Source organism: Jaculus jaculus, chromosome 7 (assembly GCF_020740685.1).
Source record: "Jaculus jaculus isolate mJacJac1 chromosome 7, mJacJac1.mat.Y.cur, whole genome shotgun sequence".
Taxonomy (NCBI): Eukaryota; Metazoa; Chordata; class Mammalia; order Rodentia; family Dipodidae; genus Jaculus; species Jaculus jaculus.
The window spans coordinates 107,562,789-107,706,967 of NC_059108.1; the positions used below are offsets into that span (position 1 = coordinate 107,562,789).

The following is a 144,179-nucleotide window of genomic DNA, read 5'->3' on the forward strand; positions in this document are numbered from 1 at the left end:
CGTATATTCTTGGTGGTTTAACATGCTGGGTGGGGGCTGAGGAGATGGCTCAGCCGGTAAGAGCACTTGCTGTGCAAGCCCATGAGGGCCTGAGTTCTATCCCCAGCACCCATGTAAAAAGCCGGCTGTCAGGGGATGAGTCTGGAGGATTGCTAGGGCTCTCTGGTCAGTCAGTCCGATAAACAGGAAGCTCCTGGCTCAGTGACGCAGGAGAACAAGGATGAAGAGTGCCAGAGGAGGACAATGTCCTTTTCTGGCCTCTACATACATGTGCATAGGGCTTGCACATCTGCACACACTCGTACATTCACCATATGTATACACACACAGTTCACAACATCCTGTCAGCCCCCCAGCCCCCCCCCCAAATCTTGGCAAACTAATGGAGTTCTTAAAAGTAACTGGACTTACTAGTTGTTCTGAATGGCCCCCCAAATAAACAACTGTCACTCACCTGATGTGGAAGTTACAAAGAAGCTGAAATAAAAACACAAGCTAGAGAGATGGCTTAGTTGTTAAGGCACTTGCCAAAGGACCCAGGTTCGATTTCCTAGGACCCATATAAGCCAGATGCACAAGGTGGCACATGCATTTGCAGTGGCTGGAGGCCCTGGTGCACCCATCCTCTCCCTTTCTCTCCCCCCTTTCTTTCTCTCAAATAAATAAACAAAGATACAATATTTTAAAAATACATTGTATATACCTTATACAAAAGTAAGCAGCCCCTTTCTTGTTGTACCAAGTAAGAAATTTCAGTTGCAAATAATAGTGACTCTGAATAGCTTTAAAAATGAGGAATTACTTTAGCTCATATAACACAAAGTCAAAAGATATGGTAGGTTGGGGGTTGGAGAGATGGCTTAGTGGTTAAGACGTCTACCTGGAAAGCCAAAAGGACCCAGGTTCAATTCCCAAGGTGGCGCATGCATCTGGAGTTTGTTTGCAGTTGCTGGAGCACCCATTCTCTATCTCTTTCTATCACTCTCTCTTCCTCTGCCTCATTCTCTCTCTCAAATAAATAAATAAAAATAAAACATTTAAAAAAATATAGCAGGTTGGACAATTAGATGAGTCACGCATATTTTTCCGCGCCTATCTTTGTTGTTGACTGCACTGTGCAAGATTGGCTTTGTTTGATACCATAGCAGTTTTGGTGACCCAGTCCTTGTTTATATCCACTAGGGAAGGCAGCAGGTGAAAGTGCTGATGGATCAACTTGGCTCACTTGCTACCTCTGCTCAAGGACTCTCACCAGAGGGAATGTAGCCTTTGGCATGAATCTGGGTTCCTGAACCAAACACTGGCCCCGGGGGAGAAGGCATGCGGACACTCCTTCTTCTGAACTCCTTCTTCTTTACATCTCCCTGGATGTAGGAGGGAGTAGATGGGTAATGCCTCAACAGACCTGAGGGGCTGGTAGGAAGGAGGGAAAGGAGAAAAGGTACAGAGTGGACAGCCACAGTGACAAATGCCAGCCCTGGCCTATAAGCCATGAAGAGAGGGCTGCCACGTCCAGCGAGGATCCTGAGGGTGGTAGGGACGGCAGTTGGGACACCGCACTGCAGGTTTCAGATCTGTTCTCCTGTGTGGTATGCCGCGGAGGACACTCAACACGCCCTGGTTAGAAACGGCGGAAGCAGGATGCTCAGGGTAGCTGCAGGGCTTCTGTGTGGCACCGAGGTGTGGTGTGGTGAGGGATGGAGAAGCATAGGAGAGAGCACAGGTACCCTTGCTGTATTTGTAGAAAGCAATCTGTCAGTGATGCAAGGAACACCTATCTCTGAATTGTGAACCATCTCTTTGTTATTGCATGTAATTGATTAGGCTAAAGCACCCCCTCAATCCCCCACACCCATACAACACTCATGTTACAAGGTGTTGCAGTCAGGTTCACATTGCTGGCAGAAAACACCCGACCAAGGGCAGCTTGTGGGAATAAGGGCTTATTTTGGCTTACAGACTCAAGGGGAAGCTCCATGATGACAGGGGGGAATGATGGCACAAGCAGAGGGTGGACATCACCTTCTGCCCAACATCAGGTGCTCATAACAACAGGAGAGTATGCCAAACACAGGCAAGAGGAAGCTGCTATAATACCTGTAAGCCCACCCCCAACAATACACTGCCTCTAGAAGGCTTCAATTTCCAAATTGTCATCAGCTGGAGACCTAGAATTCAGAACACCTGAGTTTATGGGGGCCATCTGAATGAAACCATCACATTCTGCCTCTGGCCCCCCTAAACTGAAAACCATACATGATGTAAAATGCAATGCATTAATGCAACTTTAAAACTACCCATAATTTTTATTAATCCTAGTGATAGTCAAACATACTCATAGTCCAAGATCTTTTAACTGAGCTGTAATTCTCCAAAACCCTCAAAAAACCCATAATGGCACAGAATAAACACACTGCAAAAGATGGCATTGGGAATAACAAAGAAATATTCAACCAATACAAGATTTAAAACAAACAGGGAAAGCATCAAACTCTGTAGCTCTAAGTCCAACAACTCTAACTAGTGATGAGTCTCCAAGTTCAATAATTTTAACCAGTGACAAGACTCTAGAGGTCCACTTCTGCCCTTCCATCTAGGCTACTCACAGTCTCGGAAAACTTCATCTGGTGCTGGCAGCTCTCCTTGGCAGACGTTCCATAGTCTTGGTTTCTCCATTGGGTCTATACTACAACCCACAGTTCATCCTCATGGCTCCATCGGGTCTCCACAAAGGTAATTCAACAAGCCTGCTTCACAATGACCATGGTCAGTTCCAAAATATAAAAGTATGTCACAAATTCAATGATCCTCTCTTTGCTGCATTTGTTATACTCCATAATACCAGGTGGGTTTCCAATTTGTTAATCCAGGGGGGAATAAAGCAGACTTTGAAGAACAGGACACTTCTTCAGCATTTAGTCCCCTTCTAAAGAGTCTGCATTCTTTCTTTTGTCCCAATGCATGTCAGATGGCCCAATCTCAATGGTTGTAATCTCTCAAACAATTGCAGCTGAATGGGCATCAGTTTTGGCCCAAAGATTACATTTTTTCTGTGCCATATCCCTCTGCTCACACCAGTCTATTTCTATGTGATGCAACCATGCACAACTCCTCAGGACATGGACATAACAGCAAGCCTCTCACACAACCTGCTTCTAGTCCAGTCCAGGCAAAGCTCTTTCTCACTGTCATAAGCCAAGCCTCACAGTCCATAGTTCTTATCACATTCAGGTCTTTCAACTCCAATCGGAATGGTTCATCAAGTTGTACTTACAGCACTCCAAGGTGTCTCTCAGGCCAAATATTCAAATCTTTCCACATTAATCTTGAAAATCAGGTCCAAAAGGCCCAAAGCCACACTTTCAGGTGTCTAGCAGTAATGACCCCACTCCCAGTACCAACTTTACTGTTGCAGTCAGGTTCATATTACTGGCAGAAAACACCTGACCAAGATCAGCTTATAGAAAAAAAGGGTTTATTTTGGCTTACAAACTCAAAGAGAAGTTCCACGATGGCAGGGGAAATGATGGCATGAGCAGAGGGTGGACATCACTTTCTGGCAAATATCAGGTGAACAACAGCAACAGGACAGTGTGCCAAACACTGGCAAGAGGAAGCTGTCAGTAACACCTATAAGCCCCCCCCCCCCCAACAATACACTGCCTCCAGGAGGCATTAACTCCCAAATTGCCAACATCTGGGGACCTAGCATTCAGTACACCTAAGTTTATGGGGGGACACTTGAATGAAACCACCACATAAGGAGTCAGGAAGAGTTGTTGCAGCCAAGGACACTCATTCAGTTCCTCCTATACTCAGGTTCCTATCAACTGGTTTTTTCAGGAACACTCATCTGATGTCTGTGTGCTCTTGGGATATTATTTAAATGAACCCTTGGGGCTTCATTTTGTTCTTGTGTAAACTTTGGATAATAATAACATCTATGTTCATGGGATTGTTGTGAGGGTTAAAACATTTAGAGCACCTAGAGAGGTACCTGGAGTAAAAGTGATTAAAAGAGGAGGAAGAAACAAAGGATCTCTGTCATCTATCTATCTATCTATCTATCTATCTATCTATCTATCTATCTATCTACCTACCTACCTACCTACCTATTTATATGTCTACAAAAAAAGGAACAAGGAAAAAAAAAACAAGTGAGCAAAACAGAATAATGTTGCGTTCAAGTGATGGAAATTGTGAACAGAATGAAACCTTCAACTTACTGTGAACTGACCCCTGTGCCTCCCATTTTCTTCCTTATGACATGTGATTCTCTCTAGCAGGTAGCCATTTCCTGTCCTACTCTTGAATATTGGGTGTGTAGGGAAGGTGACTAGTCCCTTAGTCTCACAGCTCCCAGGATGAGGAGGAACTGTGCTCCCAGGGTTAGACTTAACAAGTTATATCCAAGAGAGCCTCATCTATACCTGGCTTGACTTGGGGAGTTTCTAAGCTTCAGAGTGACATAGTTGGATGAGACTTTTGGGGAAACTTGAGGGTGGATAGACGTATTTTGCTTGTGGGAGGATATGAATCACTGGAAATCAGAGGGTAGACTTGAGAAATCCCATCTCTGAGTATGCACATCCTTGTGTAATTCCCTCTCTGGACATGACTTGTTTCTGTTCAACAGAGAATGGTGCACGTGATGGAATGCTGCTGCTCTGTGATTACACTGGGTAGGACTTTGATTTCTGTTTTGCCAGCAGACAACTGATTCAGTCCCTTAATAACTTCAAAGAAGTAAGCTCATGGGGCAAGGAACTTATGGTGACCCCTGGGAGACAGCCAGCTGAGCTGAGGCTCTCAGTCTGACAGCTACAAGGAATGGATACGGCCAGGAGCCACGTTAGTTGGAAAGTGAATCCTTCTCCAATGGAGCCTCTAATGAAATGTCAGCTCTGGCCGGCATGTGACTGTAGCTTTGTGAAAAACCCCTAGACAGAAGGTGCAGGATTCTTGGATTCCTAATCTAGTCATTGCGGTTGGAACTACTGACTGCCAGCTAGGGAAAGATATACATGGAACCCTTTTCATTCCATGTCTGCAATCAATTCTGGCAGGACCTCAGATTTACATGCTGAGCACAAAAGGATCTTCAAGTGAAAAATATTGAAAGATATTATCATAGTTTCAAGGGAAATAGTCTTTACATGCCAAACTTGCTGGAGGTTCATTCTAGGGCTCAGAGAAGACCACCCCAAAGCATGCTGAGTGCTTGATTTCCTTTATCTGCCTTTATATTGAATCTTCCAAAAGAATTCAATTGTCTTGGATCCCCTCTCCAGGACTCTCCTCATAGAGACATTGCCTCATTTCACAGGAGAGAAGACCAAAGGTTAGAGCATAATCACACTCTGTCATCTCCAAAATCATCCCCTCTCCCCAGAGTTGCTGACATAGTCCCCGCACCCCCCTCTATACCTACAGGAGAGAATACAAGTTGTAAACTGCATTAGATTGTTCAGAACTCTCTTTTTCTTTCTTTCTTTTATTTTTTTTAAGAGGCAGAGAGAGAGAGGGAGGGAAAGAATGGACACACCAGGGCTTCTAGCCACTGCAAATGAACTCCAGACACATGCATCACTTTGAGCATCTGGCTTATGTGTGTCCTGAAGAATCAAACCTGGCTCCTTTGGCTTCGCAGGCAAACACCTTGGGTGATTTGATTCAGATGTCCCCCACAAACTTCAGTATTCTGGATGCTAGGGTCCCAGCTGATGGAGATTTGGGAATTAATGCTTCCTAGAGGCAGTGTATTGTTGGGGGTATTGTAGCCAATGTCCCCTTTGCCAGTGTTTGGCACATTCTCCTGTTCTTGTTGTCTACTTGATGCTAGCCAATAAATGATGTCCACCCTCTGCTCATGCCACCACTTCCCCTGCCATCCTGGAGTGTCCCCTCTAGTGTGTAAGCCAAAATAAACCCTCCTTTCCCCCAAAGCTGTTCTTGTTCAGGTGATTTCTGCCAGCAATACAAACCTGACTGCAACAGACCTTAACTGCTAAGCCATCTTTCCAGCCCCTCTTTTTCTTTCCTGTAATTCTATGTGCACAGGAATCATGTAAAAGAACATTTCTTCTGTTAACCTGTCCAGTGTCAATTTATTTCATAGACTCTATTTAGCCAACCTTCAGAGCGTGAAGAGGAAATTCCTTTTGCCCCTACACTAGGACTGAAGAGACAAACGACATAAAACTAAAAAGACTTTCTTACAAAATTAACACAGAGTATAATGGAAAGAAAAAAAAAAACAAATTGGACAAAAAGTAGTACATACACATTGACAAAGATCCATTTTCTTGATATATAGCATGAACAGATCAAAACAATAATGCCCTGTAAGATTACCACACAGAGCAGAAAAGGCTCTCAGGCATGTGTAAAGATGTTCAGTCTTCTCATAAACCAAGTTAAAATCATAAGGAAATATCATTTCTAATCTATCAATTGGCAAAGAGCAAAATATTGGTCTACTCTGTGCTAAGAATGGGGGAACAATACTTTCATGCTTGCAAATATAAAGTGGCAAAATCGAATGAGGAACAACTTAACAAAAGATCTGTCAAAACATCAACATTTGAAGCTTGGTGTGGTGCTATATGCCTGTAATCTCAGCACTCAGGATGCTGAGGCCAGAGGACTATTATGTTTGAGGCTAGCCTCAGATAAATGACAGTAGGAATGTGGTGGTTTGATTCAGGTGTCCCCTATAAACTTTAAGTGTTCTGAATGCCATGTCCCCAGCTAATGGTAATTTGGGAATTAAACCCTCCAGGAGGTGGTGTATTGTTGGGGCAGGATTATGGGTGTTATAACCAGCTTCTTCTTGCCAGTCTTTGTCACACTCACCTGCTGATATTGTTGGCCAGGAGGTGATGTCCACTCTCTCCTCATGCCATTATTTTCCCCTGCCATCATGGAGCTTCCCCTTGTGTCTGTAAGCCAAAATAAACCCTTTTATTTTCCCACAAGCTGCTCTTGGTCGAGTATTTTATGCCAGCAATGAAAACTTGACTGCAACAATAAGGCTAATCTGGGGTATATAGCAAGATCTTATCTCAAACAAAACAAAACAAAACAAAACAAAACAAAAAACCCAAAAACCAAACTAACAACGAAAATCAGAGTTTGTGGGGCTGAGCTGAAAAGCTTCTTTCTGTAGACCAGCTGGCAGAAAATCTGGAACAAGCAACACTGCATGCAGCCCTATGGGAAGTCATCAGTGGTGAAAACAGTAGATACTGTAAGCCTCAAATTTGGCCAGCCAGGCCAAATGACCAAACCAGTGCAATAGTGGCATGTCTGTTAAGGGAGAAACCAACTGCTCTCTAATTGGCCTGGAGAGGGAATACATGCCTGATACTGAAAACCTAATCAAAAGCCTATGGTGGAGAAGGTCATGAGCCTTAGGAGTGTAATGCCTGCTCTTGTCTGGCTAAATGAATATACATATATTATGCCCACCAAACTGCCCTGTAAGCACTTTACTTAATGTTCATACCCATATATTAATGCTACTGTCACTTTTGGTTAGAGAAGCTTCTCTTTTCAGATGGCAGTGACCACTGGGATGACCCAAAAGCCACCATAGTGCTGAGAAGATGTGATAGAGGAGAGCTCAGCACTGAAACATCTCTATTACACCTTTCAAGGTTTAGGATCCATTGTAGAAGAGGTGGCAGAAAGAATGTAAGAGCCGAAGGAAGGGTAGGACTCCTTACAATGCAACTGTCCAGACAGAAATTGGCCTCAATATCCATGACATCACAGTGCTTAGCAATACCTTCACAAGACCCTCATAATAGGAGGAAAAGATGATGACATCAAAATAAAAGAGAGTAATGGAGAGAGGGAGGGGATATGATGGAGTGTGGAGTTGTGAAGGGGAAAGTGGGAAGGGGAGGAATTATCATGGTTTATTGTCTTTAAGTATGGACGGTATCAATAAAATAAGTTTAAAACATCATAGTTTGTCCTTCAATCCCATCCCTAGAGACTTTACCTGTACATGATACATGTCCAAAGATATTTATCAAAGCACAGTTTACAATAGAGAGAGATTTAAAAATAACCAACTTTTATATAAGTAGGGTGCCTTTTAACTATCTAGCTGATATCAACAGATTAATGGAGCAGTTCTATTCATACTGACACATGTTTTCAATGTTGTTTTGATATAAAAGCAGAAGGCAGCATGCTTTTTTGCTTTTTATTTTTTTGTTTGTTTTGTTTTTCGAGGTAGGATCTCACTGTAGCTCAGGCTGACCTGGAACTCATTATGTAGTCTCAGGGTGGCCTCAAACTCATGGCGATCCTCTTCCTACCTCTGCCTCCCGAGTGCTGGGATTAAAGACGTGTGCCACCATGCCCAGCTTGTTTTTGCTATTTGTATTTGCTATGTGCATCAAAATGTTACCCACAACAGACATGCTTGATCATGTAAAGAATATTTCTGGGGCTGGAGAGATGGCTTAGTGGTCAAGTGCTTGCCTGTGAAGCCTAAGGACCCAGGTTCAAGGCTTGATTCTCCAGGACCCACATTAGCCAGATGCACAAGGGGGCGCATGTATCTGGAGTTCGTTTGCAGTAGCTGGAAGCCCTGGCGTGCCCATTCTCTCTCTCCCTTTCTCTCTGTGTCTGTTGCTCTCAAATAAATAAACAAAAAAATTTTAAAAAACTTTAAAAAAAAGAATATTTCTACAAAAATACACAAAGGATAAGCAACTGTGCTTTCTTCCAGAATGATGAAATGATATGGCCAGAGTGGTTAGCAATGAGAGAGAGAGTTGATTATTTCTCATTTTACAGTTTTTTAAAAAATATTTTGAGCGGATGTTCTGAATGCATCCTTTGTTTCTAATTGTTCATTTTAAAAAGTTTTTTTTTTTTTTTTAAGCAGTGTTTTGACTTCCAAGAGCTCTCTCCAAGGGTGTGTATTTTCAGGCCGAGAGAGCCAGTGAATGTCCCTCTGTTGGCATAAATGCAGAGAACGCCCGCTGCATTTTTAAAGTGCAGCTTAAAATAGTGTGCTGTGAAGCTCTCTGGGCTCAACCCTAATGGTTGTTGGTCAGAAGTCAGTTAGGGATCATTTCCCAAAAGCCAGTTTGCATCTTCTCTGATGCAGAAGGTGGCATTTCCCCCCGCAAACATTTTAAGATTTAAAGAATGTCTCCCACCCCCACCCCACAGAGCAGGTGGGGGAGCTCAGAGCCATGACCCCCCAGACAGCTGTTTCCCCTTGGTCCTCTTTCCTCCTTCGTGCCAGTGCTACCCTCCTCAGTCCATCCTGTGACAGAAGTGCAGCAATGCCCACTCGCCCCTCTCCTCTAGACCTGGCCCAGCCCTGGCTGGCACCTCTGCGGCTGTGACTCACTGCTAATGTCCCTCAGGCTTTTGGGTCTCCCCTGTGGCTCACAGCACTAGGCAAGCTGAAAGGGAGGAGAAAGAGTCCCAAAGCCGCCAGAACATGACAGGGCTGCGGGGGAAATTATTAAGAAAGCTGAAGGCTGTGGGCGGGAAGAACCCCAGACAGACCCTCCCGCAGCCTTCCTGGGTCCGCTGGTATTGCCCAGCTAGGGCCGCACAGACCCGAGCCTGACCGGGCACCAGCCCAGCGAGGCTCATTCACAGACGCCGAAGCCACACACCCATCCACACGCCCATTCTCTCTCTCCCTCTGTCTTTCTGTGTCTGTCACTCTTAAATAAATAAATAATTTTAAATTTCCTCCTCCTCCTATTATTATTATTATTATTATTGCCTTTCAAGGTCAGGTCTCACTCTAGCCCAGGCTGACCTGGAATTTACTATGGAGTCTCAGGGTGGACTCAAACTCACAGTGATCCTCCTACCCCTGCTTCCCAAGTGCTGGGATTAAAGGCGTGTGCCACCATGGCCTGGCTGTAATTTTATTAATTTTTTTTATTTGAGAGTGACAGAGAGAGACAGAGAGAGAGAGAGAGAGACCATCTCCCTCTGTCACTCCAGGAAACAAGAGACGTGTGTCTCATCCATATTTAAATGGATTTTGTGCTGTCAACCCCTCCCCCCCCCCCGTACCCCCACCTCTTTTATCTGATCTGGGAATGAACCCCAGGCCCCAGGCTGCACAGACCTGCACAACCCAGTTTCCCCTCCAGGCCGCTGCAAAAGCCTTTCATGTGCCGCCCTCCCCTTTATGTCTTGCTTTACTTCTCTTACTTGCCAAATGTTATCATTAAGTCGCTTCTTGAGAGAGGTCATGAGTGTCGCGTTTCCTGATTCCTTTCATGTTTGGGAACATCTGTTTGGTCTGTAGACAGGAACTTACATGAACATGCCATCCTCGGGGTACACTCCAGTACCATTGCCCCACTGCTCTCTCGCTCTCTCTCTCTCTCTCTCTCTCTCTCTCTCTCTCTCTCTCTCTCTCTCTCTCTCACTCTCATGAGCTCTGAGGTCGGTCTGTCCCTTGCAGACAATTTGATTTGTCTGAAGAACTTGGAAAATTCTTTCCTTACATTTGAATTTCAATAGGTGTATCTAGCCATGTGTCAACAATGAATGTTCCATGGTGAAGTTTCTAGCTTACTTTAATTTTTCTGAGATTTTATTATTTTATCTTAATTTCATTATCCTCCTGCCTCCACACAGTAAACATGTTACTTTTAACTTCTGGAGACATGGTCTTGCCATGTAGCACAGAGTTGCTAGCTTGGTCTTTGAGATCTCATCCTCCTGAGTGGAGGTGTGACAAGTGTGTGTCACCACTCCTGGATGACAATTTTTTTTTTTTCAGGACACACAGCCCCCACACTCCCATGGCTGTCATGAGCACAGGGATGGGGCTTTCTGTTTGCTTGTTTTTTGAGGTAGGGTCTTACTCTAGCTCAGGCTGACCTGGAATTCACTATGTAGTCTCAGGGTGGCCTTGAACTCACAGATCCTCCTATCTCTGCCTCCAGAGTGCTGGAATAAAAGGCAGGCACCACCACGCCCGGTTCAACAATGTATTCTTTCCACACATTCACTTGCCTTTGTCTTAGGCATTAATCTACTACTGTTGTTATAATTAAAACCAACTACGACAACAAGGATGAGTAGTTTTGTAAAGAAAACAAAAGGTTTATTTAGGTCACAGTTGAGGAAGTTTAAGGGTGTGACACCGGTGTTGGGTCACTGCTGGCAAAGACGTCCTGGCAGATGGCATCACAATGGTGGTATGGGATCCCATGGAGAGCAAGAGAACATGTGGCAGGACAGGACCAGAGCGATGGCAGGGACCAGCTTTTCTCTTGTCTTTTTTTTCCGAGGTCGGGTCTCGCTGTAGCCCAGGCCGACCTGGAATTCACTCTGTAGTCTCAGGGTAGCCTCAAACTCACAGCCATCCTACCCCTGCCTCCCGAGTGCTAGGGTGCTAGAATTAAAGGCATGCGCCACCACGCCCTTGCTCTTTTTATAATTACTCTTTTCTTAGAACAAAGTCAGTGATCCCACAATAAATGCCTAATCCCTTCTGAGGACAGGACCCCAAATGATCTCTCACTGGACACATAGCTACAGTACAAACCAGACTCCTAAAACATAACATATCCCATCCATAGCAGAGATATAGCCTTCTGAATATTTGATTTTCTTCGTCTCTTTGTAGTTCTTTTTTAAATTTCCGGGCTGGAGAGATGGCTTAGCGGTTAAGCACTTGCCTGTGAAGCCTAAGGACCCCGGTTCGAGGCTCGGTTCCCCAGGTCCCACGTTAGCCAGATGCACAAGGGGGCACACGCGTCTGGAGTTCGTTTGCAGAGGCTGGAAGCCCTGGCGCGCCCATTCTCTCTCTCCCTCTGTCTTTCTGTGTCTGTCACTCTTAAATAAATAAATAATTTTAAATTTCCTCCTCCTCCTATTATTATTATTATTATTATTGCCTTTCAAGGTCAGGTCTCACTCTAGCCCAGGCTGACCTGGAATTTACTATGGAGTCTCAGGGTGGACTCAAACTCACAGTGATCCTCCTACCCCTGCTTCCCAAGTGCTGGGATTAAAGGCGTGTGCCACCATGGCCTGGCTGTAATTTTATTAATTTTTTTTATTTGAGAGTGACAGAGAGAGACAGAGAGAGAGAGAGAGAGAATGGGTGCATCAGGGCCTCCAGCCACTGCAAACAAACTCCAGATGCATGCGCCACCTTATGTACCTGGCTGATGTGGGGCCTGGGGAATCGAGCCTTGAACTGGGGTCCTTAGGCTTCACAGGCAAGTGCTTAACTGATAAGCCATCTCTCCAGCCCACTTTGTAGTTATTAAGGCAAACATTTGAGCAGAAAATAGATTAACAAGAGAAAAATAACCAAGTTTTAAAACATGACTCTCTATCTCTCTACCTACCTATTCCCAGAGAAATGAGTAGTTCTGAAAAGGAAGCTTTGATTTCAGGCCTACATGAAATCACCTGCTGTAGCAAAGAGGGATGTGGAGAAGCCTAGCGATGGCGAAGTGGGCCAGACAAGCACAACAAATGAAGAGACTGTTGTATAGACTTCATCAGTTGGGGCCTTTTCTATTCACATTTCCAGAGATTTAGTCATCCTTATTTTCCTGCCAGAGAGGAGACACCCTGACAAATAGAGATTTTCTCTGCAGATATAAACTCTCTACAAATGAGTAAAGTCCTGCTGGTGTTAGACCTACTACTGTGTTTGTTATTACTTAAAATAACCAGCTCAAAATATCCTGACACCAAAAAAGTGTATTTTAAGGTAGTCTATTATGGTCTTCTACAGTCATATTTTGGGGTGGCATATTCTGGTCTCCTATACTACTTCCTTTAATCTCTCAGCTTTTTACATCTACTTTGGGCTGGAGAGATGGCTTAGTGGTTAAGTGCTTGCCTGTGAAGTCTATGGTTGCTGGTTCAAGGCTCAATTCCCCAGGACCCATGTAAGCCAGATGCACAAGGTGGCACATGCAACTGGAGTTAGTTTTCAGTGGCTGGAGGCCTTAGCACGCCCATTCTCTCTCTCTCTGCCTCTTTTTCTCCCTGTCTGTCTGTTACTCTCGAATAAATAAATAAAAATAAACAAAAAATTAAAAGCCGGGCATGGTGGCACACACCTTTAATCCCTGCACTCAGGAGGCAAAGGTAGGAGGATCACTGTGAGTTTGAGGCCAGCCTGAGACTACATAGCAAATTCCAGGTCAGCCTGAGCTAGAGTGAGACCCTGCCCTGAAAAACCAAAAAACAAACAAACAAACAGCCCCCCAAAACAAATAACAACAAAAGAAACATCTATTTTTACTGAGATCACTTCTCTAGTCACAATTCAACCTTTAGCCATATCTATTCTGATCTTCCAGCTTTTAAGTTATTTATTAGTTTTGTAATAATGCTGTATTGTCTTCATTTTCTTTCAGCTGATTATACCTTTGAATTTTTTATAGAGTACTTGAACTCTTGTTTGATTTGATTCCTGGTTTTAAAAGATAATTTTGGAGCTGGACGTGGTGGCATATGCCTTTAATCCCAGTGCTCAGGAGGCAGAGGTAGGAGGATCGCCATGACTTTGAAGCCACCCTGAGACTACATACTGAATCCCAGGTCAGCTAGGCCAGAGTGAGACCTTACCTCAAAGAATAAAAACAAAAACAAAAACAAAACCCTCAAAAAACACAAAACAAAACAAAAATCCCAGTTATTCTGTGGTTAGTACACTTGTAAGAAATTTTCTCATTTCTAGGGTTATTCTAAATTGAACCTGTTATCTGTGAAGTCTGTGCCCTCTTCCCTTCTTTGAGCCTCTAAAAGAGCAAGGGTATTTGTAAAATTGCTTTGGAGTTTGTTTTGTAATTGGTCAAAATTTTGCTGTGTTTTCTACTTTCTAACCATTTTGATTTAGGATTCTTGCTCCTCTAGAGGAATGTCTGGGATGTGTTTGTTCCAGTTTGTCTTTCTCTCCCTATGCAAACATGTGAGGATGAGACATTTTGTGTCCTCACATTTCTACCACCGGAGGTGGAGATAACAGATAAGGAGGTGATCTTCCATCCAGATTAGATGACAGGCCTTTGGTTTCCTGAGGTTTTATCCACCATCCTGCACTGGTTTTATTCCCCACAGACTGGATACTAAGATGTGCTCTTCCCACCTGTGATTGTGCTTTGCTGTTTAGATATCCCAAGTGGTCTTTAGGGGATGTTAGGGCTCAGAAAAATAATGCTCCAAACTATGAGTCTTGGGCATGCTTGCTATTTCAAATTGAAATAGAAAGCAGTAAGTGTCTGCAGGATCCTTTTTTTGAAGTACCACTATGGAAAGGAAGTTTATCCAAAATAAATGCAATTGTCTGCACCTCCTCCCTATAATCTGATCAATCTTGACAGGACTTGACCTTATCTCAGTAAATACACCACTACTACCTGAGACTGTATTTGAATAGCAAGACAGCCTTTGTTCATGATGCATTTTCTCCTCACACCTTCCTATGGCTGATGGCTACTTATGGAGATCCCAGACTTCTATTCTTTTCTGGTTCCACCTGCCTCCAGAGCCTCCAAGTCCTTACTTTTTCTATAGATCAGAAAGCTTCAATCATCTGCTCTTATTATCTATTACTTGCTTGTGTGTGTGTGTGTGTGTGTGTGTGTGTGTGTGTGTGTGTGTGTGTGGTATATGCATGGGTATGTGTCCATGTAGCACCCTATACACTCACCTGTGGCAGGGTGTTTGCCTGCGGAATACAAGGTGTCCTTCTCCATCACTCTTCCACCCATAATTATTTGACCCAGAGTCTCGCTTACTGATCCTGGAGCTTGCCTTTTTTTTTTTTTTTTTTTTTTTTACGAGCTCCTGGGACTCTTGGGTCTTTGCTCTCCTATCAGTGAACTGGGGTAACAGACACATGTGGCAATGCCCAGCTGTTTATGTGGATCCTGAGGATCAAACTTGAGCAGTCTCTCAGGCCTCCTCAAGTCCTTATACAGGAAGTGCTCTTAACCACTGAGCCGTCTGCCAAGCCTCATCTCATATTTTGTGTGGCTCCCGTGCACGTGCACATAATACATGTGTGGGCCTTCTACTAATCTAGCTCTTACCAGCTTATTTCAATAAACTCAATCCTTGAATTTTCATAGAGTGGAGTTCCCTTTGACCCTACAAGGGATCCCCTCAACAGAGGGAACAGGTAGCCAGGACATCTCCCAGACCCTCCTTTCCTACCAATGACCAGCTAGAGAGGTACATTCATCATCTAAAGGAGTGATTGCAGAGGTCTTGCTCTCAAGGTGAGTGGGTTAATGTTGAGACCTGCTCTCTGGGGGAGGAAGATACACACCTTTTCAAAGGTACACTGCATTAATCTATTTGACCCTAGAACATAGAAATCTTTTCATTTCTATCTTGGTTGGAAATGGCCTGATACAAAGAGGCAAATCCAAATTGTGTGGTTGGCTTGGGGCGAGTCAGGCTCTGAGCATTATTATAGGATCAGCTATGTAATTCTTTGAAAATAGCTCGTAGAAAACAAGAGAAAAAAAAAGGAAGAAAAATCAATAGCTCTTGCCCATCAAGTTGAGTCTTTGCAGAAACAAAGCACAACACTACAAAGTCCTGTAATCTTACTTGCCATTTGCAGAGCCTTCCCTATTTGCTTCTGTATATTAACAGATATTATAAAACTCCATGGCTGAAGAGATGGCTCAGGACTTTGTTTGCAGCAGCTAGAGGACCTGGAATGCTCATTCTCTCTCTCTCTCTCATTGCAAAAAGAGAAAAAAGAAAAAGAAAAAACAAACAAACAAACAAACAAAAAACCTCCAGGTCAAACAATTGCCTTGTATTTAAAAGAAAGAAAAGCTTAAAAAAAACATCTCTCTGTGGGGCTGGGGGTAAGGCTCAGAAGTTAAAGGCTTACATTACCCATATAAACACCCATATACAGCCAGACACAAAACAATGGCACAAGCATGTGGTGTTTGCTTGCAGTGAGCTGTAAGAGATCCTGGCATGTGCACATGCACACACCCACCACCCACACACTCATTCCCAGAGACTCCAGAAGCCTTCTCAAAAGATTCACTCTTCCACCTCTGTGTAATGGAAGGGATCAACTAATCTCAGTGGCACCTCAGAATTGACCTTGAAATGTAAAGCAGAGGACTGGGAACAAGGTTTCTTAATTGATACTGGTGTGACTTTCTCTGCCATTCACACAGAGGATCTGTCTCTGGTTCTGCTCATGATGTCTGGCCACCTCAATACCCTTAGCCCTCTTAACATCTATCCTGCTTTGTAGTCTCTGAATCCAGTGAATCTTTTCAGTAGAAAAATTTTTTAATGTGTTTCATGTCAGCATACTATGTAATGGGAAAAGTATTTTTATTTCTCTGCCCTGCAAACTTGTCACTTTCCCAGATGGAAACTCATCTCAGTTTAAAACTTGTTGAAGATGATGCGACCTTAAAAGATGTTTCACTTAGGCTCTGGGTCTCATGCACCTGAACTTGGGTTGCTACTAAGTGCAGAGCCATGTGCATCATTTGGAGAAGTAACAACTGTATTTCTTCAGTAGCCCAGCACCTTTGTTCATGAGATGGAATGACAATAAAGGACTTTGTACAGGCAGGGCACTCTGTTATGTTGAGACAAGGTTGCATGTAGGCAGTGCTGGTGTACCAGTCAGCCTCAGGTAGCAGGGATGAACTTCCACACCAGGCACAGTTTATGGGAGGAAGAAGGAATTTATTTAAAGCTTACCGATCCAGGGGAAGTTCCATAGTGACAGAAGGAGCTGAGCTCCCTTTCACACATACTTTCAGAGAGAGAAGAACCACTACCACAAAGCAAGCTTTAGGAACTCCAGACCTGGCTCAAGCACTTTGCATATCTTAGGTTGGAATTGTGGGTCCACACCCACACCTCACGGCTGAACCCTAGGACCTGCCCACAGTGACACCAAGTTACAAGCTTTAATAAACTTCTGAATATATTGGGGGACATCCATTCAAACTACCCTAGCTGGGATTACAAGTATGTGTCATCATGCCAGGTTTATATGGTATTGGGAGTTGAACCCAAGACTTCATTCATGCCAGGCAGGTGTTTTACCAATTTAGCTACAATCTCAGCTCTGGATGTTCTTATATTTATTTCTTTACCCTATAATATCCCAATAGTGCCATTAAAGAAAGATTAACTGTAGTTGTTGGTTTCTGTTATTTATAGTGAAGAACACTGATGGGGACAAGTGCATTTCTGGGTTCAGGATCCAAGTTGAACTGAGGAGATGTGAACACTTGGTAATTCATCTGAAAAAGACCTTGAAGTTTTACTGCATGGTGATTAAGTGGGTGTCCATAAAGTGTCATGGCTGCCAGAGGGCTACAGTAGGCAGACAAAGGGAGGGTCAGATTCTTGCTTTCTCACACTGCTCTTGTCTAACTGGAGTGGGATGATAACTTCCTGTCCCAATGCTTTATTTTAAGTAAGACAGGGACACATTGAAGAGTGTCCCATGGGAGAATGACCAGAAAGGTAGGCTTTCATATAGAAGGCTGGAGACATTTAGAAAAGCCACAGGGAAGTACCTCCTGTGAGTCTATTAACTTGTACCCCCACTGAGATAACTTTATAAATCTATTATGATATGAGGACAGAAGCAAGGGACTGAGGAGCTGTCCCATGAGTTAAGAAAGCACTTGCTGTGCAAAAATGAAGATTGGAGCTCAGACTCCTGTAACTCATATAAATGCTGGGTGGGGATGGTGATGTCTTCCTGTAATCCTGTATGGGAGGCAGAGACAAAGAGATCAATGGGGCAGGCTGGCTATGTAGACTAGCCAAATCAGCAAGCTCTGAGTTCAGGTGAGAGATCCTGTCTCAGTAAATGAAGTGGAGAGCATTCAAAGCAGATAACTGACCTCAACCTTGGCCCCCACACACATGCACATGTATCTGCCCAATATATCTACACACATATGAACATGTATACACATATGCACACACACCACATATGCATGCATAGACAGAAAAGAGGCAGGAGCAAAATGGCCTTAAAGTAACATCTAACATATGTGTATTTAGACCCAGTGTACACAACACAAAAAGTAAGAGAAAATGAAAGAGGAGGTTTTCCAGATGGGATTAGACAAAGGACAGGGTGTTGGTTGGCTAGCCAATCTTAGCAGTCACAATGAGGAGCTTTAATGGACCATTTCCTGGGCTCTGACCACATAGGAAACACTTTCTCTCTGCTGTTCTCTTCCTGGGGCACAGATCTCTTCCTCCACATGTCTTCATTAAATAGATAGTTGTTCCAATAACTACATAGCTCCATCAGAGGAGAGCTACAAGATCTAAATTTATTGAAAAAGCATGTGAATGAGTACTATACTATTATCTATACTGACATTGCAGTTTGAGCTGAGACTCGTTTAAAGAGAACTGTTTTGCTTTCTTACTTCTAACATGTTCAGTGAATAATAAGACCAAACTTTATCCTTGCAATTGCATGGGAAATATGAGGCACTTCTGTTACAGAGTCTCTGAGGATCTTGACTATTATTATTATTATATGTATATTTTAAACAACTTGAAAGTCACTTTTTTACTTATGATTTTTTGAGGTAGGGTCTCATTCTAGCCCAAGCTGACCTGGAATTCACTATGTAGTCTCAGGGTGGCCTCAAAGTCAAAGCGATCCTCCTACCTCTGCCTCCCAAGTGCTGGGATTAAAGGCGTGCGCCACCACTCCTGGCTTATTATTATTATTTTGAGGTAGGGTCTTACTCTAGCCCAAGTTGACCTGGAACTCACTCTGTAGCCTTAATCTGTCCTTGAACTCATAGATGTCCTCCTACCTCAGTCTTGAAAATGCTGGGATTAAAGGCATGTGCTACCATGCCTGGTCATTTTTCTTTTCTTTTTTTTTTAAATGACACTTTACTATTTGTTTAGGAGAGAGAGAGAGAGAGAGAGAGAGAGAGAGAGAGAGAGAGAGAGAGAGAGAGAAAGAGAGGGGGGCAGGGAGAAAGAGGCAGACAGAGAGAAAGATAGAGAGAATGGGTGTGTCGGGGCCTCCAGCCACTGCAAATGAACTCCAGATGCATGCATCACCTTGTGCGTCTGGCTTACATGGGTACTGGGGAATTGAACCTTAGGCTTTGCAGGCAAGTCCCTTAACCACTAAGCCATCTCTCCAGCTCCCTTTTTAAAAATTAACTGTTTCCAAGATGGGTGTGGTGGCTCATGCCTTTAATTCCAGCACTTAGGAGGCAGAGGTCGGAGGATTGCTGTGAGTTCAAAGCCACCCTGAAACTACATAGTGAATTCTAGGTCAGTCTGGGCTAGAGTGAAACTACCTCAAAAATTTTAACTGTTTCCAGTAAGAAACAATAAACATATATGCACATATAATTTTCCCATTCCTTCTGTCTTCTATATGAAATGTCATAATTGAAATGATAAAGGATATGTTGCATGCATAAGAAATCAAAATCTCTGAATGTAATTAAAGTCTTTGGTTACAACTTCCGGGGCCCATTGGCATTACAAATCGTGAGAGGTGATGGGGAAAGACAAGCCTCCCACCTTTCATGCTCCTTGGCAGTGTACACAGGACCAAGGCTTCTCTCTGGGAAATGCAATCTGGGAATTGAGTCCCGGCAGGGTTGAGAGTCTAACAAGAGCCTCCTTCAGGCTAATGAGTGCTGCTGGGGCAAGCACCACTGCGGTGAGGATCCTGTGACTGCGGGCTTGCATACTAACCAGCCCAACTTTTGTTTCGTGACTTTGCAGTTGTGGCAAGTGATCTGGGTTAAGCCACCCGCTATTCTCCTCGTGACACACATTTTGTCAGTCGGATTGAGTCTAGAAGAGCAATCTGTGCCAACAGAAGGGGCTGAGCGCTCCTAGGCGGGGGTGGGGAGCTGATGGAGGGATACTTTCGAGTCTAGGACTGTTGCAATGAAACGGAAATGGAGCTGTAACACCGTGACATTCTACAAAACACACTGTTATCTATCTAAATAATTAATAGATTCAGAACTTTTTTGGTAGAAAAAGAGTCCGTGCGTGTATTTTTAAAAATAAAAGAAACACTTACTTGGGTATAAGGACTGTTTAGTGGGAGGGAATTCATGTCTGATGCTGGGAACTGAGTCAAAAGCCTATGGTTTGGAAGGTCATAGACCCTTGAGGGTAGCTTCCACTATTTTTTTTTGGGCTAAATGGAGATGTTATGCCCATCAAAAAGCTTCTCAGTGTGTATGCTTAAGCCCTTTGATTAATGCTGTTCTCATTTTTTTTAGGCATGCGCCACCATGTCTGGCTTTGTATTTTGTTTTTATTTTTTAAAATTTTTTTTTAAAAATTATTTATTTGAGAGAGAAAAAGAGAGAGAATGGGTGCCCCAGGCTGCTGCAAACAAACTCCAGATGCATGTGCCATCTTGTGCATCTGGCTTACATGGGTCCTTAGGAGTCGAATCTGGGTCCTTTGGCTTTGTAGGCAAGCGCCTTAACCACTAAGCAATTTCTTCAGCCTTTTAAAAAGCTTTTATTCACGTATTTATTTGAGAGTAAGAGCTAAAGAGGCAAAGAAAGAGAGAGGAAGCGAATGGGCACCAGTCTGGCCTTTTCAACAGCTAAACAAGACAGGTCCTGTCTCAAAGAAGAAAAAGGTAGAAGGAGAGGACCAGCATGCTGAAATTGTCCTCTGACCCCCCACATGCTGTTGCGTTTGTTGGTTTCCCCTTTTATTACTGACATCATCAAAAACTTATCTATAAATGTAATCTAGTTACAGTGACAGTCAGAATTTTTCTATGCCAGCATACACCTACAGATTTTTTAAAAATCACTCATTAATATAAGCAAGAACAAGAGGAAATGACAGAGTAGAGAGCCAGCATCTGGGCATTCCTTGTCCTATTTTGATATTGCCTATTTTTTTTTTTATCCTAGAAAATTTAAAATAAACGAGAATTTTATCCATTTGTGATAAGGTGTCACCTGTGTCCTGGTTAGACTCCCCCCCGCCCCGAGAATGTGAATTACAACTATGCTTATGAACATATAGCACATGGGACAGGATTTTATTTTGTTAATTTAAATTGAATTTAGACTAAGTCTATGTCCCTATATGAAAAGTTCAGTGCATCTTTTAAGAGAATGTAAACAGATGAGAACTCTTAAATTTAGGCATGGTGTTAACCATCTTTCTTACAGGGCTATTAAGAGAAACCACACCTAACTGATTCATCCCATTACACATTGACAGAGAGGCAAGCTCATTGGTATAGTATAGTATCAAAGACTTAAGTAAGCCGGGCGTGGTGGCGCACGCCTTTAATCCCAGCACTCGGGGGGCAGAGGTAGGAGGATCGCCAAGAGTTCGAGGCCACCCTGAGACTACATAGTGAATTCCAGGTCAGCCTGAGCCAGAGTGAGACCCTACCTCGAAAAACAAAAACAAAAACAAAAACAAAAACAAAAACAAACAAACAAAAAAAAGACTTAAGTATCTTATCACTGGAAATCTACAGAGAAACATTCTTAGCAGAAATACTTGCAATTAAACATTTTCAACATGAATACCTAAGGTTTTTGAAGTTTTCCCTTTTGGAAAGCTCTTTCTCTGTGCCTGTTCATTTCTGGTAGACTTAACAGGCCATCTATATAACATTCGAGGCATCCCTTTATTTTCTGGTGATATGTTTCCCTCTGAGTGTTTCAGACCAAGCTGGTAGCCAAAATTTAATCAAAGATGTAACTTTGGAGGTCTCTTCAATGGAGACTGTAGGGTCTTGGGAGGAGCACTGACTTCTCCAGTGTGGGTGTTATCTGTTAGGATGAGTCAGGGCTGTGCTGACCAAGTGGCCTTCCCTCTTTTGGGAAGCCTGGAGGAACCCATACACACATGCACACACACACACATGCATACATACATACATACATGCATACATACATACATACATATGTATATCCTATTCAGATCCCCAGCAGTCATGTAAATGCTAGATGGGCATGGCTGCTTGTTGTCTTAGTACTCAGGAGGCAGAGATAGGAGATTCCTGAGTAAGCTGGGTAGCCAGACTAGTCAAGTAGTGATGTTTGGGTTCAGACGAGAGATTCTGTCTCAGTAAATAAGATGGAGAATAATATAGGAAAGTACTTGACATCAGTCTATGACCTCCACACACTGACATAACATGTACACACATACCTGCACACATGCACCCACATGCATGTACACACCACAGTACACACACACACACACACACACACACACACACACACACACACCAAGTCAAATGATTGGGGATATAGCTCAGAAATAGAGTAGTGATGACTAGAGATAGAATAGTGTATGACTAGCTGCTTCGTGTTTCTGTAGTCATTCCCCTTTTGCCATGATGGACTGTAATCTTAAACTGTATGTGGAACTAAATCCTTCCTTCCTCAAGTTGCTTTTGTTAGGTTATAGTGTCCCAGCAACAAGAAATGTCCCTAATATAGGCAGGAAACAGATTGATCATTAAAACACAAAGGTTGGGGGTAATGATGGTACCAACATGTGCTGTTTACACACTGTGTATGCACAAAACTAATAAAGAAAAAAATTGGTATTAAAAAAACACAGAGGTTGTGTCCCCTTACTTCATTATATCCTAAAACAAAATTGATATAGATTAATAGATGTGCAAAAGTAAACAAATAAATTCATAAAACACTATATAAGGGAATTCCTACATGGTACTGAAAACCTAATCAAAAGCCTATGGCTTGGGAAGGGGGTGTTCATAAGCCCTAGGAGAGAATTACTGTTGTCTGGCTAAATGGATATATTCTGCTCACCCAAGCTGTCTCTAAATACTTATGTTGATGCCTATACATTAATAATATTCTCACTTTTGGTTATAGAAGCTCCTTCTTTTTCAGATGACAATGACCAGTTGAGTGACTTAAAATTCACCGCAGTGCTGAGAATTGACAGGTCAGCAATAAATGGGACAGCTCTATCATACCCTCCAAGGCTCAGGGAGCCTTGTGGAAAAGGTGGCAGAAAGAATGGAAGAGCCAAAGGAAGGAGAGGAGTGCTCTGAAATACTGTTTTCTAGACATTAAGTGGCCATAGTATTAATGACCTCACAGTGGATGATGCTATACACAAGACCTACATAATAAGAGCAAAATAAAAGGATGGCATTAAAATAAAAGAGAGCTGGGTGTGGTGGCGCACACCTCTGATCTCAGCCCTCAGGATTGCTGTGAGCTCAAGGCCAGCCTGCATTTACAGAGCAAGTTCAAGGTCAGCCTGGGCTAGAGTGAGATTCTACCTTGAAAAAAGCAAACAACAAAAAACAAAAAGAAAAAGAAAAGAGAGACTAGTTGGGTGGAAGAAGGAGTTCAGTGGAAGGGGGATTTGGGAAGGGATAAGGGAGGGGATTATGATCATGGTGTATTGTTTATATTTATGGAAGTTGTCAATAAAATAGTTTTTAAAAATTTTATTTATTTATTATAGAGGGAGAGGTAGATAGAGAGAATGGGCACTCCAGGGCCTTCAGTGGCTGCAAACAAACTCCAGACGCATGCGCCACCTTGTACATCTGGCTTACATGGGTCCTGCTAAGCCATCCCTCCAGCCCAATAAAATGTTTTTGAAAGACAAATATTGGGTTATTTTATTTTATTTTGTTTTTGGAAACATGGTCTCCTACATCCCAAGCTGGCCTTGAACTTGGTATATAGCCATGACTAATTTGAACTTCTGATCCTCTTACCTCCACTTCGTGAGTGTTGGGATTATAGGTGTCTACCACCAGGCAACTAAGCTACATTTCCAGGCCCATTAGAAGATTTTATGAGCATATACTTAGGAAGTTCTTTGGAAGAAGCAAGTATAAAAAATTATCTTCAGAGAAATTAGCAGAACTGAGCTGGGTGTAGTAACATATCTGGAGTCCCAGCTACTTGAGAGGCAAGAAAATGGCTTGAGCTCAGGAACTGTAGACCAGCCTGGTCAACACAGGCATATCCCCATACAATAAAAAACAAGCAAACAAACATCTGATTTACTGATGGGGAGTTGGAGATTGGATGAGTTTAAGCCCCTGGAAGTTTCCTCTTAGAGGAAAGGGGGTAATTTCAAACTCTCACTAGATGATGTCCAGCAGTGTGCCTGCTTAATGCTGCTGATAGATGTGTTGTCTCTTTCATCATCTTATGGTGCTGGTCTTAGTGCAGGGAGATGTAACCCAGATGTCAGCTGAGTTACCTTCTCCTTTGAAATTCATAGGAAATTAACTTGAGCTCTTACAATTGCTCCTTAGAGAAATCTGAGTTGATCTGTGCATTTTCCAGTGACCCCCTCAGCCTTTGAAGACTTAAAAATTTTTTTTTCTGAGCTATTTTTACTATTCCCTTCCACTCAAAGTATACTCCAAAAGCTCTGCATTTGAGTTTTCATATAACCATGCAACTTAATGATTATTTTTGTAATTGTAGGCATAGGATTGTGTTATCCTTATCGTTAGTTTGGATTTCCTTTAAGCTGCATATTATCCTACTTAGTGTAATACACTGATTTATTTAATGAATCCCAATCAACAGTCATTTACATTGGTTTAAATCTTTTTCTGTCACCAACAATTCTGCAAAACTTTACATACAGGAGAATTGCTAAATTAGAAGGTATAAACATTTTCAGGTATCTTTTTTGTTTGTTTGTTTTGTTTTTTCAAGGTAGGTTCTCGCTCTAGCCCAGGGTGACCTGGAATTTACTATGTAGACTTAGGGTGGCCTTGAACTCATGGCGATCCGCCTACATCTGCCTCCCACATGCTGAGATTATAGGTATGTGCCACTATGCCCAACTCACATTTTCAGGTTTCTTTTTTTTAGTAGTATGTTACTCTAGCTAAGGCTGACCTGGAATTCACTCTGCAGTCCCAGGCTGGCTCCAATTCACATCTATCCTCCTACCTCTGCCTCTCGATTACAGGCGTGAGCCACCATGCTCGGCCCCCCCAAAAGAGCCTTTGTGCATGTGCACTTATGTGTGAAAGTGAGCATGCATGTGACCTTCCTTCTTGACACAGAATCTTTTGTTTGCTAGGTCTGCCAGGCTAGCTTGCTTTCTAGCTTCTAGAGCTTCTCCTGCCATGTTCCTGCAGGGGCACTGGGATTACAGATGGCACTGTGTGTGGGTTACCAAGATCTGAACGTAATTTCTCACACTTGCATGACAAGCATTTTACTCACTGAACCATCTCCTCAGCTTCCTATATTCAGTTTTAAAAAATATTTTACTTATTTTAGAAAGAGAGAAATAATAAGAGAGAGAGAGAGAGAGAGAGAGAGAGAAAGAAAGGGCGGGGGGGGGGGAAGGGAGAAAGAGAGAATGGGCACATCAGGTTTTCTAACCACTGCAAACGAACTCCAGACATATACCACCTTGTGAATCTGGCTTACATGGGTTCTGGAGAATTGAACCTGGATCCTTAGGCATCGCAGGCAAGCACATTAGCCACTAAGGCTTCTCTCCAGCACCCTATATTCAGTAAAAAAAAAAAAAAAAAAAAATTAGACAGAGAGAATTGGTGTGCCAGGGCCTCATCTACTGAAATTGAACTCCAGATGCCTGTGCCATTTAGTGGGCATGTGCAACCTTGTGTTTCCCTCACCTTTGCGTGCCTGACTTAGTGGAATCTGAGAGTCGAACATGGGTCCTTAGGTTTTGCAGGTACATGCCTTAACTGTATATTCAGTTTTGATAAACACTGCCACATCTCTTCCAAAGGAGTGGCATGTACTCATGTTTCTATTTGTGAATTTTTTTGAGGAGCTCTTTATTACTTCAACTAGAAAAGCTTCAAGATAAAAAGTGAGTCTCACTTTAATTTTTACTTCCTTCTTACTGACATGTCACATCATGTCCTATAATTGGTTTTATCCTAAATTTCACCTGTCTCTTATTCATTGGTCCCTCTCATCTTTTTTAAAATATTATATTTTTATTTATTTAAGAGAGAAAGAGGCAGAGAGAGAGAGAGAGAAAGAGAGAGAGAGAGAGAGAGAGGGCGAGCACGCGTGCTCCAGGGCCTCCAGCCACTGCAAACAAACTCCAGATGCCTGTGCCCCCTTGTGCATCTGGCTAATGTGGGTCCTGGAAATTGAACCTGGGTCCTTTGGCTCTGCAGGCACATGCCATAGCCACTAAACCATCTTTTCAGTGCCCTCTCATCTTTTCATGTATCATTATTACTGTGTTATAGTACATGGCAGGGCCAGATCAACCTCACTACATCCTCACCTATAAAGATCCTGAATATTCTTGTTTTACCTTTTTAAAAATAAGAACTTGAGAAATAGTTCAGATTCAATGCAATTCTGGTGTTTTAAATATGTATTTTTTATTTGCCAACAGAGAGACAGATATATATAGAGAGAGACAGAGAGAATGTGTATGCCAGGGCCTCTAGCCAGTGCAAACGAACTCCAGATTCGTGTTCCACTTTGTGCATCTGGCTTTACATAGGGACTGGGGAGTTGAACTCAGGTTATCAGGTTTTGCAGTCAAGCTTTTTAACTGTTGAGCCAACTCTCTAGCCCCCTGGTGTGTCTTTATTGATATATCATCACAGCAATAATTTAGGGGGATTATTACTCACTCAGACTGATCATTGAGGGTTTACCATTTCTTGTCCACATCCTATGACTCATATCTTCCTTGTGCTTAAAACAAAAATGATGCCACGTATACAATACTACCTTATTAATTTTTCCCAGTACCTTTGAGAACTAAGCAGGTAGATAGGGCTAATGCCTAAGATAAAATATCACAGAAAACCCTAATTCACTTTTTAAAAAAATTCCTCTTTTTTTTGTTTGTTTTTGTCTTTTTTTAAAAAATATTTTATTTATTTATTTGAGAGCGACAGAGACAGAGAGAAAGCTAGATAGAGGGAGAGAGAGAGAGAATGGGCGCGCCAGGGCTTCCTGCCTCTGCAAACGAACTCCAGACGCATGCGCCCCCTTGTGCATCTGGCTAACGTGGGACCTGGGGAACCGAGCCTCGAACCGGGGTTCTTAGGCTTCACAGGCGAGCACTTAACCGCTAAGCCATCTCTCCAGCCCTGTTTTTGTCTTTTGAGGTAGGGTTTTACTCTATGCCTGGCTGATCTGGAATTCATTATGTAATCTCAGGGTGGCCTAGAACTCACAGCAATCCTCCTACCTCTTCCTCCCAAGTGCTGAGATTAAAGGCATGCACCACCATGCCCAACTTTTTTTATTGGTGAGAGAGAGAGAGAATATGGACATGCCAGAACTTTCAGCCTGCTGTGAATGAACTCCAAATGTGTGCACCCCTCTTGTGGTGCATGTGCGACATTGCATGCTTGCGTCAGTGTGCATGTGGCTACGTGGGACCTGGAGATTTGAACCTGAGTTCTTAGGCATTACAGGCAAGTGCCTTAACCACTAAGCAAGCTCTCCAGCCCTTAATCCATTTTCATATCTATTATTGGAAACATCTCCAAGGTATATTTTATGTCAATAAAAATAATTTAACCAACAAGGGCTAAGTTTTCTAATCGCAAAAAGCTAGCAACATGCCATCACAATTCTTCAGTGTGCTTGTGTGATAATCTGTGGTCAAGCACTGTGGAATGCATGGTCATCATGGAGTAACAATCTCCAAAGAGTTTTGAAATCAGTTGGCTTGAATGCTGTACAATGACACCCAGGAATTTGGCCCAATTCCCGGATGCTCTCTTTTGGTTTTGCAGCAAGTTTGGTCATGCCTGGGAATTTGCTGAATGTGGTACTTGGGTCAGTGACTTCCTGAACGTGACATTGATTTCAATGGTATTTGTGTACCCAAAGGTTTTTGGATGATATACTTTGGACATACTGCAGCTGTAACCAGTTCTCTAGTGGGTTGGTGCTCCGGAAGCCTTGGCACAAGGTATCAACAGGAAGAGTCAGTTGATCATGAAACACATAAAATGTTCTCCTGAATGAAAATGGAGTTGAATACTTGGGGGCACTGGGGTTCTAACCAGAGGAGCTATATCTTTAAATAAAGATCAAATGCACTGAAATATATCTTTGGCAAACGGCCACTCAGTAAGAGTCAATCAAAACTGGATAAGCTGGGTACCAGCACCTAGTTTGGTTAACATGAGAGAGCTGAGAAAGAGCTTGTCTTAGTTACTGAACTGTTTAGGACTGAAATATGTGTTAACACACATGAGTGAAGTTTTGCAATTTCAAGACAATTACTACTATTGTTTTCAAGGTAGGGTATCACTAACCCAGGTTGATCTGAACCTCACTCTGTAGTCCCAGGCTGGCCTTGAACTCATAGTGAACCTCCTACCTCTGCCTCCTGAGTGCTGGTATTAAAGGCGTGCGCCACCACACCTGGCTTTGAAGACAAATATTTTATTCATCATTTTGTTTCAGCCAACATTTTTCTCTTCTGTGATGTGTCATTAAGAGCTAACTTATTTTTAAAAAATGCATAGCAGTATGGTATACATTCCTAAGTAACATCAGTTTCTGGCCACACATACCTAAGAACATTCTTTAGCTCATTTTTCTGCAACAAAAGACTGCTGTGTTCTAACCTAGAATGTTATACAAGAATCTGGACAGTGTAGCCTCATGAATGCTTAGCCTGTTTAATAACAGCCAAAAAGTAGGATAAAGGCCAAAGGCAAAAACTTGGGGTAAGTTATAAGTAATAAAATTCAAGGCATATGATGAAATATTCAATTATCAAGGCAGAGACCAAGTTGAAGAATTTGGCTAGTAAAAGGGTATTGATGCATTGAGGATGAGGTCCATTCAATGATCTCACTGGTTAGTAGAACATGGAAAAGGCTGCCAAAATTATGAAATTCACCCTCCCTGAGCAGAGAATAGCAATGGCGTGATGATGTTGCACATCACTTACTTTTTGTCCAGTGATGGAAACAGCTTAGGCCATAAATAGTAACTACCTGAATGTGAAAAATTAATGGCAGGTGAGGCAAAATGGGCAGCTCAAGGGAACTGTTGGGTTAGGAAGATGGCAGATGGAGTCAAGAGAGCATCTTTGAGTCTAGAAGGTGAGATAGCACAAATATCATGGTTTTCTTCATGCTGAGTTTGCCTCAAGCTAGTTATGTGACGAATGTTTTACAAACATGATAATGTTCCCAAATTTTGGAAATTTACACCACTATTGTTAAATGCTGTGGTAAAGACCCAGCAAATCTCAGAAGGATGGGAATCTGAGGTTGATGGCCTCTCACAGAAGTGTCATCCATGACTTAAACTAAAGGGAATTCCAGTTCCTTTTTTACCCCCAGTTCCTTTTGGTGACTTTTTTTTCAATTTTAAAAATTATTTTTTTATTTGAAAGGGAAAGGGAGAAAGAGAGAGGAGAAGAGACAGAGAGAAGGGGCACACCAGGATCTTTCTCACTGGAAACAAACTCCAGGTTGATATGTCACTTTGTGTATCTGTGGAGTTAACCTGGCCCAGCAGACTTTGAAGGCATGCAGCTTTAACCACTGAGCAATCTCTCTAGCTCCCTTCCTGATGATTTCTAATTTATATTTTGCAGAGTCCTTAAAGTATATCTGAGAAATGGAGTGCCTTTATTTTACATATACATACATACATATATATATATATATATATATATATATATATATATATATATATATATATATATACACACACACACACACACACACATATACATATACACATACACCTATATACAAAATATTACTATATAGGGCTGGAGAGGTGGCTCAGTGGTTAAATGTGCTTCCTTGCAAAACTTGCCAGCCTGGGTTCAGCCTAATGCCCATGAAAAGTTAGATGCACAAAATGACACATCTGGAGTTCCTTTGCAGTGGCAAGAGGCCCCCCTCTCTTGCAAATAATTAAAAAATGACAGAGGCATGGAGAAATGGCTTAGCATTTAAGGCACTTGCCTGCAAAGCCTAAGGACCCAGGTTCTATTCTTCAGTATCCATGCAAGCAGATGCACATGGTGGCACAAGAATCTGGAGTTCATTTGCAGTGGCTAAAGGCTTTGGCATGCCCATTCTCTCCATCTCCCTCTCTCTTTTTGCCTTCCTCCCCTCCACTCCACTCTCCTCAAATAAATAAAAATAAAATATTTGGGGGCTGGAGAGATGGCTTAGCAGTTAAGGCATTTGCCTGCAAAGCCAAAAGATCTTGGTTCAATCCCCCAGGACCCATATTAGATAGATGCACAAGGGGGTGCACGTATATGGAGTTTTCTTGCAGTGGCTGGAGGCCCTGGTGTGCCCATTCTCTCTCTGCCTCATCCTCTTTTCTTTTCTCTCTCTCTCAAACAAATAAATAAAAATAAAAATAAATGTTTTGGCTGCTCTCACTTCTAGCTGGGGCGCTGTCCTATTTTATATACGAGGGAAAATCCTGGGGAGAATAAGGATGTATGAATACATCAAAAAAAAACTGTCTACCATGAAATGAGTCACCTCCACTTCATCTGCGTGGGCCCAGAAGTTGTTACAGAGGAAGTGGTGACACCAATATTAACCTCCTGGCTAGCCTGAAAACCAGTCCCAAGGAAACAGTGACACCGTGGTCATTCAAATCTCACAAACCAGAGATTCAGAGTCCACAGAGAAAGCAACACTAAATCAGATCTCTATCTTGCCCACCAAGACTCAGGGAGCCTTGCAGAAGAGGGGGCGGAAAGACTGTAAGAGCCTCAGGGTGGGCGGGAATAGCCTGTGACACCATGTTTCCTCATCCCCGCACAGACTGACTGAAGCCTCCTGGTCTCCACAATGAATACCAACAATCCCATTAAACTCAGCAGAACTGGGGTGAGAAAATGGGGGTCTAAGAGGACAACTTATATATATATAAATATATATAAAACAGATAGCAACAGAGTGTTTAGGGATGATTATGACCAATTACAGTTTTCCAAGTTTTTCAGCCTAGGAAGCATGGTTACACTTCCTACGACCACTTAACTCCTAGATAAAGTCATTAGCTGCTCCATGGATTGAAAGACCACAAAAGCGTGGGAAAGAGACATGTACTCAGAACCCAAATCAAGGCAAACTGAAAGCAGTGTAATTATCGAGGAACATGTGGTCAATGTGGGTTCACAGCAGTAATTCATTACAACCAGAGGATTGAGAAAAGGCTTCATAAGAATTGTCCCCAGTGACAATTTCCATTAGGGATGTGGGGGTTGCTTTTGATTAAATGAATGTTTATTTGAACTCTTCTGGATCTAGGAGACAAGAGCTAGCAGTTACAGCTTCAGCCAGTAGAAGTGCAAGGGCCGGGCCTGGAGTAGCCCTTGCTCTGGACCTCTAAGGGAAGGCGAGCTGCCCCTGGAGTGGCCCTTGCTCTGGTCCTCTAAGGGAAGGCGAGCTGGCCCTGCCTGTACACATAGGCCTCTTTTCCAGTAGATGGACATGATCCCTGTCTCAGGAAGGACACCAAGTGCGATTGGATTGTATCCTAGCTCTGGGAAGTTATCTATTTTAGGGCCAGCAAACACAATTCCTCAGAAGCTCAGCTCTGTTTTGGGTCACGTGTCCATGTCAAGCCTCAGGCACCATGGCTCATGGAGTGGAAAATCATTTGTCCCGAGGCATGTACTCTTCTCCTGGCTGTGGCACAGATAGTGCAGATGGAGTGGTCACTGTTCACAGGGACTCATACAGCAAATATTGTTTTTAATTCTTTTAAAGTTTTAAAAATTTATTTGCAAGGAGGAGAGATAGATAGGTAGATAGATAGAGAATGAATGGGCAGACTAGGGCCTACAGCTGCTGCAAATGAACTCCAGACACATGTGCCCATTGTGTATCTGGCTAGGGAGTCGAACCTGGGTTGTTGAGGCTTTGCGATCAAGTGCCTTAACCACTGAGCAATCTCTCCAGCCCAAAGCAAAATAATTTGAACTGGGAGAAAATGTCAAGATTTTTTATTTCTGGGGCTGGAGAGATGGCTTAGCAGTTAAGGTGCTTGCCTGCAAAGTCTGAGAACATAGGTTGGATTCCCCAGGACCCACATAAGCCTGACGCACAAGGTAGCTCATGTGTCTGGTGCTCATTTGCAATGGCATGCCCATTCTCTCTCTCTTTCCGATAAATATTTTTAAAATAATCTTCATTTTTGATATCAGGTCTCCTGATACAGAGTCCAGGCTTACCTTAAGCTCACATAGAAGCTAAAGGCTTTCTCTAGGAGTTAAGAAGTCGTGGGAAATGCAAAGCATGCTCCTTAGGCCGAACCTGCCTTAGGCTCTGGGGTCCTGGGATTACAAGCACGTGACATCACACCCAGCAGGCCCTTATGGTCCCTGGTAAAACTATAGAGTGGACAGGCCTGGTGCAGGTGGAGAGGCTGAAAAGAAGGTGGAAAAATAGGATGGCAGGCGGACAAGAACAAGTTGCCATGGTAACAACTAAACTGGAAATGTTTTAAGGCAGATGTTGTGCAGCTTGCTGTTGACAAGCTGTTGGAAGGCAAGGCGGTAATCAGGGTGGTCTAGGCTGTGGGGCGCCCTCGATGATCACTGAGTGATCAGAGGCCTTCCGTTGGAGGAGTGCTGTGGTCGGCCCTAAGTGACAGTTTCCCCTTCTCAGAAACATCGCCTCCTGGCCAGCCTGCTTTGTTGTCATGACCATGCAACCATCTATTTTCTTCCTCGCATTTTCTTCCATATCTAAAGTTGGTAGAGAATTACTTTTAAACTTATGGGCTCTGAAAACAACACACACCTAAAATGGCATGTTTCAGTCACAATGGCACCAACTAAAGGGTAGGGAATGGGCAGGTGAGTGGGAACGACGGTGGTCGATTACAATCTACATGGGTTCTTGGGTTTAGCCTGACACCTGAGAACTATGATTGTCTGGATCCATAGAAGATAAATTGTGAATATATTATATTCTGTAAGATCAGAATATCCTTTTTTTTTTTTTTTTTTTGAGGTAAGGTTTCACTGTAGACCAGGCTGACCTGGAATTTACTGTGTAGTCTCAGGGTGGCCTCAGACTCACTGGCAATCCTCTACCTCTGCCTCCTGAGTGATAAATTAAAGGCCAGAGGTTGGTGTCATCAGGTGTTTAACTGGATCACCCACCACTGGGAAACATGATTGCTCACTTGAATCGAGAGCCCCAATTTGCTAGTTTAAAACTGTTAAAACTAAGAGGTAACAAAAGAAAGGAAAAAGACCACATTTGGTACTGTCAGAGCAAGCGTGAGCAGTCATGGGGGCTGATGGGAAAAGGAGGTCTCAGGAGAGTCACTGTGCCAGCTCTTTCTGAGAAATGTACCAATGAGCGAATATTGAAATCCTCCAGAATTTTACTGGCAGGGTTTTGATTTATTGTGATGGCTTTAGAACCAGAAAATGTTCATACTTTTTTTTCCTAAGGCATACAGGGGATCAGTTATTATTTTTTTGTTGATTTTTTGAGGTAGGGTCTCGTTGTAGCCCAGGCTGACCTGGAATTCACTATGTAGTCTCAGGGTGGCCTCAAACTCATGACAATCCTCCTACCTCTGTCTCCCGAGTGCTGGGATTAAAGGCGTGTGCCACCCACTAGTTCTGAGACCAAGAAGATGATAAAGTGTGTGTAAAGGGTGTGGCTATAGTCAAGGGAAGGCATGAATGATGCTCCTAGACAGGTTAAGGGTGATGAGCTAATACAGTCAGCTTCTGAGGGGACTGCATGCACGTATTCAAGCAATTCAAGTGGGAACTATCTTGTAAAAAACAGTGTAGCCATTCCTAAACAGACTTTTCATTATTACCCAAATGATATCTACAGGGCATATACATTATGTGCTGTAAGCAATCCAGAGAGGATTTAAAGTATCGATGGTATGCACAGGTTGCTTGCAAGTCCCACACCACTGTACATAAGGGACTTAAGCACTTGCCGACTTTGGTGTCTGCAGGGTGGAGGGAGGGTCCCCAAAACCAATCCTTTAGACACTGAGCAGGCTGCACTTCTTTTTCCAGGTGTGTCTTTCTATAGAATGTTTCCCTACAAATTCTGACAATTGCAGGGTGGGGAGGAAGCAAGGCAGTCCTGAGTGGATCCAGCCCTACTGACAGACAAAGGCAGAGGAAAGGATCATGCTAACAATCTGCCAAGGGGTTATTTTGGGGGAACACAGGTACTGTTAGCAAAGATACTTCCCCTGGCTTCCAAAAGATATATTGGAAGTTTTAGAGGAGACCTATTTCTATCAATTGACAAAAGGCCAAAATATCAATGCAATGAAAATGAAAAAAATGGCAGTCATTGACCACAGTGCAACTTGTTTCCTTACCAAGTTTGTTTGTCAGAACAAAAACTAAAATCCATTCTCCTGGGGTGTTTGTCTCCACCTCACCTTGTGAATCCCAGACGTGTACGGAAGTGTGTTCGGATCTGGTTGAACTTCTTCAGGAAGTCTGAGTAACAAGAGAGGCAAATGGGGGAGTTCAAGCTTGTGGAAAGATTGTTGCAAGCTTCACTTACACAAGAGGTGTGGCAGTGTGTACGTGATGATACACACAAATGAAGACATGCAGTCTCTGCCTTCAGGAATTTCCTATTAGGGGAAACAGGCAGCCTGGTACAAAACAGGCCAGCAAGGTTCTAATTCTGACTGGCACCGGATGGCCCATGTGAATGAGGGGAAGCACTGCCTTGTAACAGGACGATGTGAAAGGAATTAAGTTTAATTGGCATGTATCTAAGAACATTCCAAATAAAAATCATGTCTGGTTAGCTGAGGCTCCCGAAGTACTGCTTGGAAGGAATCTTTTAAATCTGACATTTCAAACTTATTTTGACATGAAACCTGCTAACATTTGCCAACCATCCTTTAACTGATCTTTAGAACTGTCCTACCATTAAACTGCACTGTTAAGTCTTTCCTTAGACTCCACTACTCCCCCTCCCTTTGTAACACATATTTAGTACTCACGGAGTTGGCATCCTTTTTTCTTTTTTCCGAAAGTTAGGGTCTTGCTGTAGCCCAAGTTGGCCTGGAATTCACTATGTAGTCTCAGGCTGGCCTTTAACTCAGGTTGATCCTCCTACCTCTGACTTCCAAGTACTGGGATTAAAGGCATGCACCACCATGCCCCGGCCCCTACTTTTTTCTTTTCTTCCAAATATTTATTTGTTTGAGACAGAATGGGCATGCTAGGGCCTCCAGCCACTGCAAATGAACTCTTGACACATGTGCCACCTTGTGCATGTGGCTTATGTGAATACTGTGGAATCAAACCTGGGCACCTTAACTGCTAAACCATCTCTTTAGGCCCCTCTCTACTTTTCATACTTATTGAATGCTTACCTATTAAATGCTTTTCTCATACCTATTAAATGCTTACGTGAAACAAAAACAGAGCTAGATTAGATGGCACCCTGAAACTTTAGAGTTCTCTGAAAATATTCACCAGTGATGAGGACTGAGCAGGATGCAGATAATGCAGGTCATTCATCACATCACAGTGCAAACAGCTGCTAAACAAGACCTTCAAAATGAGATTCATGGCCTGGGGAATGTAGCCTAGTGGTAGTGTTTGTCTAGCATGTTCCAGGTCCTGAGCTCCATTTGCCAGCAGCACAAGGGGAAAAAGAGTGACATGAGACCACATGCTTTAGCCCATATTCCATCAGATTCCAGCAGAGGCCTGCGGCTCAGGCAGAATATGGACAAGATAGAAAACCCAAGAATAGCTACAGAGGGCAACTATCCAACTGTTTCTTTTTTCAGTGGACAATTGCTTCTCTTTTCAGCTCTTCTTTGACCTTGATGTTTCTTTAGCTTCATTTCCACTAACAGTGGGATTATTCAAGAACAACTCTGACTAGTTCATGCTAGTTTTCTCGAATTTCCAAATGCGTGTGCATTATTATCCAAGGAGACAGAATAATCAATCTTGACAAGAAAGCAGTCGAGCTACTGGTCCCGTGCAGTTTGGTCCAGGCGTCAACTGCTGTGACACGCTTGTTTTCCTTCAGTCCTCTGAAATATGTGTATGTGTCTGTGGTAGTCTGAAAGTATGTGTTCCATTGACTCAGGCATTAAAATTCAATTTATAATGTGGGTCACCAGCAGCCTGGCTGGAGGAGGTATTACTGGGGGTGGTGGTGGATACGATTTCCAGCCCAGAGGTATGCAGAAGGGTCTCTGGGGGTCTTGCTTGCTGCTTTCTGGTGTTTACTGGCTGCTGCTGGTGTCTCTGCTTGGATTTATGACTGGGAGCCAGCTTCTTCTGCCACTGATGGAACTTTCCCTGAATCTGTAATCTTGAAATAAACCCCTCCCTCCCATATACTGTGTTTGGATGTTTGTTTCAGCATCGTGGAATTACTTCATTCTTTCTCAGGGCCTTGTTAGGTAGTTCTGGGTGACCTGATACTTACATAGCCCAGGGAAGCCTCAAACTCACAGCAAGCTTCCTGTCTCAGACTCCCAGGTGCTGAGATTACAGATGCATGCCACTCCACCCAGCTTGGATCTGGTGTGATAAATGTCTTATAGATCTGGATGCTTCTGTCAATGAGGACAGTACAGGGAGAGGCTGGTGGGTGTTGCCATGCCTGAGTCCTGTGATGTGAGCAAAGAAGCCAACAGATGCTGTTCAATGACTAGTCAAACCCAAGATTCACAAGGCTTGGCAAATTCAGTATTATGTTGGTTATATCCTGAAATATAGTTAACACTGGGGTAATACACTAATCAAGTAATATAAATAAAATTACTCAAGATAGAGTTATGAACCAGCTGATCAGTACTCAAAGAGAATCATAGCATGTACACAAAGTAGAGAATAAAATTTTAATAGTATCAAAATCAACACTTTTTTTGGGCCAATTTAGAACTTACTGGAATAAAGTTTCAAAATGTTACTTGGTAACTTCTAAATCAAGCCAGAATTATACATACTCTGTATATTACTTGAGAATATACAAGTACATCCCATGATAACATGCAGACATGGAAACGAGTACTGTAAACCCAAACCACCGTCTCTATGGATGCAATCTTGAACTGGAAGCGCACATGGTCAGTACTCAGAAGATCTATTCTGAATGCTGCTCTTTCCTGGGATTCACCTAAACTCCAAGTGGTCAAACTCGACGGTTTTCTCAGCATGAACAGAAGGAAGCAGACATACTCCTTTGGTTATGGGAACATACTTTTCCTTTTAGTCAATGATAGAAAATCAAAATGCTTCACAGAATTCCACTCTCTTAAGGTAAAGGGCTCTTCACGTTCCAGTGGTTAGGAAGGAATCCCTTTAGGCTGAGGCACTGAGTTTTCACATCACCTACAGCAACATAAGCTCAAGTACCTTTAATGACAGCCATACGACAGTTTCATTTTTCCTGAGAAAAAAATGAGACCTACTAAATAAACACGCTGTGAAAATGACCTGAGTTCATAGGAATCTCTAAATTCAAATGGCATTGCTTCAGCTTTGCTAAGATCTCATGAAAAGCCTTTTATAGCAAGGGTTTCTCAGTGAGCCAAGGACTTGGTCACGGAGCCTTGGAATTTTTAAACACTAAAAAGAAATGCTTTATGTTTGCAGATTCAGTGAAAGGCCCAAATAGCCAACAGTTGTGATGGTGAGGAGGGTGAGGAGTAAAACCCACAAGAAGCCAGACTCCACCATCTTACAGGACAGGAACCGAGGAATTGTGGGCAGCCAGCTGCGCTCCCACTTCACCATCATTACTGGACACTAAGTCAAGACAGCACCTTTAGCAGAACCTAGAGGAGGTCCCTCAGAAGTGAGGGCTGGGTGTGGCAGAGATGGCTACTGTTCCCTCCTGAAGTTAACTGCTCCTCTGCATGTAAGTACCCAAGAATTTATTGTAGGTTCATTTCTTCAGTTTGTTACTGTTTGGAGGCTAAGAGGTTACAAGTGACTTATCAGACATTAAATAGCATAGAAAAGGGCATATGGTCTGGCTTCATGCCAAGCATTTCTAATTTGCTATGTCACTTAATGCAAGGCACTTTAGTGTTTTGGTGCCTTGGCATATTAGCGTGGAACATAAGAATACCACTCACTCACCTCAAGGAGCGACTTACACAGATCACCGAATGCACACTTCCTATAGCACTTTGAGCTCCTCAGATGAAAAGCACTGTGGAAACAGTTACAGCTGAGGAAAATCTTCCCAGTGCCTATGTCGCCATGCTTTAACACTTGAAACATTAAAAGTTAGTGGCACTCCATCTGGTTATATATGTTGGCTGTTTGGCACACAGATGTTTACATATTTGAAGTACTTGAAATATTCTCTTATCCCAAAGAACGTACTAATTTTCTAATGAAGTCAATGAAATATATCCAATGTAAGTCCTCTGTGTCAAGTTTAGAAAATTTTAGATTTTTGAGGTACATGTGACATAATAAAAAGTTCATTTTTAAGAAAATAATTGAACTAGTGTTGTGTGAAACATTTTAATGGAAAAAAAATACTTCAAGTATGCCACAGTGTCATATATTCATCTGAAGAGTACAAAGATGGAGTTCTGAGAAAAAGGGCCTCAACATTATAGAAAATAAATGTGGTTCTTAAATTATGCTCAAAGGAAACACTAAAAAAATGTAATGTTTCATACACTGAAATAAAGCAATTGGTTAGATAATAAATTATAAATATAGTAGTTCAAATATTGTTTTAGTATTAGGTATTTTTTAAAGACAAATTTCAAACAGTTGAAGTTCTTTCAAAGGAACTGTGAAAATGGAAGTTTTCACAGAATCCAAAACAATGATGCCATATTATAATCTTTACACAGAACATTTTAGCTTTGTAACACATTGTGATTAATACAAGAGTCAACTCATTACTATGCCTTGATATCTTGGAGAACTGGATTGTGACTGACGTACATCTTTTACATTCAGTTCCTTTCTCACTTCTAGTCTTGATTCTCTGCAGGGGTTCTGCCATACTCAATCAAAATGACGGAAAGTGACTTCTTTAGGACTGAAAACATTAAAAATGTGGTTTTTTTAAAAAAACAAAATAAAGTGCTTTTAAATTCAAACATTTCTTGCTCTAAACAAAACTGGAACTCTGAAATCTCTGTATCTTGACACATTTTAACAAGAAAACAAAATCAGTTTTGGGCCATTAATATCCTTCAGGAGTTCAGATTGGATCTAAATTGGGTTTTGCCTCATTATCATGCTCATGTTTGTACATGAATGTTAAAAGAAAGAGGGCGACATCCAAGGACGACCAATAGGCAGTATGTGATGTGACAGCTGACCAATAGCGGCTCTCCACAAGGCCTTCTCGGAGTTCAAAATCAATCCTGTGATCCAATTCCACTAAAAAGAAAAAAAATTACATGAATGAAAACAACAGTATCTTCAATATAAACTTGTTATAGTTAATAGTAAAAAAAATAGTAATAGAAATGATTCCCCCCCTTTTTTCCTGAGATAGGGAAGACAAGGTCTCATGTAGCCCAGGCTGGCTAGATAGCCAAGGATGAACTTCATCTCCCAATCCTCCTGCTTCTACTTCCCAAGTGCTGAGATTACAGACATATGCCACCATGTTCAGCCCACCTTTCTTTCTTTCTTCCCTTTTTTTTTTTTTTCCCGAGGTAGGGTCTCACTCTGGCTCATGCTGGCCTGGAATTCACAATGTAGTCTCAGACTGGCCTTGAACTCACAGTGATCCTCCTCCCTCTGCCTCCCAAGTGCTGGATTAAATGGGTGCACCACCACACCTGGCTAGTCCACCTTTTTTTTTTTTTTCGAGGTAGGGTCTCACTCTAGCCCAGGCTGACTTGGAATTCACTATGGAGTCTCAGGGTGGCCTCGAACTCACGGCAATCCTCCTACCTCTGCCTCCCGAGTACTGGGATTAAAGGTGTGCGCCACCACGCCCGACTCCTTTTTTTTTTTTAAAAAAAAAAATAACCAACTTGTTGCTCAAATTTCATGGGACACTGAAGAGAGCCTTAGTAGATCACAATTATTTGGTGGAGTTCATTCCTTTGCTCAACAGGGAATAACAAGAAAAAAAAATTACTTGGTATCATAGCCTATTTTTAGAGTAGAAATATAATTGAGTTAAATCCTGATTACTACTCAAACTCTGTGCCTCCCTTAAGAATTACAGGTCAGCACTGCATGCAAAATGCCTGAGGCACTGGGACAGATCACTCAAATGTCTCTTCTTTCAGTTAGGGATGTCCCATATGCCACCTGCTACTACAGGGATACCTTTGACAACAGCCATTTTTTTATAGTCCAAGAGAGTTTTCTTCCCCAAAGGCAGCCTGCCTCCTGTGCATCTATTCAGTATGGGCTAGCTTTGACCTGGGGCATTCCAATGCTCGTTTAAATGTGTTCAAAAGGAAGACTCACTGTGTGGCTGGAAAAATTAAAGTAAGAAAACAGCAGTGACTTGAGGGAGGAAGGACTTTGAAGGTGTTACCCTCAAATATTCAGTTAATTCAAATACTTGTTAGAGAAATATCACCCTAACTTGTGATAGGGCTCGGCTCTAAGTGAATCTTAATGGGCTAGCGAGAACATACTTAGAAAAATGACACTATGATATTCAGGCTCACTTAAGAGCATTTCTAAACCACACAGTATTGTGAAGGGTCTTTTTTGTTTTTTCAAGGCAGGATAACCTGGAACTCAATCTGTAGTTCTAGGCTGGCCTCAAACTCACAGATATCCTTCTACCTTTGCCTCCCTAGTGCTGGGATTAAAGGTGTGCACTACCAAACTTGGCTGATGGGTTTATCTTACAAACATAACAAGTCACTAGCAGAGACTTTTGAAAGTTCCACTTTGTTCCTTTGTTTGCAGTGCCAAAGGAAGCCAAAGGTGAAACCTGACAAAAACCAAGAAAGATGCAAAATAAAAATTGGGTTGTGATTTATTCTGGGAACCGAGCAGTCACACACAGGAAATCATATCACTCTAGAGAATAATTTAATATAAATGCTTAATTAATGTTTATTTTAAATGGTGTTTATTTCATAATAATTGTACTTGGTAATATGAAAAATGTTCATGCAGTTGTTATTTTTCTTTTATTTATTTATTTATTTATTTATTTTGAGGTAGGATCCCACTCTAGCCCAGGCTGACCTGGAATTCACTATGTAGTCTCAGGGTGGACTCAAGCTCTCAGTGATCCTCTTACCTCTCTGCCTCCCAAATGTTGGGATTAAAGGTGTGCACCACCATGCCCAGCCTCAGTCGTTATTTTTCTATTTAATTATGCCTTTCTAACAAGAAATTTTCATGATTTATCCACATATCCTCAGAGAAGGTTTATACTTGAAGGATGCAATGACAACTAGGCTATAAAATACTTGTAAAATATATTAACAGAATCTTTTGACAAAGTTCTTCACTTTCAAAATATCTGTTATTAAAATAAGACAATCTATACTAAGTCAGAAATAGTAGAAATCCCTAGGAACCTGTTAGGAAAGAAGATTCTAAATCTAAGTTTTGTATTCCATGGGCCTTCATATGAGATTTGTAGACACATTCCAGCACAACAGACCAGAGGAAGAAAAAAGAAAACTGCCAGTCTTAAGCATAATGAAAAGGAGTCAAGATGAAGTTGGTTACAAAGAGAAAAGACAACAAATAGAAGAGATGTGTGTAAGGTAAGTAAAGACCTTGAAGTTATAAATATAAGGATTCATTGTCAAATGCTACTGAAAGGTTTTCTAGTCTAGAATTCTTTTGTTGATATTCTGTTTTACCATCAAAAGGGGGATATTTTTTTCTGTTCCAACATGTTATTTGGTTCCACTTTGATTTTGTTTCTGAAATTTATTTGTAACATGCTGTACTGCTGTCTTAGACATTCTAAATGAGTTATTAAACTTTTTTTTATTATATGTACCTGTTATTCTTATTACCTGTAGGGATGGCCATGCTTTCCTGGCTCATGGAAAATACTTAATAAAGAAATTGAATGTGTACAAGCAAGGAAGTAACAATAGTCAGTTTTTGTGCCTGGCTCTTTTTTATGCAGATTAGTGGTCTAACTGCTTGGGCAAGTGATGGCTGTTTTGAGATGTGAGGGCTTCCTTAATTGCAGGGAAAACATATAAGAGGATTATTTTTACCTCTTCCAAACAGAAATGCAAAAAGCATAAATAAAGTCACTTCTTTATGGAACAAAGGCCAGAGACATCACTTATATGAGACTATTTCTTGAAGGGAATTCATTGTCAGGCCAATGCGATCTGCTGCTATGCAGGGGGAGGGGGAGCCCGGCTTCCTGTACTGAAACATGGTTTTGGAATTTGTATCTTCTTCTTTTTTTTTTTTTTTCCCCCAATGTGTGTGTGTGGTACATGCATATGTGGAGGCCAGAGGAGGTTATCAGGAGTCTTCCTCTATTGCTCTTCTGCCTCATTTCCTTGAGACAGGGTCTCTAAGCGAATCTGAAACTTGCAATGTTTTTTCAGTTAGATTGGCTGACTAGGGAGCCCCAAGGATCCTCCTGTGTCTGCCCCCTCAGCACTAGGGTTACAGGTACACGTGGCCATGCCTGGCTTTTTATGTGGGTGCTGGGAACTGAACTCAGGTTCTCATGCTTGCATAGCAAGTGCTTTTACCCACTAAGCCATCTCCTCAGGCTTTTGTAATGTGCTTTTTCATAAGTGAAAAAAAATTATGAAAATTAGTGCTAAGTTATAACATTAAATTAAATGTGGTTAAAATACCAAAAAACCCTGAACATTTTTTAAATGAGGACATAATTTACTATCAAAAGGGAAATAAGAGAAAACAACTGAAAAGAAATGAGATGTTAGCAAAATAATTTTAAACCATCAAGGTTAGTCCTCAGTGATACATTAAGAATATGCTGGAAATTAAGAGAATGAAAGTAACTCTTGGATCCAATACTACTTTTAAACATGAATCTATCCCTATAATGTATATTAAATATTTGTGCTAGATACAGATAACAGCTGTGGTACATCTACAACAGTGTTAATGTTACTGATATGTGAAACAAACAGGAACTCATTGTGCTCTGAAACATATAAGAATAGTGAACTTCTCTGAAACCTTTAGGGAATAAGTGAAGAGAGAAACTGACTAAATACTTTCTCCTCACTAAGTTTCCTTCTTCCTGGGAGTACGCAGAAATACCATCTATCCCAGCATATGAAGTGGCTCGTCAGTACTCAGCGTTCAGGAATACTTCCACCTAAGATTAGAATAGTCTATCATGGTAATATTGAAGTTGATCTTGCAGAAGAACTGACACAACTTTTCAGTGAGCAGAAGAACTCTCTAAGTAGACCACTTATAGTGCTCTGAGCGCTACTCCTGACATATACCATACCGAGGGCATTATCTTTATTCTGCATTACATTTTCCGGAAAAAGAAGTTGTGGGAGATAAAAGAACGATTCTTGAAGTCTGAAATCTGTGAAAAAAAACAAACAAAATGCTGTAAAGATGAGGCTGATAGTTAAAATGGCCTTCAATGTTGCAGTGGCCAAAAAGCTAGAGTAATATTTCCAAATAAGCTGATTAAGGCTAGCATACATGAAGAAGCACACCTCTTGGCTTTTGTGAAGAACAGTTTTTTGTGTAGAAAATGAAAGCATAATTAAATTTTGAAATATAATGTCATATTTGTTGATAACCCAGATAGTCTTCAAACTTCTTGCTAAGTTAGCCTGTAACCTAGAGAGGGGAAAAAAAAGCTGCAAGAAATAGATCGTTTCCTTTCGTAATATGTTACAAACCTGGGGACACAAGAAATGAAACCCAAACTCTTAAAAATAATCCTAGACTTTGGAAAAGAAATGAAGAATAGCTATGAAGATGTATCACTTTGATGAGCATACAGAAGGGCTTGAATGACAACACTTACTCTTCAAACAGAAAAACCCAACTGATCATGAATTCAAAGTCTCATCCTCTTTACCTTCAGATAGTCAAGAGAATCAAAGACAGTGGCTTCAGAACAAAGGTTGTCAGAACCAAGGCAATCAATGTGAGGAGAAGGAAAGAAGCCTAGGCCAAATCATGACATTCAAATTCCAGAAAACAGAGTTAAGGAAGAAAAGGTTTATGATTTGCAAGATACAATCAAGATAGCAACTATCATGTAAGACATTTGTCTAAGTCCAGATTACATAAAAGATCATATTATGGAAGCAAGTTGAATTAGTAAGGCAAATGTTGGGGATTTGATTTAAAAAGCAGAATCCTACTGTGGTAGTAGTCCAGATTTAACAGTCATATCTCTGTCTAGAGATGGATAAATGTAACTAAGACTCATGGTTAGTTAAGATTTAGTTGAGACTATAGTGAATGAATTTACCATTAAGACTAACAAAGAATTTAAATGCAAGCATGACCAAGTATGATTGGAACTGTAGCTCAGCAGTACTGTGCTTTGCTTGCATAGCAGTACTGAGAAAAAAAATGGGGCTGCAAGAGGACCAGAATATGTGTTACAGGTGTTTACTTAAACACCTCTACTAAATGCTACTGACTGTTGGTCTGGAAGAAGAAATAGGAGGGTTCTCTATCACCATTTTAGCATTACTATGGTAAACAGTAAGCAAGTTTTCTTTACTCCAATCCTGTAGATGTTTTCACACCATTTTCTGGGGCTGACACTCCTACTTGCAAGTCCAGCTCCATCATTTGTCCTACAATGTGTCAGCATCACTGCCGTGCACTGGCAACATGACACAGGACTGCCGCCTCACAACATGCTCTCGACACTCCTCAGAAGTTAAAGGATTTTTTTTTTTTGTAATATTGTTTATTTATTAGAGAGAGAAAGGAAAAGAGAGTGAGAGAATGAGCATGCCAGGGCCTCTAACCACTACAAACGAACTCCAGAAGCATGTGCCACCTTGTGCATCTGGTTTATGCACATACTGGGGAATCAAACTTGGGCCTAAAATTTAGGCTTTGCAAGCAAGCACCTTAACTGCTAAGCCATCTCTCCAGACTGATGTTAAAGTCTTGATATCTGCATGTTACTATAGAATTTTATGCATTCACAATCACATTTTAAGAAAAATGTTATTAACTAAACATGAAAACTTAATAACAGTATAGGAACTCAAGGGACAAACAAAATGTAAGTTTTTTCTTCAGGTTTTTTTTGCATGTGTACATACGTGGTGAGTATGAGCAGATGAAGCTTGTGCGTGTAGAGGCCAGAGTCAATGTTGGGTCTTTCTCAATAGCTTTTACCTTATTTTTTTGAGACAGCGTTTCAACAAGCCTAGAGTTCTCCTGATTAGCTGGACTAGCTAGCCAGCAAGTCCCTGGGATCTTCCTCTCTCAGTGTTCCCTGTGCTGGGAATGCAAGCGTGCGCCACCACTGTGCCCATCTTTTATATCAGAACTCAGGCCTCCAAGATTATATAGCAAAGATTTTGTCAACTGTGATCACTTCCCCAGTCCAAAATAAGAGTTTTATGTAAATACAAGTCTAAAACTAATTTTCTAGACATTGTTCAAAAACCTTGCAATCATAAAATTTTCAGTACTTAGTAAGATTAAATAAATGCTATTGGCCCCAGTAGGAAATGTCTAATCCTGTGACTAACCCATCCTGGAGTGGGGTGACTGTGGGGGAACTAGGCCGCTCTCTTCTGTCACGTTCAGACTCGTTTCCCTTTAAGTGAGCTTCATGGATGGCAACAGCTGCTGGTCCTTTAGAGCAGCAGAGGCAGTAAGAACACAATGCTGTAAGTAACTGAAATGAAGGACGTTTAAAAGTGACCAGGAGGAGAGATGGCTCAGCAGTTAAGGTGCTTGCTTACAAAGTGATGGCCTGGGTTGGATTCCTCAGTACCCACATAAAGCCAGATTCACAGCTCATGCATCTGGAGTTTGTTTGCAGTGGCAAAAGGCCTTGGTGCATCCATTTTCTCCCCCTCTTTCTCTGCTTAATACATAAATAACAATATTTACAAAGGTGCTATTTTGGGCGGGAGAGACGGCTTAGTGCTTAAGACACTTGCCTGCAAAGCTTGGCGACCTAGGTTTGATTCCCCAGTACCCACATAAAGCCAGATGCACAAAGTGGCGCATGCATCTGGAATTTGTTCTCAGTGGCTGGAGGTCCTGATGTGCCCATTCTCTTTCCTTTCTTCCCTCCCCCCTCTACTTGCAAGTCAATGAAAAAGTTTTTAAAGAAGTGATCAAAGAAAGCAAGTTTTCCTCCAGACAGGAAATGGTTTTTGGAATCTGGTCCCCCTATACATCCAAGGAACAGTAAGACTGGATGTTATTTACTGAGATGTTTAAAAATAATGTCCAAGCTTAGACTCTTAGAAGCAAATGTATGCTAAATTTATTAGTACTTCATAGATATATAAGAAAGATTTTAAATTTTGTAAGTCTACTAGACAAAATTAAAGTTCTACCCTAATGCTCAGTCTAACATAACTACCCACTCACTCATTCCTTGAATTCCCTACTGAGCACCAGGTAGCCAGGAGAGGACTGGAGGCCCTGCAGTAGACTCACTCAACTTCCAAGCTTTGAAGGTTCGTAATTAGGCTGCGGGTGGGAGCATGGGATCGGCAGCAGGATGGCTTTGCAGAGCAGCTTTCAAAAGTCTCAAGACCTGACACAGCACAGATTTGAAGCAATTACATGGAATCTAAGACCCAGATGATCATATTCATAAAAATATACCCTGAAAACGTTAGGGAGTACTTACCCCAAAGAAATGAACTTACACTTGATATTTCAGACCCTTATGCCACAATGCCCTTGTTAAGATTATCTACTAGTTTCTAATGTGGAAACAAACTGCACTGACCTAGAAAGTTATCTTAAAAATCTGAGTACAAGGTAAGTACTTTTTTTCTTTAAGAGCTAAGGGACATTTCTGATCTGCAAGCTGACAAAGCGAATATCCTCAACTTTCCTGTCTTCCTTAGTTATAAAGACATAATGGCATCAACTCAAGAAATGAACTGTATGAACTAACATGCGGAGTCAAGAAAGCCTGAAGTGCTGTGTGGCAGGGTCTGTGTGGCCACGGTGGTAGTTGGCGGAGAAGCGGCCACCTTCTTCTCATCTTCCATCATGTCTTTTGATGTCTCAGATGCCTGTGATGTTGACGAACGTCCAAATCTGGAGAAGAGCATTCCTCCGAGCCCCTTTCCAATGCTAGCAGCTCCTGCATTTTATAAAACAGGGTAGTCACTTTGCTGACTCACATTTCACTATAGCCAACTGGTAGAGGGACTAAGCACTGCCACTTCTTTCCAGGGTGGGGGACATAAGAAAATTATAATTTCTACTGTTGGTTTCCAAATAAGACTGGTGTTCAAAAGAAGGAAAGTTGTATAAGCTCTAAGAATATGACTTATAGGAGTATAAAAAAGAATAAAGATATTATTTTACTCAAGTGATGGTTGCTACTGAAATACCTGGCAAGATTAAAATCTCTAATAAAATAACTGTGCCATAGACAAGGGCTTATAGTCATTCAAGTAAAGTGGATGCTATAAAAAGCCAATCTGTGAGGCCAAACAGTGCCACCTTGTGGCATTTTACATAAAGGCAACTCATGACCCAAAGTAACAAATTCAAGTAGTATATAATTACAAAGTTTCAGTGAAATGCCAAAGTTTGTGCTGGCACTAATTCAAGGAGAAATTAAACATCCCTGTGGCTCTCAGGAAACACAGTGGAGACTTTCAGAGCAGACTGTGGAGCTAGTGGGATGCTCACATGCCAGGACGAGAAGTGGAGGAGCATTAACAAGGAGAATTCAGTGGAGATCTCCCAGTGATAGGACCAGAACTAAAATGAGAGGTTTGGCCCACAGAATGCCTATTCTGGTCCTTCTAGCTATCTCATGTGCTGAAACTGCAGGATCTGATCTGATCAGAGAACTTTACAGCTTTTGGCCTTTATGCATTGTCAAGGGCAGTTGCTTCTAGAATAGTAACTGTTTTGTAGTAGTATATTTCCAAGTTCCCCCAATTTAATACTTATGCATGAAGTACTTACATTCATAGATAAATACTTAAAATAAATTACCTAATATGCTTGCTTTGCCTATGTTAGTTATAGATTCTCCATAGTGTCGGCGCGATAGGACAGGGGAGGTCACAGGGCTTGGAAGAGCTGAGATGCTTTCACTCTCTGACACTGAGGTAGGTTCTTTAGCTGGGTTGAGGAAGCTTGGCTTCATGTGCTCATATGGTAAAGGATTTGAAGTGTTGTACCAGTGGATCTGGACCGGTGAAATGTTGCTGTAGTGTTTCAGTATCAGTGGTTCTAATCTATAGGCCTTCATTAAAACAACATCAAAGCACAAAGTTTGGATTTTAGTAAAGTGGTTATTTTTATTCTACTGCATGCTAAGAATATCTCTAAGCAGGAATTAAGAAACTAGTATTTCAATCATGTATTTCTATTTTTTCCATGGTTAATAATGTGTTCTTAGTCTAATTACACATCTTTAACAATGAGATTATAGAAAAAAACCCAACAACTTGAGTTAGTTTTGACTAACAGTGTCCATTAATTCACTTTCAAAGAAATGGATAAAGTTTTATTATGTCCTGGTATCATTTAACAATAATATTTATGCCAATCTCACAAGGTAGAAGTAGTAAATGATAATGCAGAATTCAGCAGATAAGGTTGATTTTTACTATTTTGACCTCTTTTACTTGACTTAAAAGCAGATGGCTAATACTACAATAAATTAGATGCTAACATAAGACTGCTGTCTAAAGAAGCGGGGAAAGGTGATGGACATGGCATCTGAATTCCCCAAGTGCACATTCAGGCCTCTGTCACCTCTGACTGATGTTGGGTCACAAGGTAGCACAGCTTCCATTTCCTGAGTTGTAGGAAGGAGGTAAAACCCAACTTACTGGGATGTGAGGAAGAGCAGATAATATCTGTAAAACTTCTTAGCATGTGGATCTAACAAACTATTAGAAAACTCACAGAGGCCAGAGAGTATGGATCAGTGGTAAGCGCACACTTAGCATATATGAGGCTTTGGGCTCCATCCACAGAACTAAACAAACAAAACCATAACTTAAACTGTACAAAGACTAGAGCTCATTGGTAAACTCAGGATCCCTTTTAAATTATGAGAGAATGGGTCAACTAAACATGTTAGTGAAGTACTTACTGTCTGGTTGGGTATTTTCACATATATTTTACCTAATCCTAATAATCTGAAAAAAGAATATTTTTTCTTTTTCAAAAAAATTATTTATTTGAGAGAGAGAAAGAAAATGGGGGAGGGAGAGAGAGAGGGAGGAAGAGAATGGGCATATCAGGGCCTCCAGCCACTGCAAACAAACTCCAGACACATGCACCACCTTGTTCATCTGGCTTATGTGGGTCCAAGGAAATTGAACCTGGGTCCTTAGGCTTTGCAGGCAAGCACCTTAACTGCTAAGCCATCTCTCCAATCTCAAGAACATTATTATTATCTGCATCTTATAGATGAAGATAGTTTTTGTAGTATCTTGACCAAGATTGTACAGTCTGTATTTGAAACTAATACACAGACTTCTAGTTGTAATTCTAGCTGAAATTTACTTCCAGTTCTTCAATTCTATCTAATAAAAGTTCATTTTCTAAATGTGGTAGTTATGAACCTTAAACACGATTTTCTATTCGAGTGGTTTAGTCAATATTATATTTATTTGGTACTAAAAATTTTTCAAAAGACTTTACATAACTATAATAAATGCTATTTTTCAGGGAACACTAAATTTTACTATTTCTACTTGTTAAACTATGTTTTTAATTATACCTATGCTTTGTCTCCAACAAGATTTAAGGAAACTTATTTTGGGGTGCTAGGGAATTGAACCAAGGGCCTGCAGCCTATAAGCATTTTTCTTTTATTAAAAAACAAACAAACAAAAAAACTTTATGGGGCTGGAGAGATAGCTCAGCAGTTAAGGCGCTTGGCTATAAAGCCTAATAACCCGAGTTCCATTCCCTAGTGCCCATGTAAAGCCACATGCACAAAGTGGTGCATGCGTCTGGAGTTTGTTTGCAGCAGCTGTAGGCCCTAGCATTCCCATTCTCTCTCTCTGCTTGAAAATAAATAAGAAATTTAAAAAAATAGAACAAAAACTGGGAAAATCCACTACTAAACCCTTCCACTAGGCTAGGTGACTTTACTTTCTCACATTTACTATATAATAATTTATGCTTTCATCTTTAATAAGATCACACACATTTTAATGTTATAGCATGCTTTAGAAAAAAAGCATTTAAAGCAAGGCTTATTTTTGCATGTATATACGTAGGCGGTGTGCCTGCATGTGTGTACATGTGCATGTAGAGGCCAGAGACGGATGTCAAGTGTCTTCCTCTATCTTATTTTCATGAGATGGGATCTCTTACTGAAGGAGCTCACTGCCTTGATGAGACTAGCCAGCCAGGGAATGTCAGGGATATTCCTGTCCCTGCTTCAGAAACACTGGGATCAAAGTTGTGTATCACCATGCTCGTGGTCACATGTGGGGTGCTGGAGATTCAAACGCAGGTCCTCATGCTTACACGGTGAGCACTTTACACACTGAGCTCCTAATGTAAGATTTTAAGATTTAAGGACCCTATGTCATTGGCATTGTAAGTGGTGAAGGTTTGAAAATTAAGTATGCACTTGTCTCTTGTTCTGTCAAGGATACTGTTTTTATACTTTTGTTTGTTTTTCAAGGCAGGGTCTCACTCTAGCCCAGGCAGACCTGGAATTCACTATGTAGTCTCAGGGTGGCCTAAAACTCATCATGATCCTCCTACCTCTGCTTCCCAAGTGCTGGGATTAAAGGCGTGTGCTACCATGCCCAGCTTATACAGTGTTTTTATGCTATAAGTTAAAACACGAGCCGATCCTCTCTAATACATTTCACTTCATGAACCAACACGTGTTAAGAATGAAAACTTTTGCAAGTCAGGTAAATGAATTGGTTTTGTTACTTGAGTGCTATCTGATAAGGTTTCTTACAGATTCTTCTAGGAACAGTTTAATATTGAGGGGGGAAAGCCTACATTGCAACTTACCACTGGATCTGTAGGATGAAAAATATTTAATAAGCGGTTACAAATCTCTCTCGGCAAAATGTGGTCTTGACTACCAGTATTTCCTGGTCGGATGCCACGCAATGCCAAAAATACAGCTAGTGGGGATCCCATACAGAAGAAATTCTCCACCTAGAATGAAAAGGCCATGTTCATTTAAAAAATGAAGTGTTATTTGCAACAGAATCTGAGCATAACATGTTATACAACAAAAGACAAAAATTATCTCTACATATATTTGTTTTTCATAAGCTTTATCTACACTACTTGTTGATTATATGCCAATCATTAATCCTTCTAGACTAATCTATTTTCAGGAAGAATTTACTTATTTTATTTTTGTTTTTTTGAGGTAGGGTCTCGCTGTAGCCCAGGCTGACCTGGAATTCACTATGTACTCTCAGGGTGGCCTTGAACTCACAGTGATCCTCCTACCTCTGCCTCCTGAGTGCTGGAATTAAAGGTGTGCACCACCACACTGGCCTGAGTTTTCTTATTTTAAAATCTAATCGAAGTTTAAAACCGAGGACCAGGAAGGCCATTTCATCATGTTCCTATGACAATCGGAGGTTTCCTGAGCGCTGACTGTCTGTCTACACAGGTGCAGTGATGGGCAAAGACCAACAAGGTAGAAATGCTGTGCAGTTTATGACCCTGGGATGGGGGAAGGCAGTGCACAGCAGAGGGAAGGAGTGTCACAGAGCAGTGAACATGAGTAATTCCACTTTGAGGACTTTTAAGGGGGCAGAATTTGCAGAGGCCAGTCAAAGACAAAAAGGATTCAAGAATCAAGGTTGAAGGCTGGAGAAATGGCTTAGTGGTTAAGCGCTTGTCTGTGCTGCCTAAGGACCCCGGTTCGAGGCTCGATCCCCCAGGACCCACATAGCCAGATGTACAAGGGGGCGCATACATCTGGAGTTCGTTTGCAGTGGCTGGATGCCCTGGCATGCCTATTCTCTGTCTTTCTCTGTCTTCCTCTTTCTCTGTCATTCTCAATGAAACAAATAAAAATGAACAAAAAAATAAAAAAAAAAAGAATCAAGGTTGAGAGGCTGAGGCTAGAATGACAGACCAGAATGGCTGTCTACATGAACTAAGGCAGAACAAGAAGGCATGTAGTAGAAATAAATAAATAAATTTATTTATTTACCAGGAATAATTTATTTATTTACCAGGAGGGAGGGAGAGAGGGAGGGAGGGAAGGGGGAAGAAGGGAAGGGGGAGGGAAGGGCGAGGGAGGGAGAGAGAGAGACAGAGAGACAAAGAATGGGCATGTCATGTCAGGGCCTATTGTCGCTGCAAATGGACTCTAGGGGTGTGTGCCTTTTTGTGCATCTGGCTATACATGGGTACTAGGGTATCAAACCCTGGACCATCACACTTTGCAAGTAAGTGCTTTTGACTGCTAAGCCATCTCTCCAGCCCCCTGGTTGATTTTTTTTTTTTTGAGGCAAGCCCAACAGACTGGCCTCCTGGCAGATTTTTGAAAAAAGAAACAGATGATTGAAAAACTGATTGTGGTGGAAAATGTAGTTGGGATGATAATATTTAGATCTCTAAGAAAGCTAAACCTACTCTTGTTTCTGATTAAAGAAGCTTCTCTTTTCAGATGGTGGTAACCACTGGGGAGACTCAAAATTCACCAAAGTGCTGAGAAGAAATGACAATGGCATATCCAGCACTAAGTGAGACAATCTCTACCACACCCTCCAAGGCTCAGTGACCATTGAGGAAGAGGTGGTAGAAAGAATGTCAAAGCCAAAGGAAGGGGTGTATTCATGACTCCACAGTGGTTGATGCTACCTATACAAGACCTGCATAATATAAGAACAAAGAAATGATGACATAAAAGTCGAAGAGGGAATAGTTGGAAAGAGGAGGTTCAGGAGAGGGGAGACAGAGGAGGGTGGTTGGAGGGAAGTACGATTAGGTCACGCTATACATATGAGTGGAGGTTGTCAATAAAAAGTTCAAATAAAAATTAGAAAATCAAGAAAAAAAAAGAAAGGTGAATTCTAGATAAGTAACTAAAATAAATAAATAAAAAGAAGCTAAGCTTATTTTATTTTTTTTGGAAGTGTCTCACTCTAGCCTATGGTGACCTAGAACTCACTCTGTAGTCCAAGCTGGCCTTGAACTCACGACAATCTGCCTACCTCAGCCCCCCAAGTGCTGGGATTAAAGGTATGTACCACTATGCTTGGATCATTAATTTATTTTATTTTAAAACATTTTTATTTATCATTTTCAAGCAGGGCGAGAGGGAAGGAGGGGGAGGGGAGAGAAATGGAGAGAGACACAGATACAGATCTGGCTTTTCATGGGTACTGGGTAATTGAACTGGGTCTGCAGGCTTTGCAAGCAAGCAGCTTTAACTGCTGAGCCATCCCTCTCTAGCCCAACCTTCTACTTTCTGAACGTATTGTTTTCCACACGTCTGTGTTGGGTGTTTTACTTGATTGCGTCTCACTTGACTTCTGAGACATCTGGGTCACTCATTACCGAACTCACTGACTGGGCTAGCCACGTTAGCCAGCAAGCTGCTGACATCCTCCTGTCTCTGCCTTCCCTGCCCTGGAGGCCTGTGAATGTGCACTGGGGACCCAAATCCAAGTCCCCGTGCTTGTGCAGCATCTTCCCAGCCTAAATATGTGTTAATTCTACATAGTCATGATTTCTCAGATCTGTTTCAGTGTTTCTTCCTGACCACCCCAGATAACTTGGTGTTTCTTAAGGCTCTATGAAGTTATATCCCTCCACACTTTGCTTATACTATTTTCCCCCTTAGTTTTCATTTACTTACTTGCTTGCATGTGTGCGCATGTGCCTGTATGCGCACACCAGGGCTTTTTGCTGCTGAAAATGCACACTAGATGCTTACACTGGTTTTTGTGTCCAGCTTACATGGGTGGCTTGGGAACTGAACACAGGCAGGCTTTGTAAGCACATACCTTTAACCACTGAGATATTTCCCTTGTCCCCATACTGTTTCTTTTATAACGACAAACATTTCTCCTGTCACTTAGCCACCTCTAATCTGAGATCAAGTACAAATGTCATTCCTTTGAATAGCTTTCCAGACAAAATCAAAATTTCCTTTGGCAAGTATCACTCTGTAACCTACTAATGACACCTATAATTTTGTTATATATCTTACGGCCTGGAGAATCATCTATGATTTTCCTTTTAGAACCCAGGAAGTCTTCTACACACAGTGTTCAACAACTTTGCACGACTAAACATTCATTGGTATGATAAATCATGTTTTAATGTTTAAACCATCCTGAGATAAATAATGAAAACTGATACTCTTTCCTTACCTTAAATTTTAAGGCAGGTGTTTGTGCTATGGACGATGCCTTCAATCCATGGAGTCGCTCTTCTATTTCCCTCAGCCTAAGATTACAACATACACATTTATAACCTCATTATAAACCAGCATTGTCAGGTGCCTACTACTTTAGGAAGAAGCAAATGACTACATTCCCTCACATCAACCCCACTGGAAATTTCTAATAAATGTACCTGCTGTACTATTCAAGGTTTGCAAGCATTTATAAAACAATGAACAAGTGAAAGTCCTTGTGATGGGCCTGGGAAGACAGCTCAGTGGTTTAAAGGGACTTGCTTAAAAAGCCTGCCGGCCCAGGTTCAATTCCCTAGTATCCATGTAAAGCCAGATGAAAAAAAAAAAAAAAGGTGTAAGAATTTGGCATTCATTTGCAGCAGCAAGAGATCCTAGTGCCCATATGTACACAAATAATTATTACAAATTCCTATTTAGTGGAGGGAGTATAGGGGAGGAGGAAAGGGAGCGTGGTGAGAGAATATGATCATGGTATACTCTCTATATGTATGGAGGTTGTCGATCAAAGGTAAAAATAAAATACTTACGACATCCAAAATAGGTGTGTTGTTTTGTTGGGTACTGAACTCAGGGCCTTGCATGTGCTAGCAAGTGCTATACCACATGGGCTTCTTCCCCAGCTCACTTTCATTTTTAATGTAAAAATGTATTTTGGTAAAATACCAGACATATATGTACCTTTAAAAATTATAGTTTTTGGTCTTTTTCCCATTGCTTTTCCTTTTGTTTCTTTCTTGGTCTTTCAAGGTAGAGTCTTCCCTCTAGCCCTAGAACTCTGTCTGTAGTCCCAGGATCCCCTCAAACTCACTGTGATCTTTCTACCTCAGCCTCCCAAGTAAGCGCTAGGATTAAAGGCATGCACCACTGTGCCTGGCTGAATTTTTATAACAATTTGTTTATTTGTCATATGACAAACCAGTCTAACCCTTTTCTGTTGATGAACATCTGCGTTATCAGTTTCTTTTTTTGCTTGCATTTAATAAACAACTCACCTTAGTTTTTTGTTGAGAAAGTTATAGTTCATTTTCTAATTTTTTTTTACGATAGGCTCTCATATAGTGAAGGCTGGCCTTGAACTAATGTTCCTTCTGTCTCTATCTCCTCCCTAGTGCTGAAAGGCACTACCACACCCTGCTCTAAGCCTTTTTAAAATTTAAGTTTTGTTTATTTATTTGAGAGAGAGAGACATGTGCCACCAGGTACACCTAGCTTAGGTGGGCACTGGGAAATCAAACCTGGGTCCTTAGGCTTTGCAGGCAAGTGCCTTAACAGCTAAGCCATCTCTCAAGCCCCGCTCCTTTGGTAAACAAAGTTTCACTGGATTTATTCAACTAAAACGCTGTTTTGAGGGTTGTCAAATATGACACCTGTTTCAAGATTCATAATTATTTTGCTATTACACACACACACAATTTATGTGTCTCACCTTCTTAATAAAATCTTTAGACAACTGTTCTAAGAGTAAAATAAATCCAAGATTTCTCAGTAAAAAATTTGGCTAATTGATTCAGTTTTTAAATATATGTTAAGCTATCAGAATGGATGGTTTTTAGTTGTTTATTTGTGTCAGTAAGAGGACAAGGAAGATGGAACATGCAACTATAAACTATGAAGACAGGAATGCAGCAGAGAAACCAGGCATAGTGGTGCATGCTTTTAGTCCCAGCACATGGGAACTTAGGAGGCTGAAACAGGAGGATCTCTATGAGTTCCAGGCCAGCCTGGGCTAGAGTGGGACCCTGCCTCAAAAAATATATATATATACACACATACATACAGAAGGTATGTAGCAAAGAGTGAAAAGGGAGCATAAGGAAGGATAAAAAATTATGTCATTATAAAATCTGTTTAAAGAGATAACACAAATAAAAGTACATTTGCCAAGAAAAAGTTTTAAAACTACTTTCAGAGTAACAAATAAAGAAATAGCCCTATCTCTAAATATTAGCCAAAGCCACCAGTGAATACTAACTGTAGACATTTCAATAAGATTCTATGTACTGACCCAGCCTTGGTTTCAGATTTCGCTTGTAGCCAATTGTGAGTAAAGACAGGAGGATAATAAAACTACTTTAAGTTATAAAAAGGCATGTAATGAGTATGAAAAATTAGTCTGTCTAGCTTGAGTGATATAGTAGCATGTCTTGTAATCTTTCATCTTGAACAATGTTATGGCTGAATGTTATATAGTAGCATGTTATCTAGTAATCTTTTACCTTGAACAACACATGCTTTATCATGAAAAATCTTTTTCCCAAAAGCCCTAGTAATTCCATAAAGACATTGTTTTTCAACATTGATTGACTTTCATTTTTTCGGTGTGTATGTACCATATATGGTGTATGCAGATGCAACCCGCCTTGAGTGTACACAAGTGTGGATGCCAAAGGAAGATGTCTATTGCTCATTTACTTATTTCCCTGAGGCAACCTCTCCTGGACCTTGAACTGGCTGACCACAGTCCCAAGAATACTCCTATCTCTGCCCTCAGCACTGGCATTCCAGGCATGTGTGGTCATGCCCTGCTATTTAAATGGGTGCTTATACTTGGGTGGCAAGCACTCTTCCTCACTGAGACATCTCCCCAGCCCAAGACATTTTCAGTTCTTTCAAAAGATAAGATATTTTACCGTCGTTTGGTTATATACAGCTCATCAAGAAGATGTCGTTCTTCATAACTCATCCACCGTTCATCAGGCAACTCTTCTTCTTTCTGCAGCAACTGTTCATAGAGTCGAACTGGATTCCAGCCAGTCATTATGTCATAAGTGATCACACACCCCAATGAATGGGACACTATTGAGACTTTACCCCCTTTTTCTTCAAAGTCTGGATTCCGAGAACAGAAAAGGGAATATAATCGATTCAGCTCTTGCTGAAGGCCTTTAACTAGCTGTTTGAAATAAGAAAACATTATCATATTAGAGTTATTATTGAGTGCTATAAACTCTACTTCTAATTCAAATGTATTAAGAAATAAAGTGAACATTACTGACCACATATGCCTAGGTGTTTTATGAATCTACTCTGTTGCTTTAAGATCTTGTAAGAATAAAGGTACATATATCCATCTCACCACTACAGCATACACAATAGCAGATATGATCCTCACAGATCCTTTTGTAGGCTTTAAGCCAACAACATGAACCATAGGTTTGAGAAATAAGCTCATGCAGATTCCAGGAACATTTCCAAAGCCCCCTGGAAATTTCCACTCTTTTCAGCTTATCCATACATAATTCTAAATTTTTGTACCTTGGTGGTGGTTTTTAGTCATAGTAAATAAAAATATGAATATCTGAGCTTACAACTGGCATAGTAACATATATATTATTCAGTTAGAATAAGTTAAGAGGTCATTATATAGTTTTGAAAACCATTTAGCATTCAAAATTCTCATTATGTTGGTGACATAACTATAAATAAAAACAATTTCTATGGCTAAGAATCAGGATCTGTTTAAATATAAGGTTAATAATGTGGGAGGTAACTTTGTACTTTATAAAACTATTTCCTTTGAAGTTGAGTATTCATAACATCACTGAACTATTACATAAAATCAGATGAATATTACTCAAACCCATCTCAGTCCCTGACCAGAGTTTTAAGGCAGTCTGCTCTCCTTCTTACTATTACTTAGGTTTATTTGATGATAAAATTTGAGCGTATACGTAACTTCTAATATAACTTTAGCATGCCAGTTGTTACTCTGCCAAAGAAGTTATTGGTTGCTTCTAGTTACAATCTAAAGAATTAGCTTCCATGGACATTCTCCTGATGACATACGCTGGTAGTCACTTGAACTCTATGATTGGCAGGGTCTGTGATGACATGAATGAAGGAATGGACTTCTCTGCTGACATCTTAGAGCTGTGTAAAGCATCACTGAGGGCTAATTTGAGTCAATGAAACTGTGTAGCATGTCTGATCAAATGTGTTCAGCCAAGGAAGAGAAGGATAAGATGAGCTGGTAGCATGTGGAAGGATAAGGTACCTTTTCTCTAACGAGGATAACCTAAATTTTCCCTTATTGGATATTTAAATTTTTTGCTTAGGAAAAGAAAAAGAAGGGGCTGGGGCAATAGCTCAGTAAAGGGCTTGCCTTGAAAATAACAGGACCCGAGTTGGATCCCCAGCATCCATGGAAAAGCTGGGTATAGTGGTGCATGCCTGGAATCAAAGAGCTGTGGAGGCAGACAGGGAATCCCTAGGGCTTGCTGGCTACACAGTCCAGCCCAATCCATGAGCTTCAGGTTCAATGAGAGACCATGTCTAAAATAAGGCAGAGAGCAACTGAGGGAGACCCCCAATGTTCATCTCTGGCTCCCATGTGCACAGATACATGTGCCCACCCATGCATGAGCACCACAAATATACACACACACAACAAAAAACACAATCCTGTAAATGTGTAACTTGAGAAGTACTGACAGAGATCCCTCACCAGTGATTACTAGCAGCTAGCTAATTAGAAGTATCTTCTCATGAACAGCTCAATCTCAGGGTTCAGTGACCTCTGAGGTAACCTAACGCAATGGCTGTGGAGAGGAGTTTCTTCTGTACCACATCTGTGGCAGCAACCCAGCACCCACCCTCATGAATTGTCTCCATCCATGTGAAAGTGAATACTGAATCTTTTTTAAAATTTTAATTAAGCACTTTGGTTTACAGGCTTTTTAAAAATTCATTTTTATTTTATTTATGAGAGAGAGAGAATGGGCATGCTAGGGCATTCAGGTGCTGTAAACGAACTCCAGACACATGTGACACCTTCTGCATCTGGCTTACATGGGTCCTGGGAATCAAACCTGGATTCTTTGGCTTTGCAGGCAAACTCCTTAACTGCTAAGCCAATCTCTCCAGCCCTTGAATCTTTTTAAAAGGCAGTTTAAAAGGTTACTATAAATGTCTTCATTACAGTAAACAAACTTGCACTCCCCTGTATATTCTATTCATTGATTCTTACTTTATTTCTTCCTAGTATATTCTATTCACTGATTCTTACTTTATTTTTTCCTAGTTAAATGTGCAATCTCATGTTAAGTGGACTGTAAACTGCAGAATCAACTTTCCTCTTACTGTATTTTTGGGTGTGTGCATGTATATGGAGAGCAGAAGACCACCTTGGGGGTGTTGGTCTTTACTTTTCACTTTGTTTGAGACAGGGTCTCTCTTCTTATGCCACTGAGGTGCTAGACTAGATGGCTGTGAGCTCTGGGGTTTTCCTGATTCCTCTTCCCACTGCCATAGGCTGATCAGGAAATCAGATGTAGGCACTATATGCACCTGGCTTTCTGTGGGTGCTGGGGATTCAAACTCTCCATCAGGCCGGTGCAGCAAATACTTTTAACTCAGCCATCTCCCCAGCCCAACTTTCTTTTTTAAAAACTAAGGACAAGTTTTACCCTTTTCTCACTATGTACTCCTTTCGTTCTTGCCAATGCCTTGAGCAGCACTGCTCACAGTTCTCAGGCAACTGTTAAAACCTTAGATCAGTGGAATCAGTCTCCAGGGGATAGTCTTGGAAAACTATTGTTTTCTCTATTTCTTTTTCTTACCTTATATGAAATAATTTTATATGTCTAAAATGTTGCTAAATAAAAATTGTACAAAAACATATGTATCCTTTATTTAGATTCCCTTTTGGTTATTTTATCCCATTTGCTTTATCATTTATTCTTTCTGCTTCTATTACATATTAACTTACTATTTCTACAACCCATTTGAGGATACATTACACACTTTGTGATCTTTTAGCCTAAATATTTTACGGTGTGTTTCTTAAAGCAAGAAATGGAATAATCCTAGTTATCGATGTCATATAAACTTACTTTTATTTATCTTTCTAACATGACATCCATATTCCTGCTTTGTCAGCCCCTTTCTGCAGCTTCTCCATCCTCCATGAGATGTAGCCTAGGATGGGTACTGCACTTAGTTATCATATCTCTTTAGCGTCCTTCCATCTGGAACGTTTTCCCACAGTATTTTGTCTTTTATGATACTGACAATTTTAAAGAACACAATCTCATTCCTATTTTGTTGAGGTAGGGTCTCACTCTAGCTCAGGCTGATGTTGAACTCACTCTGTAGATCCAAGCTGGCCTCAAACTCACAGCAATCTTCCTACCTCATACTCCTGAGTGCTGGAATTAAAGGTGTGTACCATCACAGCTGGCTTGCCATTTCTACTTTTTAATCATAAACTTCAGCATAAAATTTATATTATAAAATTTCTGCTGTAAAATTGTGGCTTTTTTTCTTTTCTTTATTTTTTTTTTAGTTTGTCTTCATAATTACAATGCCACATACAGAAAGGACATTGTAGCCTACACTGGGTATCCTGTCAAAAGCCACATAACGTCCATTTGTCCCTTAGGTATTGCTTTCTCCTATGTATAATTACTACTTCTCCATTTTAGATGAATGAATAGTCTACGGGGATACACTTTAAGACCATGCAGCTATTCAGCTTTTAACAAAATGTTGCACTCAATTTAGTATTCACTGATTGTGTACAGGTTTTTTTTTTTTTTTTTTTTGGAGGTAGGGTTTCATTCTAGCCCAGGCTGACCTGGAATTAACTATGTAGTCTCAGGGTGGCCTCGAACTCATGGAAATCCTCCTACCTCTACCTCCTGAGTGCTGGGATTAAAGGTGTGCGCCACCATGCCCGGTAATGTGTACAGGCTTCTTACCTGATGCTACCATGACAACTGCAAAACAATTTTTCAACTCCTGAACTCTCCAGTCAGCCTTTGGCATTCTCTTATAAGCAAGAAACCTCCCTTTCGCCCATTCATTTTTCTAATTATAATCAATATGAATGTAAGATTTTTAAATGACTTATCCTTTTGTGCATTATATTTATTATCATCTCACATTAAAAGTACTAACAAGGGCTGGAGAGATGGCTTAGCGGTTAAGCACTTGCCTGTGAAGCCTAAGGACCCCAGTTCGAGGCTCGATTCCCCAGGACCCATGTTAGCCAGTTGTACAAAAGGGGATGCATGCATCTGGAGTTTGTCTGCAGTGGCTGGAAGCCCTGGTGTGCCCATTTTCTCTCTCTCTCTCTGTCTGTCGCTCTCAAATAAATAAATAAAAATAACCCCCCCCAAAGTACTAACAATTCCTTATTACAATGAACTAATTTGGTACCAAAATTGTTATAGATTTGGACAATTGGAACTGCTTCTTTGGATCCTATGTCCTACCTCACTACTATTCTTTTGAACATGTCCCTACCTTCATCTTCAGCATCAGCCACTTTGAAGTAACCATGCTAGAAACAAAGACGTGGGTGGTAGGTATGCTCACTGTGGTAGTGGTTATCTTTGCTTTTTGGCCATTTCAGTGTACAAGAGCAGGAAATGTAAGCATGGCCATAAGCAATCATCTTCCCATGTACACAATACCCATACACACATCTTAGAAACTGTATGTGTGTGCATGCGCTGATGAACCCCAGTCACAATACTTAGTACTTTTTCCATGAAATTCACCTGGCACAAAAGACAGACCAATTTATAGTATTGGCTACTCTAGTTCTATCTCATTTATCGTAGCCTCTAGCTTCCTCTTCCTACAGGATTATTTTTTTCCATGTCAGATGAGGATAACTCTTTGCAGGCAAAGAGGCAGAATCCAGAGTGGTTGTTTTCTTCATCATCAGTACCCAGTGGGGCCAGAGGTTTGAGTTTGACACTTTCTTTTTTTTTTTTTAATATTTTTTTGTTCATTATTTATTTATTTATTTGAGAGCTACACACAGAGAGAAAGACACATAGAGGGAGAGAGAGAATGGGCGCACCAGGGCTTCCAGCCACTGCAAACGAACTCCAGACGCGTGCGCCCCCTTGTGCATCTGGCTAACGTGGGACCTGGGGAACCGAACCTCGAACTGGGGTCCTTAGGCTTCACAGGCAAGTGCTTAACCGCTAAGCCATCTCTCCAGCCCTGAGTTTGACACTTTCTCTTTCTGATTCTTATTATCACTGACAACATGTACCAGGTGCCCTGATTAATGTAGGAAACATGACTCATCATGTTTTAGACTTGCCCATTCAGGATACTCTCTTAAAGATGCTATCAACTGTGTGTCCATCTGTGTATTAATATGTTCTTAGCTATTGATTCCCCCCCCCCTACTTCTCTGGTCTCAGTCACAACACTGTAGTTCAGTTCCTAACTTACAAGGCACATGTAACATATCCACTGTATACTATGAGACTATGAACATGGTAAGTTACTAGTATTCCACTCCAATTAGGACTTACTTGACTAGAATTAGGTCCAGAATAGTAAGTTCTTTGTGTTTTCTCTTACCTTCTGCAAAGTGAGATATTAGCAAGGAGGGTCAAGAATAGACTGGTATACTGCTCACCTTCACCCCTTATATTGGGGGTTAACTAGTGTTTTCTTTACAGCTTCAAATCTACATGAGTTCTGTGACCAGTGTGGAGAATATGGCATCCAAATTTCCTCCATGTAGCTGGAAAGTACACTGCTATAGTGCCACAATATCATACCCCAGCTACTTCATCTTCCTAATCTCAAGTGTTCTCCACCCACAAGTCAACAGAATGCCACACAAGTATGCCTTTCCTGACAGTATTACTTCATTTTTCCTTTTAAGAGAGGATTTGACATGCTCATAGGAATCTACCTCTGGATGCTGAGTGGGCAGCTGAGAGTCTGGAATGCAGAAAGAAGGGTTGTGCTGAAGACAAGAATTTACAAGAGTTAAAAACAGATGACTTACTTCCAGGTAAGATGGTGGTGTAGTAGCCACGCCAAAGCAGCCTGGGGCGGGGGGAAATAAGCAGACAAACAGCAAAATACCTCTTCTACCAAAAAGTGAATGTATATAAGGGGTTATCAACCCAAGCAGAGAAACAGGAGACCCAGAACATCTATCAAGCAGAAAGCAGAAAATGGCTCCTGCTGGGTTATCAACCCAAGCAGAGAAACAGGAGACCCAGAACATCTATCAAGCAGAAAGCAGAAAATGGCTCCTGCTGTGGTGCTGGTGGCCCTCAGCCACATGCCAGGCAAGCCTGGTACAGTGCAGAGCCACAGGAGAAGCCAGGTAAAGGGATTTTCCACTCTCATCAGCCTCACTCAAAGTCAAGAAACCCGAAGGAGAAGACAACAGGTACCAGCTGAGCAGCTACTGAAGGAGATCACAAACTGGACCAGCTGAGCAGGTCTGTTACAACTCCAGATACTGCACAGATCCCATACCCCAAACACCACTGCCATGAGCCATAGGAGAACTCATCTACCCACCGCCCCCAACCTCGCAGCCACACAGCAAATTAGAATACCAGATCCAGTGACCTAAGCAGCCTAACCAAATCCATAAAGCAACAGAGAGGAATTGAGGTGAGTACTCAGCATAGATGAAATTGGAAGCTATTCCAAAAGGGAACAGGACCTAGTTACACAAAGCCAGGTACACAGGTCTGTAATGGAAGTGCTAATCTCACCTTCCATGTCAGGGCAGGTTATATGCTGGATTTGGTTGATGTATTTTTGGTCAACTTTCCCATTCTCACATAAACTGTATTTTGGTGTTGACTATTGTTGCCTTTGACCTTTTCTGATTTATAGGGCCTTAGTCTTTTTCTTTTGTCATTATTGGGGGTAGTGTCTTATTTGGCCTCAGACTGACCTGGAACCCATTTCAGACCAAGAAATCTTAGCCTTCCAGTTGAAAGGATTAAGGGTGTGGGGCATAGATAATCTGTTTGTTTTAATCTCCACTCCTGCATAAATTCTCCATGCTAGTTTTGATTAAATGTGTTTATTGTTCAGTTAAGTTTTATAATTTGCTAGTAATTTGTTCCACACCCAGCCTATATTTGAAACAGGCAAACTCAACAGCTAGGGTCACTTCTGCTGTTACTCTGAGAGTATAAGAGCCACACCTGGCACCTTAAACTCCTACCCTGAAGATATATAAAGTCGGATTTACATTGCTAAGAATACTGTACATAATTAGAAAACCCAAGGATCAAATTAACTCAAGATGCAAAAATCTCTACAATACAAGAAACAAAAAAAAAAATCAAGACAATCAACTCCACCAAAAATTATAAATCCATCTGAAATGACCTTCAGTGAGACTGATTTAGATGAAATGCCTGAAAATTATTTAAAAAAAAGATTATATGTATACACAAGAAATCAAAGAAGTAATGAAGGGAATCAAAGAAGAAAAACTCCTGAAGGAATCCCAAGAGAACACAAGAAAACAATTTAATGAAATAGGAAGGTCACTACAAAGTATGAGTAAGGAAACAGAAATAATGAAAAAATACCAATCAGAAATACTAAAAATGAAAAACAGAGTAAGTCAAATAGAAAGTTCTGTGGAAAGTCTCACCAATAGAATAGATCAAGGAGAGGACAAATATCTAAACTAGAAGACCAGTTGGAAGATCTAATATAGTTTAACAAAGAGAAAGACAAACTAATAGGAAGGAGTAGGAATTTTAAGACATTTGGGACACAATGAAGAGATCAAACATAAGAATTCAGGGCATGGTAGAAGGAAAAGAAATTCATTCCAAAGGCATAACAGGTAGTTATTTATTTTCTTTCTTTCCTTCCTTCCTTCTTTTTTTGAGGTAGGGTCTTGCTCGGGCCCAGGCTGCCCTGGAATTCATTGTGTAGTCTCAGGCTGGCCTCAGACTCATGACAATCCTTCTACCTCTGCCTCCTGAGTGTTAGGATTAAAGGCATACGCCACCACACCTGGCCATAAGCAGGTATTTTCAGCAAAATCACAGAAAAAAAATTTCCCCCAAATAGGGAAAGTGAAGCCAGAACAGATACAGGATGCCTATAGAATGCCAAACAGACAAAATCAGGAAAGCATCTCACTGCCATATTATAATTAAACTATAAAACACACACACCAAATAAAATATATTGAAAGCAGTTAGAGAAAAATAAAGTCACACATAAAGGCAAGCCCAACAGGATAACAGCAGATTAGTCAATACAAACTTTAAAAGCCTGGAATGTTATATCCCAAGGTCTGAAAGATAACTGCCAACCAAGATTACTTTATCTAGCAAAGCTATCCATCCAAATTGATGGATAAATAAGGACATCCCACAACAAAAACAAGCTAAATGAATATATGATCACTAAGCCAGCTCTGCAGAAAATACTTGAAAGGATTGCTTATGGTGAAGAGAAAGAAAAGCATACACACAAGGAAACAGGAAATAATAAACTATATACAAATAATAGTTAACACAAAAGAGTAAAAGAAAAATAGGAAGAACTGTAAAACCAGAAGAATGGTAAGAATAAATACACACCTTTCAATAATAACTCTTAGTATCAACAGCTTAAATGTACCAGCCAAAAGACACAGGCTTGCAGACTGGGTTAAAAAGCAGGATCCTTATATTTGTTGCTGCCCCAAAACTCACCTTTCCATAAAAGATGTATACTATTTTAGGGTGAAAGGATGGAAAATGGTATCTCAAGCAAGTGGACCTAGAAGACAAGCAGGTGTTATGATCCTATTATCTGACAGGGTAGACTTCAAACAAACATTAATTAGGAAAGATAAAGATAAAGAAGGTCACTTTATGCCAAGCATGGTAGCAATCTTTTGTAAGCCTAGCACTTCACAGATGAAGGCACATGGATCAGAAGTTTAGGACCAGCCTCAGTTATATTGTCAATGCAAGACCATCCTGGGCTACATGAGAACCTATCTCAAAAAAACAAAACAAAACAAAACAAAACTATGATATTAAACATTGACAAGCCAAAACAAAACAAAACAAAACTATGATATTAAACATTGACAAGCCAAGAAAAAACAAAACAAAACAAAACAAAACTGGCAAGCCCAATCCAGGCATGGTAGAGCATGCCTATAATTCTAGCACTAGAGGTTGGGGAAAGAACGTCATGAGTTTGACGCCAGCTTGGCCTATATAACAAGTTCAAGACCTGGAGAAAAATAGACCAGGGAAAGAAGGTCATTTTATGTTGATCCATTCTAACAGGAGGACCTTACAATTCTAAAAATAGATGTACCTAACATGGTGGCTCCCAATTTCTTCAAACACTATTAGAATTAAGGTCACAGAAAACATCAAACACAGTTATAGTGGGTGACTTCACTACCCCACTCTTATCAATTGATAGGTCACCCCAGCAATAAATAAAGAGACATCTGGATTAAATGAGGTCATAGAACAAATGGACCAAACAGAGCTCTATAGAACATTTCATCCAAATGCTGCAGAATCCATATTTTTTTCAGCAGCACATGGAACATTCTCTAAAATAGACCATATATTAGGACACAAAGGAAATCTTAATAAAAACAGACAGCAGAACTGGCCATATTTTCTTCTCATGGTGACCAGTCTAGCCAGTGAAGATCTTGGCTAATATTGGTTAAGAAAGGGGAATGGAGAAAACCCCAGGAGATAGCAGCCAGGAGGAAAGGAGGTTTCTGTGGGTAACCAACCAATCAGAGACATTTCCATACACATGTAAGGGAATGCTGAATGATGTCAGGAGTAACTAAATGAACAAAGTCAGAAACAGACTGGCTCTGAGCAACACACAGTGAGCGAGACAGAGACAAAGAGGGAAGGAAAGAAGGAGGGAGAGGGATAGAGAGAATGGGAATACCAGGGAGTCTTGCTATTGCAAATGAACTCCAGACTGTATATGTGTGTCAGTTTATGCATCTGGATTTACATGGGTACTAGGTAATCAAACCAGGCTGACAGGTTTTGCAAACATGCACCTTTTAAAAAATATTTTATTTTTATTTATTTGACAGAGAGTAATAGGGAGGGAGAGAGAGAAATAGGGAGGGAGGGAGAGAATGGGCACACCAGGGCCTCCAGCCACTGCAAATAAACTCCAGATGCATGCACCACCTTGTGCATCTGGCTTATGTGGGTCCTGGGGAATCGAACCTAGATTTTTTGGCTTTGCAGGCAAGCACCTTAACTGCTAAGCCATCCCTATAGCCCACAAACATGCACCTTTAACTGTTTAGCCATCTCCCCAGAGCTCTGGTTAGGACATTTAATGAGATTTATAGAAAGTGGTATTTTTCAAAGAATCCTTTTCTAATGAATCCTTCAACTATGAGACTATCCATTTTATTAAGGGTCCCAAAGTCCAATTTGAATATGACCAAATTCAGTTTAAATATAAGCTACTTATAGACTGACAAACTCCTATAATTTCTCACTTGCCTTGATAGCATGCCTATAGCAACAAGATGATCACAATACTTACTTCATCTCTATAAAGTGGGCTTGTATAATACATTATGTCCATTGCACTGCTGTTCAGCATGTCCCTTAAACCTCGTACTTTGTCTGGAGTAATGGTATCAACAGTATCTACAAAAACAAACCAACAAAGAAAAGTTCATTTCTTTTTATTTATTTTTTGTCCATTTTTTATTTATTTATTTGAGAGCGACAGACACAGAGAGAAAGACAGATAGAGGGAGAGAGAGAGAATGGGCACGCCAGGGCTTCCAGCCTCTGCAAACGAACTCCAGACACGTGCGCCCCCTTGTGCATCTGGCTAACGTGGGACCTGGGGAACCGAGCCTCGAACCGGGGTCCTTAGGCTTCACAGGCAAGCGCTTAACCGCTAAGCCATCTCTCTAGCCCAAAAAGTTCATTTCTTGAAACATTTAACACTTAAATATTCAAAACCAGCTATAGCTTACTGGACCTTCCTTTCTTGCAAAATATTTTAAAAAATATTAGTAAAAGACACAAAGAGACATGGAAAGAAAACGAACATAAAAGGATGAAAGAAGACTGGAGAGATGGCTTAGTGGTTAAGGCATCTGCTTGCCAAAGGACTCAGGTTTGATTCCCCAGGACCCATGTAAGCCAGATACACAAGGAGGCACATGCATCTGGAATTTGTTTACAGTGGCTGGAGGCCCTGGCGTGTCCATTCTCTCAAATAAATAAAATAAAATAAATATTTTTTTTTAAAGGATGGAAGACATTATAAAAAATTTTTGGTCTAGCTGGGCGTGGTGGTGCACGCCTTTAATCCCAGCACTCAGGAGGCAGAGGTAGGAGGGTTGCCATGAGTTCAAGGCCACCCTGAGATGACAGAGTTAATTCCAGGTCAGCCTGGACCAGAGTGAGACCCTACCTCGAAAAACCAAAAAAAAAAAAAAATTTTTTTTTGGTCTATCCTGGGTGCTGTCTAGGTGGAACGCCTGTACCACTAGCAGCAACTGAGCAGCAAATTAAAACCTTCCTCACAGTTCACTTTATCTGTCTTTAGTCAACCAAGGGTCCTATTTGTAAGAACTGTCAAAACACAAACATGAACAAAGGCAACCATGTTAGCTAGGGCTTCTGTAAACAAGATGAAGTTGGTATAATTGTGTCAAAACAAACTTTGTAGCCTAATAAAATTACTGGGGATGCAGAAAAGCTTACATTTCTTTTTCTTTTTTTTTTTTTGGTTTTCTGAGGTAGGGTCTCACTGTAGCCCAGGCTGACCTGGAATTCACTATGGAGTCTCAGGATGGCCTTGAACTCACGGCGATCCTCCTACCTCTGCCTCCCGAGTGCTGGGATTAAAGGCGTGCGCCACCACGCCCGGCTAGCTTACATTTCTTATGTGCAGGAAGAAGCTTATGATCTAGTGGAGTTTAGTTTCTTTCACTGCGCAGGCTTAGGTTATTTCTTTTTACTCATCCCACACTTCAATGCAATGAGGACCTGGAGGCACAGTAATGAGGACTGGAATTCTTCCTCTACTCTGAGATCATAAAAGTGCCCCTGAACTTTTAAATAAAAAAAATTTGAGTCTTAGCTTCCCTACGCCATGCTTTTAATCTGTTTAGTATGTAAAGCAGGGATCATTTTCTACCATTTTCCCTCATACGACTACTGGTTACCAAGCACATTATAAGCCAGGTCACCCTTCATCAGTGAGCTATAATGGTGGCTTTGACATGTTCCAAGTTTCCACATGAAGCACAGACCTGATTGGGGTGTTGACTGTTGCTCTGGCCTGTTTTGCTTCTCCTTGTATCAATACTGAACATATTGAGTTACAGGAGTTAACTAATCTCCAGCTACCTAGGAGGACATGAGCTCCCCTCTGTCCTGTCTGTATTCTTGTATATTCCGGGCCCTCTGTTCTCCCACCATCATTCTGGAATCAGCTTCTCAAGTTTCATGAAAATCTCTATTGGAACTTCATGGAATTTATAGATCAATGTGGGAGAATTAGCATCTCTAGAATATTCCATTATCGAAGACAACCAATTTGTACTTAAGTTGAACTTAAGATCTTTGAATAGCTCCTTTACTTTTAAATCTAAGTACATATCTTTTTTTATTTCTTGAAGCCTGTATTTCTGACATTTTTTCTGCTTGTTGCTGGTATACAGAAAACTAATTATTTACATATAAGGATCTTCTACTTCAGCACCTTGATAAACTTATCAATTCTGTAACTTTTCTGTATGTTGCTTTGCATATGTTGAGTAACCATATAACCTGTAACCAAAACAGATGTTTTCACTTCCTTGTAACTATCATTTCTTTTCTTGTATTATGTCAATGTTAAGGCAACGAGTAGAATGGTTAACAAGTGTGGGCAGTATTTAGTTTGTTTTTGACTTGTAGGAAATCCTTTTTGCCTTTCCATGCCAATAAGTATGCTGATATTTGCTATAGCATGCTTTTATTGCTATTTTTAAATTTATACACAGTAAAGCCAAGTTTCAGAGCAGGACATAAAAATGTTCTCTCTAAATAACTTCTATATGTTGCTCCTTTGAATAGAAACCCCCTTCCTGAAATTCTGGCAACCACTGGTCTGTCCTTTGCACCTGCAATTTTGTATTTTCCCAATGTCACAGAAATGGAAATGGAAAGTATTTCATTTTCAAGATTGACTTTTCTCACTCATCCTATGCCTTTGAAGGGATCACAGCAGGCCAGGAGCAAAGGTGCATGCCTACAATTCCAGAACTCAGGAAGCTAAGACAGGAAGGTTATGATTTCAGGGGCTGTCACAGAAGTAGGTCTGAAGCCAAGAGGACTACATAGCAAGAACCAATTTCTCAATCTCTGTCTCTCTTTCTCTCTCTCTCTCTCTCTCTCACACACACACACACACTCCCCACTAGCAAAGCAATTTCAAGTCAAGAAAATGACAAACTCAGGGGCTTTAGTAGATGTTAATTCATCTTTGTTGTAGCCTGACCAGTTTGTCTGGGTGAAGGAGAAAAGCCTGAAGGACAGTGTTATTATATACAACTGTACCTACAGTCATTGCTGCTGAGACCCTAGGTTGCCAGCATTAATGTTTAAAAGCTTATTACACCTTTTGATGGCATTTTGGTGTGGTAAGCTGTAAGTGACATTCCTAACCAATAGAGCATTAGAGACCTGGAAGAATACCTAGAGACCACCGAGAGGCATTCATCACTGAGATGAATGTGGGTGCTGGTGTCAAACAGGCCTAGGTTCTAGAAAACAAGTTGTTCTTTCCACATGCTCCCATACCTCCAAACCACAGAGAACATGCATGAAAATAGTACTAATTGTGAAATGTATTTGGTGGTCCAAATGATGTAAGTCAATGTAATTATTTTTAAAAATCAATGATATAATTTTCTTAAATAATCTGGAATAAAGAGAACAGTCTTCAAGACAACTAAATTGCCTGTGTTCTCAATGTGCAAAAAGTCTTTCTAAAACTTTCTATATTCAATTTAGTAAGTTTTACCACAAGGTTAAACCATTCATTTTCAAAAGAAAAAAAAATATACCTCCATCAAGAGTTAGTTTTGACCGCCACTCAACAGGCAGGAATTCAACATGTGTTGCATGGTTGGAAAAATGCCTTTCTTCTATTTTCCTTGCAGCCTCTCTCATCCTAAAAAATAAAATAAAATAAACGAAAGGAAAACCAAGCCTTTTTAAAAAAATTTTTTTGATCCCCCACCCCAGGTAAACCAAACTTTGAGAGTAACTTCATATATGTATTTACATGGTATAAACATCTTTAATCATAATATTTTCATCTGCTGGAAATTTTGTCCAACGGTATTTCACTTACTGCTACACTAGAAGCACCTTAGTAACAGTACGATACCTACTCCTCTATTTATTCCCATATAAAATGGATTTAAATTTTTATTTATTTATTTAAAAGAGAGAAAGAGGGAGGGAGGGAGGAAGGGGGGAGGGATAGGAAGAGGGAGAGGGAGGGAGAAAATGGATGCACCAGGGCCTCCAGCTGCTGCAAATAAACTCCAGACACATGTGTAGGTCCTGGGAAATAAAACTTGGGTCCCTTTGGCTTTGTAGACAAGTGCCTTAACCACTAAACCATCTTTCCAGGCCAGATTTTTAAACTTTATTTGAAAATTAAGACATCAAATTTTCTTTTGCTTTTAGCATCAGTTACATGGATTTTACCACATGAATAGGTCTGTGATTAGTACCACATAATTAAGAATCATTAGTTCATTTTGAAAAAACTACTCATGCTAATCATTTAATAGGCATATCCTCCTCATATATCTTAAATTCCAGACATCACACAATTTTATCTTCATGAATTATTTCTTTGAAGTACCAGGGATTGAACCCAAGGCCAGGCACACATTAGGCAATGACTCTATCAGTAAGCCACATTCCCACACATTTTTATTTCTCAATAGTATTTTCTATCAAATAATTCAATATTTTTATATGAAATAATTGTTCTGCATGTGGGCATGGTGTATACATGTACATGTGCAACTGTGCGAGCATGTGTCAAGGCCAGAGGAGAAAGAAAGGCCATCCTCCTCTGTTACTCGTCTACGCGTACTTCCTCTGGATGGAGTCTCTGCCCCTAGAGCTGCAGTTTGTTCACAAGCCCCACTGCTTCTCTGGTCTCTGCCCTCCACAGGCCATGCCCAGCTCTTTCCTGGGGTCCTGAGGGACCAAACTCTGATGGTCTCAGGCCCTCATGCTTTTGTGGCAAGTGCTCTTAAGCCATATATCCTGCCATAAAAAAATACTTTTTATTTCAGCAAATATGCAGCTCACTGGTTCTATTTCCACTGTTGAATACAAACATTTTACAGTAACATTAAAACTGTTTTATGTATGTCTGAGTTCTAAGTACTATATTCCATATACTACAAGTGGCAGATAGTTTGAATCTTTAATCTGGTAAGCCCTCTTGAGTTATTTTGCTTTGATTTTTTTGCTTTTGTCTGTATTTTTCCAGAGTCTGATGTTTACTGACTGCATCCTTACATTACTTAACATGACAACCACTGTCTTGATGCATGAGTTTATCATGACTTCAAAAAGTACTTCTAAATTCCACTACTCCTTAGTTGTTTTAAAACTGTGTTTCTAGAAACAAAAAATTTGTTCATATCAAATATTTGATGCCTTAGAGTACAACCAAATAACCTGAACTGAGGTATAATCATTTAGAAAAGGCAGAATAGATGTTAAATTCTCCTTTCTTCCCCCCAAACGTAGGATCTCACTCTAGCCCAGGCTGACCTGGAACTCACTCTGTAGTTCCAATATGGCCTGAAACTTACAGTGATCTTCCTACTTCTGCCTACTGAGTGTTAGGACTAAGGGTGGGTGCCACCATGTCTGGCTTGAACTCTTTTTATTAAGTTTTAAAAAATGAGTTGTTAGACATTTTATGTATTTTGCTATTATAGCAATATGTTATTTGCTAATATAACAAAATATTCAAGGCAGGATATTTTATAAGAAAAAGAGGCTTATTTTGACTCAATGTACTGGTGTTACAAAGCCAGGGAGTGCATCTGGTGTTGGTCTTCTTACTAACAGAGACCTGTGCAAGCAGAGTGTCACAGGGCAATAGACTGAACAAAAGAGCCACTGACACCAGGTTTTTCTGTCCTATTTACCTTATCTAATCCTTTAGAAAAAAGTTATTGGGCTGGAGAGATGGCAGTTAAGGCATTTGCCTGCTAAGCCAAAGGACTCAGCTTTGATTCCCCAGGAGCCACATAAGCCAGAAGCACAAGGTGGTGCATAAGTATGGAGTTCGTTTGCAGTGGCCGGAGGTCCTGGTGTGCCCATTCTCTCTGTTTCTTTCTTTCCCTCTCAAGTTAATAAATAAAAAAGTATTAAAAAAAAAACAAAAAAAAACAAGGGGCAGCTAAGGCATTTGCCTGACAAGCCTAATGTCCTGAGTTCAATTCCCCAGTACCCATGGAAAGCCAGATGTGCAGTGGTGCATGCATCAGGAGTTCATTTGCAGCAGCTGGAGGCTCTGGCACACCCATTCTCTCTGTGTCTCTTCCCCCTCTATGCTTGCAAATAAATAAAGAAAAATATTATAAAGCCATTTATGTATGTGTGGGGGTGCATGCTCATGTCATGATGCATGTATGGAGATCAGATAACCTCAAGGTGTATCTTCCCCTTCCAACTTCCTTGAGCAGGGTCTCTCTTGTTTTGCCACAGTATGTGCCAGTCTTGGGTTCTCCTGGCTCTGCCTTCCATTGCCTTAGGATCATAGACATGTGCTACATTGTATCCTGCTTTATGTGGGTGCTGGGGAAGATCAAACTGGTTCCAGGCTTGCAAGCAAGTGCCTTTAACTGTTGAGTCATCTTACCAGCCCCATAATCTAATCTAGATTATCTCCCTAAAACCCCACTCCAAATACTATAAATGAATTAAATTTTTATCTGCTTCATGCCTTGTAACATCTTGCTGTACAAGTGCTAGAACTGCAGATGTACACAGCTACATCCAGCTTTATATGGGCTCTAGGGATCTGAACCCAGGTCTCCAGACTTGTACAATAAGCATTTTCTCCATGTAGCCATCTCCCCAGCCCTAAAGTTTTCTGTATCAAAAAATGGGAGAGACAGTTCAGTGGTGAAAGGTGCTTGGTTGCAAAGTCTGTTGGGTCTAGGTTTGATTCCCTAGTACCCACATAAAGCCAGGTGCACAAAATGGTGCATGCATCTGGAGTTAGTTTGCAGTGGCAAGAAGCCCTGACACACTCATATTCTCTCTCTCCTCACTCTCCCTGCTTCCATCAGAAAAAAATACTTTAAGAGCTGGAGAGATGGCTTAGTGGTTAAGGTGCTTGTGAAGCCTAAGGACCCAGCTTTGACTCCCAAGAACCCACGTAAGGCAGATGCACAAGGTCACGCATGTGCACAAGGTGGCATGTGTGTCTGGAGTTTGATTACAGTGGCTAGAGGCCCTAGTGCACCAATTCTCTCTGTCTGTCTGCCTGTCTGTCTGTCTCTCTCTCTCATAAAATAAAAAAAAAAAAACCACCACTTTTTTTCCCGTAATATAGACACAACTTATCTATCTTTAATCTTCCACTGTTGTCCATATTTTGTCTCCCACACCTCTCTCTGAGGCAGGGTTTTACTATGTACCCTAGGGTAACCTTAACTTGTTATGAAGTCAGGCTGGCCTCAAAATCGTAATACTCCTGCCTTAGCCTCCAAGGTGCTGGGATCACAGGCAGTACCATATTGGGCTGTTAATCTTTTTGTCATTTCAATGAACTACCAATTCCTGGGAGAAATCTCATTTAATTGTGTTATTTAATTCTTTTTAGGCATACCTGGAGTTGGTGTTTAGTTGTAAAAATGTATATATGGTTTTTTTCTAGGGTCTCAGTCTAGAAGATGAGGCTGACCTAGAACTCTCTCTATAGACCCAGGCTGGCCTTGAATTCATGGCAATGCTTCTACCTCAGCCTTCTGAATGGTAGGATTAAAGGCAAACACCACCATGCCTCAATAAATATACTTTAAATATGTTATTAATTGAGAGAGTTTGTTTGAATATTTGAAAGTTTGTTGAATATTTTTGTTTCACATTCATAACTAACATTGGCCCAATTTTTCTTCATGTAATGATTTTATCAGATAATTCTAGCCTCATAGGATGACCTGGAAAATCTTGCTTCTTCTATAGTTTGGAGAAAATTTTAAGAAATGAGTGCTAATTATCTTACCTTTTCTTTCTCTTTCTTTTTCTTTTTTGAGGTAGGGTCTTGCTCTAGCCCAGGCTGACCTGTAATTCACTATGTAGTCTCAGGGTGGCCTCTAACTCATAGCAATCCTCCTACCTCTGCCTCCTGAGAGCTGGGATTAAAGGCATGTGCCACCACACCTGGTTTCTTTTCAGTTTTGGTAGAATTTGCCAGTGAATTTACTTAGTTCTGGGCTTGTCTCTTTTTTTTTTCAAAGTTTCTTTTTAAATCAATTTAAATGCTTTACTGGTACATATCCATTCAGATTTTCTATTTCTTCTTACCATTATTTTGAATCAGTGTAGGCAGTTTGTGCAGATTCTAAGAATTTGTATAATTTATCTACCTTGTTAGTACAGAATTTTATGCAGTATAGGCTTATATTCCTTTTTATATCTGTAAGGTTTGTAGTTGATAGTTTTCTTCCCTCTTAATCTTAAGAAAATTTTTAAAGATTCTTTTAAAAAATATTTATTTGCAAGCGGGGGGGGGGGGGGGGGGAGAGGGGAAGGGAGGGAGGGGACAGCCAGGACCTCTAGCCATTGCAAACGAACTCCAGATACATACGCCCCCTTGTGCATCTGGCTTACGTGGTTACTGGGGAATCAAACTTGGGTCCTTTAGCTTCTCAGGCAAACATGTTAACTGCTAAGCCATCTCTCCAGCCCAATCTGAAGAACTTTTTAAAAGTCTATTTTTTAACTTAAAAAAATAATTTTAATTTTACTTGCTGAGGAGGTGGATAGACAGAGACAGAATGGGCATACCAGGGCTTCCAGCCACACTGCAAATGAACTCCAGACGAATGTTTCACCTTGTGCATCTGGCTTACATGGGTCCTGGAGAATCGAAACCTGGGTTCTTTGGCTTTGCAAGCATGAACCTTAACTGCTAAGACATCTCTCCATCCCTCTTTTTTATTTTTATTTTGAGATTGATTAGTCTGAATAAAGGTTCCAAATATACACAGTAGCACATATTTTCCTCATTGTTTTACAACTGATAGCAATCCTTCACTGATAATGGTAATATTGGTATTAGATAATAAAAATAGTAAAATTAATTTCTTCAATACTTCAGCCTTGATATAAGAAACAGGGACCAATGAAGGATGGAGAAATGACTGGTTATACTATAGCTCAGACTATGCTGCTATAATGCTATGCACAAAAGTCATGATTGCAGTCCTATAAATTTATTAAACTTCTATGTTTTCCTCTTAGGTAAGAAATTTTCAGTTCATATTTTCAAAAGAACAAGAAACATTTGAAATTACTGTTCAATTAACCATAAAGATATCTTGGTAAAATAAGTCTTCATAATTCCTCTCAATTAGAAAAAAGGTCAACTGATAAACTAATTGGTTTTAAGAAGACCTATGTGTTGTTCCCCAGTAAAATCAGCCTCTTTTCTCTGGACCATATAACATTCCCCTCATCTGTTTGAAAATGTGTCGTCTTTGGACTTGGGAGAAATGAAACACCAAACCTGTTTCTTATGAGCTCTGCGGCCTTAAGCAACGGCCTTCATTTGACAAAGGCTCAGTTTTATCCTGTATAAGGGATAGAACATATTTAGGTGCCATCCAGTTTTAGGAACTTGAGACTAACAGGGCTGGGGTGTAGCTCAGTTGGTAGAGTGCTTGCTTAGTACGCAGGTTTGTTCCCCAGCACCACAGAATCCAGGATCCAGGAATGGTGGTGCATACATGTAATTCTAGCACTTGAAAGGCAGAGGCAGCAGAATCAGCTCGAGGTCATACTCAGGCTACATACAGAGTTTGAGGCCAGCATAGGGTACATGAGACCTTGTTTCACAAGCCAAAATAATAATTTCTTCCTCCTCCTCCTTCCCCTCTATCCACCACCAAGCAGGAGAGTCGAGTCCAGGGTCATACGCTCATGGAGCTTGCTTCCTAGAGGAATTATTCTAAGAGCAAACAGACATGTAGGAAGCTCAGTTTGGCCCATTATAAGCAATAATGGATTACCACATCAGTAATCCATAATGAACTGATAAAGTGAATGAACAATAAGTATATATATATATGTGTGTGTGTATATATATGTGTGTGTATGTGTGTGTGTGTGTGTGTGTGTGTGTGTGTGTGTGTGTGTATATATATATATATATATATATATATATATATATATGTTGCATTTGTGTGTGCTGTGTATGCATGTGGGCACTCGGGTGTGCAGGTGCATGTGGAATGTACAAAGGCTGCAGGTTGAGATCAGTATCTTCCTCTTTGCTGAGACGGGGTTTATCACATGAACCCAGAGTTCACTGATCTGGCTAGTCCAGCTTGGTAGCTTGCTCCAGAGAACCTGGCTCTACTTCCTAAGCGCTGGGATTACAGGCATACCACCATACCCACAAGGCATTTACATGGGTGCTGAGGTCTGAATTCTGTTCTTGTTGCTTCAGTATACATTATGCCAGCTTTTATGTGAAAAAAAAGCCCAAGTTTAAAGGAAGTCTGAAAGAATATAAAATGAAACAAAATGGGCAAAGAATGAGGGAAGATGGTGACAGAAAAGAGACCCTGACTTTTATCTTTTGCTTATGAACTGTGTGACTGCTACTGTTTCTTCCTCATTTTTTAGGACTTATGAGTTTATGCTTATTTATTTTAGTATGATGTGTCTGTGTTCATGTGTGTGAGCATGAGCATATGCATGCCACAACACACATGTGGGGGCTTGAGGACAACTTTTGGATATCCATCCTCATGTTCCACCTTGTTTGAGGTAAGGTCTCTCCTTGTCCACTGGCCCATGAGCTTCCAGGTCATTCTCCTGTGTCTATCTCCCCTCTTGCCCAAGGTAGGCTGTGTATGTTGAGATTACAGAGGCTAGTGCTACTGCATCTGGTTTGCTGTGGGTTCTGGGGTCTGAACTCAGGTTCTCATGCTTGGATGGCAGGTACTTTATCCACTGAGCCATCTCTTGCATCCTACTTGCTTACTTTATTTTATTTTAATTTGGTTTTTTGAGGTAGGGTCTCACTCCAGCCTGTTATAATTTTAAAGGTTCCAGGAGTGAATAAGGCATCCTATTCATTGAGTCTAAAATATTTCATTGAAAATCTCTTCATACTCTCATAAAACTATAGTTTCAAAGTTAATAATTTAGGGGTGCTGGAGAGATGGCTTAGCTGTTAAGTCACTACTTGCCTGTGAAGCTCAAGGACCAATGTTCAATTCCCTGGTACCCATATAAACTGATGCACAAGGTGGCACAGGCGTCTGAAGTTCGTTTGCACCATGGCACATCCATTCTCTCTTTCTCAGTATTAATAATTTGGGATTGGAGAGAGAGCTCAGTCAGTAAAGTGCTCACCTTGCAAGCATGAGGACTTGCGTTCAATCCTCAGAAGCCATATAAAAAAACCAAACAGGCACGGTGGTATGCACTTGCAATGCCACTGCTAGGGAAGCAGTGACAGGTGGATCTGTGGGGTTCACTGGCCAGCAGGCTAACCTACTTGGCAAGTTCTAGGACACTGAGACCTTCTGTTTTTTTATTTTTATTAATTAGTTTTGTACTCAGTGAATACAGTCAATTTGGTACCATTATTAGGCTCATCCATGACCTACCCCTTCCTCTTGGCAAGGTATATGGGTCATGCAGGAGACCTTCCGTTTTTAAAAAGGTAGATGATATCTGGGAATGACACTTGAGTTTGTCCTCTGGCCTACAAACACACACACACACACACTCACTCACTCACAAATTTAATAACTTAGGCTGGGCATGGTGGCACACACATTTGAATACAACATTTAAGATGGTGAATCAGGAGGATCATGAGTCTGAGGCCAGCTGGGCTCCCTAGCAAAAAAAAAAAAAAAAAAAAAAAAAAAAAAATCTGGCTGGAATGATGGCTTAGTGGTTTCTTTCCTTCTTCTCCTTATGAAGTCAACTTCTGCCATTTGATTCTAGATTGGGACTATGACAATTCTGCATGGCACCATGAGTAGGTCCAGATACTTGGATTCAATCAAGACTGGAGTAAAAGACTTTTTTGTTTTTTGAATGTGAGTACAAGATAGCATAAACCACACCTAAAGCCAGAGGATATACCCGAAATAGCTCCAAAATGAAGGTGGGTAGAGGTGACAGGACTCCGATGACTTATTTGGTAATATCCTTCCCAGATATAGCAAAATGAACTCACAACTTAGGCTTGGCATGGTGGCATACACATTTGATCCCAGTACTCGGGATGGTGAGTCAGGAGGATCACAAGTTTGAAGCCAGCTGGGCTCCCTAACAAAACACTACTTCCAAAACAATAGCAGCAGCAAAAAAAAAAAAAACCAAAAAAACAAACAAAAAAAACCAAAAAACAAACCCACAAAAAACATAACTCCCCCCAAAATTTAATCATGACATTAAATATGTAATTTCAAATGTGAGGCTGTAGAAAAATTATGATTCTAAGTAACTACTATGTCCTCCTTTTGGCCTCTGCATTTAAAAAATTAATTTTTTATTGACAGCTTCCATACTTACAGATAATAAACCATAATTCCCTTCCCTCGCCCACTCTGCCTTACTGTGTTAAGTTTTGCCTCACCTGTTACTGAAGAAATCAAACTTCGCATTTACCAATGACTCAGGGAGAATATGCCAGTAAACCTAGTTTAAGGATCCGAGATTCACCCTAACATAATGTAATTGTCATAAGAAATAACATACAACTCATCATAAGATAAAATCAGAACTAGAAGACTACTATAAAAGCCAAGGGCACTGAAAAGGATCAAGGTAGCTTGCATCATGAAGGCATTCTTTTAAAGTTGTATTTATTGTACTTTTATTTTAATCCATCAGCTTGCATTAACATTATAATAAAAGTGAGACAAAACTCCGTATTATTATGTTCAGATATTACTGAGGATCTACTTCCTACCATCATACACTATATGCTGTATGAACAGGACTTAACATCTTGCAGAGGTTTTAGAATAAATCAGAATATAAACCAATTAGTAAGGAAAGCAACCTGTCTGGTGAGTTAGTAACAAACCCACAAACTTCTGTGTAAAATTTAGAGTTGTTTCCTCTGGGAACAATTTTAATAGGCAGATTAAGCCATTAACTGACAAGTGGAAAATCCTTACCCTTTTCCAGTTAGTCTACTCTTAGGTTTCTCCATTTCTGAAGTTCAGAGAGTGGGATACAAATTTAAAACACCTTTTCCTTGCTTAGATTATGCACATTAATATACTAGTTTAAAAAAGGCTTTCTTGTCTCCCATTACCTTCAATATTTAACCACTCTTACAATTTGGTTCAGATTCACTGGTATTAAGGAGCTTAGTAGGTAAAATGCTTGCCTTGCAAGTGTAAAGACCCCAAGTTTGATCCACAGTACCCACATAAACACGTGAAGCACGGTAACATATGCTTATAATTCCAGCACTGGCAAGGCAGAGACAGGCAGATCCCTGGAGCTCACCGGCCATCTAGCCTAGACTAACTGATGAGCTCCAGGCTAACAAGAGGCCTTGTCTCAAAAAAAAATATGGACAGTGTACCTGAGGAACGACACCTGAGGTTGTGCTCTGGCTTCTACATGCATGAACAGACATATCTCATGCACCCCTCCTCCACATACATTAAAAACAAGAAATTTCACTGATAATGGAATACTTGGAATTGGAGAAACATGAAGTTGAATGAGTAAATTTTGTTTGGTGTCTCTCATGCCCTACACAAGTTTGGATTCCAGACTACATGTAGAATACATTTACCAAAGAACTCACATGGCTGTGTTTTTGATAATTCTTCCTTGGTCCATTTTCTGTCCAATGCCATGCACAACAAACACAATGTGGGTGGTCTGTGACGGCTTGTCTTCAAATGTGGCTTCTTCTACGTAACCTCTATGAAGTCTGGTCCCACTACTTGAGGCTGCAGAAAAATTACGATTCTAAGTTTTCTATTTGGGAAATAATACATATGTATAGAACAAATCCTCCCTGGGTGTAGAGGAGAGGAAAAGGCATTTGTGAAAGGATCCATATTGGCTGCCATTAAATAAAATGGACAAGACACAAAAGCCAGAAACCACTAGGAAAAAGAAAGGGTCGTGCTGGAGAGATGGCTTAGCAGTTAAGCGCTTGCCTGTGAAGCCTAAGGACCCCAGTTTGAGGCTCAATTCTCCAGGACCCACGTTAGTCAGATGCATAAGGGGGCACACACATCTGGAGTTGGTTTGCAGTGGCTGGAGGCCCTGGCGCGCCCATTCTCTCTCTCTCTGCCTCTTTCTCTCTCTCACTCTCAAATAAATAAATAAAAATGAACAACAAAAATTATATAAAAAAGAAAGGGTCAACTGAATACATTAAAATTTCCAGTAAGCAAAGATAAAACATGCATGACAAATCAGAAAAACCATGCAAAATATAACACATAAGCAAGTTCCACACATACATGAAGGCAGCATGCTCATCACAAAGAAAGAATGCATTTAGGTCAAAAAAACCCCTAGAAATATAGCAGGTTTACTTATAAGGAAAATACAACTGATTAATGAACATAAAAATATAGTGAAGTAAATTTATTATCAAATAAAATAAAATAAAAATGGCATAGTAACATTTATCAGTTAAATGTTAAACGATTTATTGAGAATGCTTTTCTATCTCCTCCAAGCACTAGTATCTTTTTCTTTTGACTAAAATTACTTCATTTGATTTCAGCTATGAGGTCAAGAGAGATTGCTTAGTGGTTAAACGCTTGCCTGTGAAGCCTAAGGACCTTGGTTCAAGGCTTGATTCCCCAGGACCCACGTTAGCCAGATGCACAAGGGGGCGCACATATCTGGAGTTTGTTTGCAGTGGCTGGAAGCCCTGGCATGCCCATTCTCTCTCTCTCTCTCCCCCTTTCTGTCTCTGTCTGTTGCTCTTAAATAAATAAATAAAAATTAAAAAAAAAGTTTTAGTGAAACTTTCAAGAGTTATCTGTCTCACTATCTACTTAAGCTTCAATCCATGCTAAGCTGGCTTCTTCCTCATCGGTTCAAGTCATCGGATTGAGATCACTGAGTAAAACGGAAAAATTTTAAGCTTCCTTTGCCTTGACAGTATATATCAACTGTCATGCTTCATTTTCATGGTTTTCCTTAATATAAAGGATACTTATTAATCACTCAGATCATATTACATCATTATATATTGATAAATGAATACACATAACTACCTTAATAAAAATTTTATTTAAGAGGGTTCCCATCATTAAATTTTACACCTACTTAAAATATGTTAAAAACAGAATTTGAATTGTTTACTTTGGATATAATAAAAAGTAACCCCAGCTGGGAGTGGTGGTGCACGTTTTTAATCCCAGCACTTGGAGAGGCAGAGGTGGGAGGATTGCTGTGAGTTCGAGGCCACTCTGAGACTACATAGCGAATTCCAGGTCAGCCTGAGTGAGAGTGAGACCCTACCTTGAAAAAAGAAAGAAAGAAAAAAAGAAAGAAAGAAAGAAAAAAAGAAAGAAAGAAAGAAAAAAAGAAAGAAAGAAAAACAACAACAAAAAAATAAACCCAGATTCCAAAAATCTTGACAAACCACAGTAATACGTAACAATTACCTTTAGAAAATCCTAGTTTTTGGGTAACTGTTCGTGCAATTTTAGATGTTGTTGCATCACTATAAAGATACACTTCATCCATACTGTGCCAGTCCACATGATTTCGACTCAATTTGAAACTATGAATAGCTGTTGTAAAAAAGAAAAGTTAATTTGAATTCTCTGAGACAAACTTCATTTGTGTGAAATCTTGTAATAGATTTCTGAATCAATATTATCTAACATAGATATCATGTGCCTTAGTTCAACAGAAAAAAAAAAAAACTATTTCATTTAAAAATGATGTCAAATACATAATGGGTAGGAACTTTATAAATGATGCACAATGCTACAAGAAATAGTAACTTGGTAAACACAGGGAGCAACTGGTGTTATTATGTATTTTTAACTTCTTTTTTATATTATTATTAAACAGTTGCATTCCTGGTGGTATGACTCCTCTTCATTATTTTAAGGGTTATATGGACCTATTCAAATGTTTTCAACATCTGACATTGAAACTTAAGTTTCATTCCTTCCGTTGAGTTTATTAAAAATGTTAAGCTGGGCGTGATGGCATATGCCTTTAATCCCAGCACTTGGGAGGCAGAGGCACAGTGAGTGCGAGGCCACACTGAGACTAATTCCAGGTCAGCCTGAGCTAGTGAAATCCTACCTCAAAAAACAAACAAACAAAAAAATCAAAAGATCTGTACAAATTTCTGTCAGCGTCAGACAAAACAAGACCAGAGGAAAAGAATAAGCTATTAGAATATAGTTTTGGGGGCTGAAGAGATGGCTTGGCAGGTAAGGTACTTGCTTATAAGGCCAAAGGACCCAGGTTCAATTCCCCAGGACCCATGTAAGCCAGATGCCTGATCACAAAGTGGTGCATGCATCAGGAGTTCATTTGTAGTGGCTAAAGGCCCTGGCATGCTCATTTTCTGTCTCTCAACTCACTCTCTCTCATAAAAACAAAAACAAAAACAAACAAACAAACAAAAGCTGGGCATGGTGGTGCACGCCTTTAATCCCAGCACTCGGGAGGCAGAGATAGGACAATTGCCATGAGTTCAAGGCCACCCTGAGACTACAGAGTGAATTCCAGGTCAGCCTGGGCTACAGTGAGACCCTGGCTTGGAAATCCAAAAGACAGGTAAAAATGAAAATAAATAAATAAAGAATATTGTTTTGGGAACAGATATTAAAACCAATTATAATTGGCAGATATAAAAAATTAAAAGACATTTTAATTAGGAGAAAATTAAGTTTTTCTACCATGGTGTTCATGTCAATGTAACTTTTGCATTTCTATAACTGAGGCTATGGCTAGTGAACATGACTTCCTAAAAAATTCATAAATTGATAATTCTTTTATTTTCAAGGCTTTAACCTTTGGTGTCTCTGGTCAGAAAAAGTTTACATTCTTATTTTGTGAAAACTAGGTATCTTCCATTACTATGCTTGATGTATCTTTTGAAAATCCTTTTGTGACACAAAGAAAGTAAATGATTTCCCATAATGATTTGGCATAGTGCAAACACCTCAAGTTAAAGATGTAGCCCTATATAAAAGGATGTGCACATCATACTCCCTAATGGAATACACAGCACACTACAAAAACATGTACTTACTATGTTACAATTACTAGTTTGAAATTTTGAGACTTACATTTTACTTACCTGCCAGCTCATATCACTGACCAAAAATACAAGACCAAGAGTCAATTAACAAAACATTGTCTTCAGTTCCAAAGAAAACAATGTACAAGGCTGCATATTAAATAACTTTTGATAAATCAAAAAAGGTTTTGTAAGGATTTAAAAACTATTTACAAACCATAACGTTGTTAAAATAGCTCTGGGTCACTTATGCTTAGAAGACTGAAACTGTAAGAGCGATCAGAATATTTACAGAGCAGCATAAAGTCAGCAAAATTTGTTCCTACTTTAAATTATCAATATAGTCTCGTAAAGTAGAAGACCTTAATATTATTATTTTAATAATGGATCATATGCATAGCTTACAAATGTTTACATACATGTATAATTTAACACTGCAAAACAGACACTAAGCATGACAGACACACGTTTAAAAACTAATAATTTCTATGTTTTAAGCACAACTGAACTAAAGCTGGGCATATAACTACACAGAGAAATGAAACTACAATTACTGTACCTTGGGAACGCTTTCGTTTAAGACCTGCCGCATCTGTACTCTCCTTATATCCTCTCCATTTGAACAGAGAAGGGAGGGAGAAGGGAGGGAGGTGGTAGACAACTAAGAAAGCAAAAACACTGAGCTTCAAAGTAAATTGAAATGAGGTTTTCTACTTTGCCTTTTGATCTAGTTATTAACTTTTAAAAAAGCTGCATTTGACAAACATTATTCTTTTTTGTTTATTTTATTTATTTCAGAGTGACAGAGAGGGAAAGAGGCAGGAGGAAGGGAGGAGAGAGAGAAAGAGAGAGGGGAGAGAGAGAAGGAAAGTGGGGGGGGGGAGAGAGAGAGAGAGAGAGAGGGAGGGAAAGAGAGAGGGAGGGGGAATGAATGGGTGCGTCAGGGCTTCCAGCCACTGCAAAGGAACTCCAGACGCGTGCGGCCCCTTGTGCATCTGGCTAACGTAGGTCCTGGGAAATCAAGCCTCGACCTGGGGTCCTTAGGCTTCACAGGCAAGCGCTTAACTGCTAAGCCATCTCTCCAGCCCTGATAAACATTATTCTAAATGCTTCATTTATATAATTTCTAGTTAAAAATCAATAAGGCAAAATATTAGTTTAATGTCTGTCAAATGTATGTTCTACTTTTACTGAAATAAAGGAAAATGATATCTAAATTTAATATTACAAGTTATCAGTTATAAACAATTGTGTGATCACTTAATATCTGTACAGAGATAGAATACATAGTGTTTTGAGTGCTTAAGAAATTTATAAACTGTACCTTTTAATACTAAAGTTATTTACTCTCACCAAATTTGTAATGACATAGCCAACAGATTATGTACAATTTGAGGATAATTGTTTTAAACATCAAAATGCAGCTTGCCTAAGACACCACAGTATACGTTCCACTAGATACTCCATCCTGAAGTAGAATGGCTTGAAGCTTCCCTCAAGCAAGATATTCCTTCAACTCTGCTCAAGTTGTTAAAGAGACCGATAAATGTGAAAATTTTAAAAGAAAAATCAATTTAGAAACTCCACTTTTTAGAAAAAAGAACTGAGAAAGTAACACAAAGAATGTCGTAGAAAACATACGCTGTGGTGTCCTGTAAGCATAGACAGACAGCACAGAGAAGAGCAAGGCACAAACTTGAGATTTGGCAAATCAGTAGATAAAACCTTAAAGTCAGTATGCTCCCTGTCAAATTTTGCTAGTTATTTATCAATAAATTTCCTTATATCTTCAATAAGTAATTATCTAAGTCTACTTAAAACTGGACCTTATGATCAGTTTGCTATTTAAGTTAATATATTTTTATGATCTAGTTAAAATTTTAAATTGTGATACATTTGACTTTTTTTTTTTTTTTTTTTTTTTTGAGGTAGGGTCTTACTCTAGCCCAGGCTGACTTGGGATTAGTCCCAAACTGGCCTAGAACTCACAGTGATCCTCCTACCTCAGCCTCCCAGTCGCTGGGATTAGCGGCATACACCATCATGTACAGCTCACATTTGATTTTTATCCTCATTTCCATCTACATAAATTTGACACTTAAAGGTTAAACACTGCTCAAGTACAAAAATATTTAATTTCTGTTTAAAGTGTACATAAAGATTTGTGTAATAAAGGTATTTAAGAAATGCTTACAAAGCAGTAATATCTGTACCTATATACTTAATAAGTACACCTATATGTAATTAGATGGCTATAAGAACTACAAACTAGGGCTAAAAGCTGGGTTGTCATAGCAGGACTAGAAAAAGCAAGGAATAAAGCAGTTTTCTCCATGGAAATGCTTCTTTGCTCATGCACATTATGGTCAGTTGCACAACAGTACACTTAGATCAGGAAGCAGTTTTAATCACAGAAGTCATTAGGAAAATGCCGCTAACATGTCAAACTGACAGGGATTGGATAATTTACTACAAGAGAAATAAAAAAATTAGATTTTGTAAATCTAGTAGTAAAACTAATCTGAACCTAATTTTATATGAACTAATGAGAATATGAAACATTCAGACCATTTGACTATATTATAAAATTACACAAACATGCTTTGAGAGCTTGTTAGGATATAAAGCTAATACTTATCTAAAAAAATGATATAACTTAAAAATGACAAGACCCCAATATACAATAAGAAAGAACATCTGGGTGTGGTGGTGCATGACTTTAATCCCAGCATTTGGGTAGAATAGCTAGCTGTGGGTTCAAGGCCAGTTTAAGACTACACAGCGAATTCCAGGTCAGACTGAGCTCAAATAAGACCCTACATGGTTTTCTGTCTTTCCAAACTTATTTTCACTTTCAAATCACCTGCTAGAAAGTTTGACTTTTTCATCCCAAAGCATAGAATTATGGGTACTCAGTTACAGTACAACAACAAAAGAGTTTCCTATCAAACCAAACAGGGATCATTATTGGCAAAGGGAATTCAAGGTCCAGAAAGTACTATTTATTTTTTGTTAAAAAATAAGTTTTAGCAGTTCTTATGTATTATTAGCAAAAGTAGGTATAAACTTAGAACACAATTAAAATGTCAGTTCATTATTTGATAAACAATTAATTTCTTAAAGAAATTCTGAACACAAGTATATCCACAAGGGATGGGGCCCATGGAACAACTTAATAACATTTCCCTTACCAAAGCTGGCAATATGGACAAATACTGCTATTATTATTATTTATTCTTTTTCTTAGAGAAGGTTTTGCTTAGGCCAGTTTCAGCCACACATGCTGGAATTACAGGCATATACCATTGTGTGTGGCATCAACCTGGAAAATTCTCTAGGGTAAAGCAGCTGTGTATATTTCAAACTCACTAACTACAATAAAAAAACTGACAACTTGGGCTGGAGAGATGGCTTAGTGGTTAAGCACTTGCCTGTGAAGCCTAAGGACCCCGGTTCGTGGCTCGGTTCCCCAGGTCCAACATTAGCCAGATGCACAAGGGGGCGCATGCATATGGAGTTCGTTTGCAGTGGCTGGAAGCCCTGGTGCGCCCATCCTCTCTCTCTCTCCCTCTATCTGCCTTTCTCCCTGTGTCTGTCACTTTCAAATAAAAAAAAACAAAAACAAAAATGAACAAAAAAAAAAAAACTGACAACTTAATACAAGGACAGCTGGTTAGCAGGTTAGCACTCTTCATCCTCATCTGTCCTTATTATTTTTATTAGCATATTAATTATACATAATGGGTTTCACTGTGACATTCTGATATACATAAAAGTGTATATGTAATTTATTTTGAACATATTTAATTGGTTTTTTGAAATGCTATTTCAAGTATAAAATAGCCTCATTTATCAAGTCACAGTAAATACATACTTTCCCACCAAACTGCTACGTGGTGTATCCCTACAGAGCCATTAACAACTGTGCTATCACAACAGCTCATATTAGCTTTAACTGTGACTTTAGTGTGACGTGTGTGTTTGTGTGTGTGTGTGCACGCGCGTGCATTAAACCCAGGGCCTCATGCCTGCCACACAAGTGCCGCATCCCATCAATCTTAGGTCCATTTTCCCATCTCCTTTCCTTCTGCATTTTGGTTCTCAATCCCTACTTTCCTTATGATTTTCTGTATTTCATCTTAATTTCTTTTGTTGTTGCTTTTGTTTTTTGAGGTAGGGTCTCATTCCAGCCCAGGCTTATCATCTTAATTTCTCTACTAGCCTTAAGAAATAACTAAGCTGGGCGTGGTAGCACATGCCTTTGATCACAGCTCTTGGGAGGCTGAAATAAGAGGACTGTCCTGAATTCAAGGCCAGCCTGGGCTACTGAGTAAGTTCCAGTCAGTTTGACTTAAGAGTGAGAGACCCTGCCTAAACAAAACAAAACAAAAAACAAAAAAATCCCAAATCAAACCAATCAACCAACCAACCAACAAAACAAATACCTCTTTTTTATTTTGAAATAAATTGTAGATGTAACCCAAAGCAGCAGAAGTAGTACAGGGAGTTGCCATATAGTCTTCACTTGGCATCCTATTATGTTAGTATCTTGCATGTCTACATATCATTATCAAACAAAGACTGATATTGGGATAACATTATCAACTAATATATGGATTTTATTCAGAGTTCTCAATTTTCCACCAATACTTTTCTGTTCTAGAATCCAGCCTAGGATGCCATATTACGTTTGCTTGTCATGGTCTCATTAGTTTCGACCTACCTTTGACAAATTTCCCATTATTTTAATTCATGGCCTTGATGCTTTTGCAGCATATTGGTTATTTTGAAGTAGCATGACCCTCAATATAATATAATGGTATGTTCTGATTGTTGAACTGACTTTATATATTTTTGGCCAGTGCTACGTAGCACTACTGCATTTAGTTCAGCTTTAAAAAATCGGGGCTGGGGAGATGGCTTAGTGTTTAAGGTGCTTGCCTAAAAAGCCAAAGGACCCAAGTTTGATTCTTCAGGACCTACGTAAGCCAGATGTACAAGGTGGCACATGTGTCTGGAGTTCATGTACAGTGGCTGAAGGCACTGGTGCACCCACTCTCTCTAATAAATAAATAAAAAATTTAATCAGTTATATGTGCTTGAATAAAGTGTAAAGAATGAAACAGTAATCTAGGACTTAAATGTTCAAAGAATTCCCTATTTGGAGGCACAGTTTTACTTATATGATTCACCTTGAGTGAACAAATGAAGCCTCATTTGTTGGGTTGTTAGATATATGTTTCCTGTCCTGGGACGGGATAGGAGAGAATTTTTCATTTTAGTGCGTAATGAACTAAATTTAAACTTTCTAAATTACAAACAGTACCCCTTTGTGGGTTACCTTTACTTGGACGCTAGAGATTACCCCAAATTTTCATCAATCTCTTATCCAATGTTAAGAGATTTGTGTGACATTTAATAATGAAATAAATATTAAATATATCCAATCCATTTGTGGCAATAGCAACATCAACCAGACAAGATAATAAAAACAAAAACAGGAATTATTATATTTTAATGTCCCTGAAGGCAAGAATTCTGTTTAGTTTTTTGACATTCCCTAAACTACTAATAAGAGCTCCCGATTATAGTACTTTTAAGTTTTTATTTCTTAAATGATACTATGTTAATTACTATATTGCAATCACCAATTATTCCAAATATCCTTTGTAAATGTTTAGCATCATTGTCTATTAATCTATCTTGAATTTCCTTTTCTGTGACCATTCTGTTGTCTTTCTCTTCTATAAGACACGTTGAAAACGTCTTAAGGTAAGAAACGGTGCATTTTCTTTCATAAAAGCTTCTGACACAATACTATCTATATATAGACACAAAAATTCTGATAATCTGAAGAGTCAAGGCTTTACCATCTTTATACATAAGAAGATTTAGGAGGAAAAGGTGATTTCTACCCCACAAAACAGTGAAATATAAAATTAGAGAAGTTAAAGGTTAACAGCAAAATAATCAGAAGATTATGTATTTTTGCAGCTATTTTAAGTTTGAAGCATTTTCTCCACAAATAGAAACTTTTTATGAGAGACAGAGAGAGAATGAATTGGCACACCAGGGCCTCCAGCCACTGCAACTGAACTCCAGATGTGTGCACCACCTTGTGTATCTGGATTACGTGGGACCTGGAACGTGGAACATGGGTCCTTAGGCTTCACAGGCAAGCACCTTAATTGCTAAGCCATCTCTCCAGGCCAAATAGTAGCTTTTTGGATGGTATCTTTAAGACCAGTTTAAGTTTTCAAATATGCTACAAAATTTCCTATGAACTTCAACGTTATAGGTTATATGCTAAGGTATAATATGTTTAATAAAATAGTGAATAAAATTACTAAAAATCATATTAATACTGAGTTGAATTTATCTTTATTGTTAATAACAGAGCATACTGAATTTTTATGTATATGCCACAGTATGCTTTTAAAAAATCATTTTTTCTAACAAACTCCAAAGAGTCATTATTAAAAGATGACAATGTGTTTCAACAGTTTAACCATACTATTATTAACTAGAATTTTACCACTTTACATATATTCTTAACCATAACATATTAACAATATTACTGTAAGAGTCTAGATTGACAAGTTGACACACAGAAAAACTTACACAGATAACCCATGTTCTCATAACAAATATATTTAAATTTTGGCACTTTGAGGAAAATTAAAGTATCTGCTATATTTAGCATATAGGCAGGAAGCAGGGAGCAGAAGTGAAAAGTTTACGTGGAAGTTTAAATTGATTGTAAACAAGACTGCAAACAGGTGGTATCTACAGATGAAACACAACTCATAACTAACTTCTCTGGACTGAGCCAGCAACTGGGGAAAATGATGCTCTGAACACAGTATGAGAAAGGGGAACAGTTCACTGCTACCGTACACACTTGAACCCTTCTTCTACAACCTTTTGAAGTTTTTCATGCACCAACAGTAAGGAACTTGGTGGCTAAACTGCTAGCTAACGTACAATGCCAGTTTTTGAGGCAGAAGGAATGAAAAAAAAAATCCTAAACTAATAGATTTCTCTAACAGCAATGAAATTGTGATAAAAGAGCTGCCTTTCAAGTAATGCAAAGTAGGTATGAGATTATTTTGGCTGTGATGATGAGAAATCACAAAATATTTAGTGACTAATATAAAATGACAGTTATACAAATCTCTCTATTTTAGCCATAACAAGAATACAGTATTATTTCTCTTGTCATCTGGTAATAGGCTCTTTCCCTGAACTGCTTTGTAATGTACTGACAGGAAAACCTTCAGTTTGTACTTCATAGCAAATTTAGGACATATGTGGTTGTATGTATTAGAAAGATGAGATCATATATTTAAATGCTTAAAGTATGGTATTTGCACACACGTGATTAAATATAAATCTGTTAAATTTAACTGCTAATTTACTCACAAATCACAACTTTCCTCAGTTACCCAGGTTTTTAACTAAGTAGAGTCAAAAGACATTTTAATTTGACACAAGGTAACCTACAGTTTCCTTGCTTGTGGCCAATATACATATGTGTGTGTTCAGAGATGACAGACAAGAAAGGTTTAGGGGCCGGGAAAGTTATCACTTCTAGTAAGAAAAACCAACAGCACGTACAACTTATGCTTTGTTATTTGATAAATAATTACTTCCAAACACGTAATTTGTTTTTGTAAGCTACAGTCTATGAATTATCTGGTCAATACTAAGTTTTTCTGCTTTAGAGATGTTTTGTGAGGATGACAAAGGTTACTCAATTTGTGTTTAAATTCACTAGTTAAGTAAGGCTTGCCAAGAAACTTCCTAAGTAAAGGCAAGCCTGGATGAAGAAACCCTTTTAGATTAACAACTGAGAGATATTTATAAACTCTAATCTACCTGTACATTTATACTCACCAGAGTAGCTGATCCCACTGCCTGCAGTAAATGGAATAACAGAAGCATTTTTAACTTGACCACATACAAAGAGAACATGGCACTTTCGGCTATTACATAACACTTTTAACTGTTTGGAGACATAGCTAAATGTGGAATATAGACATGTATGATGAATACTGTTTTAAGTCAAAATTGATGCCTCTCTTTAGAGAGATAGCTAAAAGATGCACATAGGCAATTTTGCTTTTAAAAATCCAGGAAAAGGCAATATTAAAATATTAACAAAATTGCTCTTCTGATATGATGTAAAGAATTTTTTTCTAAGTTCAATTTTCTTTGATAATTAAAAACTGCCAGAAAATACTAATTCAGGGGGTACAACATAACAATCTCTACGTTTATCATAAATTGTATTAGTTTCATACAATAATACACTACAAAAAATAAAAAAGACAGAAAGTATAGAAATTCAGTTTTAAATTCTAAAATAGTAATCCAATATTTTTAAAATCAAATTTGGAGCTGAGTTACAGCTCACTGGTACAGTGCTTGCCTAACATGCACGAGGCCCTGTGTTTGATGCCTAGTATCTCAAAAACTATCAAATCTTATAAATTCTGACCATTCTGAGTTACTATTATGAGACTTATGAACTACTCTAAACTTCATCAGTAATTTACTTGACTTAAAGAATAGATAAAATGCATTAGCTAGTCTTACCATCTTTTCCATCTATGGATTTTGACACTTCAATATCAAAATTCTCTTGCATCTGCTGACCTCTAAAACAACTGAGATGTTCCTGCTCAATCAAATTACTTTCTTCTTCTTCTAGAGGCTGCCAAGTTCCATCAATAAACCATTGACCACGCATAACTGGTATTTTATCAGCTTCTGAAATAAATGAGAAATCACAAAATTATACATTTTAGGACTCAGCCTCTGAAAAGGAGACACAGCAGCTATAATTTTTATTTTGCTGCTGCTATTCCTCAAACAGACTTTTATGGCCCATTATAATTTAAAGTTGCAAAAATCTAGATTTCAAGTCAGAGTATATAATTTTTTCTTCAGCATCAAAACTTACTCAGCCTAAACCTTATATGTGCAGTATTGAGAAGGCAGCTGAGCCACTATGTATGGATTTGAGGTCCTAAGTAAAGTAACCCCAATTTAGAGGTTAGGGCTAAAGACAAGTTCCATGGTAGCCTTTGTTGACAGTTCCAAAATCTTGGAAAAGACTGATATGATATCCCCAGAAGTAGGGCTCAGACATACTATGTGTGGCAGAACATGGCTTCACTTTTAAGCTGTGCTGGAATTTATGGGTTCCCAGTTAAGAGTGCAGGATACATAATAAAACAATTGTAGTAGTCTTGTCCACTTTAGAAAAAAATGACATTTCTCCAGGCAAACACCTCCTGGAGGCCTAAGACTTATGCTTATTTAAAATAAAGCATACTGCCAGCTACTTTGAATCCTAACAATGTTCTAAAATAAAAAATATATAAAATAAGAATCAAAATGACAGCAACAAAGCCCCAAACCAAAATGAACCACAAACCTAACTATGCAGGGAGTTAATGACTTAATCACATAAAATTTCAAGTGAATTTAAAACATAGTAATTTGTACATAAATGCTAGGAATTGCCATATGGACAAAAACAAGAGCAAGCACACCTTGCAAAACCTACCTTGCTAGTATTAACATTAATACCAGTTGTGCTCAGCTCTTTGTTGCTGGCAGAAGACACTCAGCAAAGACTAAGCTGTGAGAGGAAAGGGTTTATTTTGGTTTACAGACTTCAGGAAAAGCTCCATGATGGCAGGGGAAAAACTACAGCATAGGCAGAAGAGGATGGACATGATCTTCTGGCCAACATCATCAGCAGGAGAGTATGCTGGCTATAACACCCATAAGCCCGCCTCCAAAACAATACACTCCTTCCAGGAGGCTCTAATTCCCAAACTGCCACCAGCTGGGGACCTAGCATTCAGACCACATAAAGTTTATGGGGGGGGGGGGAAATACCTGAATCAAACCACCACAACTAATTAGGGACCACAGCATATAATGCATATATTAATTCAGTTAATATTATTTGGAGCCTAGAATTTTAGTACAAAATAGATTAAAATCCCCATAATTATAAATTTTTGTTACCTTTCTTTTTTGAGGCAAGCCCAATAGACTGACCTTTTTTTTTTTCATTGAGAGAGAGAACAAGAATGAAAGGGAGAGGGAGACAGAAAGAGAGAGAGAGAGAACTGGCAAGCAAGGACCTCCAGCCACTGTAATTGAAGTCCAGATGTGCGTGTCACCTTGTGTACATGCGCAACTTCATGCATGTGTCACCTTGTGTGCTTGGAGTATGTGGGATCTGAGTAGTCAAACATGGGTCCTTAGACTTTGCAGGTAAGCACCTTAACCTCTAAGCCATCTCTCCTGGTCATAAATTTTAATTAGTTATGTTAAGACTAGTGATGTATTTTCTCTTAAAAATGCTCAAGCTTGGGCTGGACTACAAGATGGCATGTATCTGGAGTTTGTTTTCAGTGGCTGGAGGCCCTGGGGTGCCCATTCTATATTGCCTCTTCCTCTCTCCCCGCTTGCCAACAAATAAAAAATAAAAACGCTCCCAATGAAAATGCTCAAGCTAGAAAATGCCTAGCATCAGACCCACTCAGCAGGAGCAATCCTAATGTAAGACTGTGATCTCAATGTATCATTTGCCACAGAGAATCTAAGAAATGACTATGAAGTTCCAGGCTTGGAACAAGAATGCACCAGATTATCTTTACATATCCCATCTTATTAGATTTGTACTATGATGTATTAGTTTTCCTGTTATGTTTTTTTTATTTTTTGGTTTATTTTTATTTATTTATTTGAGAGCGACAGACATAGAAAGAGGCAGAGAGAGAGAGAGAGAGAGAGAGAGAGAGGGAGGGAGAGGGAGGGAGGGAGGGAGGGAGGAAGGGAGGGAGAGAATGGGCGCATCAGGGCTTCCAGCCACTGCAGATGAATTCCAGATGCATGTGCCCCCTTGAGCATATGGCTAACGTGGGTCCTGGGGAATCGAGCCTCGAACCAGGGTCCTTAGGCTTCACAGGCAAGTGCTTAACCGCTAAGCCATCTCTCCAGCCCACGTTTTTTTTTTTTTTTTTAAAGATAAAGTCTTGCAATATAACATTGGCTGACCTAGAGTTTGCTATGTAGACAGGGAAGACCTTGAATTTGCAGTGATCCTCCTGCCTCTGCCTCCCAAGTGCTTGACTTACAGATGTGAGTCATCAAGACTGGCTCCCATTATGTTTCTAGTATTTCTTGTGCTTTCTAGTATCTTGCTATAGCAGTTCTACTGTATTTAGGTATCTGTTGTATTACTGGGTATATACACTGAAAATATAACTTTTGTGAATTATGACTTAACATTTAAGTGTACTCTGTTATATGTATTAGTTTTTGGCCTGGATTTCATTCTATTGAGATTGCAGTCTCTGTTTTCTCTTCATCTGACCGTGATGTTTTGCACATCCTTTATTTGTAACCATTAGTAACATTGTGATCCAGTTCTGTCACTTGAATACAGCAGAGAATTGGGTTTTGCTTTATGAATCCCTCTGAGATGTCTTTTTTTCTTCCTTCCCTCCCTCCCTTTCCAACTCATCCCCTGCTCTTTTTCGAGTTAGTATCTCACTCTAGCCCAGGCTGACCTGGAACTCACTCTGTAGTCCCAAACTGACCTCAAACTCAGTGATCCAGCTATACCTCAGCCTCCTCCCACCAAGTGCTGGAATTAAAGGCATGTACCACCACATCCGGCATATTTTTCTTTTGAATAAGCCCATTAATGTGTACTGATATGGTTGATACATGTGAACTCAACTTTGTTCTTTAAAAATTATCACACTAGGGCTGGAGAGATGGCTTAGCGGTTAAACGCTTGCCTGTGAAGCCTAAGGACCCCGGTTCGAGGCTCGGTTCCCCAGGTCCCACGTTAGCCAGATGCACAAGGGGGCGCATGCGTCTGGAGTTCGTCTGCAGAGGCTGGAAGCCCTGGCGCGCCCATTCTCTCTCTCTCCCTCTATCTGTCCTTCTCTCTGTGTCTGTCACTCTCAAATAAATAAATAAAAAAATTAAAAAAAAAATTATCAAACTATTACTCACTATGTTTATATAGTATATTTGGCCTTTTTTTGTACTTAGGAAGATTTGCATTTTTTTCATTCCCCACATCTCTTTTATTTTGATTACTTATTTTTTCCTTTGGCCTATTCATTTTAAGTGGTATCTATAACTTCAACTTACTATATATACAATAAATAATTAGTTCATTTTATTTTACTTTTATCAAGACATAAAAGAATTACACTTATGTTTCCACTACTGTTTTTCTTGGATATACATTAAAATGTAATTAAATTTGTACTATACATTTCTTAAATTTCTATATATTCAAGTTGTTTACTGAAAGCTTGGGACAGGTTAGGTATTCAAAAAATACTGCCTGTGGCATTCCTGTAATATTGTTCTTGAAAGAATTTGATATAAGCCTAATTTTTCTTTATTAGAAAATGTGATCTTGTAAACCAGGCGTGGTGGCGCATGCTTTTAATCCCAACACTGGGGAGACAGAGGTAGGAGGATTGCCACCCTGAGACTCCACAGTGAATTCCAGGTCAGCCTGGGCTAGAATGAGACTCTACCAAAAAAAAAAAAAAAAAAAAAAAAAAGAAGAAGAAGAAGATGTGATCTTTTTATTTTTTTCCTCATAAGGCCCAGAGAGAAATAACTAATTTTCAAAAATCTAATAGTACTGCTAGGCTGTGACTCAGCTGCTCTGGATCCATGTGTCTGCAGTGGCTAAAAGATTTATTTCAATTATGTCTAATTCTGTTCAAGTGATTTTTATTCTTGGAAGATCCCAATTATAAGTATGTTGGGTCTTTTGCCTATGTTGCATTTCAACTACTTTCCCTCTAAAGTTGTTGAGTTTTATTTGCAAGCACATGCATATATGGGTGAAGTAGGGCCTTTTGCTGCTGTAAATGAAGTTTGTGCGACTTTCTGTACCTGGTTTATGTGGGTGGCTTGGGAACTCAACTCAGGCTGGATGGCTTTGCAAGCAAACACCTCTAACCATTGAGTCATCTTCCCAGCTTAGACTGGGAGGGAAACTTCATGATTGTAGGCAGTAGAAAGGATAACATGAGCAGTGGCTGACCATCACCTCCTGACCAACATCAGGTGACAACAGCGGCAGGAGAGTGTGCCAAACATTGGTGAGGGAAAACTGGCTATAACACCCATTAGCCCACCCCCAACAACACCAACAAGGCTCCAATTCCCAAATTGCCATCAGCTGGGGACTCAGCATTCAGAACGCATAAGTTTATGGGGGACACCTGGGTCAAACCACCACACTCCCTTTATTCCTTCTAACAGAGTATTAACTTCAACAGTTCAAGGCTATTTCTAACCTCCTCTTAGTTTCCTAGGCTGCTAGGTTTGGCCGCGTGACTGAGCTTGGGTGACAGGCTACAGCAGAAATTACTGGCTGGCACAGGCTTTTCTCTTTTCCCTCTTTCTTTTCTGTCACCTATATCTCCCGAACAGCTGAGGCTCTTCTGAAATATGTCACTTACACAGCATGTTCCTTTTGCAACCGAGGGTGGTTCTACTCTTGATTAGAGGCACTGATATGTGGCCTTGGTCTTTGGACAGCCACACTTCTTCAGTAACTAACCATTACTATTTTGGCTTTAAAAATTATGTGTTGCAAAATCTAACGCTAACTGGTACCCACCTGTGTATATATGGTTTTAAATGTTGCCTCATTTTGTAGTGATAGAATGGCAAGACCTGGACACATCTGCTAAGCAAGGAACAATGCAGAGCAGACCAGAGAAAACCTCTGGATGTTAATGAAAGTAAAAAATATATTACAAGGAGCAAAGGGGAGGGGAGAACAAAGGAAGGTAATGGAAGTGGAGTAAGATCAAATTACATTATATTCATGTATAATAATTGTTAATTTAAAAGTTTTATAAGAACTTATTAGAACTGGATTATTAAATATTGCTTTTTTATAATAATATTTTCTGAAAGTCCATTTAAACTTAATAAAAAGACTAGGACTTACCACTATTACCTGCCTGTTAGAAAATATCTGAGTCATTATCCTAATTATAACACTCCTCCAAGTCATGACTATAAAGAAAGGCCTTTATAGTGATAACCAAAAAAGAATGCGGGCTCTTCTTGACTAGAAAATAATTCCAAGGTCAATTTTCACTTATAAATATTTTATGCAAATACTTGAACAGATCTCGTGTGGGAGGGAAAATTTGAAATAAATATATTTATGTATAAAAGTTATATTTAACCAGGAGTCAGAAAAAGCTTTAATATTTTAAAGATCTGTTTTTGAGAATGATTTATATATTCCTACTCCACTTTGCAGTGTGTGGTATTTAGAGAGGACATCATAAGGGCCTTCTCCCTCCAGCACAGCCATGCCTGTCAGCTTTTCTCACTTAAGGTCTAAGGCCTGCCTATAATTCACTCCATAGAAACTCAGACAGGGAAGATGTCACAGCACAACACAAGGGGAAAGAAACAGGAGTGGTGAGGCATTGCTACGTAAGGGAAGAAACCAGCAAGGATCAGAGATAACAAGTACAAGACACAAGTAAAGAGAAAGGAGATATGAAAGACATGGAGGACAGCAGTGAAAGAAAGATGAAAAATTAAGGGAAATGCTACCATTCATTTTGAAGGCTGAGTATAAGCTCACTGTCTAGGAACTCTGAATAGACTTTTCATAGAAGTAAGGCTGTAAATGGTAGCTAAGGTCCCAGATCAGTCCCCTAGAGGCTTCCTTAAACCATTCATGTGCATTAATGAATTACTTGCGTCAAGCCATTTTCTAATGTTCTGTTAAAGAAAAATGTATCCTGTTATAATTTAGGCTCCTAGATATATATTTCTCCATTAGGGAAGAAACCACACCCTGTTGTTATTTTTGTTTCTTTCTTGGTAGCTTGGACTGGGTAATGCTCATGACGCAGAGGCACTGAGGCTCTAAAGAGCAGATGACCCCAGGGAGGCCTATGTAGTATAGAGTGTGTCTTCCTGTGTAGGCCATGCAAGCTATTAAACCATCAGCAACATGACATATGTAAGTTGGTATGTTAGTAATTATCTTTAAACTTAGTTACCAAAACAAGTGAATTAACTCAGCCAAATTTCAACACTTGATATATACCATATACTTAATTAAAATTCATTTACAGAAATATAAAGGTATGGGACTGGAGCTGGCTTAGTTGTTAAGGCGCTTGCCTGCAAAGCCAAAGGACCTTAGTCTGAGTCCCCAGGACCCATGTAAGCCAGATGCACAAGGTGATGCATGCACCTAGAGTTTGTCTGCTGTAGCTGGAAGCCCTGGAGTGCCCATTCTCTCTCTTTCTCATGCACACACACACACACACACACACTCTCTCTCTCTCTCTCTCACTCTGCCACTTTCCCTTTCTCAAATAAACAAAAAAAAATTAAAAAGAAATATATAAGTTTGGTTTTAGTTATCCAGATAGAATTTCTTTGCTTGGTACTTCCCATTAAAATCAGTGTAACAAAATAAAATCTTGGTTATTGGAATGTGGCAGTCTGGATAATTAAGATGTCATAAACGCTAACTGTATAATTTTTGAAGCATGGAATCTTTCTAAAGCACTGAACACTTAGTAAATAGAATATGTCACATGTAATTTTACATTTTTCTGGTCAATACTACTTTACAAAGAGAAGTTGTCTATTGTGAAAGTTACAAACAGTATAGAAGTAACCTAGAACTGAAGAGGTTTTGGTCATAAAGATGTATTAATCACTATTTAAGTTGCCACTGTCAATTTCACTTACTGGCAGTCAGTATCCCTTTGAAATGAATACAGGAAGTTACAAGAGTTAGTTTACCCTGAATGGATCCATGTAAAGTTACTGTATTAACGTCTCTGAAACGAGCTCCTTTCTTATGTAATTTCCTTATCAAACATCAAACCATCTTATATAGTGATGATTATGCTTTGTGTGTTTTCAATGCCCATAGTATCCAAGATATTTTTATCTTTCATTCTACGTTACTAATGTAATTTACTTACCAATTTGGTTACCAAACATCTAGCTCTGCACCTCCTGAACCTTACTTGTATATGTAGAATGCAAAATAACTTGCAGAGCCTACACAATGACCTTCATCACATCTATCAGGAAGCCCTGCTGACCTGCAACAGAGCTGCCTGCCTGCTGCTGATGGTAATGAGCGCCTGAATGTAAAGAACATAAACTCACTACTCAACAGAGAAATGTGTAGAAATTTAAATGTGACTACCAAGCCAAAATAAATAAATAAATAAATAAGACTGGGTGAAGTTATTTTGAATGTATGTGGCCTTTCTTTAAAAGAAGTCACCCTATAAATCAAGCAAAACACAAGCAACTCAACTTAAAAATGTAGGCAAAAGCTATTGTGCATGTCATACATTTATTTCTCTCAGTTCTAACACCACCCTTTCTTTCATGGTCTCCAGTACAGCCAAACTCTGAATGTGTTTCACTTGTCTTCTGGCCCAGTGCTAGGCTTTGCTAGTGACACTGGAATGATGCTGTGATGGTTAAGGTCCGTTGTCAAAGTGATCTTGGGCAGGTCTGGAAAGGATTACATGAGAGAGGAAGACCGTCCCCCAGAGTGGACAGCCCTTCAGGTGGTGGACTATATATAAAGCAGCTCAAAGAGAACACAGGCTTGTGCCTGGCTGCTCGTGCCACTTGCTGGCGCTGTGCATCTACCTGCTACTGTTATCCTTCATAGACACTGGGACCCAGTTTCAGTGAACTTCCAATGTGGACTAAAGATCAGCAGCTCTCCATGAATCCTCCAGGCCTTTAGTGCCAGACTGGGACTGCTGAGGCACCCAGCCTCAAGCATAGAGCAGTTACCAGCTTCTCCAGCACTTCAGCCTGTGTCCGGCTTTGTGGAATGCCCAGTCAGTAAACTGTTCCCTAACAAATTCTCTTTATGAGACATATTCACTGCATTGATTATGTTTCTCTCGAGAACCCTGACTAACACAGATGCTGAAAAAGGAAGTGGCTTTGCAGTGTCCACTTGGTTACAGAAATGGCACCTTCGGGTGGACAGCTTTCCCTGGCATCGTAACTCCAAGGCTATTTGTAGAGGCATGTCACATGCTAGACACTTCCCGCAGGTGACTTTTCCAGCACACCCTTGGGTAGCTTGTAACAACTTCCAAGTCTAAGCACTTCCTCTTCCACAAAGTCTATTCTCCCCATTTTACCACTCTTTTGAATGGTCTTTTGTTCAAATGCTCCATTTCTGGCTGCTACCTGTATCTTCCATTTTTATACTCTTTATACAGTTATCTTTGCTCTATCACTTCAGTCCTTTGTTAGTAAGTATGCTGTACTTTGTTGAAATCCGTTTGTCTTTGCATTGAACTTGAACTGAAGTGGCAAGATTTTTTTTTAAGAGGAAACCCAAGCAGTTAATAAATTAGAGAGAGACAGAACTTGAAGCACTTCAAATTCTAGAAATGGAATCTTGAGAAAGTCTGGCATAGCTGAACAAGTAGATGGACATAATTCCTACAACACTTACAGTAGACCCACATTACAAACCAATGTGCAAAGAGGAAAATAAACCGCACACACTCATACACTGGAATACAACCATGCACAGCAAGAGCAAGCAGCTCAAGTTAGTTGTAACAGCACAGATAAATCTTGACAATCTACCACTGAGCCAAACAGCAAGTTGCAGAAGGACACAAATAGATTAACACTGTATAGACAAAATTAAACATAAGTTGCCATGGGAATAATAATTTAAATGATACAAAGGAATAAACATCAAAGTTAATATGGTGGCTACACTTGGACTGAAGATGAGGAATGGGAGACAAGGGGAGAGGAGTGTGGTAGCTTGAATGTGAAAGGTCTTCCATAGCCTCATGTGGGGATCAAGCCTAATGCTTGGTCCCCAGCTGGTGTCAATTTGGGAGAGTTGTAGAGCCTTTGGGAGGTGTCCTTGCTAGAGGAGGTATGTGGTTAGGAGCTGGCTTTAGGCTAATATAGCACATCTCCAAGCCCAGTACTGAGACTACTTCCTTCCGGATACTCTGCAGATGAGACTCCCTGGCTGTCTGCTCCTGCCATGCTTTTCTCACCATGATGAAACCTCCCTGTGAAACTGTAAGCCAAAACAAACCCTTTCCTTCCATAAGCTGCTTTTGGTTGGATGTTTTGTCTCAGCAACAGGACTAATATAAGGAGATTTTGATTATATTTGTAAAGCTTAATTTTCAAAGCTAGGTTGAGGTATTGACTGTTGGTTATGTTCTTTGTTCTTTTTTAGAGGTTTAAAATATACAAAATTAAAATAATAAGCTGGTGGTACATAGGTGAGTAATAAAATGTATTAAGTAGGAAATTATTTAATTTGTAGATGGAATTAAAGGTAGTAAATTTGGAGCTAGACATCAAAACATTATTATATGTTTGAACCCCTGAACACTTACTTTTCACTCACAACAAAAAGACTATATAGTTTGGAGTAAAAATGTGCCACAAAAGTAATCTGACATCTGAAAGAAGCCGTTCACTTTCATTACACTGTTACAACTGTAAAGTTGGAGAAGCAATTGCCAATTATGTAGAAGCTGTCTTACAAAAGAAATACTTTCAAATGCATCTTCTGACATATTTGAAAGTAAGAATCACATACTAATACTTAAGTTAATGTCAATAACACCTACCATTAACTGAACTTATGCAAATTTCAAAGAGGTAAAATGCTATATTTAACACCAACTCCTCTGATTCAAATTATGAAAACTTACATGCATGTTCTTCAAAAGAACAACTATACAAGTAACTAGCTTACTATCAATGTATTAGCTTGCTGAGTCTTCCATAACAAATAGCAGGGGGTGGATAGCTTTTACACCAGAGTTTATTTTCTCACAGGAGTCTTGAAGGCCCAAACTGAGGTGTTAGCACCTTTGAAATCTTATGAAGCTTCTCTCTGGCTTGTAGATGGCCACTGCATTGTGTCCTCGCAGTTTTGCCTTTGTGAAGGGCCACATTTTCTCCCATTATAGCTCTTTGGTGTCTCTCTCTATCCACACACACATGCACATATATGTACATGCATGGATTATACAAGTCTGAGAACCTGAGTTCACATCCTCAGACCCACATAAAAACTAGAAGCTGGAAGCTGTGGTGGGCTTCTTAATCCCAGTATGCCTATAGTGAGAAGGGAGGCAAAGATAGGAGAATTTCCTGGAAGAGTGCAAACATGCTGGCAAGCAACAGTGAGACTCTTCCATGAGATGGAAAGACAACCAACTCAAAAGCTGTCTCTGACCTCCATGTGCATACAATGGTAAGCATGCGCCTACAATAACATGCATGAACATGCACATGCATGCGCGTGCGCACACACACACACACCAAGTAAATAAATAATAAAAAATGTAATCCATCCATAAACAGTCACACTGTGAGGCACTGAAGGTAGGGTTTGAATATATGAGCTTGAAGGGATACAAGTCAGCCCATAACAATACTCAGAAGTTTTTCCTTCATGATCTTTTCAGGCATTCATATTATATTCTTATTTTTTCTCAAATTTTAATGTTTAGAAGGGACATTTTAGAATTTCTTAGCAGGCTTAGGGAAAATTTTATCTCTAGATACTTGGCTAAAGAAAAAAAGTTTAATATATAGATGCTGGAAAAAAAATTTGTGCCAAGGGCTGGAGAGATGGCTCAGCAGTTAAACACTTGCCTGTGAAGCCTAAGGACTCCAGTTCGAGCTCAACTCCCCAGGACCCACGTTAGCCAGATGCACAAGGGGGCGCACGTGTCTGGAGTTCGTTTGCAGAGGCTGGAGGTCCTGGCCTGCCCATTCTCTCTCCCTCTCTCTATCTGCCTCTTTCTGTCCCTCTCAAATAAATAAACAAAAATAAAAAAAAAAGTTTAAAAATTTGTGCCAAGACAGAGTATGTAATTGTCAAATAGATACCTATTAAAAAGATAGCTTTCAATGTTGTTTTTTTCTTTTTTGCTTGTGTGTGTTATGTGATGTGTGTGTATGTGAGGTGTGGTATATGCATGTGTATGTACCCACATAGTAGCCCAAGCGCTTGCTGACAGTGGCCAGCTGGGTGTCATACTCTTGCTTGTCTGTCGTCATCTAAGCAGAAGTCTCTTAATGATTTCGGAACTTGCCATTTTTTTTCATGAGCTTTTGTGATTCTTGGGTCTCTGCTCTCCAATGGGACTGGAGTTACAGGCTGCATGGCCACACCCAGATGTTTATAGAGGTCCTGGGGATTAAACTTGAGTGGTCTCTCAGGCTTCCTCAGGCATGCAAGCTTTCACAGCAAGGGCTCTTAACTACTGAGCCATTTCTCCAGTCCTCAATGTTAATTTTACCTAATAGAAACCATCAATTCTATACTAACCATTACCATTGTATTTACAATGAGCCATTGTATCTATAGTGCCAATGTTGGCTATGGAAAAAATATGCATTAGCCTAGATCAAACTTTTAGAATGGGCTGGAGAGATGGCTTAGTCATTAAGCGCTTGCCTGTGAAGCCTAAGGACCCCGGTTCGAGGCTCGGTTCCCCAGGTCCCACATTAGCCAGATACACAAGGGGGCGCACGTGTCTGGAGTTCATTTGCAGAGGCTGGAAGCTCTGGCGCGCCCATTCTCTCTCTCTTCCTCTACCTGTCTTTCTCTCTGTGTCTGTCGCTCTCAAATAAATAAATAAAAAATTAAAAAAAACCTTTTAGAATCAGCAATGTTCCTTCAAGCATGTGTATCTTCTCTTTCTATTCAAAATATTTCCTGTGACTTTAGCTTTATAGTTTTCAAACCTGGCCAAATATCAGAAATACTCAAGGAGTTAAACTAAAAGATAGACCATGTCAAGGAATATGTATCTTTAAAGAACTTTTCCAAGTTATAAAGTAAAACGCTTATAGATGACCACTGATCCACAACCAATTTAAGTCCATTATTTTCACATTTGATCATTTACCAAAGATAAGAATATTATAAGCACTTTTTTTTTTTTTTTTTTGGTTTTCCAAGGTAGGGTCTCACTCTAGCCCAGCCTCAGGTGGTCTTGAACTCACAGTGATCTGCCTACCTCTGCCTCTCAAGTGCTGGGATTAAAAGGCATGCACCACCATGTCCGGCTATAAGCACATTTTCATATTTATATTTATAAATTATGCATGTGTTATTATTTTGCTAAATATTTTAATCACTATTCAGCATACAAATGTGAAAATTGAAACAATGAAGTAATTATGTACAAATTCAAACAACTCATTCTAATACCTCTGAGACCACTAATTTACAGAGGATCTTTGCACCTTGGGTCCCAGCACTGTCTTCTCCTGAACTCTATATCTATGAGCCCCAAGGTTGCTTCAACCTGAAGCAAAAGACAGGCATCTTACATGCAGTATTCCAAAATTAACTTTCAGCTTTTCTTAACTGGGACTTAGTTGGAATTTTTCTTCCCTCACAACCTAACCAGGTAAAAAACATTAGAAAAAGCCTGGCCCATACATTTTACTTATAATGCACTGATAATGTGCATTCTGCTGCCTTAACATCTCCCTCTACTCCTCCACTAGCCATTCAGAATGCCATCCTTCCTGTCTCACTCACTGCACTGATCCCCTGGTGACTCTCCCTCATCGTGAGCTTTCTTTTCCAGCTTTCCATTCATCTTCCACAAGATGGCCCATGTGTAACCTAAAATGCAAACCTGATTGAGATGCTTCCCATTTTATATGAGAAAGATGTTTCATTTTCATAAGTAAAATAAAATTTCTCAGGATGAAAAAGCTCATCCAAATCTAGTTCTTAGCAATCTAGTTTTCTTTTATTCTATCCTTTCCTCCTTTATTTCCAATGTTCCTGACAAACAGAACCCCTGAATACATTATCCCCCTTTCAGACTACATGCCTTTAAACATACTATGGGACCCAGGTTTGATTCCCCAGGACCCATGTAAGCTAGATGTACAAGGGGCACATGTGTCTGGAGCTCATATGCAGTGGCTAGAGGCCCTGGCATGCCCATTCTCTCTTTCTCTCATAAATAAATGAAATATTTTTTTAAAAAGAATTACTAAGTTGATTTAGGTGGAAATCATAAATTGTAGGTTTTCTTTAAGGGAGATATAGAAAATAGGAAACACTCTCCAGGTAGAATCACGATATAGTTTATAAGGTTTATTAAAGAGAAAATTGAGGTCTTTAGAAAGGACTGAACAGAGTTGTAAGCATACGGAAAGTAGAACCTAGATGCATATGTAGAGGGACACAGAAAACACATACATGGCATTTGCCATGTGCTTTCCTGAAGAAGGAAAGAATCAAAACAGAAGAGAAACTGAGGATCTTTGGCGGGGGGTGGGGGGGTGGGGTGGGGTGGGGTAGGGGGGTGGGGTAGGGTGGGGGAGGACTGGATATGCAAAGAGACAAAGAAAGAACACACATAGCATCCTCCATGTGCTTTCTTAAAGTGGCAAAGTATTAAAGCAGAAGAGAAATTCAGAGGCGAAATGAGTGAAGAGGGGGGGTTACATTCATGGCTACCCTGAGTTTAGCAACTACACAGGTAGCAAGTCTACAGTTGGTGAGAACACCCACGTGATAGATTTGGAGATCAGAGGAAAATCATACATGTAATTAAAGTGAAAAGTTACCCCAAACTGTACAGCAGAGGCAAGCGGAAAAGCTCAAATCAACAAACAATGTCATGCTCTCCCACCCCGACGTAGCCATGCTGGGGTAGAGGCTAGACTCAAGTGTGTTACAGCAGCACAGGGTAAGAGCTGGAGAGAACCACACACACAGAGGACATGTCCAGAGAGGGAAGGGCTGGAAGGCTGCAGCCTTTACAGCATCAGAGTCAGCTATGTAAGGGGAGGACCTGATTGGCTATTCTTTTGTCTCTGCCTCCTTCTGCACTGAGGTTATAAGGCTACAGCTACACCTGGATCAAACTCAGGTCCTTATGCTTATGCAGCAAGTGTCATTACCCACTGAGCCATCTCCCCAGCCTCCACCACATGTTCTTTTTTTTTTTTTCCCTACAAGTTAAACAGCCTATCATGCAATTTTTGATTCCCAGAAGATATGATTTCCAAGTCAGTAAAATTACACTAGCCTAGCTTAAATACATGACTTACTGTGTTAAGTACTAAATACTCTACATATTTGTATTTTAATTGAATGTCAACAGTAATCTTTATTAACATAATGACTGCTGTGGTAGTTTGATTCAGGTGTCCCCCATAAACTTAGGTGTTCTAAATGCCAGGTACCCGGCCGATGAAGATTTGGGAGTTAATGCCTCCTGGAGGCAATGTATTGTTGAGGGTGTGCTTATGGGTGTTAAAGCCAGTTCCCTCTTGCCAGTGTTTGGCACACTCTCCTGTTGCTATTGTACACTTTATGTTGGCCAGGGGGTGATGTCCACCCTCTACTCATGCCATCAGTTTCCTTGCCATCATGGAGCTTCCCCTCGAGCCTGTAAACCAAAATAATCCTTTTTATTCCCACAAGCTGCTCTGGGTTGGGTGATTTCCACCAGCAATGCGAACCTGACTGCAACAACTGTACTGGGAAGTAGAAATGATCCCTATTTACAAAGAAGAGGCTCGGCCATAGATTATAACTTGTGTAAAGTCATGTAGGTACAGTAAACTGAAGATTGAAACTAAAGAGACACGACAACAAAGACCTGTTCTCTAAATCCACACATGTTCACTGCCAGAGCTGGCAGTCACTGGGGAAGCCTAGATTATCCCTAATCCCTAGATTAAGGGTAGACTCAAGAGTATAACAAGTTAGATCTTTCACTAGAAGACACAGGCTGCTGCCATTCCTACAACTGGGGTTCAGCCACAGTTCAACTGCTAGGAATCCTACAAGTTTACATGCTGAGGTCTCCATTACAAGAAAAATTGTTGTGAGCCATTTTTCCTTGCCAACATGGCAGAAAACTAAAGTTTTCTATTGTACCAAGAATCCTGGTACGTGGCAGAAATGATCTAAATGAGTTTTGAGGAAAGATTCAGTACCTTAAAATGGATGATCAGGGGCTAGAGAGATGGTTTAGCGGTTAAGCGCTTGCCTGTGAAGCCTAAGGACCCCGGTTCGAGGCTCGGTTCCCCAGGTCCCATGTTAGCCAGATGCACAAGGGGGCGCACGCGTCTGGAGTTCGTTTGCAGTGGCTGGAAGCCCTGGCGTGCCCATTCTCTCTCTCTCCCTCTATCTGTCTTTCTCTCTGTCTGTCACTCTCAAATAAATAAATAAAAAATGAACAAAAAATATTAAAAAAAAATGGATGATCAGGATATTAGCTTATTTCTAAGGGAAAGAATTCTCTCCTACCACTAGATTCACAAGGGAATGACTGGTATGCTTCTCTGAAATCAGAGCCAGGAGACTTAAGACAACACAGGCTTTTGGTGGGAAGGGTTCTCAGAGACCAGGCAAAAATCACAGCTTTTTACAAGGGCAGGCAACAATTACTGGCTCAGCCTATCTGAGAGGCGATTCCCAAGAAAATTCCATGCCAGGAAAGAAACTATAAATCAGAACAAGACAGCCAAGAATGTTGAGTAGGGCATACATTTAGAGGGATACATCAGGCAGGAAAATGGAGCATTTTTAGTAACTCATTAAAATAACCCCAAGATGCAGATACCATTTTCCACATTTCACAGAGAAAACCAAGGCACAGAGAACTTAAGCTTCCTGAAGTCACACAGACGGTAATGGCAGAGGTGGGATTTGGGCCTAGTCTGGCACCAGGGACCCTTCACATTCTCAACCCCACTACACGATGCTGCTTCTCTGAGAAAGCTAGTCAGAAGTGAAATGGAGGTGGCAGAAATGACCTGCAATATGACAAAAGGTGACCTGAAAGTGAAATTTGATTGTGACCTATCATCTTTGATAGGTTGTAGATCCTTCCAGAAGACATCAGCCTGTCAGGCAATCAGCAAGCAAGGCGATCCCGCTTTCCAGTAGTAGGTACACCCCCCATGGCAAAGTTACATCCAGCAGAGCAAAAGATAACAGGGGCTGGCAAGATCCTCTGTGGATAAAGTGCTGGCCACGCAAGTGTGAGGACTAGAGTTTGGACTCCAGCACCCATGAACTGCCAGACAGGTGGGGAGGCCCCTCCCAGAATCCCAGCACTTGGGAGTTAAGACAGAAGATATCTCAGGGCAAGCTGGTTAGCTAGTCTAATGAATCCAGTGAGCTCTGTGTTTAGTGAGAGGTCATGCCTCCATAAGTAAGACAGAGAGTTACTGAGGAAGACACTCTAACTCAACCTATGGCCTCAATGTGCGTGCACACAAACATACGCATACACCCACCTACCCACCTGGACAGAGAGAAAAGAAAAATGTATAATAGACAACGTAGTTTACATAAAATAATAAAGCAGACTAAATAGTAACTAAAGAATAATCTGCAACTATATCCAAAAAGATAATCTATATAAAGGTTTAGGAATGAAGATGTAGCTTGGTCACAGAGGGCTTGCCCAGCATGTTTAAACCCCAGTGCTGTCAAATGAGGACGATGATAATTACATGCTTTTCCTAAAGAAAGATAAAGAGCAGAGCACAGCTTCTGGGTGGTTTGAATCAGCTCTCCACCATAAGCTCATGTGTTCTGAATGTTTGTTCCCCAGATAGTGGCAATTTGGGAGGTGAAGCCTTGCTGGAGGGGGTGCACCTTGAAGTTTATTAGCCCTAGACTGCCAATGTTAGTTCGTCTCATTCTCCTGCTGCTGTTTCCACATGCCATAGCAGAACTGATGCCCTTTTCCTTGCCATCATGAAGCTTCCCTTAATACTTAAGCAAAACAAATCCCTTCCTCCCACCAGCTGCTTCTGGTCAGATATTATGTCCCAGCAACGTGACGGTAACTACAACAGGTGACTTGTATTAACCTTAAATGAAAAGTGTTCTAGTGCTGAGTGAGAATGTTGAGGAAGACAAGCATTTGTTCATGAATGTGAAGACATTCCATTGGTCTCATCTCACGGCAGGGACACAGTAAGGGCTCAGTTCAGCAACAGGCAGGCACACTGAAGCCACCACTGAATGTGCCTGAGCAGCCACACTTGTGTCTTTAGGCCAAGTGGTGCTCAACATTGGTTTGCTCTGAAGTAGACTCTCTTTTTCCAATGACTGTCTTTTGAATCAAAGAAAAAAAAAATCCTAGTGTTTCAAATCATCAACAAATTTGGAGGAAGGTTAAAATACAGGGTTAAAAGATGTTAAAATGCAGGGTTACTGGAGGACTGAGCAACCCAGGTAGAAGTAGGGAAGTTGATCTTGGTCAACTTAGTCTAGCCAGAAGTAATTCTATGGGATGAGAATAATGGATTAAGTCAACAAAATATAAGTTGAAAGCTGACTACTATTAACAGGCAGTAAAACCCAAGGATGGGACTGCATCTGCTACATCAATATTAAGGCTCAGAAATCATTCCAGCTTTGCTCCCTGTGCATCACCTACTTACTGAGTAGCCAGAAAGCAACATCAAGTTCTTTTATCCCATTATCATGTGTCTCAAGGGCATTTCTGGATCAATGTTCAAAACCATGGCCCACAAAGTAGCCAAAGGGAGAATTAGTAATAGATATTTCTATTTACATAATAAAAACTGTGTGCTAGCACATAAAAGCTTAGCTTACAACTGTTTGGAAATGCCATCTACCATTCATGTAGAATATACTTTTCTCAAAGATCCCAGACAACTGTTGTCATGGGATATAGAAATACCACTAACAGCATAATTTCCAAATGCTGGCTAGCCTCTGTCAAGTCTTGTAAGTTTTTCTGAACATACAAGGATAATGATTATAAAGATCATCTAGATGTAGTTTAATAAGACATTAGGATAAACATTAGTGAACATGCTCTTTATACTTACTTGCAATCTGACAGAATTAACGGGAATAAAATAACTTCTAGATGACCATATATATTTTTCTGTGTATTTCTGTTGCTCTCCGGCATAGTCAATTCCACCTTTTACCCGGGCGTGGTGGCGCATGCCTTTAATCCCAGCACTCGGGAGGCAGAGGCAGGAGGATCACCATGAATTCAAGGCCACCCTGAGACTACATAGTTAATTCCAGGTCAGCCTGGACCAGAGTGAGACCCTACCTTGAAAAAAAATTCACCTTTTTCCCACCTTAAATATTACTTGTCCCCTAACCCAGCAGCAGTATCAGCAGTATCCATCTGTATGATGCGCCTCATCTTAACAGCCCATTCATTTGTCAGTGATTCAACATTCTTGTGGGCAGTTTCCTCTACAGATGCAGAATCAAGAGTAGGATCATAGGTGACATGTAATGGTGATGAAAGCTTTTCCTACTTTTTAACTGAACCTTTAGGAATGTATTGTGGCAAAAAAAAAGTGCATCTGAATCAATACCCTTATTTATTTATTTATTTATTTATTTATTTATTTGAGAGAGGGAAAGAGGGAGTAGGAGAGAGAGCAAAAGAATATGGGTGTGCTAGGGGCCTCCAGCCACTGCAAAAGAATTCCAGATGTGCCACCATGTGCATCTGGCTTGCATGGGTTCTGGGGAGTTGAACCTAGGTCTTTAGGCTTTATAGGTAAGTGCCTTAACCATTAAGCCAGTTCTCCAGCCCTTTTTATTATTTATTTATGTGAGGGAGAAGGACAGAGAAAGCACACATGCTAAATCGATACCTTTTATCAGTGCTGTCCATTTTCTTGCTACTATATACAGTTTACATTCTACCCTGCTCACATAAAGATGGTCTTATATCAGATTCCCCAACTACCCAGATTCGAGCACTACTACATTCTTTTCTGCTGATAACCTTCACCTTAGAAATCCTGTGAACAGTCCCCATTTCCCTCTGCTCCCTGTATCTCCCCTCCCCTCCCTTAGTGTCCACTGTCCTCAGAAGATGCCTTGGCCAGCACATCTACCCAGTTTTTGTTCCCTACACAAAAGGATCAGTTGTAAGGTTCCAGACAAGGAGCTTAAAAAACAAACAAACAAACAAAACCATAGACACTGATGTCAAAATAAAAGACCCAGGAAATAATTTTTGACTGAGGTAAGAATACCAAAAGTTACTTTTATAAGAACAGTACATGAGATTAGAAAAGAAGAGGGTGTTGAAAGAGGCAAGAGCTAAACATATACACAAAGCACCTGTATAACATACATAATTATACTCAAACCATATACAAAGTAAGGTGGCTCAATAAAGGATAAATCAGTTTTTAAACTAATGGTAAAAGCAAACAGAAGCTCAGAATGGGCCTTGGTCAGGTAGTGCCAAGTCCAGCTTTCTGTAAACATTAGCAGCCATTCACATCCTGTGAAAAATGCACTCTGAAGTATTCTTGACCTGGCTTCTCAGAAGACTTCTGCAGACTGTAAATGTTAACAGTAAGAGTTCTAGGACAGCCCACAGCTACTTTCTAATCTGGACTAGTGGGGGATAATGCAGTTAAAGAGATAAGTCTCCAGCACCTTTTCAGGGTCAGGCCTACTAATGCCTGGTCTTTACTCCTTAAAGTCCTCTTTTGGAGGTACAAACTGATCAAGAAAAAGTGCTTCTACCTCAGTGGACTCCAGTATTCTCCCGTGATGCCCTGTGCTCTACACAAAGGATTGTTATTCACTCTTGAATATATCACCTGGCTATCTATATGCCAAGTTAATAAACATATCTGAAGGAAAAGTTTAATTTTTTAAAGCTCATTTTGTCAGGAATATAATTTTCTCCTCTCTTCAATATATCATAAAGACAACTGATCATTTTCTAAAGTATTTGAAGCTATAAGTGGCTTAAAATGATAACAATGTTGATACAGCAATAAGCACATCAGAAAAGGAGAAGAGAAACCTGTGGCTAGTAGTAGATTGCTTCTGAAAGCTACACACTCACTAAAACTGTGGCTGAGCTCATTGATTTGTTCAATGAATGGAAGTGATGTGCTTTCTAGTGCACAGGCCAATGCCACAGAAGAGCTCTAACATTATCTTAGTGCTTGTAAAATATCTCCATAATGTCCTAGATGTCTTCCCATTAGCAGCTGCTACTTGCTCTGGTCACTTTCCTACCAGTATTCTTTAAAAAATGTAAAGAAATGCTCACCTCTGATGAAATTTAGACCAGCAATGAACTTTAAGGCTTTGGCAATTTTGGTTAACTTTACACAAGCTTGTATAAGAAAAGGTATATCATTTTTTTTGAAACACAAGTATTATGTATCCAACCACTGTTCTAGGCATGTGATATATAATAATCCTCAAAACAAGAGCTTAGGATGAACATAGAGAACAAGGGAGTTCACATAGCCATTACTCAGCAATGATCAGTTCTTATCTGAAATGTCCATATGCGGCCAGAAGACTATCTAAACATGATGGAACAAAAACAAATACAACTAGTTTCTTCATATAAAAATTAATACTAGCTTCCTCTATGCAGCAGGCAATTCTGTCCTTTCTGATTAACAGATGCCCAATACCACTTGTGAGTAAAGGTCATAGGAAGAATTACACTGGACATAGCTGGCTCATTCACCTTGACACTCAGAGACAGTGTGCCAAATTAAAACACAAAAATCTACATGGTCAATGAACATCTACCATCTTCAACACAGGCAGATTTTTTTTTTTATAAACCTTTCATTACTATGATTCAAAAACACTTTCTAAAATGCTTAAAAAGGAAAAGTGGAATGGGAGATCAATAGTTGCAAAGTATTGTTAAGCATTCCTCCATTTCAAACTAGAGAGATGGCGCAGCAGTTAAAGGTGCTTGCTTGCAAAACCTGCTGGCTTGGGCTCAATTTCCCAGTACCCATGTATAGCTGGATGCACTAAGTGGTACATGCATCTGAAATTCATTTGTAGCAGCAAGAGACCCAGGCTACATACCCCCTTCTCTCTCTGCTCATAAATAAATGAAAACAAAATTTGTTAAGAGTTCCTTTATTTGAAGAAAGGATGAAGAGATCATACTGAAATTAAACTCTCCCAAAAGGTGTGAAAAGTTATGTAATACACAGAGACTTACAGAAGCAACTGGAACAAAATTACATAGGATTCTGTGAAAAGTAGAAAATTATAGGACACCACTGTACTTTCATTGTATATTACCTAAGTCCTTTAACACCCACAAGACTGTATTTTGTAGATAAGTATTTAGAAAATGCTAAAATGGAGATAAAATATTTGTTCCTTACATGATAATTAGTAAGCAGTAACTGAACATCTAGCTACCTGCTTCAGGAAAAGAGACTGGAGAAGCCTAAGTCCACATTATCTTCAAGTTAGTTTTAATAGGCCTTCTCTATTGCTCAGTTGATTTATGACACAAGCATTCTAATGATACTCCTTGTTACCCACTTTCCCATCCAACTGTGCATAGGCACTAATCCCAGCTGATACTGAACCTTCACCTTGATTCACGGTGGCTCAAAGGAGAAAGTCTATCCTAAGCACTGCACATCCACCCTTGCCAGAGTTCTCAGAAATGTGCCAATCACTGTGGGTTCTCATCACACTCTCCATGCCAAACCCTAGCCCTTGTACATCTCCACCTTTGGGGTGGTCAAATGTTTGGAATCTTGCAGGTGCAGCCCTCATGTCCTCAAATGCCATGCAGTCTCATGTCTTGGTGTCCTTGTATATGCTGTCCCATTTAGCCGGAATGTTTTTCCCTCAACCCCACTGCTTCCTTGTCCTCCTGGATTAAATTCATCCTTCAAAACTCAGTCTTCTATCCTTGGGACTCTTTCATGACATCCTCCCCCTTGGATGGGTCAGAAGCTTTTAGATATAGCACTGGGCTCCCTCACCTAACTGATAAACTGTTTGCTCTATCCCTCTTGCTGAGTGACCTTGGGCAGGGCAGGGTCATTAATTATGAGCCCATTTCTTCATATCCTGGCTGTTTAGCATAAAGTTGCTATCACAGTGAAATGGCGAATGTCAAAATCACCCTCTAAATAGTTAAGGCACCAGGCAAGTATTCAAGTGTTTATTATGAACCACAAGAACACACAGTATTCTCAGTGACTATACTTTAATGGAAGGGAAAGATTCATTTTGCAGCTTCCAGGACCCTCTCTTCAAGGATGTCCTCCCATTTATCCTGTTTTGTGACTTGACTAAAGTCAAGTAATTCTCTGTTTGGGGGAGGGGGGATCTACAGTGATGTTTGGGTTATTTAAAAAAAGAAGAAGAAGGAAACATTAAGTGGGAAGCCCCTGAATGATATGGAATTTTCTTTTCTTTCCCTGTCTTTCCTACTGCATTCACAGGATACTGAACTAGCACATAAAATCACTAAGTAAATATGAAAGAGAGAATGAATAAAGGCAACTTCTATTCTTAGTGAGCTTATAATCAAAAGGACTGAGTGATGTAACAGATTCCACAGGATTCAAACTGTAAAAAATAGCAATAAATGCCACTAGTATCAAGTGCAGCAAGAAATCTGCTATGCTTATTTTATCTTATGATTTGGCATAAGCTGCATTTGTGATCTTGGTAACTCCTGCTTATTCTGATATTATCAGAATAACTAATATAATTCAATACTAGTTATTGAATATCTATCACAATAGGCTTCATGAATGAGAAGACAGAGGTGGTAGACCTTGGCCACAAGCTACTTATTGAAAGGAATGTATATTAAAAAAGCTATATATTTATAAGCTATCAATATGCAAAATTAACACACAGAGCAGAATGCTGTAAGATGTATAGAGGGACTAAAAGGTAAGGAAAGACATTTGACTTAGGGCAAATGGCCCATAAAGTTAACATGCATATTACAAGTTACTGACTGCTAATAGTTGTTACTATTACACATCATGTGTAGAATATCTGCTGCATAGCATGACAGATTTTCTGGATTGTCTTCCTTCTTCCTCTAACTTGAAACCTACTTGTGATTTGAGGAATACTGCTCACATTCATATGACAAGTATGTGCCAAGCACTGTTCCAAGAGCTTCACAACAGTCCCATTTTACAGATGAGGAAATCCAGGCTTAGGGCTTATACTTTTTCAAGGTTAAGACGCAAAAATAAATAAATAAAAACACGTAAACAAGGATCCTTACGTGTTAAACGAGTCCTTGAGCAGACCTGCTAGCCAGAATCTTTTCCTTGCCCTGCTCTTTCCTCCTCAGCCCAAAGCACGCAGAGGGAACACAGTGTCGCTCCTTTCCTGCCAGGGCTTCGGGGTTCCTCAGCCCATAAGTGAACCGTTCCTTCTCAGGCCCACCCTTTCAAACCTTTCCCACTCGAAGACACGCTGCTATTTAAATCACACAGGCGCTTCAGGGCAAATGACACTGAACCAGACCCTCGAGGTTGGACAGCCCTCCCATCCCTCGCCTCCCCCGGTAAGTAAGGGTCACCACACGAAAAGCTTTCGGACTGCGGATGCGTTCCAGATCACCTCCAGGGGATGGCAGCAGCCCTGGGCTCACCCAGGAGGCGCCATCCCCCGCCGCATCCTCTCCCACTGACCTCAGGCAGTTTGGGCTCAGCCATCTGCTCTTTTTCACCCTTTCACCTGCCGGGCGATCTCTGCAACACCTCCATCCCGACCCGACCCCGGGACCCAGCGCCAGCTACCCCCCCCACACACCGCCCTATCCCCTAGAGTCCAGTCCCTGCAAGTGTGGGGGGTGATGGAGCAGCAGCCGGTCCCGCCCCTGGCCTGCTACTTACGGTTCCAGTACACCGGGTAGCACTCTCCTTGAGTCACATCCACCTCGTAGAGACCGCCCCGCACGCACACCGGCTCGATGTGGACCAGCTGCTCCTCCACGTCCCGGAGCTCGGCTCCCGCCGCGCGCGGGCAGAAGCCGCACGCTCGATCCTCCTCGTCTTCCTCTCCGGAGCTGGAGGCCCGGCCGCATCCACTGTGATGGTCGTCATGCCGGGCCTCGGTCCGGGGTCGGGAACCCGTGGCTTGCAGCAGTGTCCGGAAGGCGAGCTCGATGCGGAGAGAGTCGTAACCGATGAAAGGTTTCCAGGTCTTCTTGTCCTCCTTGTAGAACCAACGCACCTCCTCCGGGCCCAGCTCCGTCACTACCTCGTAGCGGTGCCTGGCGGCCGGGCCGCCGGGCCGTGCGCGTTTCCTCTCCCCGGGACCCCCTCCCGCCGCCCCGCCGCCTCCCGAGATCGTGGGGACCAGAGGCGGCTGCTGAGGGGACGAGCCGCCGCCGCCGCCGCCGCTCTCGCCCGCGCTGTAGTAGCGCAGCGACGAGCCCGACTCGGCCGAGCTGAAGTCATAGTTCTCGTCACTGAGGCACGAGTCCAGAGCCAGCGGGTGCAGGTCGTCGGCGCCCGGCGTCAAGCGCAGCCCCGGCTCCCCGCGCAGCAGGGCCAGGGCCACGCCGCCCTCGCCCGGCTCTCCGCCCGGCAGGTGCTCGAAGCAGCGCACGCCGCCGCCGCCGCCACCGCCGAACGCCGGCGCCGCGTCCGTGCCCAGCTCCCAGGCACCGCCGCCGCCCCGGCCGTTATGCTCCGGGCTCCGCGGAGACCCGCGGCCCGGGTAATTCATAGTGCCCGGATGCCCGGCCGTGGGCCCCCGGCGCTTCCGCCACACATTCAACGCCGCCGCCGCCCTCTCCGCCGGGACTTTCTAAGCTTTCAAATCCCCAGCAGGGTTGCGGCGGCGGCGGCGGCGGAGGAGGAGGAAAAGACGGCGGCACGGGCAGCTCCGCCCCTCAGACACATACACACACACACTCACACGCACACACGCGCACACACGCGCGCACTCACAAACACACACAGCAGCCGCGTTCCACCGCCCGCCCCATTGTGACGTAACGAGGTGGGCGGGGCCTAGGAACGCCACGCCCCCTCACGGCCGGGCGCACCGCCCCGGAAGCCCCCAGTGCTCCACCTTCCCTCCGCCTCCTCCGCCCCTCCAGCGCGGTGCTCTGGCCATAGCAATGCCAGGTAGGCGCAGGTCACGCAGTAGCCTTGCCCTTCCCAAGTCCCTGTGGCTATTGCCTCACGTCTCTCTCCGCACAGCTTCCTCGTCCCCGCCCTTCTGAGGTACAGAGTCCAGCTGGGGTGAAGCTTTGCCCTCCCACTCTCATCCTTACAGATTTGGGGTCATGAGTCCCAAGACAGATTCAGTTGCGTGTTCACAGGGACTCTGGACGTTGCTTGCTCATGATCATGGTTTTAAAAAATATATTTTATCGGGCTGCAGAGATGGCTTAGCGGTTAAGCGCTTGCCTGTGAAGCCTAAGGACCCTGATTCGAGGCTCGATTCCCCAGGTCCCACGTTAGCCAGATGCACAAGGGGGCGCACGCGTCTGGAGTTCCTTTGCAGTGGCTGGAGGCCCTGGCGTGCCCATTCTCCCACCCTCCCTCCCCCCCTCTCTCTTTCTCTCTCTCTCTGCCTCTTTCTGTCTGTTGCTCTCAAGTAAATAAAAATAAATGAAAAAAAATATTATCTATTTATTTATTTATTTGAGAGAAAGATGAATGAATGGGCGCACCAAGGCCTCTATCCACTGCAAATGAACTCCAGACGCATATGCCAGCTTGTGCATCTGGCTTTAGGGAGTACTGCGGAATGGAACCTGGGTCCTTACCTTCACAGGCTCCAGCCACTAAGCCGTCTACCCCAAGGTCATGGTTTTTAGGCCTGCGTGCATCCTTGCCTGGACCTTGCTTAGTCAGCTGATTCTGGTCCCTCCTGAATTATCAGCCCTACAAGCAGGTACTCCACCAATGTCTACTGCTCATCTTGGCAACACTTCTTTCACTTGCGAACAGTCTCAACCTCCCTATGCCAACTCGTAGTATTATTTATCTGTTAATACCTATGTTTCCTGTTCTTGCCACCCCATAGAGTAAGGCCTTTAATGGAAACCAAGTACCAATGTCTCGGCTTTTCCCACACAGTGGGTGCAAAATTGATGTTCCTATCTCCGTTATGTAGAAGGTAAGTGTAACCAGCTGTGGAAGAAAGATTAGATTGAATGAAAGAAAAGTGGGTTCTAGACTTGGCTTCACTCACACTGGGCAATTCAACCTTGATATTTGGTTTCCTCATCTATAGAATTAAGATATTTGATCAGATGATCTCTAGTTCCTTCTAGCAGTGTATTTATAAACTTTAAGGTTTTGTTTTGAATATTTTAATTTTTTGTTTATTTAAGAGCGACAAAGAGGCAGATAGAGACAGACAGAGAGTGGGCGCGCCAGGGCTTCCAGCCACTGCAAACGAACTCCAGATGCGTGCGCCCTCTTGTGCATCTGGCTAACGTGGGTCCTGGGGAATTGAGCCTTGAGCCAGGGTCCTTAGGCTTCACAGGCAAGCGCTTAACCACTAAGCCATCTGTCCAACCCTGAATATTTTAATTCTTAAAAATATTTTTATTGTGAGAAAGCGAGCGAGTGAGTGCTCCAGGGCCTCCAGCCATTGTGAATGAACTTCAGATGCATGTGCCACCTGGTGCTTCAGGCTTATGTGGGTCCTGGGGAATCAAACCTGGGTCCTTTGGCTTTGTAGACAAGCACCTTAGTGGCTAAGCCATCTCTCCAGCCTTCTGTTGTTGTTTTTAAATGCATTTCTCATTCTGTAAGTCACCTTCTTAGATTCTTTTATGTGGTTCTTTAATTAAAGAAATAATTTTGAGGCTGGAGAGATGGCTTAGTGGTTAAGGAGCTTGCCTGAAAAACCAAAGGACCCAGGTTTGATTCCCTAGGACCCACATAAGCCTGATGCACCAGGTGGCACATGCACCTGGAGTTTGTTCACAGTGGCTGGAGGCCCTCTCATGTCCATTTTCTCTCTCTCTGTCCCCCCTGTCTCTTTCTCAAAGAAAAAATAAACTAAAACTAAAAAAAATTATTTTGTAAGCCCACTCTAGGTTGAGAAGCCAGAGGAAAGCAATCAATTTCCAACTTTGTTGTTCTTAATTCAAGTAGAAATACCTCTCACTGCTTAATTGATTCTCTGTGGAATCAGGTCAGTAGGGCATTTTTTTCTCTCTCTTGGGATCTAACCTGTCAGAGATTACTCAGTCATTATTTAAATCAGGATCACCCCTGGTGTGTACAGTCTTTATGTAGGAATTTGTAAGAAGGCACTACTTCCTGAGGCCAGCAGATGCGAAGAGGTGTGGGTCATGGCTTGGCAAGCAGAGCTAGGGCTGGACATTCTGCCCTCCTGGTTTGTGCATTTGCCTGCATAATCTTGTTCAGCGAACAACCCTGCCCAAGGGTGTACTGCATTTAACAAAGCATTCATAAGATTGTCAGAGTTCCAGAATCCCAAGTTCTTTTCCAATTCTTTTACTAGTGTGCAGATTTAAAATTGGATGTGAACTCTGCACTGTTTGATGAACATGAAGGCATGAATTACACAGCTCAAAAAATAATATCTGTTTATTTGCATGAGTATATATGTACATGCCAGAGCCTCTTTCTGCTACAAATGAGCACCAGATGCCTGTACCACTCTCTGCGTCCAACTTATGTAGGTGGCTTGGGAATTGAACTTGGGCAGGCAGATATTGCAAAACAGCACCTTTAGCTGCTGAGCCATCTTCCCAGCGCCCCCCGACATTATTTTTTTTTTAATTTTTATTTATTTATTTATTTGAGAGCGACAGACACAGAGAGAAAGACAGGTAGAGGGAGAGAGAGAGAATGGGCACGCCAGGGCTTCCAGCCTCTGCAAACGAACTCCAGACGCGTGCGCCCCCTTGTGCATCTGGCTAATGTGGGACCTGGGGAACCGAGCTTCGAACCGGGGTCCTTAGGCTTCACAGGCAAGCGCTTAACCGCTAAGCCATCTCTCCAGCCCCCCAACATTATTTTGATAGTCATCTACCTATGTGACAAGCACTTCTGTGTTGAGAATGAAAAGATAAAGTTCCCTCCTCAGGAACCCATAGCATAGTTAGGGTATAGGTAAGTAGACACACACATTATAGTGTAGTGTGATTTAAAAATAGCAGAAATTGGGGCAGGAGAGATGGCTTAGTGGTTAAGCATTTGCCTGTGAAGCCTAAGGACCCTGGCTCAAGGTTCAACTCCCCAGTACCCACATAAGCCAGATGCAGAAGGTGGTACATGCATCTGGAGTTTGTTTGCAGTGGCTGGAGTCCCTGGTGCACCTCTTCTCTCTCTCTGCCTTTCTCTCTGTTGCTCTCAAATAAATAACTAAAAATAAATAAAATATTTTTAAAAATAGCAGAAATCACAGCATTTAAAAATATCTGTGGTTCTTAATAGAATGTAGCCCACATATATGGCTATCTGATCAGATTATCTTAGCAAAATTTTAACACTTAAGGATAGCACAATTTCTATAAAGGAATACTATCCTTTATTTTAATTGTTTAGTTGTTCTAATTTGGTTATTTTGAGATTATCCTCATGGTTTACTTGGTAAGACCACATTCTCAGGTAGCATGATCTTTCTTTTTTTTTTTTTTTTTTTCTGTTATTTTCCAGTGCTGGGACTCAAACCAGGGCCTTATATATGCTAAGCAAATACTCTACCATTGAGCTACATCCCAAGCCTCATGATCTTTCTTGAAAAAGATGTTGGTTCTCATCATAATAAAGGTAGCAAGAGAAGGATGCTCTGGATGCTCCCTGACCTCACTATTTTGTCTAGAACTTGATGAGAGGAGACATCAAGTCAGTGTTGGAGTTGAGCTTGCTTTTCTGCCTGTTGGAAGTGAGCTGACTCTAGGACAGCTTGTAGTGGACCCCAGGCTGACAGTGAGCAAAACACATTTGAAGATACCCAGTCACATATGACTTCATGTGTTTTATTTCCCATCCATATCAAAGTAAAGGTTATGAAGCTAGTCTTTGCAATTTCCTTTTCAGCTTTGAAAGACCTGAATTTATTTGAAGCTTCTACTAGAATCCTTTTGCTTTCTAGAGCATCTTTACAGGTTATATGATTTTGATAGGAAGATAGACTCAATCCTCGGGCTGGAGAGATGGCTCAACAGTTAAGTAGCTTGCCTGCAAAGCATAACGACCTGGATTGGTTCCCTAGTACCCATGTAAAGCCAGATGCACAAAGTGGTGTATGTGTCTGGAGCTCATTTGCAGTGGCTAAAGGACCTAGCATGCCCGCCCCCCTCTCCTTGCAAGTCAGTCAGTCAATCAGTCAATCTGTCAATCAGCCAATCAATCAATCAATCAATCAATCAATCATACTTTAGAAAAAAAAGTCAAGCCTCCATTCTGTTCACCTACAAGAACAGGTGCTCAGTGGCTCTCTACCACTCTACATCATTAATGTGCTAATGGACACAGCATCCTCAGAACCACCATGGCATTATGCAATGCATTCTGTTGCCTTTAATACTTACTCAACACCAAGCTTCTTTCGCATAAGGAAATTATGCATGCTTGATTCAGACTTTTGGCATTTTGAATGTGGGCTGCTATTAAAGCCAGGTGGATGAGGAACCAGCCATAGGGAGTTGTTGGTATGGGAGAGAAAAAAAAGGGGGTTGGGAGGAAATCAGCTGGTTTATTCCACAAAGGAAAAGTAGCTCATTGGTTCTTCCTTCCACATAGGACATCTGATGTGTCATTTGGTTACAAAGTCCATCTTCCCCTTTCTACCTCAGAAAGCTGCATGGTTCCATTTTTTCCTTCTCCCTTAAATTTTTTGTCCTTGTTGTTTTGGTTTTTTTTTTTTAATGTAGGGCTTCACTTTAGCCCAGGCTTACATGTAATTCACTATGTAGTCTCAGACTGGCTTCGAACTCACACAGTGATTCTCCTACCTCTACCTCCCACGGTGCTGGGATTAAAGGCATGCGCCACCATGCGTGACATCCCTTAAATAGTGTTCCTGATTTTTCATTTTAGCCTGTTTTTACTTGTAGAAAATATGGAAGATAGCCTAATGTCATGGAATTTCTTGGGTCAGTACCCCACACATGTGCTAGAAAGGGCTTCCTCTAGAGTATGGTAGGATGTGTATGTTTAGAATGAAGAGGGAAGGCATAGCAGCAAACACCCCTTCTCTGCTATGTCTCTTGCTTGACAAGCAAGTGATTACCTCTTATATTTAGTACTGGAACTAGCCCATATTTTTTCTTTAATTTTTAAAATATTTATTTACAAGGGGAGGAGAGGAGAGGAAAGGAGAGAGAGAGAGAGAGAGAGAGAATGAATGAGAATGGGCACACCAGGGCCTTCGGCCACTGCAAACAAACTCCAGATGTATGTGCCACTTTGGGCATCTGACTTTACGTGTGTACTGGAGAATTGAACCTAATTGTTAGGCTTTGTGGGTAAGTGCCTTAACCGCTGAGCCATCTCTCTAGCCCCAATCCAATTTCTTTTTATTTTTTTTAACAAATATTTTATTTATTTATTTGACAGAGAAAGAGGGAGAGAGAGAGGGAGGGAGAGAGAGGGAAAGGGTGCACCAGGGACTTCAGCAAATGAACTCCAGACACGTGTACCTCTTGTGCATCTGGCTAATGTGGGTCCTGGGGAATCAAACCTGGGTCCTTTGGCTTTGCAGGCAAATGCCTTAACCACTAAGCCATCCCTTCAGCCCCCAATCCCATTTCTTAAAGTGAGAATATGTTTTTAGGAATGGAACCACATCCTAAACTGAAGTGGAGAACAGTCACCAGGTACCTTGTGTCAGGCCCTCTTTCACAGAAGGCTCTGCAGTGAACCACTCACATCTTTCATTTAATGAGGAATGCCATTGTGATGCTGAGGAAGCTACATCATTCCACAGAAGTCATTCTTCTCCTCAAGGCTTGTCAACAGAGGACACAGGACATGGGGTTACAGCACAAAGGGACAGGAATACTTAATGAATAAAGTCATTCATTTTCCATTTATTCATTCAACAAATATTTGTCTAGTGCTCTTGTAAAGATGTTTTTATTTGTGACTTAAAATCACTCTTTTTAAAAATTATTTTTATTTATTTTACAGAGAAAGAGGGAGATAGAGAAAGAGATATACAGAGAGAGAGAATGAGAGAGAGAATGGGCACACCAGGGCCTTCAGCCATTGCAAACAAACTCCAGACACATGCACCCCTTTGTGCATCTGGCTAACATGGGTCCTGGGGAATCCAACCTGGGTCCTTTGGCTTTGCAGGCAAATGCCTTAACTGCTAAGCCATCCCTCCAGCTCTAAAACAACTCTTAAAATATATTTAAAATGTATTTACTCAGATGTATAAAAAGATCTGTCAAAAACCTGTACTTAAAGCATACAAAATTTTCATGCTGTTTTTCAAATAAAGTTTGTGTGTTCAAAGTACATATATATAAATATACATAGCATATGTATTTATTATAAATATATGTAAATAAATATAAAGGTCAAATATGTTGAAAGCACATATATGTAGTCTTATTTCTTGAGACAAGCTTTCAGGCCGCCCAGGCTGGCCTTGAATAAGCTATGTAGCCCAGAATAATTTTGAACTTCTTTGTAGTCTTAGGCTGACCTCGAACTCACAGTGATCCTCCAACCACTGCCTCCCTAGCACTGGGATTAAAGGTGTGCGCCACCATGCCTGGCTGATTTTGAACTGATCCTGCTGCTTCTGCCTCCTAAGTGCTGGGATCACAGGCCTGCACCATCACACCCAGTTTTTTTTTTTTTTTTTTGAGGTAGGGTCTCACTCTGGGTCAGGCTGACCTGGAATTAACTGTGTAGTCTCAAGGTGGCCTTGAACTCACAGTGATCCTCCTATCTCTGCCTCCCCAGTGCTGGAATTAAAGGCATGAGCCACCACGCCTGGCCACACCCAGTTTTTAATGCAGTGTTGGGGATCTAACCCAGGGCCTCTCATGAAAGCTAGATAAGCACTCCACCAACTAAGTTACAACCACAGCCCCAAAGGTAGATATATTTTAATGAACGAAAACAAGCGGGGTATGGAGGCAGCTACACAATCCTCATTAGCTTTATAACAGGGAGGGAAGATTTAGGATATAGGCTATCTATACCCTTTCATTATGGAAGAATGAATAGGCCAGCCACAGCCATGTTTTGCAGTGAAGCCTGCTGTTGATGTTGATGCATTTGATGACTTTTGTGCTCTGGGATTTTTTTTTTCCCTACCTCATCCTAGAGGTAAGTTGCTCATAAAGTACTTGGTATATAACTCATAAGAATCCACAAAAATCATTGATAATCATATGATTCTCCTGAGAGAGATTTTACATGTATATTTTGTTCTGATTTTCATAGAATGACTTAAGAAAAATAAACAGCTATGTTTCTTTTTTATTTTTATTTTTTTTTTTTGAGGTCGGGTCTTGCTCAAGCCCAGACTGACCTGGAATTCACTATGTAGTAGTCTCAGGCTGCCCTTGAACTCACGATTCTCCTACCTCTGCCTCCTGAGTGCTAGGATTAAAGGCATGCACCACCATGCCCAGCAAGAACTATGTTCTAATACAGGTTTCTACCAGTACTATTCTAGTTAATTTGAAGAATTGACTTTATCATTTTTGCAATTCCTGCCTAAGAAAGGATGCTTACCTTAACTCAGTATTTCAAATTTTAAGATTTCAACTTGAACAAAATAGTCTAGATTCAGAAGTCCACAAAGCATTCTATAGTTCTTCTAATGTGTTTCTGAGTTCTACTAGGTAGCTATGAGTATACTATCATCAATAAACAAAAAAGAGATATAGGGATAAAAAGTTCTTTACAAATGCAATCTAAAGATTAAACAATTTATGCTTTTTCTCAATTTTTATTAACATTTTCCATGATTATAAAAAATATCTCATGGTAGTACCCTCCCTCCACCCCCCACAGCTTTCCCCTTTGAAATTCCATTCTCCATCATATCACCTCCCCATCTCAATCATTGTACTTACATATATACAATACCAACCTATTAAGTACCCTCCTCCCTTCCTTTCTCTTCCCTTTATATCTCCTTTTTAATTTATGGGCCTCTGCTACTGAGTTTTCCCCTTCTTACGCAGAAGCCCAATCATCTGTAGCTAAGATCCACATATGAGGGATAACATGTGGCGCTTGGCTTACTGGGCCTGGGTTACCTCACTTAGTATAATCCTTTCCAGATCCATCCATTTTTCTGCAAATTTCATAACTTCATTTTTCTTTATGGCTGAGTAGAACTCCATTGTATAAATGTGCCATATCTTCATTATACACTCATCAGCTGAGGGACATCTAGGCTGGTTCCATTTCCCAGCAATTGAGCAGCAATAAACATGGTTGAGCACGTACTTCTAAAGAAATGAGATGAGTCCTTAGGATATAGGCCTGGGAGTGCTATAGCTGGGTCATATGGAAGATCAATCTTTAGCTGTTTTAGGAACCTCCACACTGATTTCCACAATGGCTGGACCAGATTGCATTACCACCAACAGTGTAGAAGGATTCCTCTTTTTCCACATCCCCGCCAACATTTATGATAATTTGTTTTCATGATGGTGGCCAATCTGACAGGAGTGAGATGGAATCTCAATGTAGTTTTAATCTGTATTTCCTTGATGAGTAGTGACATAGAACATTTTTTTAGATGCTTATATGACATTCGTATTTCTTCCTTTGAGAATTCTCTATTTAGCTCCATAGCCCATTTTTTGATTGGCTTGTTTGATTCCTTAGTAGTTAACTTTTTAAGTTCTTTATATATCCTAGATATTAATCCTCTATCAGATATATAGCTGGCGAAGATTTTTTCCCATTCTGTAGGTTGCCTCTTTGCTTTATTCACAGTGTCCTTTGCAGTGCAAAATCTTTGTAATTTCATGAGGTCCCAGTGATTAATCTGTGGTTTTATTGCCTGAGCAAGTGGGGTTGTATTCAGAAAGTCTTTGCCAAGACCAATATGTTGGAGGGTTTCCCCTACTTTTTCCTCTAGCAGTTTCAGAGTTTTCGGTCTGATGTTAAGGTATTTAATCCGTTTGGACTTAATTCTTATGCATGGAGAGATAGAAGAATCTATTTTCATCCTTCTACAGATATATATCCAGTTTTCCCAACACCATTTGCTGAAGAGGCTGTCTTTTCTCCAGTGAGTATTTTTGGCATTTTTATCGAATATCAGGTGGCTATCGCTACCTAGACTTACACCTGGATCCTCTATTCTGTTCCATTGATCTACATGTCTGCTTTTGTGCCAGTACCATGCTGTTTTTTTTTTTTTTTTTTTTTTTTTTTTTTAACTAGGGCTCTGTAGTATAGGTTAAAATCAGGTATGGTGATACCACCAGCCTTATTTTTGTTGCTCAGTATTATTTTAGATATTCGAGGTTTTTTGTGATTCCAAATGAATTTTTGGATTGTTTTTTTCTATTTCCATGAAAAATGTGTTTGGAATTTTAATGGGGATTGCATTAAATGTGTAGATTGCTTTTGGTAAGATTGCCATTTTCATAATATTGATTCTTCTAATCCAGGAACAAGGGATGTTTTCCCACTTCCTAGTGTCTTCTGCAATTTCTCGCTTAAGTGTTTTAAAGTTCTCATTGTAGAGATTCTTTATTTCGTTGGTTAGGTTTATTCCAAAATATTTTTTTGATAAAATTATGAATGGAGTGATTCTCTGATTTCATCCTCTGTGTGTTTGTTGTTAGCATATATGAAGGCTACTGATTTCTGTGTATTTATTTTATATTCTGCTACGTGGCTGTAGGTTTTTATCAGTTCTGACAGTTTGCTAGTAGAGTCTTTAGGGTCCTTTATATATAGAATCATGTCATCTGCAAATAATGATAACTTGATCTCTTCCTTTCCAATTTGTATCCCTTTTATGTGTGTCTTTTGTCTTATTGTTATGGCTAAGACTTCCAGTACTATATTAGATAAAAGTGGGGACACCCTTGTCTTATTCTTGATTTTAGTGGAAAAGCTTTCAGTTTTTCCCCATTTAATAATATGTTGGCTATAGGCTTGTCATAAATAGCCTTTATTATATTGAGGTATGTTCTTTCTATTCCCAGTCTCAATAGGACTTTTATCATGAAGAGATGTTGGATTTTGTCAAATGCTTTCTCTGTGTCTAATGGGATGATCATGTGACTTTTGTCCTTCAATTCATTTATATGATGTGTTACATTTATAGATTCATGTATATTGAACCATCCCTGCATCTCTGGGATAAAGCCTATTGGTCAGGGTATATGATCTTCCTGATATATTCTTGTATTCTGTTTGTCAATATTTTGTTGAGAAGTTTTGCATCTTATGTTCATGAGAGAAATTGGTCTGTAATTTTCTTTTTTTTGTTCTATCTTTGCCTGGTTTTGGTATGCTGGCTTCATAGAAGGAGTTTGGTGGAATTCCTTCTTTTTCTATTTCATGGAAAAGCGTAAGAAGCAATGGTGTTAGCTCTTCCCTGAAGGTCTGGTAAAATTCAACAGTGCATCCATCTGGGCTTGGGATTTTTTTAGTTGGGATATTTTTGACAACTGTTCAGATCTCCATGCTTGTTATAGGTCTATTTAAGTGATTAATCTCATCTTGATTTAATTTAGGTAGGTCATATAAATCAAGGAAATCATCCATTTCTTTCAGATTTTCATACTTTGTAGAGTATATGCTTTTATAGTATGTCCCTATGATTTTTTAAATTTCTCTGGCATCTGTTGTGATGTTACCTTTTTCATCTCTAATTTTATTAATTTGTGTCTCTTCTCTCTTTCTTTTGGTCAGATTTGCAATCTTGTTTATCCTTTCAAAGAACCAACTCTTTGTTTCATTAATTCTTTGGATTGTTTTTTTTTTTTTTTGTTTGTTTGTTTCTATTTCATTAATTTCTGCCCTAATCTTTATTATTTCTTCCCATCTACTGATTTTTGGTTTGCCTTGTTCTTCTTTTTCCAAGGCTTTAAGGTGAAGCATTAGGTTGTTTATTTGTGACCTTTCTAACTTCATAATATAGGCACTTAAAGCTATACCTTTACCTCTTAGGACTGCCTTCATTGTGTCCCAGAGATTTTGGTATGTTGTGTTCTCATTATCGTTTGACTCTATAAATTTTTTGATTTTCTTTTTGATTTCTTCATTGACCCATTCATCATTTAGTAGTATATTGTTTAGTTTCCATGATTTTGTGTATGCTCTATAGCCTTTCTTGCTATTTATTTGTATTTTGATTCCATTGTGGTCAGATAGAATGCCAGGAATTATTTCAGTTTTCCTGAATTTGTTAAGATTTGGTTTGTGTCCTAATATATGGTCTATTTTAGAGAATGTACCATGTGCTGCTGAAAAGAATGTATATTCTGCAGCATTTGGATGAAACTGTATATATCAGTTAGGTCCATTCCTTCTATGACCTCATTTAGTCCAGATGCCTCTCTGTTTATTTTTTCCTGGGATGACCTGTCAATTGATGAGAGTGGGGTGTTGAAGTCACCCACTACCACTGTGTTTGGTGTTATCTGTGACCTTAGTTCTAATAGTGTTTATTTGGTGAATTTGGGAGCCTCCATGTTAGGTGCATATATGTTTAGGATTGTAATGCCCTCCTGTTGGAGTGTTCCCTTAATCAATATAAAGTGACCAACCTTTAAGAACTTGGGCTCCTCAGCCCCCGAGTGGGCTGTTCCAGCTCTAACAAAACCTCCATGTCCACAACAAAGAACTTCTGTGAAGGGTCTTGTGAGCTCTTAGGAGGGGTTGACGTGTTGCCATGGGGGTCTTGTCTTGAGTGCTCATGATGTTTGTGGAGAAGCATTTGGCCTGGTAGGGGTGGGCCTGGCTTCCCCCCCTCCCATCCCCTCAGTCCGTGCTGTGTGTGGACTATCTGTGGGTTGGGCAGGTGGCATCAAGTGGCGCAGAGAGGGAGACCTGGAAAGGCCCTGTCTCGGCACCACCCCCTGGTGTCCCTTGCTCATCACATGTTTGAATTTTGGCCCAGCGTCCAACTCCTCCTTAGTTTTTCAGAAAAAGCTAGGAGTTGGAATTATTTTTAGCCACCTCATTTTAAAAAACGTCCAGTGAAAGTTCCTTGAAGTATCACAGGGCAGAGGTGCGCTGTGGACGGGGCCTCCAGCCCGGCAGCGAGTTGTTGTAGGAGACCAGATGTGTTTTGCAGAAGAGCGTCCTCATGGCAGGTCCTGGGAGAAGGTGAAGCTTTACAAAAGCGAGAATCTTGACAACCCAATCCAGATGGTGTCGCTGGGCCAGTCCCTGTTCTTCCACTTCCCACCGCTGCTCCGGGACGGGGAGAACTACGTCGTGCTCCTGGACTCCACCCTCCCCAGGTCACAGTTCGACTATGTCCTGCCGCAAGTGTCTTTCACCGCAGTGGGCTATCACAAGCACATCACCCTGATTTTCAACCCCACGAGGAAGCTTCCTGAGCAGGACATCGCCCAAGGATCCTACTCGCCCTGCCGCTCACGCTGCTGCTCCTGTTGGCTGGCTACAACCATGACAAGCTCATTCCCTTGCTGTTACAACTGACTAGTCGGCTACAGGGGGTCCGAGCTTTTGGCCAGGCAGCCTCTGACAACGGCTGTGAAGACGCGAAGAGACAGGTCAAGAAACAGAAGACCAGGCGCACGTGAGGAGGACGGTGCCCAGTGTCACTCAGCTGGCACAGCCAGGGCCAGCCACCTGCCTGGGGAGAGAGCTCACTCACTGCACCCGCACCCCGGGTCCCGTGTGCCCTTCTGTTGTTGGCATGGCGGCCTGCTCCGTCCTCCCCTTTGGCCCTGTGGTGCAACTCAGTGATGGACCCCTCCTGTCACTCTGCTGAACACAGTTTATTTTCTGAGTTGAAGATAATTTATTACTATTATTTTTGTCAGAGAAGTATTTAAGCCGTGCTGGTGGCATGAGAATGTAATTCCCAATCTCCCATTTGGTTTGCAAGAAGAGTCCACCGTGAAGCCTGCTGCGCCCCCTCTGCGTCGCCCTGCTGGAGACCATGAAGCCCTGCCCACGCCGGCGGGAGCCGCTAGGAGGTGAATCAATAAAGTCGCCCACTCATTTGTGTCCAGAAAAAAAAAAAAAAAAAAAAAAGTGACCAACCTTATCTTTCTTGACTAATGTTGGACTGAAGTCTACCTTGTCAGATATTAGGATAGCAACCCCTGCTTGTTTTCTAGGCCCATTTGCTTGAAACACCATTTTCCAACCTTTCACCCTAAGATAATGTACATCCTTTGTAGAAAGGTGAGTTTCTTGGAGACAACAAATTGCAGGATCCTGCTTTTTAACCCAGTCTGCAAACCTATGTCTTTTGGTTGGTGCATTGAGGCCACTGATATTAAGTGATATTATTGAAAGGTGTGTATTTATGTTTGCCATTTTTTTCTTTTGTGGTTCCAGTTCTACCTTTGCTCTCTTGTGTTAATTAGTATTTGAGTATTGCTTGTTTTTTTTTAGGTTCCTTACATGTGTGCTTTTCCGTCTCTTCAGCATGGAGGATTCTTTTAAGTATTTTCTATAGAGCTGGTTTTGTCTTCAAATACTCCTTTAGCCTGCTTTTGTTATGGCATGTCCTTATTTCTCTATCTATTTGAATGGATAGCTTTGCAGGGTAAAGTAACCTTGGTTGACAGTTGTTATCTTTCAGAATTTGGAATACATCACTCCAAGCCCTTCTGGCTTTTATAATTTGTGTTGAATAATCTGCTGTAATCCTGATGGGTTTGCCTTTGTAGGTAACTTGATTTTTCTCTCTGACTGCTCTCAATATTTTTTCTTTGGATTGTGTGTTTGGTAGTTTGATTATAATATGGCGAGGAGAGGTACTTTCCAGGTTCTGTCTGGCTGGTGTACTAAAGGCTTCCTGTATCTGCCTTGTCACCTCTTTCCCAATTTGGGGCAAGTTTTCTTCTATGATTTTGTTGAGGACGCCTACTATGCCTTTGGAGTGAGATTCTTCTCCTTCTACTATGCCCTGAATTCTTATATTTGATCTTTTCATAGTGTCCCAAACATCTTGAAATTCCCACTCATACTTTTCTATTAGTTTGTCTTTCTCTTTGTTGGCCTGTATTAGATCTGCCACCTGGTCTTCTAGCTTAGATATTCTGTCCTCTCCTTCATCCATTCTACTGGTGAGATTTTCTACAGAGCTTTTTATTTCATTAACTGTGTTCTTCATTGCTAGAAATTCTGACTGGTTTTTCTTTATTATTTCTATTTCCTTATTTATGTCTTGTATTGCCTTCTTTATTTCATTAAATTGGTGTCCTGCATCTTCTTTGATTCCTTTGATTTCCTCCTCTTTTATTCCTTTAATTTGTTCTTTGACTTCTTTGAACATATTTATAATTATTCTTTTGAAATCTTTTTCAGGCATTTCCTCTAACTCGTTCTCACTGTAGGTCATCTCTGATGCATTAATACTTTTTGTGGATTTATATTGTCTCGATTTTTGGTGTTTCTTGTGTTATAATATATATAAATTTTAGCATCTTGGATTAAGTTAATGCTTGGATTTTCTAGTTTGCTGGGTATTCTTAGCTGTATTGATTGATCTGATGTTATATATTTTCAGTGTAGGAGATTAAGATGCTAGGTGTGGCTCTTAACACTCTCAAAGTATCTAGAAAAGTGTTCCTAGGGGTGAGTTTGCCTGCTATGGGAGTATTCAAGTAGGCTGAGTGGAACAAAATACAGGTAGATTCTAAAATTTAACTAAACACTGTACACATTCAATCAACAACAGCACTGAGTATTTATGTAAGAGTAGGTGTTATAACAACAAGACCCTCTATCAACAAAGAGGTTAAGATTTCTGGTTGTTGAGGGTTCTAAGTCAGCTTGTGACCAAGTGAAACCCTTCCCTGGTGCAATCCCAGTTACCTTTTTGGATGATTTTGGTCTCAGTCAAATAGGCTGGGTGGGTTGCTGGACTGCTGTTCTGTTTTCTGGAGCTGGGCACTGGCTTTTCCTGTGGGGCAAACCGAGCCTGGCTACTGTGGCCCTGTAGATGGGCAACCCCTCTGCTGGAACTGCCACTGCTGCTGCTGAAGCTGCTGCTGCTGGTTCCGCTGCAGCTGCTGAAGCCCAAGGCGCAGCTGCCGCCCGCCGCTGCCTCTACTATAGCCACTGCTGCTGCCGCTGTTGCCGGTGCCGGAGCTGCTGCTGTTGCTGCTGGAGCTGTGGCTTCCACCACTGCTTCTGCTGCCGGAGCTGCTTCGGCCTGCCTGTGCAGGCTCTGGATGCTCTGGGACTCTCCTACTTCTGTGCTGCGGTTTTAATTTCTCATACAGCTCACTTTTTAATAAAAGTGTGTATTTTGCTGGGTTTTCTTTGGCTTTTTCTCCCCTAGGCTGCTTTGGTGTGGTTCCTGTGCTGTCATCTTACCCGGAAGTCCAATTTATGTTTTAAATATAGGAGAGGAGAAATAATGACCCTGCATTTGAAACTTATTCTTCATTCCTTAGGCTTAGAACTTAAGGTCCAAACTAATTTTTTTTTCTCTCTCTCTCTTTCTGTGTGTGTGTGTATATTTGTGTAAGTGTGTGTAAGAAAGAGTGGGGGTGGGGAATAGGCACACCAAGGCCTCTTGTCAATGCAAATGAACTCAACTCCAGATGAATGTGCCACTTTGTGCATTTGGCTTTATATGGGTACTGGGGAATCCAACCTGAGTCTGCAGGCTTTGCAAGCAAGCACCTTTAACCACTGATCCATCTCCCTAGCCCTCAAACTCATTCTTTATTGAGGGCTTACAGTACTTCATTTGATTACTAATGTTAACTCTCCTTCTCAAATTAGGAATTTTAACTTTTTTTAAGGAATTATAACTTTGATCATTCATGTCACTATGTACTTGTTGCAGTCCATTTATCACTATTATAACAATATTTAAGACCAAAGAATTTGTTAAGAAAGAAGTTTATTTTGGCTCACCATTCTGGAGGAGTTGAAGCCCAAGCACACAGTGCTAACATTTGCTAGGGGCTCATGTCATAGTGATAAGTGTGTAAGGGAAGCAAGTGCTTTCCCAGGAGCACATGCTTAGGAGAGAACTATGTAAAGGTGCCAGGCTCACTTTGTAATAACCCACTCTGGGTTGCTGCTAGGAGGTGGCTAACCCACCTCTGGGAAATACATTAATTTCTTCTTGAGAATGGAGCCTCCCCAACCCATTGCTTTTCACTATCACTCCTTGGGAGATTCAGAGGTTGCACTGATGAGCTAAATGTCACATAAGTTTTAGTGTGAACAAATCACATTCAAATTGTAGCATCAGATTAGAAATGATAAACCATAGACTTAAAGAGACTATTGCATTCATGACCTCACAGTAGCTGTCATCAGCTGCACAAAATCTACACAATATTGGGCCTATCAACATTTTATCAGAGATGATAGATGAGGGCAAGAAAAAATCAAAATAGACTAGTTGGAAAAAAGAAGGGGTTCAGTGGATGAGGGCAGGGAAGGGGGGATAAAAGAAGGTAGCAGGAAGGGATTGTAATCAAAATACATCATGAACATATATGACAATTGTCAAAAAATTTAAAATTATTTATTTGAGAGGGAGAGAGAGGTAGATAGATAATGAGAATGGGTGCACTAGGACATCCAGCCACTGCAAGCAAACTCTAGACTCATGCACCACCTTGTGTATCTGGCTTACATGTGTACTGGGGAATCAAACCAAGATCCTTAGGCTTTGCAGGCAAGTGCCTTAACCACTGAGAAATCTCTCCAGCTCGATTTTTTTAAAAAGATTTTATTTATTAATTTGAGAGAGAGAGAGAGAAAGAGGAAGAGAGAATGGGCAAGCCAGGGCCTCTAGTCACTGTAAATGAACTCCAGATGCATATGTCCCCTTGTGCATCTGGCTTACATGGGTCCTGGGAATTCCTTAGGCTTCACAGGCAAATGCCTTAACCACCACACCATTTCTCCTGCCCACAGCTCAATTTTTCTTTTTAAAAAAGGAGTAAATCACTTTTCTCGAGATGATTTAATAGAGATGTAGAGGGGTAGTGTATTTGTTTTTTAGGGCTGCTGTAAGAAGTTTCCATAAACTGTATGGCATCTGGCTTATGTGGGTCCTGGAGAATTGAACTTGGGTCCTTTGGCTTTGCAGGCAAATGCCTTAACTGCTAAGCCATCTCTTCAGCCCTCCCCCTTTCTATTGCTTTGATTATAGAACACAGTGTAAATGGCAGAACATATTGGGACTGTGGAGATTGCTCAGTGGGTTGCTTGCCTCACAAGCAAGAGGACCTGAGTCTGATGGCCAGATCCCATGTTTAAGAAGCTGGGCCTCAAAGTGGTCGGAATGTATCTGGCTCAGAACTATGACATACCAAACCTGGCTAAAAAACTTGAAGACATTAAGAAGGACCTGGAAGCCAAGAAGAAGCCCCCTAGCTCCTGACGCCCTCGCCGGCCCTCCATCCTGGACACAGATTCCACTGCTGCCAGGGCCTCCTTTGCCACCACGTCTCACTCACAGCTCTCATTTTCCTCTCCGGCCCATTATTTTCTTAGCTCAACCCCGTATGTTGCCTCAGAGCCAAGATGGGGCCTCAAGTTAAGTTACCCTTTGCACATTTTCAACAGCCTCACCTTGTCTCATATCTTCCTTCCAACTACTTGGAAGGTTTTAAGACTGGAATTATGGTGCTAGATTAGCAAACCCAACCTTTAACTGGTAGCTGCTCCTCTATTCTTTGGGAATTTCTATCTTTCGCCAAAAGAAAATTTGATGTGCTTTGTATAGCTGATCATATACAAGTAATGCTGATTTCACAATTTAGCAATTACAATGGGTGCTTGTTAGACATTTGTTACTAAATTTTGTTGTTTCAAAGCAATTAAACTTAGTATGTGGAAGCCAAAAAAAAAAAAGAAGCTGAGCCTGAGGCTGGAGAGATGGCTTAGCAGTTAATCGCTTTCCTGTGAAGCCTAAGGACCCTGGTTTGAGGCTTGATTCTCCAGGACCCATGTTAGCCAGATGTACAAAGGGGTGCAGGCGTCTGGAGTTCGTTTGCAGTGGCTGGAAGCCCTGGCATGCCCATTCTCTCTCTCTCTCTCTCTATTGCTCTCAAATAAATAAATAAAATAAACAACAACAAAAAAATAAAATCCTGGGCCTGGTGGTGTACACTTGTAAACCCAGCACTGGGGAGGCAGAGGCATGCAGATCACTGGGGCTCTCTTAACAGGCAGCCTAGCCTATTTAGTGAGTGCCAGGCTAGTGCAAGACTGTGTCTCAGAAAAGGTGGGCAGTGCCTTAGGAACAACACCTGAGGTGGTCCTCTGGCCTCTACGTGCATATGCATATATACGCATACACAACTGTGCGCATGTATGTGCCCACACCCACATGAACAAGACTGTGCCAGCCCAGAAATCTGAAGACATATTGAAAATCATGAGCTATAGAACAATGATCTATGTTTGTTTTATTTTTATGTTAAAGTAGAAATCCAACTGGGCGTACTGGTGGTGCACGCCCTTAGTCTCTCAGTCCCCAGAAGGCTGTGGTAGGAGGATCGCTGTGAGTTTGAGGCTAGCTTGGGGCTACAGAATGAGTTCCAGGCCAGCCTGGGCTAGTGTAAGACCCTACCTCATAAAAACAAAAACCCCACAAACCTATACTGTACATATTATATATGTATATTTACACATATTTGTATGTATTTATATATAGGTAGATTGGTAAAATTTTGAAAGGAAAGTCTCCAAAGTACCCAGATATTCTGGATAAATAAAGGTAGACTTCAGGTTCTGCATTATTTGAAATTTATATGATGAGTATATGCTTGCATGTTACTGAATAATTTAAAAAAGCTTATAGAGTTAAATGGAAAATTATATGATTTAATATGACTTAAGTCTACCTGCTTTAGAAGTTTCTCTCCAAGAAGCCGCCTTCTTGTGTGACCACACCAATGTAGCGAGTTAGCATATTTGAATAAAATTATTTTCTACATCTGTTATGGAAATCACACACTTATTACCTACAGATGTAGGTTCAGTTTTCAGTTCTTTCAGAGTAGTCATGTGAGGTTTGAACTTTGAATTCATCATTAGGCACATAGGAATAATAATCTTTGCTTTTGTTGTGGTGAAGATTAATTAATAGAAAAAAATGAGGTAATAGACATGAAAGCTCTTATGACTGCCCTGATGTCACCCACCACAGGTAGCAGCAAACACAATATGCAACAGAACACTGGAACACTTTCCTACAAAAAAAATTCCATACACAGCCCCCTTCCCCTTCAAGGTTCCTCTTCTCTCTAGGTCTTGCAAAGTAGAATCAATGGTTCTCAACATCTAAAGTCCTTTGTTTTCATTTCACACTAGCCTTGTGGTTCCTTAGTTACTTAACCTTCTTCTCGGAACTCTTGGCAAATTCACACAGAGGTCAGGAAAGGAGCCCAACCTCCCAGTCCTCACAAGGCCTGCCTTTGCCCAGATCCTCTTCTCTGGAGCCCTTTGCAAACACTTCTTGACCTCTGCTTCTTGGAGAGGCCACAGACCTGAATTCTAGTCACATGGAGCCTGTCTTCCAACTCTGCACTCTCCCCTACTTAGTATCCATGGGGCTTTCAGAGCTAAAATCTAGGATTTTTTTTAAATGCATTTTGAAATATTCTTTTGAGGAGTCTAGAAATATATAAAATTCTTTTATTACCTACAAATTTCTGGTCTTTTTAAATAAGATCGTGAAAATTATAACAACCTCATTAGACCTAAGTGAATTTTCTTTCTTTTTTTTTTGTTTTTGTGTTTTCATGGTAGGTTCTTGCTGTAGCCCAGGTGACCTGGAATTCACTATGTAGTCTCAGGGTGGCTTCAAACTCATGGTAATCCTCCTCCCTCTGCCTCCCGAGGGCTGGGATTAAAGGCGTGTGCCACCATGCCCAGCTCAGACTTAAGTGAATTTTCAAGCAAATGAAGCTTTCTTAGGGTTTTCTGATTTGAGGACTTGGTAAGCCTGTGTCAGAGTTTGTGAAAACATGGAATTTGTTATAATTCTTAGGAAGGAAAAAGACACAAATAGGATTTTATTCTCAGTACCATCTTTCAGTATCATCTATAAACAATGCCCCAGCAATATTTCTCTGCTTGTAACATGAAGGATAACTAGAATGAGTTCTCTGTCAAGAGCTGTGTGTTATTAGGAACAATTGACCAGCAGGCAACTGGTGATATGAACAGGTATGCATTCAATGCCTACCAATAACATATGACTAGAACAATGGCAGCTGGACCCTTATAAAACTTAGTTTCATGGACAAGGTAGACAACTAAGTACTGGTCTAACCCCGGAAAGGAGCCAGGGGAAGGGCCTTGAAGGGTGCAATTACATCATGAAGGGACACTCAAGTATCATCTATGGGCATGGGGATGGAGATATCCAGCCATAGAAGCCTTCCTAGGAAAAGAGACATTTAAGCCAAGATGTGACAGATGTACACATGGTCACTGAATGGGGAAGGGAGAGGAGGTGCTGAAGGATACTCCAGGCAGAGAGAATGATGCATTTACTGACCCAGAATCATGGAAGAGTGGAAGCACCTGCAGACAAAGAATAAGGCGGAGTGAGGTGAGCGGATGTAGACCATTGGAAAAGCCAAGCACTGTGAACCAGCAATCCTGTAGAACTGCAAACTCCCGGTGTGTTTTGAAAATCCTGGAAGGTTATTTTCCATGCGCTTCTTTGAAAAGATCACAGTGTATTTAAAAGTGGTCTCTAGCAATGATCAGAGATAAGACCTTCCTTAAGTCCATTCTTCTATAAGCACTTGAGTAGCTCCTACTATGGCAGCATAGAGCTGTGCCATGGTGCCATGCAGGCCATATGGCTGAAATAAGTATTGGTTTCATTTAATGACCTGGACTGATACCATCATCATCATATGGTCTCACTGGGGGCTTATTCTGATTTTTCTGATTTTAATGGAGAGGGACCACATAGCTCAATCTCTCAAAATATTTCCTTCATTGGGAATGTCTTTCCACTTTAGTTTGACCTCCGCCCCATAACACAGGTGGGCAGGAACACGCCCTCGGATGTTTACACTTGTGTATGCTTCTGATATACTTTGGCTTTTTACTAAATATAAGCGAGGTTGTATTGACTTCTTATTGTTCTAATTTATAACAAACTCCCACTGACTTTATCACAAGCCAAATTATTCCCAGCCATTCCTAAGAAAATGGCTACCATCTGCCCATAGTCTTCTGGTCTTGAAACACTATGTCCATTTGTAGCCCTTCCTAATCTCTAAGTAGGCCAAAGAAAGTTTACTGATCCCCTCCTGAGATTAGTAGTGACCTTGCCCAGTGCACTGTCTTCTGATTTCTATTGTCTCCACCATCAAGATGCCAAAGCTGAGCTGGGAGGAGAGAGCAGCCCTCTTCCTTGCTCTGAGCCATTCCTTCCACCTGGAACCCAGGTAACATGGGTCTGCCTCTCCTCTAGTCACCAAGCTCAACCTGCTACCTTCCATCTCTAGTCCCCAGAGGCAATTCTTCTTTCCTATCTTCCCCCCCCCCTTTTTTTTTTTTTCCGAGGTAGGGTTTCACTCTAGCTCAGGCTGATCTGGAATTCACTATGTAATCTCAGGGTGGCCTTGAACTCATGGTGATCCTCTTACCTGTCTCCCCAGTGCTGGGATTAAAGGAGTGTACCACCATGCCCCAGCTTCTCAGTTCTTTTCTACTTCCTACAACAACTGTAGAAGAGCTTAGTGATAAACTCTTGGTACAAACAACACAGAACAGTAAGTGACCAGACAAGTATTTAATTGTGCATTACTGTTAGCACTCTAACAAGGTCAAACATCTAGGTGGTTTTCCTCAAGAACAAAGGAGCAGTGTCCTACAAAGATGAAGTCTCCACTTCTAGGTGCAATAGAACTTGCAGCTATAAAATGACAACTTCCTTCATGTCTACTTGCTGGGGTTTCAAAAATCTCAAAGCTTATCCCACAAAGGTACCTTGGCTACAAGGAAGCTCTGCCAGCTAGAAGAAAAAGAAGAGCTCCCATGGTCTCTCTATGAACCCCATAACCTCCCAGTAGTTTTTCAGATTAGGAGAAACATGAAGGGCCTATACCCTTAAGATCAGCCTATGTCAAGGCATGAAACAGAGTTCTTGGTATAAGTTCTACATCATGGATGCAACTGACCACATGCAGAAGATACTTGCTCAATACTCAGTAAAGACTTTTTTCTTGTCATTATCCCTAACCTGTGTAGCAACTATTTACTTAGCATTTATATTGTATTAGGTTTTGTAAAGATTGTGAATAATATAGAGGTGATAAATGTCTACTGATGAATGTGTGTAGGTTATAAGCAAATAGAGTCATCTCTCAGGATCCATGAGGGGTTGGTTCCAGGAATTTCTCCCTTGGATACCAAATGTTTAGGATACTCCAGATCCTTATATAATATACACAGTATTTGTATATAACCTGTCCATATCTTCCTATTTGGCTAATATAATTCAAAAGCCATGTAAATAGAGTTATATTGTATCATTTAAAAATTATGACAAGGAAAAATATAGGCTGCATGTTCAGTACGGACACAATTTTATTTTTCTAGATATTTGGATCCAAGATTAGTTAACTCCATGAATATGGAGGGCCAGCTATACTATGCCTTTTCATGTAAGGGACCAGCCATGGATTTTGACAACCTTGAGAAGTTCTGGAACCAATGCCCCTCAGATACTGAGGGATAAATAAATGTAACTGGAAACCTCTAGGTAATTTCATTAAAATCTCATAGAAAATGGGAAAGACAGAGAATGAGAGTTCAAAAAAAAGTCTACATGTGAACTGTATGGGAAGACAAACTCATTACTTGTCAACTGTTCACTTTCTTTTTTTTTTTTTTTCCAAGGTAGGTCTCACGCTAGCCCTGGCTGACCTGGAATTCACTATGTAGTCTCAGGGTGGCCTCAAATTTACAATGATCCTCCTACCTCTGTCTCCTGAGTGATGGGATTAAATGCGTACACTACCATGTCTGGCCTGTTCACTTTCTTAAATCATCAGTAAGTTAATAGAACCAACAAACTTTGAAAATATTGTCATAAACCTACTGACATAAGATTACAAAATGACTTTATATGAGTAGGAGAAATAATAAGCTTCCATTAGAAAACCAGGCAAAAGTTAGGAACAGAAAATTAGCAAAAGAGGAAATTAAAGCTTGGAAATTGTTAAAGAGAATATGATACAAACAAATTTATCTGGCATATTAGCCCAAAAATAAATGTAACATAAAACAGGATTTGCTTGTACTCAGTCATCAACAACCTGGAATATAAATTCAAGAGACCAAATTTCTTCTGTACATAATATGAAGCATTGAGAGATATTTTAACGGGATAGTAACATCAACTCAGCAATTGCCTATGGCTTTAATTTAAAGGAAGATTCACCACTAGAGTGTAGAATGGAATAAACAGATGAGATTGCCAATTATAATCATGAGGGTGAGGAAATGTTTCCAGAAATGGCCTGTGTAAGCATGCTGTTAGAGACTCAGCTTTGGAATAGCCCATAAAAAATAATTTTCTCTAGCCAGGTGTGGTGGTGTATGCCTTTAATCCCAACACTTGGGAGACAGAGGTAGGAGGACCACTGTGAGTTTGAGGCTACCTTGAGGCTACATAGTGAATCCCAGGTCAACCTGAGCTAGAGCAAGACCCTACCTTGGACCCCACCCCACCCCCCAAAAAGTGACTTCTCTGTGTATATATTGTCCTGCCTGTCATTAGACCTTTCTGTCTGCTAACAGGCTGTTGTCCCTGATACTTTATGTAAAATAGTATCAAACAAGAGCAACCAACAGCTCTTTTTTTGTTGTTGTTGTATTTTTTTTTTTCAAGTAGAGTGTCACTCTAGCCCACGCTGACCTAAAATTCACTATGTAGTATCAGGTTGGTCTCGAACTCATAGAGATCCTCCTACCTCAGCCTCCCAAGTGCTGGGATTAAAGGTGTGTGCCACCACACCTGGCAAACCACTCATTTTAAAATTATTTTTGGTTTTTTTTTGAGGTAGGGTCTTGCTGTAGCCCAGGCTGACCTGGAATTAGTCTTAGGCTGCCCTTGAACTCACAGTGATCCTCCTACCTCAGCCTCCCAAATGCTGGGATTAAAGGCTTGTGCCACCACTCCCAGCCATTTTTAAATTTTAATTTCAGTAAAATCATTTTTCTAGTTTATGGCCATGCCATACTGCTCTGATCTTGGAGGCTAAGCAGGTTAGGCCTGGTTACTACTTGAATGGGAGAAATGTTTTTCTAAAGAAACTCATCTTTCCACAGACACTAAAAACATTTTTAGCCTCAAGAATCAGGGAATTTCCACTTTCAAAAAGTGGTCCCCCAATTTCATTGCCTATGCAACATAAGGATCAATTTTATCAGCTTCCCTAGAATGGCTATCACATCTATTTTTAATGATCTTGTTTGTGGTATCCTATGAAAAGTTTGGCTTTATCCCAAGGACAAAGAGTTTTCTGATCATCTTAAAAATATTGCAACCTTCTTAGAAGATAACTTTCCCTATGTGAACACAAATTTTGTTTTCTCCTTTCAAAGAAATAACTGGACAGTAATTCTGTTTAACTGGCATTAACACCTAGCAAACCTCAAATTTTCCCATCCAGATATCTTCTGCTTACTTCCCATGTTTTAACCACGCTCTTCGGAGCTTCTTCAGGACTTGCTGATGCGGCAACGGTGACCCTTCCCCAGCTCAGGCTTGCTGTCATTCAGACTGTCCGCTGCATTCAAGTGATGCATTAAGTCCTTAAAGTTAATCAATACATGCTTATTGCTGTTGCACACAAGTGTTGTTCAGGACTCTTCCGGGGAGAGCAGCAGGAGCAGGTCATGGAGTATTTGGGTCCTTAGTGATGATCTTTTTCATTGTAAAAATTTTTATTTATTTATTTATTTATTTTTGAGAGAGAGAGAGAGAATGAGAATGGGGATGCCAGGGCCTCTAGTCAATGCAAATGAACTCCAGACACATGCACCACTTAGTGAACCTGGATTTTATGTGGGTATTGGGGAATTGAACCTGGGTCATTAGGCTTTGCAAGTGTGTGAACCTCTGAGCTATCTCCCTTAGCCCTCTTTTTCACTTTAGAGAGGCACTTTGAACCTTACTAATTCCAGCCGTCCTTTGGACTATCTTTCATTTTTACAGAAGTGGAAGGAAACATGTTGATACCCTTGAAAGAGATTGGGGGAAGCGTGTGTGTTCTAAAATGTTAGTTAGTAGCAGCAGCATGTGGCCATTAAGGGGTGGAATAAATATGGGATAGGACCTTAGGAGGTCGAGACTCTAGACTAAACTCTGTAAGAACAAGATATGTTCTTTCACTCTTACAGGGTCAGACTTTTCTCATCTGTCATCTGAGGAAATTGGGCTAAGGGC

At 40.6% G+C, this 144,179-nt stretch overlaps 2 protein-coding genes across 9 annotated transcripts; one reads left to right on the plus strand and one right to left on the minus strand.

Moving 5' to 3' along the window:
- Nucleotides 1-36,837: 36,837 nt before the first annotated feature.
- Nucleotides 36,838-118,559, minus strand: Ddhd1 (DDHD domain containing 1). Of its 8 annotated transcripts, XM_045154509.1 has the most exons (15): nucleotides 117,518-118,559; nucleotides 93,332-93,505; nucleotides 92,630-92,650; nucleotides 85,293-85,394; nucleotides 83,133-83,261; nucleotides 81,302-81,449; nucleotides 71,298-71,404; nucleotides 67,766-67,872; nucleotides 57,103-57,365; nucleotides 54,426-54,501; nucleotides 51,088-51,237; nucleotides 48,082-48,334; nucleotides 47,021-47,212; nucleotides 43,388-43,471; nucleotides 36,838-39,369 (listed from the first exon to the last, which is right to left on the minus strand). In XM_045154509.1, the coding sequence occupies exons 1-15, from the start codon at nucleotides 118,353-118,355 to the stop codon at nucleotides 39,188-39,190; spliced, it is 2,826 nt and encodes a 941-aa protein (XP_045010444.1). In that variant the 5' UTR covers nucleotides 118,356-118,559; the 3' UTR covers nucleotides 36,838-39,187. The 8 variants fall into 8 exon arrangements, with proteins under 8 accessions (XP_045010444.1, XP_045010445.1, XP_045010446.1 ...); XM_045154510.1 differs by lacking the exon at nucleotides 92,630-92,650; XM_045154511.1 differs by lacking the exon at nucleotides 43,388-43,471.
- A 12,296-nt stretch (nucleotides 118,560-130,855) lies between these two features.
- LOC123462340 (nodal modulator 1) lies at nucleotides 130,856-131,771 on the plus strand. Its single transcript, XM_045155576.1, is given in 2 exon segments — nucleotides 130,856-131,159; nucleotides 131,162-131,771. Coding segments are annotated over 2 exon segments (486 nt in total). The 3' UTR covers nucleotides 131,344-131,771.
- The last annotated feature ends 12,408 nt before the right edge of the window (nucleotides 131,772-144,179 follow it).

Coding starts and splice junctions, on each gene's coding strand:
- Ddhd1 (XM_045154509.1), bottom strand. CDS start 118,355: ATGAATTACCCGGGCCGCGGGTCTCCGCGGAGCCCGGAGCATAACGGC. Junction 93,506..117,517: donor CTACCCGGTGTACTGGAACC/GTAAGTAGCAGG, acceptor CATTTATTTCAG/AAGCTGATAAAATACCAGTT. Junction 83,262..85,292: donor TAAACGAAAGCGTTCCCAAG/GTACAGTAATTG, acceptor TTTTTACAACAG/CTATTCATAGTTTCAAATTG.